Here is a 134762-nt window from a genome sequence, read left to right on the forward strand (position 1 = left end):
CTAGATTTTTAACTTTGACGCTTGTTGAAAGTATCAGCTGTTAGATCTCGTAAACCTGACGGTACGTGTTTCTAGTATTTTGATTATTATCTGCGGAGAGTTTACATCGAGCCGGAAATACATACGTCATAAATCAGTATTGTAAAAGGATTAATTATATCGCGCGAAGATATAACGCGGAACAAAAGAAATTCGTCGCAGTAAATGTGAAGCCATCGCCGAAAATCGATTAGACGTATTTTTTTTTTATTGGTTGATTAATTCAAATATAACGATTTAAATTTCACCATTTATCACTTGATTATAGTAAATTACTTGAATATACGAAATGAATGTTCTTACTGTCTTGATAACTAAGTTTCCAGGGAAAGAGCCAATTATCGTTGCGTATATTTTTTTACTTGATTGGGTAATAACAAAGCGCGCGTCATTAGATTCGGATATTAAATTTTTTTTAAGAATAATTGCAAATGAATGATCTACGGTCAATGGCATGCTGTCGATTCACTTACATTTGTAGCTTTCGGTTAGGTTGAGGTTGGGTATTTTTCATCCGTCCGTCTGTCCGTCCCTCCTTCCTTCCTTCCTTCCTTCCTTCCTTCTGTCCGTCCGTCCTTCTTTCGGTGGCAGTATTCCGGATTATCCTGACGTCTCGTAGTAATCCAAATCACTTGGCACTATATCGCACTGCTCTGCTTTTTTTTTAATAATCACTGTCACTATCACTAACACTCACTCGAGAGACGAATGGCTTATCGCGGCGATTTTTTACGAAGCGCGACGAACGATTATTTGTCCGATAAATTTGCACTCCCGATACTCGTAGCGTTGCTTACTTCCACCGCGTCGGATCTTCACCTTCGAGTCGTCCTCGATCCCCGAGACAGGAAGCTGGCTGCGATGTGAAGCGACGATCCCTCTTGATCCTTCGGTGTATTCCCGTCGGCGGAATGAACGGTCTCGTCAATTTGCGCCAGGTCGCGAACGAAACGGGCCGCGAGACGGAATGTTCCCTACGCACTTTATATTCCTCGAGTTCCATAGTAATCTCTCCTTCGAAACGGGATGATAGGAGTCCTGGCCGCGACGAAGATGACGCGCGAGTTGCAGATGTCACCACGTAATGGCGATCGCCGGAACCCGCTGAACGTCGCCGAGAGAGATGGCGAGTGAAGCGGGTTGGTATCGCCGAACTCGCGACGAACTCGCGACGAACTTTAGGCCGGACGCTTCGCGCGCTCCGCCGGCGACATAACCTTTGCTTTCCGAAGCACTTTTTCAGAGCCCAATACGAGGCATAAAACGACGAGCGAAATGACGAGAGTACAGAAAAATGATAGTCCGTTTCTGACTCAACGACGTCGACGCGTATTTGCATGCGAGATTACTTTATTCGCGGCGGAAAATACGCGAGATACCGGAGCGATTATCAACGCGTCTTCGCGACCGAGCCTCCGCAACTAGACTAAGATGGCCGTTACAGATTTCGGCCCTTGGAGAGAAAGAGAGAACCGAGTAAAGAGAGTGAGACAGACGGTAGAGCCGATCGTCAATTTAATGCTATCCTTCTCGCACCGAGTTCTCGGAAACATCGAGCTCGACGCCGAGTTGATCTATCTTGTGTCTTTTTATGCGCTCGACGAGCTCGAGTCTTCTCCTTAAACAAAAACCTAAAGCGATTTTTCGCGATACCGAAAATAATAGTCATTTTCTAGCTCCCAAATCGTCGATTATTATAAAACTCCTGCTCCTGCATGCTCTAAAAATAATCTAATCAATATTTTTTTGTTTCTTACATTCTTTTTCTTTTTAATCGCACGCAGCAACATTAATAGCCGACGTTTATTTTCGCTTGGCACGAATTTAAAGAGAATTACGCTCTTATGACATATTAATATCTGCGCTTCAAGTCGCAGAACATAAATTTCTCATTACGTAAAACTTTCCGTGATGCGACTTTAAGTTTGGATGGGTAGAGAATGGTCTTTGCTTCAATTGAGAAGTTTCTATTTCACAACTTGATTAGTTTCCCTTCTTAACTTAATTAAAACCTTAATTAAAACCCGCATGCTTGTGGGCTTATTTCGTGCCCGTATGCACGTAAATTTTACTTTAAACGATTTACAATTTCTGATAGAATCGTAGCTATCAAATTCGCCAGCGTACCGTTTCAAACTTTACTGCGACTCTTGGAACGGCTTATAAAATAGATATAACGTTTGCGAAAAAGTGAAGCTCGGCTGTATTGAATCAGAAGGGACATCGGACGCGCACACAACGTTTCGTTTCGTTCGGCGTGACTCAAATGCGGTTTTTTTCGAAGCCTCGTGTTCATCTCACCTTCATCCGGTAGGTCCCTATAAATACCAGAAACGCATGTTTGCCCCGAAGGCGTTTTCGACTGAAGAGTCCGAGAACGGAGCAACCGTAAAGGTCTTGGCACGCTAATTTACAACCGGCCGCCGCAATACCAGTAATCTAATTAGTTTAATGACCAAAAAATATTTCCCGAGTCTTTCTTAATCCGAGACAGGTAGCTCGAGTCGACTTGACTCAATGTCAAAGCTTATCCGTAAAGATATGTGCATCGTGAAAGTTCTTTCGGCTTTTAAACAGGCAAAGGAGGAAAAAAGTTTGACATGATACGCTTCATTTCGGTGATAATACTTTACGATACGCTAAAAAAAAAAAATGTTTTCAACCGCAAAATATTATATTAACCACTAACTAGTTTACTTAATATCGTGATGCAAGTGATTAACGCTACGTTTGATAAAATGTCGCTATACATGTCAAACTTTTTTTTTTTTTTTTAAAAGCGCATACAATTTCTTTTTTTTAACTTTGGTGCAACGGTATTAATATTAAAAAACTATAATAATTAATTACTAGCATACAGATTAAAGGCATGACTTTTATACATATAATATAGATATACATGAATTTTGGATCGCAGTTGCTACTGCAGAAAACAAATTGTTCGGGTAAGCGATAGGACGGATGTACATAAGGCGGATGCAGCTGAACGGTTTCATTCGAGAGATCGCATGCACCCTCGAGAGTAAAGTGCGCTTGCAACGTCGCGGCTGCGGCAAGCCTCCCCCGATCTGTCTCATGGTTCTACCGGTGGCTCTTCGTTCGTTATTGTCGTTTAACTCGCGCGAGTAGTTTCGCAAGGCGTCTTCGCTCGCGTGTCCGAAAATTCTGCGCACCCTGCGTCGTCGCGAAGAGCCAAACGGCACGCGAAACCAGATGCGTCATCGCGAAACGGATAATTACGTCGCAGTCGATAAAGGGTCACCACTTCCTCGAAACCTCCAATCATATTGTCGTCGCGTACCCGTAGACTTGTCAAAGGCGACCGACTGATGCAATACGCGCCGCTGCGAGAATGGTACGTGCCGGTGCGCCCGTAAAGAAAACACCGGATGTACGAGCGCCGGTCGTTCTTCCTCCTGTCGTCGATACACATTCGCCACCCTGTCACATTTCGTCGTTCCTCTCAATTGGCGTCAACGACACGCCAATACCTTCTTTTGAGAAAAAACCCGACTCGCGAGCGCACCTGCGAACCGCGTGTACATCCCAAGTTCCTTCCGTTCAGTCTTTCGTTTCCTACGCGACGCACGGGTTCTCAGGACGAGATCGCTTTACTTTGAAAGGCGTATAGGAGCACGCTGCGACTCGTATACGCCAGTTACGTAATTAACCGAATGCGCGTATGTAATTAACGCCGTTTCACACTCGTTCTACAGGGGCGGGAGAGAAAGCTCGACGTAATTCGCAAAGAGCATTTAACGACCAAGAAACCGTAGTTGCGCGAACGACTCGCTAGGAGAGGCGTGAAAAAGAAGTCGTTACGAGCGTGAAATCGTGTGAACACGCGCGAGGCCTCGTCGAGGAAGGCTCGACTAAATTTGCAAAAGGATCGCAACGCCCGCCAGGGTCCACTTGGTCGGCTTGTCGCGAGTCTTCAAGTTAAACGTCCAGATGTACGTAGGGCCGCGTTCTCTCGTCCTGTAGACCGGGCACTCGTACATATTCTTCGTCTCCTGCTTGTCCAAGGTGATTGCCTTCACGAACACGACCGGCATCGAAAAGAACAGCTCCTTCCACCGCGAGTCCGCAACAACGCCGCTCGTGACGTCCCATCGCGCACCCTCCATGTATAAGCCATTGATGTAGGCACCTTCGCGTGGCGGCACCCTGATCGACAAAGTTCATATTATTGCCCTGGTCTCTGCTTGTTAACCCTTTCGAGAACACGTATCGAATTTCCACGTGAGAGAGCGTTATCGAACGGTTGAGCAACGATTGTTCTCATCTGCTACGTGAAAGCAATTTGAGATTTTATATAAAATAAAAGTTGCAAAGTCGATGTTTTTTATAATTGAAAAATAATTGAAATATACCCGGTCTCGAAAGGGTTAATTGAACGTTGCAAAACATTGACTCTCTTACGTGAACTCCTCCTTCTGCTTTCGGGTTACGTCACAATGCAAGCACATTTTGTCCAAGGGCCACTCGTTTTTACGAGCGGTTTGCTGCATGATGGCGGTAAGTAAGGACTGCGGATTGAAAAAGCCACCCAGCCAGACCGACGATGGCAACTGTCGAAAGATGCACCGCGAGATAATTAGATCGACCGCAGCCGAGAAAGAAAGGAAGTCGAATTTTAACGCGCAAATAAATGACAAACGTTTGCAAAGTCATTTTCTCAATGCCTGAAGCGTGACGACGTTTAATAAATTTTTCTTCCCACGCTTCAGCAAAATATATATATGGAATTAATTTAATTTCTCCGAAATGTATTATCTTATTGCATTTTTTTTTAATTGCGGTTTCTCTACTCACATTAAAATCTATCGTCCAATTTGATAACTCGGTTATTCGATTGACCAAGTCTGCAAACCAGCTCGACAATCCGAGGGTGGAAGGATAGGCGCGTCTGGTCCAAGATGGTGGTACAGTTTCCATAAATAAATGATTCTGCAGATCTTCCATATCCCCGCTGATCGTAAGCTCACCCTAAAATTAGGCATCTGTTACATCGCTATTCAATAATTTTTATCGAGGTACTTACTTTCAAACCAAGATTTAGCTCTCCCAGAGATCTTTTTATCTCCGTACATAGTGCATTCATGTATTCACATTCTTGGAGAGCGACTATAACGAAAGGAGTGCGATCTTCCGTCTAAAAAATAGAAGTTACCTTTAATATTTTAATACATTGTTTACTTCGGTATCTTTTAGCTTTTAAATTTAATAATTTCAGTACATTATAATGATAATTTTATTATAGTAATCCAAGTATGCAATAACGATGCTACCTTGCTCATCAATTCTTGTATATTAAACTCTTCGGGAAGTTTATCTAGTGCATCCTCTATTATAGCTTTCACCTTATCTTCTCTTGATAATATTCCAGTCATTGCGTCGACACTATCTCGTGGTTGCAGTCCCCAGATTATTTTAAACAAATTCTCCGCCGTGCTTGTGAGAAACCCTATATAAACGAGTCCAAGCATTTTCTTAGCGTTTTTATATGACCGTAAATTAAGAAAGATAACCGAATTGATAAAAGTCAATTAAGAAATTTTACCGATCTCCGCGTTTGGATGAAGTCCGTATAAAACAGGGCTCTCCGGCGGCAAATAATCCTCCACGTACTGATGATACCCCGCGTAATCGATGCTGGGTGGCACCAGAAAACCCGGAGCAAGGTATAATTCACCTTCGACTAATTCCGGTTGCAGGTACTCTAGGAGATACATTTGACATAGTCTTCTATCCCAATCGTCGGTTATATGGCCGCCGTACATGATTTCGCCGAATAAATAGCGTAAATCTTCCCAGGGTACCTTAATACTGCTCTCAAGATAATTCAACAGCACCGATACACTGATAGTTAAGTCGCCGACGTTGAAAGGGTAGGACTGTGTTAAAGATATTAACAAGAAATTAATAATAGGTATTAACGTATATGTAAAATTAAAATTTAGAATACTAACCCTATTCCATCCTTGTGCCCCAAATTTTCTACGCTCTGCCACTGCAGCGTGATAATAACAGAGGGTGAAGAGAATAGCTTTAAACTCAGTTTCCTTGGCGCAAGATTCTAATACTTCTTCGCTAAAGTTGTCCAAGGCTTTATGAATGTTGGCGCGTATACCCGTTGGTGGTTCATTGGTAATTTTTATGGCAGACTCTAATATACCCTGCCGTTTCAATTACATTTAATTAGAATACAAAGCAATAATTGGTAACTTTAATGAAACCGTTGTAAAAGAAAATCACAATTTTAGATAATTCTAATTTTAAACGTGTGGCAGTATGTTTAATATTATATTAAATAATCTATACTTGAAGGATTTCGCTATTACTTGCGGTATTATTGACGAGTGAGGGTCGTGGCTTGGTTCCGCACTAATATAAAGCCGATAATTTTCGTGTGGTTCTTCTGACAGTTGTTCTATCTTCTTTTCCAAATTTGGTAGCCAATTCTGTACTAAATGAATATTCTGAAGTATAACCCAATGGCCCTCGCGCGCTGAAACTTCTATCATATTCTCTGCGATGGGCTCTTGACCTTGTCCTAATGATATATTGTGAAAATTTTGCGCATCGAATGTAAAGCCCAACCGTTTACCGAGTTTCTCGACATCCTACATAGAAAGATTCATGTTTTTAATTTATTACAATGTTAAATATTTTTCATAAATACCTAATTATGCCATTAAAATCAAATCTATATTTTTTTAAAGATATAAAAATGTACCTTTAAAGGATCGACTCCTGGAGATAAAATAAAAAATACTGGCGTAATTGCACTCGTTTCTTCGTACGATTTTTCAAATGGTTGCATTCGAAATTGCATAAATTTTGTTCCTAATTTCTCTTCCACGAAGTACCTACATTTGTCACAGAATTAATTGTTAGAGAAAACAAAAAAAAAAAAGTAAACTAAAGCAAATTAAATATATTTCATATATTTAATATAATAATCTATGTTTAAAGTAGATGTTTATCTCAAAATCGCATTTTAGCGAATTACCTTATAGCGTAAATCATTCGATCTAGTCTTAAGCATCTCATTATGCAAAGTTTTTGAAAGGCCGTTTTATTTTTCCACTCTTGAGGGAATTTTTCTCTTTCAGGCGTTTCCGATTCGACGAATTTCCTCCACCTTTTCTCGGCTCCGTCTATATCGTGGTCTAAATTGCGGAAATTTTCCATTCTGCTCAGATACTTAATGCCCCCCCAGCTAACGTCACTCAGAAAATCTACTGGACTTGTAAGATCCGGTATATAAGGGAATCGTAAAAGGAAATCCACTTCAAATGAATCTACTTCTTTCATTTGTATTGAAATCTAAATTGTTAAATTTTTTTTAATACATACATGTTATTTATTTGTGTTAAAAAGAATTGAATAAGCATTAGATTTTAAATTATTTTTTACTATCTATACCTGAAGCGTTAGCTGGCACAAAAATATGAGCTTGTCGTTCTCAAATAATCCTCTGCTAGTATACGTAAAAACCAAGTATGTGACGCTGTCGATTAAATTAACGACACGTTTACTGAGAGCATTGGCTGGTTCTGCAAATCTAATAGCGTTTTGAAAGACTGTGTTGAATGCCTTGAGAGAAAACTGATATAGCATGTTGATCTTGTTGAGATCGTTAAGAATGAAGTAGAGGAGGCTGGCTCTCGTTGCCACCGGCCGGTAGGATTCTCGCGCCTCGTCTATCTTTGTGGCAGTCATCTTCGCCTCGATTGCCTTTGCCTCGATCTCGCTAGCAGTTTTCTTCGTAGTTTCAAGGTTCTCCACAAGAGCGACGTCGTTCAAGATATCGGGTCCCGCCGTCGCCAATCTCCATGGAATAAAAGAAACATAAAAATAAGATATATACATTTTTTATTAAAAAAAAATGCTGAATTGCTCGTTTTTCTTTAACTTGTTAAATTAATAAACCCGAGATAGTCAAACTTTTTATAAAAACTAATCGCGAACAAGGAAATTCAATTTTAAATTGTTACCTAGTTTCTTTTCTTCCTTGTTATATACAATACCTGTGCAACAAATCATCCTCCAATATTTTCAGCGTAATCTTGAACGTGTTCTGCTGGATAGTGAGTTCGGCTTTGCTCGATTCCAAATCAGGACGCTCCGCTTTCACAACGGCGCCTAATAGCTGCTCCTCCAAACCATCTTTCGTAACCGTAAAATTGATGAGTGTAGTCTGAGCTTGCATCTCTGGTTTATAGTGAGGATTTGCCAGCTTTGTTTGTAAGATCAAACGGAAGCGCGGATCGTATTCCACTTCTTTATCTCCCACCTTGATGGCCCTTTATTAGCATTAATTATATAAGATCAATTAATCCATTTCCTAAAAAAAAAAAAAAAAAAATATATATATATGCCAATTTACCTTCCCCTGTTTATAAAAACCCGGCCTAGAATTGGATCTAGAACAGCATCGACCGTTTCCATGATACTTTCCAGCAATACTATCTTTCCATTAGCTATTGCATATTCAATTTTGTCGAGATAATTATGTTGAGTTAGACGTAGCACTAACAGATCATCCCTGTATTTGTTTTTGATCCATTTGATTCCTTGCATTTGCGGATCAATCATTAGTGGCCACCTGGAGGAATTTGCGAGTATCGTGGCATTTTCCGAGGACATTCTATCTGTAGGTAAACCTATATAAGAACACGATTAACTTTTAATTATAAATCATCTCAAAAGATTTATTCAGTTTTTATTAGCTTATTAATCAATTATTTTGTAGATTATAATCACAATCTTTTATATACTCTGTATCTATTAATGTAATTGATAATACGTAATAGAGATTTTCGTTAAATACGTTTTTTACCTTCGTTATTCCATTGAGCGATTGTTGCATCGTCACTCATCAAAGATATCGGATCCAGATCTGGCGTGTAAGGTATTGGCACTTGCAAATTGTCGAGAAATGGCAGCCAGTATAAATTCATAAGATCCACTCTGTATTTCTTTGTGAAACATCCCATGTAAGAAATAAATGCTGCGACGAGCAATACATTGCCCGGTAGAGTGATTTCGGATTTTCTTAGCCTATTTTGTCGTATTATAAATATGTTAAAATGTAGTTAACTTGATGTTTGCTTAACTGATCATTAGCTGTCGCTTTTATTATTTTAATAATTTTTGTATTCGAGCAAACCTACGTACAATTGTACGGTCTCGGCCCAACGAATATTTTCAGATGCGAGGCCATTTATCAATCGATCTGCTAGATCTATAACAAACGCAGTCGCATCTGTTTCGTCCTGACACTTTTGTTTCTCAGCTAAAGCTACATTCATTTTTTCGCTTAAAATATCCAATATTTTTTTAAGCTCCTGTACGTAAATAAAAGAACATTATTTTACTATAATAAAAATACTTATAAAATAATGAGGAAAAATAATGTAAGTAATGTTTAACTTAATTACTGAAGCGAGCTTACCGCTAAACGGCTTCTTAAGGAATTCAATTTTTCCATAGCTACTTTCAACTCCATATTTGCTTGAGCAAGAGCCGCTCTCAGAGGTTTTACATTCTCGTTAACATAATGAAACACCATAATATTTTTCACCCAGCTACAAAGTCCCGCTGCCGCATGCGATTTTAAATATACAAAATCCGGATCAAAATCTAATTAAATATGCGTTATTTTGACATTACTACATTTCAGTTTTATAAAAAATATTACGATTTTTATGTTAGTATTTCTACATATAAATAATATATTTTTATTACATTTATTTCATGAAATATTTATGAGTTATATTATTATCAAGCTTGAAAATGAAATTACTTTTATCATTGATGTATGGCTGAATCGCTTTTACGACATCTGGGTGTATATTTTCTTTGTCATAATTACGTAATTGCGACAGGAATTCATCGATAGATCCCATTATTATTCTGCAAGATTTCCAACTTCTATCCTTCGGAATTTTTCCTTTTGGCGAAAATAAAATGAGTACGGCTTGAGCTACCATAAGTACAGCTTCCGGCGGAGATCCGAATGACTTTAATTCAGTTAAATTATTCTGTAATAGCACAAATATTTTTATATAATTAAAAACTCATTAATTTTAGACAGAAATATTTATGAGACGCTCAAAATGTAGTATTACTTATACTAAAATTTAATTTATGTTATTTTTAACTGTATAATTGTAAATCGTAAATTTTATTAACTTTATTCAAAGTATTAAGCGCGGCTTCGGCCTGTCTCACTGCGGGTTCCGCATAAGCCAAGTCTTCATCACAGCGTTTCTGGTTTTCCAATACTATCTCCTTGATTTCCGCTACTTTTAATTCCTCTTCAGTCACTGTAATTCCGCGATGTTATTTCTACATCGTCTACATTATTAATAATTTTCAACATCCTACCAATAGTTTTTTCTGCTTCTACTTTTGCATTTTCCGCACGCACTTCAGCCAATATCTTATCAGCTATTTCGTTCTTTTTTTTCAACTCGATCTCTTGAGCCGTTAGAATAATCTTTAATTTATCAGCCTATTTTGTAAAAAAAAAAAATATATATATATATATATATAAATATATTCAGAGAATAGGTATATGAAATTTTTCGAAACAAACTACAAGGTACCTGAGTGGTACAAGATTCGAGTTTCATCAATCCATCGGTGAGACGTAAAATCATTGCTTCCAAATCGTGCGTTTTTTCTGTTAACAACTTGGAATATAAAGATATTTGTTCAAGGAATGACTTGGGCGTCGTGTAATTGTATCTTCTTTCATTTTGCAAATATAACACGGATACGTCATTAACGCTTGTATGAACAAAAGACATGAAGAGCGACACAGATTTTCGATATTCGCCTGGCAATTCTTTTAATTCCTATAATAATGATAAAGGATAGCGTAGTAGTCAAAAAGTAAGGTGTAGAATAATATGTGTTAAAACTAATTTGTAATTAAAAAATTAATTTTTAAAAAAGAAAAAATTTACAGCGAGCATACCTTTAAAAATGTTATCGATACAGATTCTAATGCTTTCTGTGGCCAATCTTGAAACCAGTCAATCGCAGTGCAATTTATTATTGCGGGAAATTTCCTGACTCTTTTTCGAAGGGTTGCTCCTACAGGCGAGAAGCACAGAATACACTTTAATTGCTTTCGTACACGTTCAATAAAAAATTTCCAGCAATTTTCTTTCGTATCAATTAATCCGGTTTGCTTAACCTGTACAATAGATAATAATATATATTACAGTGATTACTTAATACAAGCAGTCTTTGATAATATTTAAAATAATCGCATACCGCAGTCTTCCGCTGAATATAGATTATTCCGATGACTATTCCGATAATTCCGAAAATTATGTACCTCGTTACGTACGGCGTTAATGACATTTTCCACTTCGTCGTCAGTAAATAATTCCGCGATTTCTCCCGTCGCTAACATATCGTTCACCACAACCAGGAATTTTTCATCCACGACTTGAGAATCGCTCATTAAAAAAGTAATACCAATGCCCCTTACACCAGTCTTCAAGTACAATACAGCCAAGTCAGCTTTCAATTCGTTTAAAGAATAATCTTTGCGCAACTGTATCTGAAACACCTGTTGACCATTTATCAAAAAATATTTATTACGTTAAGCCTCTTTACTCATTTCTAAAGTTTATAAAATCTAAGCATTTTATATTGAAAGATAAGTATGGTGTTCGCTGCGGCGACGGCGGCTCGCGTACGTGAGTCTTCCCCTCTCAACTCCTCTCCCTCAGCCGCCGAGCGAGGGAAGTAGTGGTGGGTGGAACGCCTTCAGTTCTCGGCAGTCAGCGTTCCGCGACACATTCACACGTGTGGTTCTTGTGAGATTCGACGCACCCCACGCCAAGGTCACGTACGCTAGCCGCCGTTCGCCGCCGCAAACGCCATGCCTGTCGTTAAGGTACGTATAAAATACCTGATAAAAACATAACCCTGCTTACCTCTAACGAGGATACAAAAGAAGCCAAACGTGATAAAGATTGTTTCCCACTGCCGCCTACGCCCACCAGAAGCGCATTGCTTCTTGGTGCTTCCAAAATTCTGTTGATTCGACACACGTGATACACGGCATCTTCGAACAATACCAAATTCATTGCCGACACCTGTATCGAAAGAGTAGCATGTATAAAAAGTCACGATATAAATTGATTAAATATCCTTGCATCTCTTAAAATAAGAACAAAATTAAAACTATACATATATGATTAGAATGAGAACAGATTATGTCATTAAATTTTAAGAATGAAAAGTTAACAAACAAAATTCAAGCCACGATATAATAATAAATGATTGATATAATACCAGTTCATTATAATTGAGTAAAGCTTCGTCGAGCAATTTTACAAGCTGCGTCCAACTTTTGATAGGCGCGTATTTCGACTCGCCAATTCCCTCCGCGAAATGACAATATATCAGCGGTTGCTCCAAGTTGATCTCTTTTTCGTCCAACTCCTGAGGTTATTAAATAATCTATTAACAAACAGCTTTTATCAAACTCTACGCATTAAACATACGGGTATATTTTTGCGAATTGCACTCAGTAGCAGTTGATCAAATATTTTGTAGTCTTCAACAGTCACCAACTTATCACGATACACCCGCATTGCTTCGTGAGCGTAAAGATTAATCACATGACTCGGAAGTGGTAAAACGTCGCCACGGGCAAAAAGCATTCCCTGCGTATAATATTAAAGTAGAATTATCGCCATTGTTATCCAGAAAATCGCATTGTTAATGTTGATTAGTTTTTCTATTAACCTGGAATATATTGGTTAAATCGCGCAAATTGAATACATAATGAAACTTGATAACCGTTGGTAGAAAAGTTGTTGAAACTTTATCGTGAAGATATAATGCCGCGTCGATAAGAGGATCGACGAATTTTTGTACCGCTGGATCGAACTTTTGCTGTGGATCGGCCACGTGTTGCTTGAGAATCTGACTATATATCGTCACGAGCGCTTCTTTTTGCGGAAAACTGAAAATAAGTATCAAATATGTTCGTACAATAACGAATACTTAATGTAATTAAATAATAATAATAATTATTATTAACCTGACTGCGAACACGGCAAAGTGTCTTTGTAAACGAGGGTCTATGGTAAAGCTACCTGCGGTAGGATTCATACAGGACGCATACTGTGTGTTATGAATCTCCTTCAAATTTAATTTTGTTCTGTCATACCTAGATTATGTATGTAAAATTTGTTGGATTATTATTTTACACTGAGATAAACCCAAATTAACTCGTAGTAATTTACATATCCCGTTATATATTTAAATTACCAATGATAATTACCAGTGATTGTAATCCATGTGTTGTCTAATAAGAGTATGAGGTTGCACAGTTCCATAAGTGTCCACTTCCGGTATATTCATGTCGTCTATGAAATACACCAAAAATTTCGTGCCCGGTGGGCCATAATTACGCCCCGTTTTTCTCTCCAAATGTTTCTCAAGTGCTTTCTGTAACATGTCTTTTCGACGAAAACGAAATCGCTATAATTCGTCGTTGACACAACCCAAAATTATTCATAAAGAATACTTAGGTAATAAAATTATAGATTTAGGAATTTAAACTATTTTAACTTGCTTATTCACCTGACGTAGTGTAGAAATTAAAAGGAACATTTGCGATATTATAATTATCCGACAAACTTGCTAATTTGTGGGCCATAATAACGCTTTTTCCAGAGCCCGCTCCACCCACTAACATAACCGGAACGCGTTTTTTTATTAACAAATCCATAAAAAAACGCAAGCGTACTGTTTCTCCAGTTGGCACCAAAGTACACTATATTAAATGTAATTTATATAACGCATATACGTATACAACATATATACACATAGAACTTTTTTTTTATTCTATTTAAATGAATTTTAACGTTTGATTTAATAGAAACGCTTTATCTTTTTACTTTAAATTAAATTAATAAAGCTCGGATAATACCTGAAGCGGGATATCAGAGTCCAATTCATATGAGACGATTTTTTCAGTCCAAGGTATAAATTTTTTTGTTTCCGGTTCTATGAAGTAATTAAACACGGTTCCACCCGATGGAAATTTAACAGTTTTAAATTCGTTTTGCCACCATTTGCTAAATTCTTTTCTCCAGTCTATCAACTGATCTTGAAACATAACAGAACCAAACGCCCAAATGCAAGCAAATGCGAAATATAATTCGTACCTAAAATAAAATCGTACAAGCTTTGTAAAACAAATTTTTTATAATTATTTTATCATAAAAGATTAAAAAGAAAATTAGATTTGTAGGCGTTTATCGATTACCATTCCTTCGGGCAGTCCGGTGGCACGTTTTCTTTAGTTAGAAAGCAATCAAGCAAATGACAAAGCATTTCTAAATGACATATTTCTGGTAACGGTGTAATTTTCTTGAACTTTGTTTTTGATATTTCCAACAAAGATGGAACATATTTTTCAAAGAGAATCGACAAGTTAGCTCGTTCGGAGTGATCTCTCGTTTCTATCCAGCTCATTACAAATCTGCAAAACAATTTCTCATTAAGTTGATACTATAATATGTTAATTTTGTGTTTTAATTAAAAATTAAAGTATAAATTTATAACTTACGGAGTCCAGCCTAAATCTTGTGGATTAATATATAAAATTCCTGCTCTAGATACCGTTGCCGGTGTAGCTGTCCTAAAATAAAAACGTTAATGTCGAAAATCCATAAGCAGTTTTATTTTTGTTGCAAATAAAATTCTTTACTACAAAGTTTCTCGACTAAGCGTTCACCTTAAATTCGATATTTCAAATAGAAGACGCATATGTTTCGTTAACGCAATTCTCTCGTTGCTCGCTAACGTCAGGACTTTATTATCGTCCATTACAGTATTTAAGGATTCAATCCACATTGGGTCGATGTCACCGTCGAATACGATCCACTTAGGGCCGTCGCCGGCCATGTTAGCTTGCTCCCTCATTATCATGGAGAACAACCTGCAGAAAAGTAGCAATAAGAATAGAAAGTCGTGGCAAACCTATTACGGAGCGTGGGCTAATGTGCGCGTGTAGCGCGTTTGATCGTGCGCTGAAAATTGACGGGTGTGCTATCTTCCAACCCGTCTTTCCATTCCCTCGTTGCCGGATTAATGACACCAAATAACTCGTCGTTGGTCACCGCCTTTGGGTTCAGATCATTGTAGTGCGGTTTGCGCTTTTGGTTCGCGTACGTTCGGTTAAGCGTTTTCCAGACTTCAGTTTTACCGGTCCCGGCGAGGCCGACGATAAAGACCGAGTGTCGAACGTGAAACAACTCTTCCAATTGTACCACCTGAAGCAAACCAGAGAAACTCTCTCTCTCTCTTTCTCTCTTCCTGTCTTTCTTCTTTTTACTCGCCAATTAACCATTCAAGGTGAACATTACATGTATAATGTACCTTGAGAGTAAACCCGTCCTCCGGTTGCAACTTTAAATCAAGAGCCGCGGCTTTGATCATTATTTCGAAATCTAGATCTCTTTTTCGTGGCACGTCCAATGTAGGAAATAAGTCTCCTGAGTAATAAAACAAAAATTTAATAAAAATCGTATCAGCATAAAGAAAAGTTATGCATATAATTTATTTTAAAAGTATATATATATTTTTTTTTACAATTTCTCAATTCATTAATTTAGTTACAGCATTAGTGTAACATATTTTATTTCGTATATCCAATTAAAAGTAATATTAATGTGTCTTTTACCTATTAATCCCATGAATACTGGAACATCGTCAGTCACGACTTTTGGCATATTAAAATCTCTTAGCGCTCTCATTAGCACTTGCTCCTCCGGCCTTTGCCTATCATCACGTTTCAACTTTCCAGCGACGACTAAAACAGACTTGATGGCTCTCAAGCCCCAGTCGTAGTGATCTTGTTTGGATAAAAGCTCCCGACATAGCATATACAGGGTAATAAACTTTCTCGCCAGTAATCTCGCTTCTTGGAAGCCTTCGGCCACCAACATAATCTCGCAAATTAGTTCAAAATCAGGCACCACCATAGCACACGGCCTGTTGATTTATTTCAGATTAGTTACGCGATATTAATTTCCGATAATCCGCGCTCATTTACCGAAATAATGTTTTTAAGTTTTCGGGTAGTTCTGTTCTACCAGCGTAACCAGGGTTCATCGTTATAAATATACCAACTGTATCCACGATATTAAGCTCCTCGCCAAAGAAGAAAAACTTTTTCTTTCGATTTTTTACTCCGTCCAAAACACATTTTACCTGCACCGCTACGACGGACAATACCTCGATAGAAATTCTATTAAATTCGTCGAAACAACCCCACGCTCCAGTCTGCGCCAATCCTTTGTAGATGTTGCCGCATGACTATAAACATTCGAGTAAGAAGAAAGTAGATTTTAGAAGAGCATTCGGCAAAAGAAAATCTTTCGAAAATAAACTTGGATGTCTAAAAGTTTTATATATAAAAGACAAAAAAGAAATGACAAAAATGTACCTTATAATCCATTTGTTCGGAACAGTTGAAGACATAAACCATTTGTCCAAGGGCTCTACCGAGGTCCTTGGTCGTCTCGGTTTTCCCCGTCCCTGCAGGCCCAGCCGGTGCTCCGCCCATTATCAGACGCAACGATTGCGTCAACGTAATGTAGCATCTGTCCGTCAACGGCGTAATTACCAGACGCGGCACGTTACCCAGGTACTCGTAAGCGTATATGAAACATGCGTCGCAAATGTTGGCGAAGCAATCTCCTGATTTGTCGTCCCACCTACGAGGCAAAACAATCTTTTTCAATTCTCCTTTTCTTTTTTTTTTTCCTGCACCTGTGAGAGAAAATTAGCGTCCACGGCATTGGAACAGAAATGAAATGTCAAGATTGAAATTTAATACAGCTGCATTATGATAATGCTATTTTAAAAATCGATCTCGATCCAATATTAATGTTAGCCTCTAAATAATAGAAGCACAATTGTACAAGTTATTTAAAACTACCTGTGTCTTAACTGCGACTGCCATGCAAAACAAGTTGAGTTATCCGCTTTGATAGATATTAATTTTCCAACAACGTCACGCGCGTGCACGTCGATGGTGCAGATAGTCATAATCTTCTGCCGATCGTTTTCGTTTAATTCGCTGCGCAAAACTGTAATTAGCGCGTTTAGTTGGCCAATTTGTTTTTTCTGGTAATCCTTGAGCGCGTTCTCAAATCCCTCCTCGAGTCTCGCGAATGCCATGTTCACCTCGGAAGCCCACCAGATTTGCGTGCTGCACAAAGCTGGCTGCGCCTCATAATCGAAAATCCATAGTTTGCGAGGCTTTTCGTCGTACGAAGCAACAGCCTGACTGAAACGATATCTCACACTTTTCCTCATTGCTTCCGTTACGCGATTCAGCCAGATCTCAACCTGTGAATCAAGCGATTACGATTACGCAGAGAATAGGATTAGCCAAGTAGTACATTTTGTCTTTCAAAATTAATTATCTTAGTACCTTTCCCGTGCAATCGCATATCCCATACATAGCCATTTCTTCGCCGTCTTTTGCTACCATCCTGTTAGCGTGCTTTGTCAGTTTTTCTTCTTCAATTTTCCATTGAAGTTTTGCCAATGAATCATACAATTTGGATAAATGCTTACATACCATTTCGGGATTATTTCCTGTTGTAGTAGAATGCCTGAGTTTTTAAAAAATAAATTTTTTATTGCGAGAAACGGAAGAGAAGGCTTTTACCATTGCTTAGTATGTCCAACAGATCAGCGGATGAGATGAAATAGAAACGCGGAAAGGCTAATCTTTTTGTCTCTAGATAATCAGATAATGCTTTTTCGCAAATATCTAATTGTCTTTGTAATTCCTCGAGCCGGTCTAAAAGTTTTGATTTATTTGTCGACTTCACTATATTCAGATTGCTCAACATTTCCTTTAACAAATCCTTGATAGAAAATTGAAAAAGAATTAATTAAAATTTTTATATTATATTCGTTAAATTTCTTAAAATTACTTTAAAATCCTTGTCTATTTTTTCAAAACGTTTCGACTCCTGCGGCAATTGACTTCTTATATCTTCCGATCCGATAAAGATGCTCTCGAGATGCATCCAAGCTCGTTGAACTTGAAACCAGACGTTAATCGTAGCATCGGCATTATTAAGCTTCTGTTGCCAATCTATCACTTCATCGAGGAAATAGGCAACGTATTTGGAGTTTAGCATATTTTGCAATTGTACCTGCGTCACAATACCACTTTTTTAAATCTCTTTTCAAAAGAAAAAGTTTGTATAAAATACGTACTTGATTTTCTTCCAGCATTTCAATCGTTTCTTGATTTATACTTAATACACTGAGCTTAGTGCGTTCGTGCGTCTCTTTGTTAAATTCAAGAAGATCCCATGTATTATGCAACTCTTTCAGAACTTTCTCCATATTCATTTCTTTAACTGCCTTATCCTCCATATCTTTCACTTCTTCTTCAAATTTATGAAGTTTCAATTTTAATAAATCTTCCAAAGTAGTTTTATCGTCCATAGTGAATTTTACCTATAATTATTTAATTTTAACATTTTTTTAAATAATAAATAAATTCATGAAATAAGCATTAAAAAAATATTATTATTTAAAATAGCACTATTACGTACTTGAGTCTTGGCCATAAGTTCTCGCCAATGTCTGTCTTTGATAGCAGGATTTTGTAGTTCTAATACTGCTCTTAATGATGACATCATATTTCTTACTTGCGCTTCTATATGACTATATAAATCCCAAGTTCGTGTTTCTTTATCTAATTCTAAAATAATGTAAAATAGGTTAATTTTTTTATAAATTATTTTATATATAATTGATTTAAAGATTATAGAATGTCAGCATCATTAAACCATTTATCAATTTATTGCCAATTAAAAACTCACGTCTCAATTCCCGGATTAAATTTTTACACTCTTGCTCCATTCCCTCCACATCGATTTTTTTCCAAAATGTTGTTTTCCACTCGTCTAAGCTTGATGTAATAATATTAATATAATCCCAAAGATTCTTCAGCAGTTTTAATTCTCTTCTAGCAAGTTTTATTTGTTTAAATTCTATTACACGTTGTTCGAATATATTTGCTTGATCATGTAATTCTTTTAGTTCCATTTCTAATTCCAGAAGTTCTTCATTTATCTTATCCAATTTTTCGTAAACGTTTGTGCAGTCGAAACTGTTATTGACCGTAAATTATATGATAAATGAAATATAAATTATATTTAAATAATCAAGAAATCGAATATCCATTACGCGATAATTTTTTTTTTAAAAGAGAACATAACTCTTTATGCCATTTTTTAATAATAATTTTATTCCTTTTATTTAAATAATATTGCTAAAGCTTTTATACCTGAATATTTGGTTTTCACGAAACTTTGCCAAATACTGCTGTTGCTTAAAATCATAATAATTGAGACGTTTCTTCAGCAAGTCGATTTGTCGTGCCATTAAAGGATTCACAAGCTGTTTTACTTGTGCCGCCCATTTCTTAACCGTTGCCCACTGTTCCGGTAAATTAGTCAGCCAATTATAAGTTTCTTCACCGAATTCTACTTGGTGTTGTTTTAAAAGGTTTATAATCGCCTATGATTAAGTAAATATATCGTTACTAAAGTGTTTTAATTTATATAAATAAATCCATTATTACCTTGATAGGCTCCCACATATCGTCGATTTCATATTGTCGATCTCGCACTTCTTTCAGATAATATATCGTATTCAGCAAGTCCTCATAATCATCTGGTGCAATCGGTTGTGTAAATTTTTTCAAAGCATTTGTCAAAAAGTGACTAAGACTTTCAAGTCTGTAATACGTAAAATAATTAGAATAAAATATTAGTTTGACAGTTACACAACGAGAACATGTACTATATGAAGAGGTTATTGCGCCATATATTATTCTACAAAGAATGGATGCACATTAAAGAAAGAAAGAAAAAGAAAACTATGTGATATAGAGTGTGAATCGTAACAGATTAGAAGGAGATCGTTACCGACCGAACGCTCCCTGCACATACTATACATTACACCGCGTTAACTAAAGTTCAATCGATAACTGCTTCCATCCATTACGATTTACTCTGTAGATGACATATTTTTTTGACAACAAATACGTGCTCGCTATTGACATGATCAACTAGATGCGTCTTAAATAAATTAGTCCATTTGCAGATCGTATTCAGTAGAGTCTGTTTCAAGGCCCTTATATCCAGTCGTAGCCAACGCAAAAAAATCTTTTCACTTTCCATTTCGTTGCATTTTTTATAAAGTCCCACAAAATAATCAATTTCTCTTTTAAAATCAGCTAATCCTGGCTTTCTCTCTTTTAACTGTTCCGACAAATATTCTTGCGTCGCTATATTTTTTTCCTCACTCGTGAGCGCACGACCAAAGCGTAAAAACAAGTTTAAATATTGTTCTCTGTCGTCAAGCCATAGCCAAGAAAATGGTTCGAAGATCTACAATATGAAAATTGATTTTCATATAGCACAGAGTACGAAAAGTAAATTAACTACGTAAGGTTGCATATAAAATTCTTTAAAAATCTTACTACAACATATTCCTGCGCTTGCACCAAACCTAACTTGATTCGATTACATGTTTCCTCAAGCATGAAAATGATATTATCGTCTTCAGCCAAATCGGTCTTGAAGAAACACATTAAGATTAGTAATAAAAAATAATATTTGAGTAATTCTATAAAAAAAAAACCAGGCTTTGCTAAAGATAATTGTTAAGATAAAGTTCACAGACTGGTCTAACTGGCTAACGAGTCAATTTTTTGACGTATGCAATAAATGCGCCTATTATTAAATACTCTATATACAATGACATACGCCGTAGTGGTTTCGTTCCGTTGCGATGTCTGGATCTATGCGTGATATTAAAGTTCCCATTCTCATAATATCGAGCAGCAAATTTTCATAAAACGCGTAGAAGCCCTCGGGATCGTCCAGATCCACTGCGGGATGAAAAACAATGTGGGGTATTTCCAGTGCCAGATGAATTTCGAAAAGAGGCATCACGTTACTTTCTGGATCAGTTTCATCAAGTAGATAACATATGCTGCAACATATAAATACATATAATCTTAATTCATAAATTTATATTCAATATTACATATTAATTTTAATGGTCAACTCAAATAATATTATACGATAATGTTTATAATTAATTTGCAAATAATGTATTAATTCGTATATAAATTAATACATTAGAATAAATTAAATACATGTAATAAAATTGAATACCTAGCAGAAGCAGCTTGGATCAAAGCTTTTGATATTAAATTGTCGACATAAACGAGATAAGGCTTCCATTTAATCATATTTTGAGCGATTTCTTCGTCCGCTAATGTTACTTTCGTTGCAATTATTTGTTCGTCCTTTTTCATTCCGACTTTTTCATTTTCCATATTACCGCGAGAAATTTTATCTTTTTCTTCAACTCTAATCGTAATAATAAAAAAGATACTTTGTAACAAGTATAGAAATTTTTTAACAATTGATAATTTTATTATTTATAAATTAAGATATTATACGAATAAATTATGCGTTTTTGTATTAAGAAAGGATTAATTGATACCGCAATCTGCTTGGTAAAGTTTGTGGTTCTTCTATCTCTTTTCCAAGTTCTTCAAACTCTACAAGTCCATCATTTAATTCTTGGTTCCTTATATCTATTTGCATATCTGTAATAAATATATCAAAATTTATTCGTTATAAAAATCGAAAGCATTTTTAAACAAAAAAGAATAATTAAATATAGAATAAATAAGAATTACTTTTATTCAACTCATTCTCGTCTATCTCGTACAATGAATCGGGTAGTAAATTAAAGAAAAGCTTGTAATTTTCATCCAAGACTCGATTCAACTCTTGATTAGTATGTTCGATTTGGTTGTATCTTTTTTGCAAATTTTCCTCGCGTTCACCCATGGCGAGCAAATTCTCATTTTTTAAATCTTTACGTTCTAATATTGGGGACATTGCCCATGAATAAGTTATTCGCAACAGCGTGTTAATGTTTTCTTGAGCATAGAAAATTCGCGAGTGTAACTTTCGCACGAGACTCAGCAAATAATTGATATATTCTGGTACTTCTATAAAACGGATCCTTGATTATATTATACACGACAGAAAAAAACTTGATTTTATTTGCTCATACCAATATTGTTGTAAAAAAAATTAACCAAAGTTATTATAAACATTCTAAAAGTTCATAATTTATCAAAATAAAAAATTTTCTAACCTGAAGAATTCCAATTATATTTCTCTTGACCAATAAAAATTACTTCGTCCACATTTTCTATTTCGTGCTTCAACAATTCAAATTCCACAGGCAAACTGTAACTTCTTATCCAATTGTACCTACAATTTAAACAAGTGTATGCAAAGTATTAAAAAAATTGTATTTTATTTTATTATTTATTAATGCATTTACTTACCATTGCACAAGCAAACCGAGATTATAAGTAGTCTCAAAAAAATACTGCGTTTTATAATGTAATTGAATCGCTTCCTCAGGTATGTCAGTTCTCTTCATAGCAATCATAAAACGAGTTTCTCGTAATAGAGCAGTCAATTCCGGGTCAAAATTTAAATCGAGCAGCTTGTTTTCGCGTATCGTTAACAAGCTTTTCGATAAATGAATGTTGCTCAAATTGATTGCCTTGTTGATCCAGTCTGTGAATATTTTATGCTCCATCGCCTCTGTAAGTGACTTATAAAAATACGATATTTTTTTTATCAGCGCAATTTTAAAATCAAACTAATACGTAATATATTATAGATTTAATTTAAATTAATTTTTATATTATTACTTATGTATTACTTTTTAGCAATGCTTTTTGCTAATACTTCGTAAAATATTACCTGCATTTGATCATACTTCGGCTTGGTTTCGCGTGCTATTCTGAGATTTATCAAAGGATGGTCAACCAGTTTAACACATTGCATCGGATAACTTATACGTTGCCGCAATATCGTTAATGTACACAATGCGCTAGCAACGTGTGGAAAATGTTGATCGATTTCAATCGATTCGTTTTCCTTATAGTCTTTGAATGTGCTGTCAAATACGACCTACAAAAGATAAATGGAATTTGTTTGAGGCTCGTTATAATTCATTACGGCTGTATTACACCTATTAAATATCAATATTACAGCTCACTTTAATATTATCTAAGTCGTTATGAATTTTTTGAAGCAATCTCTCGTAATTGTGCCATAATTGTGCCATGATAATAGGTCGATTAGCCATTGAGCCTAGAATCCACATTATTTTGAAAGTAGTTTCAGTATTAGGACTTTCAGAAAATATTTGATCGAATATATTTGCCAACACTCTATCAAATTCTTCCACCTAAATAATAAACCCATTTTTAAATTACAACGGTAATCTTATACGAAAAGCATTATACATAACATATAATATACTGCAATATAAAATTATCGCATTTACCTTTGTTAAGAAAGAATTAAAACTATCTGTAAATCGTATCTCTTCTGGTACGAGAATATCGTACTCCAATTCAGCAAATTTATTATAAATTTTGACAAATTTTTCATAAATGTCGTATATCTCAGAACACAATGCTTTTTTTTTCAGAATTGCAAATTCCATCCTTTCCAGTTTGAAATATTCTTGAGCGGTCTCAAATAAGATCTGGTGAGTAATAAGCAATAATTAATTATCATCATTTATAAATTATTTATTCAAAATAATTTTATATTTAAAATATGTTATTTTAAAAATCAGATTACACACTTTGATTTCTCCTAAACGTTTCTGAAATTTCGTTATCCGTCCGAGCACAAGTTCATCGTCGAAATTCCATTGAATTAATTCGTTCGCATGTTTAAAGTAATTATCTAATTTATTTCGAAATGTTTCAAATATTTCTGTATAATAATTCAGGATATTTGTCACATTCATTAAACGTTCTAAATTATCTTCAATGTCATTAGTGAAAAAAGTATTCTGATCTAAATATTTAGTACCCTAAAAAGTTTTTAATTAGTAATACAATATTTTAACAAGTCTTGGTTATTTGAGTATCTTATGTTTTTTATTAATTTCTTTTACGTACCTCGGTAATTAACAGATTCGATATTTCAGATAATAATGTGATAATTCGTGTTGGAATGCAATAATATTTCGAATTCGACCATATCAGGCACACACAGTGCAGCAGTGGTTTTAATTTCGGCTGTATGTCTTTGAATTCAGTACTTTGTATATCTTCAAAATAAGACTCCAACCCTTTTAAGTAAGCGCATATGTCGCGTGCTTCAATTACAGCTTAAAATGCAAATAAAAAATTTGTTTAGCATTGTATAAATTTTGTAAATTAATTAAATTAATATATTTTGCTTTTTCTTTAGAATACGAATATGATTAGAATGACATAGTGATGTTACAGAAAAAAAATAAAATGTGTAATTCGCAAAATTAATTAATAATCATAAGTAATATCGTTCGATGATAGATTAATGTCAGCAAAATCTAACCTGCTATAACGTCCTTTAACAGAGCTTTTAAACGCAATGAATATAGGTTCTTGGTTAATTCTAGAATAGATGCAATTTTTTTTACTCGTGGATCCGTCATTTGACTGTAAATAGATTCAACATTTACAAGTCGTTGATGCCAAAAATTAATTTCTGTAAAGATAAAAATTGTTGAAAGCAGTTTTTCAATTTTTAAATTTAATTTCTTGAAATTGTTTTAATAAAAAAAAATATATAACCAATTTAACAACTAGGAATGCAATTGTATAAAAAATATTAATTTCGAGTTTTATAACTTGAATGCTATAATACCTGCACTTGGTAGCAACTTATTATTCCTTGGGCTTTCCTCATTTAGTGTGTCATTAATTTGCAAGCACCATTTTGTTATAATAGTTTCTATATTGTTTTTTAGGAGAAGATCAATTTCTGCACCACCACTCTGTTGTGCTATCAATTCTGCCTCAAATATATGCTCAATACCCATTGGCATTGGAAGTAAGGTTTGTCCCATCATATTTCCTTTAATCTGAAAGTAATATAGATATTAATATTCTCAACAGTTGATAAAAATATTCATTTTATTTTAAAAATTAATGTGCACATACAGCTTGTACTGTAATAATTTAAAGATAAAATATATTATAATAAAAGATAAAAATAATAAGTATTGTATTCTGTGTATCAAAAATTAAAGTAACATTTTTTACCTGGCATATTGCATTGCCAAAATTGTAAATGTGCTTCTTTACATCTTCACTAATAACAGAAGGCCATCCCTTGTGATTTTTTGGGTTTGATAATATTGGTATATAAGCCTAAGTATAGAATGTTCATGTAAAAATTAATTGCTCTTTATGAATAGAAATATTTAATTCAGATGTGTAATTATGTTACCTCCTCAATTAAGACAGACAGTTCCTCAATAGGTTTCAAAGCCATGTCACCAAGTATAATGATGTCTCTGTAATTTTCTTTTGTGATCTCAACAGGTATTTTTTTAATAAAATAAGATGCTTTTGCTTGACCTGTTGGTGGTATCTTGAGAAATGGTACTAATATACCGAGTGAATTTAATTGTATTGTTAGAATTATTTCTGATGGCGTATCAAAGAATTTAATAATTATCTCCTAAAATTTTCAAAGATACAAATAAAAAGAAATATTAGCGAAACAATTCATTTATTCCGAAAAAATATAAGGCTGGTATTACATACATCCGACAATGTCATCTGTCTGGCGAATGTAACACCAGCCTAAAAATAAATTATATATAATTATTATTTTAATTAAGATTAAGATTAAAAAAATATTATTATACTTTGTATTCCTCATTTGTTAACATCTTTATCCACTTGTCAGACTTAATTTTTCTTGAAAGCGTCAAATAATTAGAGAGAAATTCAATACGTTCGTCGTCCTCATTCTTCTCTTCATCTTTTTTATCCGACATTTTTTTACATTTCCGAAGAAAATGTTCGCTGTCCTCTACGTTATTCAACTGAACAATTGATGCGTTCAGTAAAAATGCTATTTGCAACCTTAATCAAATTCGTAATTTTAATACTTAGTATGTTACTTATGTGCATCACATAAATAAATATTAATAAACGTGATACACAATAAAATCAACTATAACATATTTAATCCTGAATTCCAATATATATAAAATATGTGTCAAGACAAAGAATTTCAGTCGTAAAGTTTCTGAAATAGCGCGCGATGGTATCGTTCTAGTTATTATCCCTAAAGCGCTATGATTGGTCTGCGCGTAATCTCCCTAGCGCACCGACCAATCACATGCGCTAGAGAGACTACGAGCCGACCAATCACAGTACTCCATCGATCGCCTGATCGTGAGTTGGTAACAGACTATGTGACTCGTGCTACTGCGTACTACTAGAGGACAGGACGATCACGCTGTTTAAGTTCGAACGAAAATGTCGAGGCATCCGTGCGTCGTAGTCCGTTTCTCGTGTCAAAATCGAGGATATGAGACGGTCGGGAGTGTCGTGGACTATCTCGCGAGTGTACAGAGTGCGGGGAACACTTCGTATCGCGACTAGTCTCATTCGCCGCTTAGAGGACGTTTTCGGTGTCGTTCGTTCCGCCGACAAGAGTCGACCGGAGGCTCAAAAGCTAGACTATCCCGCAAGTGTTCAGTGCGCGGGGAACATTTCATATCGCGACTCGTCTCATTCGCCGCTTAGAGACGTTTTCGGTGTCGTTCGTTCCGCCGACAAGAGTCGACCGGAGGCTCAAAAAATAGACAATCCCGCGAGTATCCAGTGCGCGAAAGGACGACTGGACCACATCCCATCTGAGTGGAGGAGGAGGCCCAGGAAGGGTATCCTGCACCAGCGGAGCAACCCCAGGGTAATTATCAATTTTTGTTCCGAATTAAGTCTTCAGATTTTTGAAAACGTTTCTAAATCTTTTTTATTTAATTAAATTTAATATCTGCAACATAATTTTTTATATTTTCTGTTACAGATCAAGAGGACCTCCGCTGTAGTGCAGTGAAAAAAAAAAAGTGCCGCTCGCCGATATTAATAAATATACGAACCGCAGCCGGTTCGTCGGGCGTTCCGGGAGTGCCGAAAAGTATGCGGACGTTTTCTTACGTATATTTTTTTTACGGGAGTGCTTTCGCGAGTTTCCAGTGCGCGGAAGGATAACTCGTCACGTCCCATCCGAGAGGATGAGCAGGCCTAGGAGGCATCCTGCATCGGCGGAGCAACTCTTAGGTGAATATACGTTTTTTAAATTAAATTTAAAAAAAAATACTTTTCCTTTTTTTTTTTTTTTTGTTAAACTTATAAACCAACTATCATGTCTACATTAATATTTTCCTTTTTATGTTACAGCCATCGGCAGCATTCTTCAACTCCGCTGTATGCAGATTGGGTAAGCCAGTAACTTGTTTTCAGGATTTTCTCTTTACAGCAGTGTCGAAAAATAACGTGCGCAAGTGATTAATAAATTCGCGAATGTAAAATCACGGTCGCGTTCGCGAGTTTCCTGTGCGCGAAAAGATGGCTCGTCACGTCCCATCTGAGTGGAGGAGCAGGCCCGGGGGGCATCCTGCATCAGCGGAGCAACTCTTAGGTGAATATACATTTTTTAAAATTAAATTAAAAACAAAAATACTTTTACTTTTTTTTTTTAAACTTATGAACCAACTAGCATGTCTACATTAATATTTTTCTTTATGTTACAGTCACCAGCAGCATTCTTCAACTCCGCTGCAGCTCATGCAAATTGGTAAGTTGCACCATTCTTCTTTCATAATTTATAATTGCATTTCTTGAACTGGCAACACTCCATCGAACATAGATTATGGTCTCTCAATTGTCATCATCATATAGATAGATAAAAATTATATAATATCCCCAATTATAATAATGCGCACAAATTAGGACCTTTTAAAAAATAGCACACGCGAAGCGTGCGAATGGTTTATTCTAGTAAAATAAAAAATAAACGTTATAATTTCATATTAACATAAACATTTTTAATTATCAATAATTAGTAAATGATTTTCATTCAATTAGCATAAACTGTACACCGAAAGGCAGTTATGAACGCCGTTTCTGACATGTACATTTAATATAGAAGTATGTAAGAAATATATATTTAACATACCTAAGTATATAATATTGTTATAAAATTTGCATGTAAATTTATGTAACTTAGCTTTCAATAATGGTTAAATAACGTAAAATTGATTACTTATACATATCTAACATGTTTTCCACAAGTGTAGACATGAATATTTCCTTGTGTAACATACGAAAGCAAATATGGCAGTCCAGTATAAGTATATACACAATCTCGTGCTTAAAACTCATATAATGTATAACGAACTATGCAATCAATCGTCTAATTTATATTTTCTATCTTTTTGAATAATTGTAAAAATAATATTCTTTAAAAATTAATATGTGAACATAATTTTATGTTGCAATTAAGTAAGGTACAATTTGTAGTCTACACACTCAATCATTTTTTTGTCGAGACTTCAACGTTATACATTACGCTACAAGGTAATTTAATCATATGTGATACATTACGATTAAAATTACGGTAATCATAACAATACTTTTAACAACGAATTTATGTACATATTATAATATATATAATACAGTCAATATTCAAAATATCTTGCGGGATAATTCGCAACATTAGAGACGCGTTGACTGCAATAACAATTCAGTGTGAATTTCTTTTTGCATCGGTGTCTATAAAATCTTAAACGCAGAACGCCGTGAATCAAAACGTAAGAAAGCATTAAATATAAATTATTCTGGATTACACAGTCCAAATTCCATAAAGCAAAATTAGAGTTGCATGAGGGCGTAGATTTTTTTTTCTTTTTCCGGTGTTACTCAAACAGATTCTGTGATATTCATCAATGGTTGGTCGACATCAACTGAAGGACCTATCACAGCAGTGCTGTAAAATATTTTAAATATATTAAAATATATAACAAAATAATTATTTCCAGAATTTTGATAACGATATACAAAATACAAAGGTCTTATCTATCGTCACGAATAAAATACAACGTATATAAAAGCTGTTAATCACACGTTGCACAGAAAAACGAAAATTAAATGCTTTATATAGCTTTCAGACTTATGTTGTTATGTAGACAATCATCATAAAACTGTAAGCGGTGTTAATTTGCATTCATCACCCAGGTGAAAATATGTTAGAGATGGAAGTAGAAGTTTAGGATTATAGAATTAAGAAAAAAAAAAAAAATAAAGAAATATCCAAATTTTGATTAAATTGTACATATTCATGCGAGCGTGAGATTAGTTGTAATGCCTTTAATCAAAACTACAGACAATATTACCCAGCGCCAAGAGCCAAAATTGTAGCTTCTTGTACCAATGTCATTTGATCAATGGTGGACCTGTGATCAATTAAAAATTCAGTAGGATGAATTATACTAAAGAAAGGTTATTACATTATATTTGTCTACCAATAATACCTATATATGTATATGTATATTTAAATAACGATTTATAATACATATTTAATTTTAACTTGAAACGTATAAAACATACAATATAAAATTATATAAAATCTAAAAAAAAAATAGATACGTACTGCTTTTAATTTTTATATTTCTAAATATATTTTAAAATAATAAAACTTTGGCATAATAAATTAGTAATATAAACTATTTCAAACCGACTGTACTTGTCAATTTAATTTAATTAATTATTCAAAGGAAAATCGAAAACGAAAAATGGTATCAGTTTTGGAATTATTAGTTTGATGTGAAAGCAGGAGCACTCCGCAAAAAAAAAATCCCATTTAGTGTTTATTAGTGATAAAATCGTAAACTTACTCTTATCTTGAAAGGCATGATGTATTTTGTGATCCTATTTATATGAGAAAACTCAATAAAATGTATATGTTGAATGTGAGAAAGTAACATGTAATTTAATCAGAATATATGTCTGTGAATAACTAAGCAGCAAATTACATTTTTATATTTTATATTCGTTTGTTGACGAGTACTTAAACACAGGACAGGAACTTCTCATAAATGTGGAATAATATAAAGAATAATTATAAAGATTTATTTTTATAAAGGAACTATCTTTTTACAGATTGAATATATATTTTCTGCTTTATCCTACATACAAATGTCCGTAATTTGGATCACAACGTAAGAATGCTTGAATTAACTATTGGAATGCACGTACCATTTCGTTATATAATGCATAACAGTAACATATACTTTTTACTAATACAATAATACGAATTCTATTTTACAACAATCAAATTGTTGTCCAGACACATTAATTTATAATACATTCATCGAATATACGTCAAGTCCTCCGAACAAACAATACACGAACTTGATTTTAATATTCTGATTAATCTTATTGCAATTAATTTTCTTCGTAAAGATTATTAAGAAATTATTATACATTACAACTTTTTAATTTTGAAACATTATATATTCCTAAATTAACTAAGTTTTAAATTAAAATATATTTATTTTCTTTTTTATATACAATAAATTAATAAAAGAAATTATCTGTTTTTAGTTTATTAATTTATATGTATATAAAAAATTTAATTTTCCAGATTAATAATTTTTTAATTAATTAAAAATTAATCCTAAATTATGAGAAATGTTGTCTCATTGTCAGTATATTTGAATCTTATATGTACAGCTACATGTAAATTATTAAATAATAACAAATATCTTTACAAGTTTTTAAGGAATGATTACTATATGTAAAATGGCATTTTGATCAATTTGAACGAGATTATTTATTGTCTTGATCTAAGAGTCAAGCCTATAAAGTACCTGATTTATGTAGGGAGATGGGGAGTCAAATTCGGTATCATCACCCCATTGTTGGGTGCCGGGGCCCAACAGAGTATGAGTATCTTCATTGCACAGCCGCTCGGGAAAGTTTACCCCGTCTCCAAAACTGTAAGCCATACCCTACCTTCTACTCGATGTCAATCCCACGTCTACAACCCTTATGGCGTAACTATATCTCACCATTTTTTTCCAATTTTCTTTTTTAGTTTTTTAAATTTAAATTTATTTGTGTAAGTGTAAGCGAATCCATGAACATCAAAAACAATTATAGAATAATAAAAGAAAAAAAAAAACAACTTCGCCTATGAGAAGAATTGTAATTACACATAGTTACACCATTTTTATACTACACAAGTACTGCTTTATAAGAACCAGATGCACAATACTTCACGTCATAATTATAATTATTACGCGAGTTAGATTTCTAAAATTTTTTACGTAATAAAAAAAATAAAATTTGCAAGACATGCAACTTTACCATAAAAATCAATCTTTTAAATTTAATATACAAGTACATTTAAAAATGTATTATTGTTATATTTTGTCAGTAACATATTTCAGTTGCATAACTTAAACATCCGTAACAGATAAATTTTTATTTATATACGATTAATATAATTTTGTAGGCATTTCTTACAAATATTTAAAGAAATTATTTATTTCTTTGTTTCTAGGAATAATGTACCTTTATCACTTTTCCTTTAAAATATATTTCAATAAAAAGAAATTAAAATTTACGAAAAATAAAACATTTGCGAAGGTGCGAACTGTGTCAATGCTATGAAATATATATGTAGTTATAAAAAATATTTTCTCAGAAGCAGAATAAAGATTTGATTTCATAAACCTTGCAGACAAATTGTATAGAAAAGCTCGAGTTATATTTAGAAACAATTGGGGAGTAGTAATAGCTATAGAATTAGTCAGCGTTAAACAAAAAAGATACAAATGCGTTTCATGCAGCCTGAAAGCACTTAAAGGTCTTTTATCATTACTCTGGAACTCTAAAAAAATTAAAAAATAAAAATTATATGTTAGTAAACTCGTAAGATATATGACAATAATTTAAATGGATAAAAAATAAAATATAATAAAATAAGATTAAGAGAAAGCTATTGGAAGGATTTTTTCTTAGTTTTTTTTCTTCAAAATTAATTAACATTTTTTGTATATACGTCAATTTTATAACCGTTAAGATATCTTTATCAGAGTTCCACAGTAAAGAATTAGGATAATTAATATTGCATTTGATTTAAAATTTTTGTAATGCTGACCTGTTCTGAGTACTGCCCATAGAATCATAAGTATTGGGTGTGCCCTGGTGTTGCGATCTTACTGGATAGACGACACCATTTCCCAGACTAAAACACATCCAATGCAATCACTCCAATTTAAAAATACTGAATCTGCTATTTTTTTTTCTTTTATCAGTCGTAAAAGTGCAAATAAATATAGTGCTGATAAGAATAATTTGAAAGTGCAGGAGTTGCATACTAACTAACAGTGCACCAAATAAAAGTTTTTTTTCCCCTTAAAAAAACTAAAAAAATATTTTAAAAAAAGGATTTTATGTACAAGGTAAAGATAGAAAACAAGAAATTGCCATTAATATAACAATCTATCTGCATCCTGCTCTGGTTCATAAAATACAACGAATAGAATAAGTTTCTGGTTGTGTAATTATTATAACATAGAAATATAAAGAAGTAATTTTAACACATATATGTATTTTATCACAGTAATAAATTAAATTCTTTAAAACTCTTCATACAAAAAGAAAAAAAAAAAAAATATCCGAGAAATATACATATATTTTAAAACACATAATCGGAACATTCTCCATATAATTATTAATGAAAATAGATAAATATAGAAAAATACTAATCAAAAATTTTTTTTAATTGTATCACATAAAACATGCGATTATTTTGCTTCTTTTGAAGAAAAATAAACTTTAAAAAAATCAGAATTGCTCACACTTTATATTCAAAGCAGTATTTATGTTACCGTAAGTGAAATTTCGTTTAAGTATGCCAAACGTATAGTTGTTTTTTTATGGTAAAGATTATGTTAGACGGTATACTAGAAGCATACAAATTAATATAATATTTCAGTTATCATATATTGTGCAAATGGTTCCCACTTTGTAAATTATTAACTATATCGCGTATATATAAAGTATTAGACGATTAAAACGGACGTACCTGCTAAATATGGGTAGACCCCAAAGTCGTGGATTGTCACCAAATACTTCCTGAAAATTATTGTATTTTCCCAGACTAAATCCGTCCTTGTCCTTTCCGGTTCGAAACATAGGTGCTCTAAAGGCCTCTATAAATAAAGTTACACGGTGTGGATTCAACATTACAAACAAATATTACATTAATAAAAAAAATTATTCAACAATTACCTAGTGTCGATCTATTATGCACAACGAGATAGCAGTGGTAGCAGAAAAGGGAAGTAAGACTGACCGCAAACATTAGCGCAACAAAAAAAAGAAATAGCAAATGAAATCTACCAATTCCGTCTAATTCGCCCTGTAAAACAGAAAAATTTATATTAATTACAAGGTAACTTTATTAACATATCACATTTTAGCGTAATCTAAAAAAATCACATATAAATTTATTATAAAAGAAAATATTGTACTCACTTTCCAAAATTGTATAAAGTATTGCAAAGATGTGGCGGTAATAAACATACAGTAAAGAAGTCCATACGCCAGAAAGAGCATGAAAAATTTGTAATTGTGGAAGCCTACACAATTGTTCACCCATGGACAATGGTGATCCATTTTCAAAACACAAGTGCCACATACACTACAATGGTGTGCCCTATCAGGCTTTATTAATTGACACTTCTCACAAAATCGCATAGCTAAAAAAAAAAAATATTATTGACATAAGTAAGTAACATTTTTTTTAACAATTCATATTTTTAAGATAATTTTTTAACAACAAATTATACCATTTTTAATAACACATTATTACCTCCTTTTATAGTGCGATTAGTAACTGGAAGGTCTTGTGCAAATCTTTCTAAAATTTGTCTCTGAATTTCCTCTGTTTCAGCCTGTTGCAGTTTCTCCATTTCAACATCAGGTATTTTAAACTAAAAATTTATAAAAAAAAATGTAAAATATTATAAAATATATAATTATTTGAATTTTATTATAACATATTATCAAATATTTATAATTATATAAAACAGTTTACCTTATCTGGGACTGGCATCAAATTTGTATACACTGTCTGCCAATATGACCATAAAAACATCAGAATCAGGATGTGGAAGAAAAGCAGGTAGAAAGCTATTAACATACACAGATAATAAAAGTGTTATACATGTATGTGTGATGTAAACTGCTTTCCAGAATTAGAACAAAGTCTTTGAAAATGCATGCAAACTTAAATGACACCAAGTTCTTGATTGCAAAATTTATAATAAAAATAAAATTAAATAAAATGTTGTAAGAAAATTAGTATATAAATAATGTGCAATACAAACCTTTTTGAACATAATTATCTATTGTATCTGAAACAAATATATCATAATGTAATATACTGCATTTAAACAAATTTGTTTTGCATCTATGCCACAGATCTAAGTATACACACATATATATCTATAATGTGGTTGCAAAATGGCTTTTCACGTATAGAGATTTATAAGTAATACATATACATACGTTAAATATATGAACGTAAATATCAAGTACTATTAACTTCACGTCCGCTTATCGTGCAGATTATATAAAGAAATATCGCGAAGTAACATAATTCTCTCGGAGACCACGGCCTGTAGCGCTATCGAGATAAAAAAAGCTCCGATTGTTCCAGTTACGTCACTCGCGAGAGAAAAGGAAAAGCGTGGGCACAATACGCGGAAAGCGCGCGCGTATTTTGCGACGCGAGGTGAAGCGAGCAAGTACGTCAATCCGGCGCAGGGGAAAAATCGGAGGGCTCGGGAAATAATTCGGTGGAGAGGGAAGGGAGGTAGAATACCAAAAGCGTACTCACAATAGCACAACTGCACGACGTAGGCGTAATAGGACCACGCGACGATCGTCAGGATGAAGATCACCGGTAACCACTTGACGGCCTTGACGCACCACCAGCACAAGCCGTTTTGCTTGCCCATGTCTGTTCACCGGGTCGACGGCGTGCGTAAAAGTGCGTGATTACCAATCGCGGTCCTCATCAACAGCGCGTTAACCCTCGTGTCGACGCGGCCGCGCAGCGGCATCGCAGCACCCCTCCTCCGGCAAGCGGCCCTTCTTCTCCCTTCGGAGTTTCAGCCTTCAACGGGCCCTGCGGCGTGACGAGATACGTACGGCCGCGCGCGGGAACACGTCATCGCGCGAAACAAGGCTCGGCCAGGCCGCGTTATCGCGGCATCACGCCCTCCGCGAGACCGCGCGACACCGATGTCACCGCCGTTGACGCGACGGACGCACGCAATCTTATTTCGGACACGCCGTCGCTCTTACCGCTCTGCAATCTCCGCACACCACACGCAACGACGTCGCGCACCATTATCCGGAGTATTGCCGCGTTAGTACGTTCCGCGTTCAATTCGTGGCACCACTCGCGCCTTGATACTTCGGCTGTGTTCCGAAACTTATTTCAAATAGTGTCATAAGAACGTAACTCGGATTATTTTCTGAACGCAGCCCTAATGCAGACCATTCTAACGGCACGCACCAATAAAATTCGCAGCGCGATGAGAAACGAGAAATTAAAGCTCATATCGAATAAAATGTTATAAATGTAGCTAGCAGTACGAATCGACGATAAGTCGGACGTCTCCTTTTTCAGTGGTATATTTTAACTCGAGTTTAATCAGGGAAATTTTTTTAATAAATAATTCTTTATTAATAGTTGTTGCAATTTAACAGACAATGTAATCCCTACGGTTTACCCTTTTTTCTTTTTGTATGGAATCTCACAGATGCTGACGGGGCGGCCTAAATTGCAGCATGACGTGTCTTGTCAGCGTGCGCCAGACGCATGCGTGATGCCGCCTTACGTGGCACCAGCAGCAGTCGGAGTGATCAGTTATATCGGAGTTACGTCGACTACTTTTCACATAAATATTTTCTCGCGATACTAAGGATTTGTTATGGTTCAGACGTACTTTACGATATAACGTAAGTTTCCCGTTGTATCATATACTTAAGACAGGTGCACGCAGCGTTTATCGGTGCCTTTTCACGTAAAAGGTTTAGGGTTCAAAACGCCTCTCATACGTTCACTATTTCTATAATTTAACGTTTTAAGTTTTATCTCGATGTACTTTTGCTTGTATTTTTTTTTTGTAACAGTTTAGGTGTGATCATGTACACAGTAAAAGATAACAGTGACGGTTTACCTATTGTGTAACATGATTTTTTTTTTTTTCCATGTAGGTTACCTTTTACTTGTAACAATTTGAAGTCTTGAGTGTTATTTATTTAATCTTGTTTGGATTACATATCATATATGTCGCGTATTAATTATATATTATTATTAAAAAATTATATATATATATATATATATATATATATATATATATATATTTAAACATACATGAGTATGTATGTTTTTGATTAACTTTATATTTTTATATAACTTGAATATTTATAGTCTTAGTGTAATAAATTTTTTTTATGTGTTTATAATCATTACATTTAATAAATTTTGTTACAACAGATGCAGCACATTCAAGAAGTAGGAAGGCAGCATTCATATGCTGCACCTGTGCCTCCAATAAATAATCAACAAAACTTTTTAAAACCACCAATTATGGGAGAACAAAATCTATCAAATTCACAAGTGCATTCCCACCCAACACCACCTGTAGATCATACTCAAATAATGAATTCTCCAACAGGCATTCCTGGTTCTCAAATGCCTTCACATTTACCTCCAGGTCCTCAAGGACATGGACCAACTCCTGTTAGTCATCAAGCTCCAGGAACTAATTTTCGAAATGCTAACTTACATCAACCTGGTGTACCACTATATAATCCTGTACCACCATTACCCTCACAAGTTGTAGCAAATCCAACAGATCCAGATCCATCCCAATTTGCTCCTTTTCCAACAACAGGGCAATCTGTAAAAAATCCTCCAGAAACAGGTTATTTTCAAGGCAGGCAAAAGCAATATTTACCTCCAATGCCAAATCAAACTGTAACAAGTCCTGTAGGGCCAGGTTTATCCCAACCTAGCCAAAGACATTATGGCTCTACTATGCCTCCAATGCCAGGGCAAGCTTTATCCAGTCCTTTAGGAATGAGTCGTGCATCACCTGGTGTTACTTCAGGCTATCAGCCAACATACCAGCAACCTGGATATCACAACCAAATGGTAAAAATTGCATAATTAAAAAGACTTTTATTTTGTAAATAATTAAAATGCTTTATTATAAAAAGAAAAGTGGTAATTTTTTTTTTTTTTTTTTTTACAGGATATGTATAATAATCAAAGAAACTTGTATCAGGGTAATTCACCTAATGCTACAGGATATCAACCAGGTTTGCAACCACAACAAGTTAGACGACTCGATCCAGAGCAAATGCCAAGTCCAGTATGAATTTAATTTTTTTATTTTTTATTTAATTTATATATCGATAATTAATTTATTATTTCAACTAAAGTTACACTAACTGTTTAATAGATTCAAGTGATGCAAGATGATCAGAATTTAAGAGGTGGAGTATTTATAACAAATCAGAAAGGTTTGGTACCACCTTTAGTGACAACAAATTTTGTAACTCAGGATCAAGGAAATGCTTCCCCAAGATATATCAGGTCAACTATGTATACTGTTCCCACTACTAATGATATTATAAAGCAGGTATGTTAAACAAACTATCGATTGCTACTTAGCTATATTTACACATTATAATATATTCATATTTTATATAGACCAATATTCCTTTCGGGCTTGTAATAAGTCCAATGGCTCGAATTGTGCAAGGAGAATGTGAACCTCCAATTGTAGATATGGGCGAGATTGGACCAGTACGTTGCGTTCGTTGTAAAGCTTACATGTGTCCATTTATGCAATTTGTCGATGCCGGTAGGAGATTTCAATGTATGTTCTGTAAAGCGACGACAGAAGGTAATTATTAATAATTTTTAAATAGTCTTGAATATTTTTGTATCAAATATTAATTTTATTTTTTTCTACTTTTAGTTCCAAATGAATATTTTCAACATTTAGATCATACGGGTCAACGTTTAGATCGTTACGAAAGACCTGAATTAATGTTGGGTACATTCGAATATATAACAACAAAAGATTATTGCAGAGTACGTTTTTATCGTATATTATATTAATGCACTATATTAATAAATAAGTATTAAAGTTATTTAAGTAAAATTAATTTCATATTTAAAAAAACTCTAAACGTTATGTATTTATTTTTTCACTAGAACAACGTTTTTCCAACATCACCAGCCATTGTGTTCATAATCGATGTTTCGTATAATACAATTAAATCTGGATTAGTAAACTTATTATGTACAAATATGAAATCCATAATTAAAAATCTACCTATTGATGCTGGACAAACTAAAAGTAACATGAAAGTTGGATTTATAACGTATAATAATACTGTACATTTTTATAACATCAATCCTTGTCTTGCTCAACCACAAATGATGGTTGTTGGAGATATTCAAGATGTATTTATGCCACTTTTGGATGGATTTCTATGCGATGTTGAAGAAAGTGAAGCAGTTATCGACAGTCTTATGATAAAGATTCCGCAAATGTTTGCGGACACTCGAGAAACAGAAACAATTCTTGCTCCTGCCATACAAGCGGGATTGGAAGCATTAAAGGTACTTAAATATAAATATCTGAAAAAATTAACGCTCGTAATTAAACATAAGTTTAATTACAATAAGTAATTTTATTTAATTGGATTCAATAAAAATTCATATAATTTTATTTACGATTCTAGGCAGCTGAACGTCCCGGCAAATTATTAATATTCCATTCATCTTTACCAATTGCTGAAGCACCTGGAAAATTAAAAAATCGTGACGATCGTAAAGTACTTGGAACTGATAAAGAAAAAACGGTGTTAGGTACATTTTTGTGATATTTAAAATACTTACGATTATTTATTCATGCAAAATAATTTTTTTTTACAGTTCCGCAAAATAATGCGTATAATAATTTGGGTCAAGAATGTGTCGGTGCAGGTTGCAGTGTAGATTTGTTTATCTTTAATAATTCATACGTAGATATAGCAACAATTGGTCAAATTTGTCGTCTCACTGGAGGAGAAATTTATAAATACACTTATTTTCAGGTGAGTTATATTACTGTTTTTAGAATTTTATGTTAATAAATATTTAGATTATATGCTTTATTTAAAAAAAAACATAAATTAAAAAATAAATGTAATTTTGTGATTTCTGTTACAGAGCGATATAGACGGCGAAAGATTAATTTCAGATGTTATTAATAATATTAGTAGGCCAATCGCATTTGACGCTGTTATGCGAGTACGTACATCTACTGGAGTTAGACCGACCGACTTCTATGGACATTACTTTATGTCCAATACTACTGACATGGAATTAGCCAGTATAGATTGCGATAAGGTATACTCAGTTATAATTAATATTTAATTGTGGTAATTACAAAATTACATTGTTACGATATTTTAAAATAAACTTATCTGTTATTTGTATAGTTTACTTAATTAACTTTGTTTTAACTTACAAGGCTATTGGAATAGAAATTAAGCACGATGATAAGCTAACAGATGATGAAGGTGTATATATTCAAGTGGCATTATTATATACTTCCTGCGGAGGTATTCGAAGATTGCGAATCATAAACCTGAGTCTAAAAACTTCATCGCAAATGACTGAATTATATCGTGCATGCGATTTGGATGCTATTATTAATTACTTTTCTAAGCAAAGTAAGATATATCGTACGGTTATAAAATAACGTTCTTCTTTTTCTTTTTAATGTATGATTATTCTTTTTTAGATGTTTTCAAATTACTGGAATCTACTCCAAAAACAGTGAAAGATAACTTGATTGCGCGATGCGCAAATATGTTAGCTGTATATCGAAAACACTGCGCATTACCATCCAGTGCTGGACAATTAATATTACCAGAATGCATGAAGTTACTTCCACTTTACGTAAATTGTTTATTAAAAAGTGATGCGTTATCTGGAGGTAAAATATATTTACAACTAATTTAATTTATATTATTTAATATTAATTTTTTATTTTTTATTTTAGGAGCTGATATGACTATTGATGATAGATCTTATGTAATGCAAGCAGTTGCAACAATGCCTATTTCGATATCCGTTGCATATACTTATCCCAGATTATTTCCTTTGCACGATATTGATCCTCAGGATACAGAACTGCCTTCAATGCTACGTTGTTCAGTCGATAAATTCACGGACGATGGAGCCTATTTACTAGGTAATTTTTTAAATATATGTTTAACTTGTGATTATTACATAATTTTTTACTTTTTTTTTATTGTAGAAAACACTATTCATATGTTTTTATGGTTGGGTGTGGGACTTTCTTCCCAATGGGTACAAAACGTCTTTGGAGTACCTTCGGTGGTTCAAGTTGATACAGATCGTTCAACTTTGCCGGTTTTGGACACTTCTTTAAACAAAAGAATCAGGAATATTATTAATCGAATACATACCGAAAGACATCACTCTGTAAAGGTAAGTCGATTTATATAAAAAGAAGTGAATTACTAGAATATAATATAATTTTATTTCTTTGTTAAAGTTAACTATAGTGAGACAACGTGAAAAATTGGAAGTGGTGTTACGCCATTTCTTGGTTGAAGATAGAGGAAATGATGGAAGTCCAAGCTATGTCGATTTCCTATGCCACATGCACAAAGAAATAAGAACACTTCTTAGTCAATAAATAATTTTTTTAAGGAGTCCAGCTAACTTGTATTTGAATTCTAGATTTTTTACGTCGATAATTCGTTATTTTGTTGCCTAAAAGAATTTAAAGAAGGCATTGGTGTAAATGCCGTAGATCATTGTATTTTTGCGAGATTTATCGTACATTAAACACTACACAAACTTACATATGGGATGGTCCGCCAATGCATTTATATATTTTTATTATTTCAAATAATAGAGAAAAATTGAAGATTTAATGGTTACGAGGGATACATACATAATGTAGTAATACTTTTATTATGTGTAAAAATATAAAAACGATAAAGAATAAAAGAAAGTAAGTTTATTCTTTTATTATTTTTTCTATTATTTAAAATAGCAAAGGTGTGTAAAATGCAGAAGTGAAATAAATCATTATGTATATATATAAAAACACATATGCATACATATCTATATACGCGTACACGTGCGCGCATGTGTATGTGTGTAATATGTTCACCGATTAATTCAACACATATAATTCAAAGGTACAAATGTATTCCTCAACGAATATATAATTGTTCTTTTAAAAAAGAAAATTAAATTATCAATGCTACAGAATGGTACGGAAAATATTTCTATAAATTACGGTCACAAAAGAAAATTAACTATTACGTAAAAAATATTTATACGTTTATGTATTTGGATAGCCGTTAAAGTAGCCATTAAAACTGTAAAATCACTTACCAATTTGTAATACAAAAGACTGTTTGATAATTAAGTCTTCATTTACTAATTAAGCATAATAAAAATTCGATTTAAAACCTTAGAATGAATACATATGTACTTTTTGTCAATCTCTGTTACAAACTTGATATATCTTAAACGGACACAGAAACTGACAAGCAGAAAAATAACTAATCATTCCGACAATTATCAATACAAAAGAAAAAAAAAACAGCTACATTTTCATCCTTCAGTTTTATAGAAAATACAATATCTATAAAATTGTATTACTTTATATTTTAGATTGTTAATATTAATGCTAGTACCATATTATCTTAATAAAATACATTAAACGATATAAATTAATATGTTAATTAATAATTTGTTAGCTTTGTTATACTAAAACGAGAATGAAATAATTATAGATTTAATTATATTTACAATGAGTTAAATCTTTTATTTCTAACTATACATGTTAAATAATTTTAAAATTGTGGAAATGAAATAAATTGCAATTGTAACAAAATAGACGAAAGCAATTAATTGAAAGTAATTTGTGATTAATTTTATGTCAAAATAATATTACCCAGGAGCAAAATTTCGATATATAAAAGTATGTTAATATTATAATCACGTTACTTAATTGTTGCAATTGCTGCAATAACCATTGGCTTTATTTATGCATTGTAAATACAAATTGGCAAGATATATTATAGCTTAAACATTATCGTTAGAACCCAACGTTTAGATATATAAAAATATTACATTTCTAGCTTGAACGTGAAAACAATTATATGCGCGTGCATAAGTACATAAGTAAAATTAAGAACGGAGTTAATTTAATCGTGGTGACAATTTGTATTAATATCTGAACATAATTTTAAGGGATCTTTTAATATTAAAAGAAATTTTGGTAATAAACGCAATAGATTGTACGACCATTCCTGAAATACGACTAGACGTTGAACATTAATAAAAATGTATGCTGTTTGTGTATACCCACTCAGATGTAACGACGTGTGCGACGAATATGTAGGTCTTTACTTTCACTTTTTTCTTTTTTTTTTTTCTTTTTCTTTTTGCAATACTAAGAGAGCCTAACCTATTTTATTGTTTCAGTATGGTATCGCTACTTGCGCCGTGCGGATCTATCTTTTATCGGTCTCAAAAGATTTTTTTTTTAAGTGATAACATTTATCCGAGATCTAAGAATGAGAGTAGATGAGAGAGAGAGAGAGAGAGAGTGATGTAAAGAAACAGGCACAGATAACGCAGGAAAAATTTTATGCACAAGATTAATATGCAATAATTATTTAAACATATTATACATCTGCCAATTAATAATACACATTATTAAATTGCAATCTTTATAAAGATGTCAGCAAAGAATGTATTTAATTGCTCTTACGATGATTTAAAGTTTGACGAAGCATGTGTTAATATAATATCCGACGAAGAAAATTTTAATAAGTGGCTCTATTCGTTGTCTACAGATTGCTCGTCAGTAAGTACGATTATAATATGCACAGTTATTAAAATCTAACGTACATAATGTCATAAATATAATAAATAATATTAATTTAATTATAATTAACATCACCTTCTTTTCAGTAATTTATATATGATTTAAAAAGTATCTGTATTAATCTTTCTAAATTTCTTTATATTTTTTAGTGCCCATATAAACGAATAGCGCAGATTTCGAGTAATAGTAGTTTGACATTTAATACGATTAATGCAATAAAATGGAGAGTATTGAGCAACAATGGAACCAACGAATATGTATCAGCCAAATCTACAAGGTAAATTTATTAACATTAATTGTTTCCAGAAATTAAATTAGAATCGTGTATAATTATAATCGTGTATAAATTAAATGTATAAATGTATAAATTAAATTTATTTCATAAATCTATCGTCCACACTTATTGTAATATCTTATTTTAATGTCTCTCAAATTTATTATTTTAGTAATATCGTTTGCGATTTGTCTCCAAATCTCGGGCAGTATGGTTTATACCAGTTACTGGTGCGAAACAATACTTGTGATTTCAGAACTGTGAGGAATTCAACATATCCATACACAGGTACGTTTCGAAATATTCTTACGCTTTTGGAATTACACAATATGAACGTATAATGTATCGATTTGATAAGCCGTATCTTATATTACCAGCTTTATCAAGTTATTTATTTATTAAATTTAATATCTGGCAAGATTGATGTCACGTTTCGTGTTATTACCGATAATATTATCAAAAGGAGTATTGTAAAATTATAATAATTAATTAAATTAATTAATTTAGATATTAAAGATTTAATGAACTGTAAAATAAAAATGTATATAACTTTATATGCGCTAAAAGATTTTTATAATATATTTATAGAACTCTTCATTATTTTGGGAATAATTATATCCGTCTTGTGTGGTATATCTATTGGAAGATCTTTATGGTACACTTTTAAAAAACAATGTTTAAGAAGAGTCGAAAATGAATCAAACAATTCAGCAAAACGTCGTGTTAAAGCTATCGACGCATTCAGAGGGTATGCATTATATCGTTAAATGATTCTCAAAAAGCATGAGAGTATTTTAATAACGATATTATTAACAAATGTATAGGTAAAATAAATATAAATTTTTTTTTTTTCTTTTTTATTTAGAAAACATTATTTCTTTAAGTTTCTTATAATATTAATACATTTGCTTATATGTTACAGGTTCAGTGTCCTTTTAATGATCTTTGTTAATGACGGCTCCGGCAGTTATTCTATATTAGGACATTCAACTTGGGACGACATATTACTGGGAGATATGGTGTTTCCTTGTTTTATATGGATTATGGGTGTTTGCATTCCCATAGCTTTATCGGTGCAATTAAAACGTGGATTTTCCAAACGTCAAATCAGCTATTCCATTTTTAAGGTAATTACAATAAATAATTTAATTTAATTTTAAAATAGAACATATTTTAATTTATATATATTTTTTTTCTTTTTTTTTTTTTTTTGCAGAGAAGTCTTCTTCTATTTCTTATTGGAATTGCGTTAAATACTTTGGGAACAAACGCACAATTAGAAAATATACGTATATTTGGAGTTCTACAACGGTTCGGAATTGCGTATTTAATTGTTAGTTTAATGTATCTCTGCTTTCCAGTCCCACAATCAAAACCTGTTGAGGTAAAAAAATATTGAGTATTTTTATAAATTTTTTAAAAGAGATTAATAATATAATTTCTTCATGCATTTATAGAGCCCTTCAGTAGTTTACGTGACACGTCAATTTCAAAATATACTATGGCTTTTGCCACATTTAATCGTAGTGCTCATCCTAGTAGTTGCACATAGCGTTCTAACGTTTGGTCTTCCGGTTCCTGGGTGTCCTACGTAAGTACATAGATCTTTATGCTTTAAATTTTATCTCTTTAATTCTGCATTGTGCAACTTACGCGTACTTCAGCGGATATCTTGGACCAGGCGGGATACATGAAGACGGTAAATATTTTAATTGCACTGGAGGCGCGGCTGGATATATTGATAAAATTATACTGACCGTAAATCACATTTATCAAAATCCACCAATCAATTCTGTTTATGGATCTGGCCCTTTTGATCCCGAAGGAATTTTAGGTGTTACATTATTATCATAATTAATTTAATTTAAGTTAGAACTGCGTGATAAATATTAAAATATTTTTTTTAGGATGTCTTACATCGATATTTCAAGTGTATCTTGGGGTGCATGCTGGCCTTATTTTAATGTTGTATAAAAATTGGAAGGAACGCATTATCAGATGGCTTTTGTGGGCATTATTTTATTTTTGTTTAAGTTGCGGTTTTCATTTCAGCAACATTATACCTGTTAATAAAAGTTTGTGGTAAAGTATAAACGTAATCTAGTATTACTATTTATTAATTTGCATATTTTTAAATATATTTTAATATAAAATTATAAAAGAATAATTATTTTAACTGTAATTTCTTTGTAAATTAATTTAATTACGTAGGTCTCTGTCATTCGTATTTATTTCAACTTCCCTTGCTCTGGCATTTTTTTCGGTCTGTTACATCCTGATTGACGTTATCAAAGTTTGGCGAGGCGGGCCTTTTAGAATTCCTGGTGAGTAAAAGCACATTAAAGTGTATTTTTTTTTTTTTTTAAGATAAACTAAAAACATATATGTATTTAGGCATGAATGCACTATTGCTATATGTAGGCCATGAAATGTGTTACCAAATTTTCCCGTTTCATTGGAGAATTGGTATTATGGATAGTCGTGCTTTGTGTTTAATTGAATCAGTTTGGGTAGTAACCCTTTGGACAATTATAGCATACGTTATGCATCATAAACGAATATACATTACTTTATAAGGTATATATATTACACATCTATTATTAATTTATATTTTAGTTTTAATCTAATTAGGGACTTAAGACAACATCATTGGTTTAATCTCGAGTGATTAAGTCAGGTAACAATATGATTATATATATATTATATATATATATATATATATATATATATATATATATATATATATATATATATATGTGTATTTATATACGTTTACATATAAATTTTTAATTATGATTAATATTTTTAAAAAGAGTTATTACAATTTCTATAACGATCCATTTATTTTAAACCAAGAAACCACATGTTTGTGCTCACGTAATATAATAATATGTAAATGTGACATATAAACAATCAATTACTTAATAAGACTGTTCAAGTTTTTTTTTTTTTTCTTAAGAAATTAATTAAAAAATCTTAGAAATAAATACTTATTATAGTTAATTAAAAATTCGAAAGCGAATTTAAATTATTGTTTAAAGATAAATACGTAGAATGCAAGTATTCAACATCCTTATATGTATAATAACAATTAAAAACAAGATCCAACATTTTCATAGTTGGAAAAGTTACATGGGACAAAATCCCATTTAACGCAAGCATTCGATATTAAAAGTCAAATAATTTATTAACGATTTTGTAGCTTGCATTAAAGGAGGCCTTTGATTAATTTTTCGTCGATGGATCGGGAAGCGGCGACGTAAGTTATGGATTATTTTAAACAAAATAGAAAAAAAAAAAAGCGCACTAAATAATCCGACTCTGTCCAAGCAGAATTTCATCAATCCTTAGTAATCACTTGTATCAGGACCTGAAAAATAAAGAATTATATTTTTCGTGAACAATTTTTACATCATCGTACGAAGAAAAAAAAAACAAAAATTAAAAAAATCTATACATATAAATTATATATACTCCGTTGTAAAATTAGATGTGCATTGTATGTATTTGTGTTTCTTTATGTGTACGTGTGTGAACGAATGAGTGAGTTTATATGATGTCTTATTTGCCACTTTTCCTTTCCCTTATAATTTCTTCGTTTTATGCATTTATATAAAATTCAGTATTAAACAATTAAAAGTTAATGCATTTAATATACGTAAGCTTAATTAAAATTGTGAAATAATTTTATTTATTTTCAAATATGTTTCTCGAATGTATCTCGGATATTAATAATCTTAACTTCGTGTTTCTTAATAAATATTAGTCACAACATGCATAAAAGCAAACAAGCATTGGTATTTAACAAATAAGGCTTTTGGGGAACGCAATAAAAACGAGGAAGAGAGAAGAAAAATAAGGGAAAAGATTATAAGCGTCTACACTCAAATTAGCGATAAGAAATACAGAAAACAAAATTTACAGTTAATTTTCCGTATTCTTAACACTTTTTACGTTTCCTTCGGTTTTCTTCCCGCCTATAAATTTACATCTCTGAAATAAATACGTAACCATACGCAGAATGAGAAAATCGTGAGAGAGAAATTAAAAAATGCATTTTACGCGCGCATCCATCACTAATTATTTTTAATCTGCGTATATTAGAATGGATATTTGAAAAAAAAAAAGTGTTAAAAATAGGATTATTGATCACCATACGTTACAAATATAGATATAAAACTAAAAAAAATTAAAAAAGAAAAGAAAGGAAAGTGGGAAATAAGGAAAAAAAAAAAAAAATCAAGAATGATACACGAATATATGGAAACGATATGTACCGATAGAAAAAAAAATCACGTAGCCCGTAGAGCGCCTTGGGCATACTTAGCCCTGTCTTGCGAAGAGAATTGAGAAAAAAATATGTCCCGTGGATCGTGGAGAGCGGTTGCTCGCAGCGGCAAATGGTCTCTACCCTAGGGCCATCAGCAATAATTGGTTTCGTACAAGGATGACAGGATAGGAGGATATTACCACGACAAATCGTTAGTTTTCGTCGATTTGCCGTGCCAACAAGGCCTGCGGCACACTTTTCGTACTCTTGATTCTCGGGCACAATACGTTCACCTTGTAGGTCCAAAGAGGCGTCTTACTGTTGAGAATCTTGAAAGCTAAGGAAGGTATAACGTCTTGCTCTTGTAGATTAGGTAATTTCGTATTCTTCCAAGTGAGAAAATACGAATTATCTTTCGAGGGAATCTGTTCCGGTTGGTGGAGCTTAATGTCCGGCAAGCTTACGGCATTTCCGTTCATTGCCGCGTCGTGAAATCTTCGGCAAGACTGCTCGTGAACTGGCGAATAATCGGGAGACGTTAGGCCACTGGAATAATTAGAACAATAACTGTCGTCGTAATTAAATGCGTTTGTTTTAAGTGGCAAACTGAGATATTCTTTTCTCGAGCCGGAATCTACGCCGGTGCAATCAGGCAAATTAGAGTCGTCGTTTAGAAGTCGAAAAAGTCGCGAGTGCGTTTGCGTTCGTTGATACTTTTTCTGCTTTTTCGAAGCGGTATACTCGGAATCTGTATCGATCTCGCGACACTCCGTGTCGATCTCTGATATCATCCGACTTATATCAGAAGTAACTCCGCTATCCTCGTCATCGGTATTTTCGCCAGAGTCTTGAACATTGAGCAGGTATTTCATGTCCGACTGCGTCTGATAGAGTTCTGAGTGCACACATTGATCATCATTTTTATTCGCACTTGCGCAACAGTTCGGATTTGTTTCATTTACGTCGATCGCCGGAACTTGAAGCGTTTCAAAATTCTGCGTCGAAGGTTCGGACGTGACGAGTTTCGATATAGCGATTGTTTCCTCGACATCGATATGCTCGGAATTATCTGATTCCGTTTGAATATAATCTTCATCTTTTACTGGCGTGTCTCGCGAAGCCATTGTCGATTTAGAATCATCGTCATTCTTCAATGTTTCGTTTAAACTGACTTTATGACACTCTGTAATTTTTGTAACAGAAAATTCTGGCTTCACGTCCAGCTTTTTGCAACTAGTTTCGCCGACGCTCGTTGAATCTCTTTTAAAAGTAAAATCTACGTGTGGTATCGTTGTTTCGACTGTCACTTTGTCTCTCGCACTCGTTTGCGTTGTGGACGTCGTATCTGACACATGCCTCTTCACGGTAAAATTTACGCTGGTGTCGTTGCCAATGTGGTAATTGACGCAAACGTCGTTTTCATCGTTTTTCACGGAATATCCGTGAAAGGTTTTTTCCGCCTTTATTTCACTATTGCCGACCGTAACGGTAGTTATATCCTCATTATCCTCGGACACTGAAAATTTAAATTTTAGAGGCAAGCTCACACTGATTGTAGCTTCCGTATCGTCTAGTGAATCATTGATCATCTCGAGAGACGTTTCATTTTGTTCATCAATTTTCTTTTTATTCTCACAAGGACTTACGAAACTCAATCGATCCGTATCCTCGTCAATTATATTCAGCTGCTGAGAATTATTGTGGTCTGTCGTCAAGTTCTCATCGTTCAGACAATCGGTGCGATTCTTTTCTGGAAATATCTTGTCGTTACTATTTTCAAAATCGTTTTGCAAATTTTTACTTAAGTTGTCAGCATTATCAACATTAATTGAACATTCTGAATGAACAGCGGAATCGTTCTTACCGAAAGAAACTGCACACGGATTCAGTTCCTCATAAGAATTTAAATTCATCGAATAACCCTCGTATGATTCTGAATCGCTGTTAGACGATGTGTTATCGGAAGTGGTGTCATTACAATATTTTTGGCGAGTGTGCGAAAAGTGCTCGTTATCGGAGATAGAATCGCTAGAGTCGCTAGAGTCGCTGGAATCGCTAGAATCACTGGTGTCTATATACGTGTAATTAGGTACATTGATATGCAAACCGAGTGTTTTTTTAGACTTCTCGATGTCATTAAAAATTATAGTCTCGTTGGGTTTATTTGACGTGGTGTTTTCCTCATCGATTATGTTCATCGCAGTCGTACGACCATTTGTGTCACTGTTACAACTCTCGTGAGCATTTTTAGAATTGCATGATCCATTCGATTGCGCATCCAAGTGATTAATCTCGTTGGGTAAGATGTTTCTTGATTCAGCGACCATACCGTCTTGTACAAAATGTTTATCGTTCTGTGCAGATGATAAATTAATAGCCGTGCAGGGATTATAAATGTTATTGCAATTATTTGGTAATATATTTGTACCAATGTTCGCTCGATCATCATTGTGACCTGTTTCAGGATAAAATACGGCAACGTAACCGTATGGATCTGATAAGCTTTCTTGATCCGTGACTTTTGTCTGCGCCGCGTCCGTAAGATTCTCGTTATAAACTGGATAAAAATATTCATATCCAACGCACGAGTTTTCGTCTGGACATCGTAGGTAAGGAAAGGAGTGCTCGTCCGCTTCGTTCGCGAACTTATTGGATGGAGCATTATATGGCACGGGATAATAGCCCCACCAACCTTTGGAATGCGACCAGAAGGAAACGGGTCGAGGAGAGAAGAATGCATCTTGCTGATTGCCTGGTAAGTTATTCTCTGTTCGACAGGTGTAATCTGCTTGACGATTTTCTTGTGTGGCTACAACAAACAGCACAATCCATTCAGAAAAAAGTTAAATTTTTTTTTTACACAAAACGTAAGACAGAGCCGTGCGTGTCTTCACTTTTTTCTGATTTTCCTGATTTTCTTTCTTTTAATCGTACGTCGTGTTATGTGTTCCATTGATTTATCGGATCGACTTAAATAAAAAGGTTGCTAGATCGAAAGTACGTCTAACGTCGTTTTAACTGCGCTTTTAATTATATTTTGTTTTCCCCTTTTCCTTATATTATGTCATACATTTGGTCAACTTTACTTCGGTATAATTGGTATATTAATACGGATTAAAGCAAAATTATTCAGCTAAGAAAATAAGAAAATTTAATTATCCTGTGTTCAAAGGAAAACATTAAATATTACGAATTTTAATTATTGAATGTTGTAATAAATTAATTAATTATTATATGACAAATTTAATATATTTGATTTTGAGAAAGACCAAACGAGGTTTTAATGTTGCATAAAACATACCAAAATAATAATATAAATACCCCAAAAAATTAATTAAACATGATTTTTAGTTTTATATGCTCTTTTCCCTTTTTGTCTTTCCTCTTCTCTGACTCTAAAAAAAATTCAACACTGTAGAAGTTTCCACGATCGATTTATATGCACCCATAGATATTTAATTTAAAGAATAACGAATTAAACATAGTAAATTTATACAGTAGGTTTTATGTTTGATTACCTAACTTAAATTTTATCTTTAGGAATTCTTAAAAAAAAAATTGCTATAAAAGATAGTTGCTGTACTTATCACATATTATTATTTAGCAGTTTGTCAGGTATTAATCTGTGTAACATTTTACTTAGTTTCACTGCTATATGAGAATGCGGGCGTTTGTGCGTGCGTGCGTACGTGTGTACGTATGTGTGTGCGTGCGTGCGTGGTACGTGTATATGTATATGTATAATGAATATATATCAGTAATTAAAAAATTCTTATTATTCCTGTGAACACAGGATTGGGAAACTCGAGCAATGTGACGTATGTTATGTCAATGAAGTAGTAATTAGAATATAAAGCACTTATTACAATATATTAATGTACACAGATAAATAAGCTTCTACATTAATTTATAAATAAATAATATGTACGTCATACAAAAATTAATTATTTGTAATAATTATATGTTAAATATAATGTAAAAGGGTTTTAAAAAATGGAATTTTAAATCTTCTACACGTAAAAATGAATAAAAATATAATAAGAAAGAAATTAATTAAGAAATAATTTTAATATTTAAAAAAAAAAAAAAAAAAAAAATTTGATAAGCAAAATAACTTGGAAAAATATTAAATAAATATTTTAATTTAGCATATTTACCATTATTCTCTGCTGCCGTCATCGCTTGTAATATCCTGAAGGATCGGGAAGGAATTGCACTACCCGTGTATTTCTTCGGTTCTTGTACTTGTTGTTCACTAGGCGGCAAATTTGCCTGTGTCTCTTCTGTACAGAAATTATCGTAAAGTCAAACTTGCATCCGTAAAAAATTTGTTACAAAAAAAAAAATTAATACTAATTTATAACTGTCAAACCGTACCGTATGTCTTGATTACATTTTAATTATTTCAATCAATTTAATTATTTGTGATAACAGTTGTACACTTACCAAACGACTTAGAATTTCTATTTTGCCTTTTATTTGCAACATTTTGTACATTTTGTGGCACTGTAACATATAAAATCGTTATTATTTAAATTCATTACTTTTGATTTTTATTCAGACATCAGAATCGATTAATTTGAAAAACAAAACATTATAATATAATTTTTTATACAAAATATAATCTTACCGGCACAAACTGAGGCGTCATTCGACTCTGTCATATTTTGTAAAAAACGAAAAGCTCGTGAAGGTATTGCTGCACCACGATATCGCGGATCTTTTTCTTGATGCAGATAAGTCTCGTGATCAACTGTATAACGTATTATAAAAATTATGTTATATTCGCAAGCTTTTTTAATGTAAATCGTACACAAAATTAAATAATTAATCCTTTTAAAGTCCCTTACAAAATAATTTAACGTTATATTGATGATTACCACAATCGTTACGAATATAAATAATATTATTTTACCTTGTTCTTTAAATTTATTCATGAGTATTTTTTCATCTTCACTTAATTCCATTCTACGTATTTGGTCTGAACCAACATCGTTACATTCATCCGTGTCCGTAATCTTTTGGAGGACACGAAATGATCGTGATTGAATCGGACCAGGTTCGTTTTGTTGAACAAGATCGGGACTTCGTTGTTGCACACTGTCCAAAAATTTCATTCATTAATAAATAAACCAACAAACGTTATAAATAAATTATAAATTTGTTAAAACTTTTTTAAAATAACTTATTTAAAATTATTTGTTATTAATCATCTACTTTTAAATGCATATTAATTTTTCTCACTCTTCACGCGCATGCAAATAAATCTATTTAATTTAATATTAAACTTACACTCTTATTCCTTTTACAGGTTTAGTATTATTTTCCATATTTGACGACGTCGTTGTCTTTTCACTACCTTCCACTACAAGAGGGATGATATAAGTCGTTCCAGCTGGTTGTTCTGTCCGAGATGGAGATGTAACATGAATCTGAGATGGTCTTTGATTCTGCGCCTGATTCTCCGGTGCATACTGTGCGGGCACTTGACCCCATCGTTGTTGATGATGCAGAGTTGGCGGCTGCTTGAACTGATGATGACCAGATTCACGCTTCGTATCAAATACCGATGGTCTATCTTCAATCTGAAAATTATCATAACATCAAGACAACGAATGGAAGTAAGTATTCGTAATGTAATATACATACTCGGATGGGTACGACGCGTTCATGCGATTGCAAATTAGGTTGTTGCGATATTACGGAATCAGGATTCCGTCTTTGCTGTTGCGGCTGTTGAGGTAATTGTTGCGGTTTAATTTGTTGGCACTGCGGAGTCGAATATTGCTTTTGTTTCGTTTGTACGGCTTGCGGGGACGATGGCTGAATTTGAACGTAAACCGGAGAGCCTGGCTCTTCCGAATCACTGCCAACTGATTTATTAATACTCGTACGTTTAGCCCACTCAGGCAATTCTTCCTGAGGCTTATTTTTATTTTGCATCCAAGGTGTGGGAGCTTTAACTAAAGTAACTTGGGTCGGTGTACTCGGACTTTCAGGAGTGCTCGGCTGACTCGACGTGATGGTAATCGGTGCTATTTTTGCATCCACTTTCGTAATGTTTCTTGGTGGTTCAGTTGCCTTATCTAAGATATAGATAATCATATTCAAACGTTTAATATAACTATTACAATTTCAATTAAAATAATTTTTTATACTAATTTAAAAATATTACCGTTCGATAATGTTCTATTGATTGAAGGAGATTGTGACATTCTAACAGGCGGAGGTGGTGCGTTGGCTGGAAAGACAGGTACCGCAACCTGAGGAACGAAAAGATTTGCTGCGGGTGAAGCTGTGGGCGATTGCTTTGGCTCGAGGGCAGATTTTGGCGGTCCCTCGATACCCTCGTCGTTTGCATTTTTCGCGACTCTTCTAGCCATTCGTGGACTACGAATCTGCGAAAGATCGAGCTTGCCACCCATACCTGGAGTATAGGTGAAGGGTTTCTTATCTTTCGTTAGCATGGCATTTTGGATGGCTAGCGGTGGTTCATAAGCATCGTTGCTAATTCCTTGCGGCCTCTTTGCTGTCGTGTTCTATATGCCATAATGCCAAAAATTAAATAATTAATAACAACAATGTAATTAAATTTTTAGAGCAAAGTATTTTAAATAAATGTAATAATTTAATTTAAATTTCATAAAAAAAAAAAATTCTTTTGTAGGATTATTGATAAGTGAACTATCTAATGCAGTTAATTAATTTTTACCTCAACAGTATTTATCCTCATTGCAGGTAACTGACCAGATACTGGAGGAGGAGGAGGTGGTGGTGGGGGAGGCCCTAAAAAAATGTTACAGATAATATACCTAACGATATAATTTTATCTGCATCCATTGTAAAATAGTACGATGTGTATGTACATACCAGCGACCATGACATTCGGATTTCTGTAAGCATTAAATTAATTTTATTTATTAATCTGATTAAAGCAATAATTGTTACTTAACTAAGTATATCTTATATAATATAACTTAAATAATATAACTAATAATATAACTAAGTATAAGCAGCTATCTTAGATTTTAATAACTAAAATCTTTCCTGCCTCTTCACAAAATTTATACGTAAAATAAAATATCTCGTTTTCTCGTAATATATTTATTACGTTCTTAAATACGAAAAAAATAATTAGCTTACTCTCTTCCAATCGTAAGTGGTAGTGCTCTTATCACTGAAGTACATCTACTTAAAATAACTCAAGTGCTCGTCAATTCCTCGGTGTCGAGACTCCGCAAACGTTCGAAAAGTAACAAGGATTTAGGAAAGATAAGATGGAGTACGGTTAGAGAGCATCAGAGCCCCATTCCCGCCAACTCCGTAGCCATTTTGATAAAAAGTAGCTCCCATTACAAAAAAGGCGTGGTCTCGAGTCGCTGCCGGCGATAGCGGCGCCTCGTTCGAGATTTTCTCGATCTAAACGAAATTTAAATTTCTTACGCGGCGAATTTAGTTTCGAGAAAATCCTAAAACACGACGCCACTTTCGCCGACGGAATTTTAAGGTAGAGATGGGAGTCAATCGTCACCGACAAATTGAGACGATCAGGCTAGCGATAAGAGTCAGCTTGCGCGAGATAAGAAGCGATCGAGGTTGAGACTTTTATACATACAAATTTTCAATTATTTTACAAAATTATTAATTTACATAATAATAGTAAAAATTGCGTTTTTAACAAATGTGAAAATATTCTAACCAATTAATTAACTTTACTTTTTATAAGTCGTTCATATTAATTATTTCAGTCAATTTAAACTACGTGCAACTGCAATAAAAGCTGATTAAAATGTCTTTTAGGATAACACGGTCAAATAGCTCTTTAAAAGGATACGGCAACTGGATATACTCGCAACTTAGACGCAACTAGACTCGTAATGCAATCGAAAGGTATGCTTGTAATTGTGTAAATAGGTCATGACGATTGACAATTTAATACAAATGTCGAGAAACAAAAATGTAAATTCGATATATGAAATGTGAACGAGAATTATCAATTAATTGATTAATTAATTTTTAGGTACATACAACGTATGCAGATATATATAATTCGCATGGGCTCGTGTAAAACTCGTCCCTAGCAACGAATAGAAGCTGAAAATTTTAATAATAGAATTTTGGAGCCGGGTCTAATATTGTGTCGAAGCGCAAGCGTTTTTATCTTGGCACAACCATTACGCACGTGACTCGCAATTTCAGTAAATTCGCAGATGCTTCGTTGAAAAAGACCGAGCTTCTCGTGGAAGCATTTGCCAACTTTTTCTACGCTACTCTGACCTGAATAAAATTATACTCGCAGTATGTACCAATCATATCTTTTCTATCATGCCGACTAATACTGTTATTACACATTTCTTTCTTTTTTTTATTTTTTTTTTTTATTTTAGCCGACGTGATTTTTATGGGATCTCAACAACTTATCGTTCTATTAAGTAAAAACATTTTTCGCAGATTATATCGCTTGTAACAGTCTTTTTAAAAGAGACTAGTTTAATCGCGAATAATTTTTCGTGCTCATTTTTTTTTTTTTTACAGATAGTTGACACAAAGTACGGAAAGTTTGCTTGGAGTTTCGTGGAAAAGTTTCGGTCATGGTAAATCAAATCGGTCATGCCGAAGGCGGCTACACCGTGACGCTCGAAACCCAGCCAATGAGCCACGCTAAGTAGAAGCGTATTTAGGTAGATACAGGGAGCGAGAATAATTTTAGCACGGGCAGGCTTGCGCAGTTGAGCCTCGCATATTAAAACACTTCCAATCATCTTATTTTTAGGATATCCAACATCGCGATAAATATGGGATAAATATTTAATTATTCCACAAGCAAATAAAAAATTTAAAAAAAAAAAAAGAAGACACACACAATTTCGGTCTTCAGAAGTTAAAATATTAATGTTGACGCACAAGTAAAATGTTGTAAATATTTATACAGCTAATTGTTAAAGTAATTTCTTGACCGTAAATGAAAGTAACTTTTTAAATGAAACGTGCGCTAAAAGTAGTACGTGATACATTAATCCTGACTGGGCGGAAAAAATGCGCCGACTCGCGATAACGCTGCACTTCAAGTCAGATCTTTTCGTACGAGAATCACTCGTTTCTTGATGGTGAAATATATGTCCTCCTTGGAACACGGCACGGCAAGGCCGAATTGGCCTTGCGACGCTCAATCCGATGCAGACCATCGAAAAACGAGTTCCATCTCTCCTGGTTCCACGAGATCTGTTTCTTTCTTTCGATTTTTGCGTGTATGCGTGTGTCGACAAAACGTAAACATTAATTATTACGTTAATAATTACGTTATACAAAATAATTTACAATTTTTAATACAGTAATAGTGATTTAATCGCAAGGCTCAAATTATAATTCCAGTCGCTTCATTAATTAAGAGTAATTTCGTTGGACTATCACTAGATTAAGCTTGAACTTAACAGTGCTCGTAAAAGCCGGCTAATATTTTAATATTTATCCAATACTTATCAATAATTTATTTTTTTTTTTATCTGGGATTTTTTTCCGCGAACACTCTTTGCCGATATCTCGCCTTCTCTCTTTTCTAACATTTATTCGTACTCGGAGTAAAGTATCACAATTAAATATTTTATTTTTAACGTGGAATATAATAAAAAAGAAGGTTTCAAGTCTCCGCACACGCTTCAACGATGGGTTCGCAGGTCGAAATAAATAGCAATATCTTACCCGACGAGTGTCGAAGAGTTCATATCCAGGATAATTTTGTAATTCACTTGACTGTCGATTTCGTACGCTGGCTTACGCCGCTATTCACTAATCAGGTGGGAGGGAGAGAGAGAGAAACCGGTTCTCTATACTACTTTTGGGATTTCAAAAGTCGGAGGAGAAGGCGGATATTAAAAAAGATACGAGTAGCAGCGATGCTGACACTAACGCGCGCTCGCAGCTACTACAGGCCGTCGCTTCGAATGCTTCGATTCGCTCGGTGCTCAGACCCCGTCGTGACTTTACGGACTGGCACGCAAGAGCTTGACGATGTGACTCCGCTGTTTTACATCTTTACCGATTTGATCGTCGCATTGCCTTGCTCTCGCGCTGGTCCGCACGCCGTCCGACCGTCTTTCGCTAGCTGTCCGCGGCTGCTCGCCAAAATAGCTCGGGTTTATTTTAAGATCTTGATATATACGAGACAACGGATTTCCTATTATTGTGACGATATCATCAGTCAAATATGTCGAATGATCTCATTCCGCCTCAATCTCAATGACTCACACAAGGATTATTGTACTTTATATATATTAAAAATGTCCATACGTGTAAAACTGTTTTCATAGGTGTGTGGTGTGTGTGAACAAGGCGTGAGCTAATTTGAAATTGCTGATTGGCTTTCATTTCCTTCGTCGTCCATAATTTCTTTTCACAGAGCTCTTATAGATTTCACAAATAATCCTGACGTATCTTGAAAATAAAATATAAATTAACAATTAATTAAATTCATGATGCAACAACGCAGCTGTAGTTATATAAATTATATGAATTATTACGTTGCATCGACAAGAATTATTTTTAATTATAAATATAAATTCAAGTAAATTCTAAACGCTAGATTAAATAACAGAGATATAATGCTAATATTCTCAAGTACAATAGAAACATTCGAATAGAATATTTCGTACAGAGCAGATTTTAATTTAAAGGTAAAAGATAACTGGATACGTAACATAAAAAGAAGCAGTGATAGTGCCAAAGGCCTAACTTAGCGTTGATCGTGGCTGGAAGCCACGATTTCATCAAACGCTGCTTCGTGTTCCGAAGTAGAAAACATATATGCTGGAAGAGTTAATCTAAGGACCTTGTCATATTTAGATCTCGTTTCTGATGTGTAATCATACGGCTCGGCTTCTTTCGTTTCCTCCGCTGCATGCGACGCTTCATCGGGATAATCGTTATCCGGCTTCTCCAGTTTAGCGTAAGAGTTTTTACTTGCGGACGTGCTAGGTTCTAAAGACTCCACTACCTTCGTTTTTCTAGAATTCGTAGGTTTGGACTCGCGAATATTTTGCGGTGGGGCATCAACTTGAAATTCCTTCGTTTCATGAAACACGAGCTGATCTTTATCAGGTTCGTGTCCGGTGACAAATGCGCATTCCTCTTTTTGAAAACCTTCGTCGTCGGTGCATTGGTAGCACGTCATTTTGTCGCGCATGATTTTTTTACATTTCGAACGGTCTTCTTTCCGAAATTTTTGCATCAACTCCTCGATCTCGGCCTTCTTTTTCACAGTATCCAAATATCCAACGTCCACTACTTTTTTCCCTTCCGTATCATCTGTGGATTTTGTTTCGTCCGCTGTCGAAGCTTCATAAACTTGCCCCGGAACGTATTCATCGTAAGACTTCTTCGTAGTCTCGGAACTGTCCAATGGGAGTTCATCTTTGTGAGATACTGTCTCGGATTTATCATTCTCCGGATTGGATCCAAACGAGCTCGATTTACTATAAGAATAAAGCTTATCTTTGGGCTTATACGAGTACGAGCACTGTTCAAAATCGTTGCCCGTTTCTGGATCCTTGCAAACCTTGCACGTCATTGAATCCTTTTCAACCGTTTTACAATTATTATCGTTAACATTTTCGGAATAATATTCCGAAACTGGTTTTGAAGACTGTGTCTTTTGGCCTTCGTAAAATCCACGATCATTATTATGCAATGGAAATTGATAATCACTTGTTTTTTCAGGATTCGAGTAATCGCTGCTGTAGTCGTGTGAATCGTGAGACGTATCATCGGAACCATTCGGAGCTTCAGTATCTACGATTTTATCGGATCGTGGATAAGTAGATTCTGATTTATCTAAAATAAAAAAGTAAACCGAAAGATAAATAATCTTTTAATTAAAAAAAAAACGTAGTTTTTTAACTATTAATTAAAAGTTATAACTTATAATTCATAATTACCTAAATAATCGTGCGTAGAATCGGAACTTTGGGGATAATCAAAACTCTTTGACTTTTCTAATTTTTGCGTCTTGTTTGAATGTCGAATTGAATCCGAGGTTTTATCCGGGTGTCCAAAGGTTTTTGATTTACTGTACTTATATAATTTATCACTGGGCTGGTAATTGTAAGTGCACTTCTCGTAAGTACCGCCTACTTTGGGATCCTTACACACCGTGCACGTTTTAGAATCCTTCTCTATCTCCTCACAATCCGCTGACGGAGCGTCTTGTACTTCGCTCTCTTTATCTACTGTCGAAGTACTCTCGGAATAATCCTTGCTAGGATAATAATATTCATGAGATTCTGCGGAACTCGGGCTACGATCTTTTTCCCGATCGGACACTTCGTCTTCAGAAACTTCGGAATGAGACGTTAATTCGGGACGTTCGTCGCTTTCATTTTTCTCTTCGGGTTTTCCAAATGAGCTTGACTGGACGTAAGAGTATGCTTTTTCGCGTGGCTGCTTTACGTACGAGCACTGCTCATATTTGCCATTGGTTTTGGCATCTTTGCATACCATGCACACCATAGAATCTCTCACAATCTTATCGCATTTTTCTCCCTTGTTTTCATATGCAGCCGGTATGTCTCGGGTGGCATCAGTGAAATACTCATCGGTAAACCGGTAAGGATTTCGTGGTCTGCCATAATCATTTCTGTTTCTTTCGTAATTAGATCTGTAAATTAAAAATAATAAAAATGGTAATAATAGTAAAAAGTTAACCGGATAATTTAATATTAAATTGTACAAAAAAGTTTAGATATTTTAGATCATTATGTTTCTGCTTTGCAATAATTACGACACTTTAATTTAAAAATATTTTATGTGCATTTAAATAATATTTTAATATCGTTACCTGCGATATCTGAAACCAGCAGGCGCTCGGTAACGTTCCACTTTTGTGCTAGCGGACGTGCTCTCTTCCGGATAACTATTGTACAGACAACGTTCATACGTAGATTTAGTTTTTGGATTTTTACATTTGTAACAAGTAGTAACACCCTTCTTTGATTTGTTTCTCTTTCCATACGATTCCATTTTAATCTCTTGACAGTGGGCAGTTCTCAAATCAGGAGTCAATTCTTTGTATTTCGTCGAATCTTTAGTGGCAAACGCATAAAACGGTATCTTTTTCAAGTTCTTCTCCTCGATAGGTTCCTTTTTAATAGTAATGGGCGAAGACGGGCTTGCAGCTCGATCGTTGCTCAATCCATAAAAATTATAATTAGGTACAACTTCAGAAGGAGCACTTTCGTAATTTATATACTGCTTATTCCAAGGGCGCGATGAACCTTTTGAGTTGAAACTTTTTAAAAATTCGTATTCATGATTTGCACTTGCATGACAAGTAATTAGAGCTGATAGTGTTAGATATATCTGTAATATTTAAATTCATTAAAATTAGAAAAGATTAATACAATTAATTAAATAATATTAAATCTATATTCTTCATCTAAACGTTTTTTTTCTACTGACCTTATAGCGAGCCATTTTCAAAGACCACCGATCGCTTTCTGTAGAACGCGTAAACAGATTTGTATTTTCGACAGCAATGAAATAACCACGATCTGCATCACTTTCTCATCAAGTGATCGCGCGTCTTCGTGTGAAAGTCTTTATATTGACTTGCAGTAGATATTTTTAACCTAGCATAAACCTTTATTTTTTTGTTAGAGAAACTCATCAACCGTGACGCGCTCCAGCCGTAGTGATTGAAACAATCGGTCGATTACCTAAACTACTTTTGCTTTTATTTACGTAACACGGCGTGAGCGCTTACGAACCACTAAAAATAACGAGATTATAGAGCATGTGCAATTACATCAATGGAAAACGATAGAACAATTAGACATTTATCAATAGTAAAATTTACAATCACCATCAGTTGTTTTTGATAATTATGTTACACATTTTGATCATCTATTATATTCACATTGTGTACCACAAAAATTACATTAAACTCATTCTACATAAATATAGCAATTAATATTTTAATTAGAAATATTTAGTTAAATTGAAAATAAAATAAAATTGTTTCTTAAATAAATGTCATTGATTTTGCTATATTTATGGCCAAGAAACAGAACTATATATAATGTGAAAGTATTCGAAGATCAATGACCGAGCGTACCATTATAAATATTTCCGTTCAGTAAAATAGTTTGCCAAAATACATAGTCATAGAGAACTCTGAAATACTAAAAAATTATTTCATTGCTGTCTGTCAATGTTCTTAAAAAAATTGTCCGAATATTTATATCTTTCGACAAAAACCGCTAAACATTATGCAATTAATTTTTACCTTAAATCCTACTTATTGACTTTGTGATAAATTCTAAATATTAAAAGTGATTGAAAAAGAAAAAGCACATAAAGATTAATCAGAAATTATTTGCGAGTCCGTAATATAATGGGTCGTCTTTGAAAACTCGATTTACTCTTTAAGAGCGAAATGCCGTGGATAGACAGAAATGTGTGAAACACGCGGCGTGTGACCAAGTTGTTTGCCAAAAGCAGCGTCCGTAGGCGCAGGCTTCATTTGAAGCTTCGATGCAATTTTCTGCATGATAATCTTGTCATTATCTTTGTTCGTTTTTTTGTTGTTCTGATTTCCTTTCTGAGAAGCGCCGCGTTTGCGATAATATAAAACTTCGCCGGCCAAAGTAATCATTGCCAATGCCAATCCAAATAAAGTCGCAATAAATACACCTCCTATTACATTAATAATTATTTATATAACGTAAATTTATTAATATATATATATATATATATATATATATATAAATTACATACCCAAACTCTCTAATGTAATTCCCTCATTGTCATCGGCATTCGGACATTGGGCTTTCAACGTTTGATTCCAATACTTAGCTGCCAATGTCTCAAAGTACCTATCTTTTTGCAGATCAAGTATCCTAAAAATAATATTTATATCAGATATAGATAATCGCAAATTAATTTTCCAGTTAAATAAAATAAATTAATTAAATGCAATAGAAAAAAAAATTGATCAGACTTTCTGCTTATTTCTTCTTGCAGATGACTGCCTTGTTGTACGGCAATGGCATACGGTTGCTCGGCAAATACTTCGCCTACTTCCGTTAAATTACAATTTTTCGTTACTTCATATTTTATCTCCGAGGAATCGTGAATAAACGCGAATTCGGCATTTTCACTTTCTATCACCTAAAAAATATCGAGAGCAATTTAATTAAATATTTATTATTGCGTCTTGTAAAGTCTTAAAATTTTTACCTTTTTGAAACCATCCTCAGTAGTCTTTACCGGTCCGACTTGAGTAATGGCTTGTAAAATGTGACCGTATTGTTCTTTTATAGGATAATCCCAAACACGATATTCTACTTGATCGCTCGTGCTGTTTAATGTAATTTCTTTCCATACTCTGCAACCAAGTAATTTGTAATATTCATCTTAACGTGTCTATAGAAAAAAAAAAAAAAAAAAAAAAAAATTTGTTTTACGTACGTATAAAGCTTATCCTCGGCATTTTTCATATTTATAAAATACTGATGACTACTAGAATTAGCCAAAACAGTATAATTAATTCGTGATTGTCTTGCCAACTGTTCCAATGATTGCACAGGTGACTATATAACAAAACGTACATTAATATTAATGCTAAAAAATTATTTTTACAAAAATTAATATTTTAAATATTAATTATTACCCACCATTTAAATAAAACAAAATAATCTCCTATAAAAATGATATACGAGAGAGATATACCTGCATTCTTTCCACAGTAAGAAAAGCAGCTAAGTTTGCGGTAAAAGTTGCAAGCATAAGTACAACAAATAACCAATAAGCTGCAACTAAAGTTCTACTTGATAACGCCTTTGGAGCTTCACCTCCGCCTTGCGGTGTGAAAGATGTCAATGCGAACCAAAAGCTTTCCTTTAATGTAAACTCTCTGAAAGGTAAAATTTACTTATTAAATATAATTAAAAAAAGATCGAAATAAAAATTAAATTGTTAGATTAATAAATATAGTGCGGCAGAATACGAAGTAAAAATTAAGATACGTACCGACAAGGATAGGGATAGAGTCGTTTATTGTTTCTTGCACTGTAAGGCGAATACTTATCTAATATCCAGATCATAATACCGGTCAAAGTTAAAGCTCCAACAATACTAAGCCAGACTTCAAGTCTTAACACCGTCATAAACTTAAATAGAGACGTTTTCCGGACCGGTTTTCTCATTACTTAAAAATAAAAGCGAACTAAATTTTCTGTTTCAGATTTAATTATCACTATATAAAATATAATATAGTGTTTTATAAAAAAAAGTTTAAATCACATACCGATTAGTATACCGGACTGTTCAAAATAGGGTGCAACAAAATCGATGACTTCTTCTCGCTCCGACGTCATTGTTAATGCCGCTACGGCAATATCAGTTTCCTATTAATAAATAAATAATTTTGTTACAGTCTTAATTTATTAAATACGAATTTGGTGTTAAAATCAATTATTTTTTAATAGCGGAATTGGTAGTTACATAAAATTAAAAAAATTTTAAACTTTCGTAGAAATTAAATTTGAACAAAACATTTTGAAAAACTTAGACATACTCCTTTAGCGAGATCACCTATCAGACCGCTCCATTCACCATTAGGTAACTTTTTGCCAAATTCTTCATCTTCAGGGATAACAAGATCGTAATCGAACTGCATCTCCTCTGATAATTTTTTTACAAAATCTATACAGTAACCTTCCCAGATTGCCTTCCCTTCGTCGTCACGCATGTCTTGGCCTGTTACCGGATCTTTCTTAACTACAGACCATGGAACTGCCTGTTCCAGATTAGAACATTAAATAAATTTTTATCATACTGATTTTAAATAAATAAAATTAATTAACTTATGACCATTTAAAAATTAATTATTAATTCTTAAATTTATTCGGTTAATAAATGTTTAATTAAATAAAATGTTAAAATTAACAATGCATTTAATTTACGCTTAACGTTATAAAGACCTTTAAAAATAATTATTTCGTAATTATTTATTACCTAAACATATAACGTAATTTCATTTAACAGGGCAACGAAACAAATAAAAGCTTTAGTGAAATGTAGTTCTTACTGGTGCCGTTCCAATCCGGAAGAATCGCCTGGCTGGTTCTATTTTCCTCCCGTCTGCTTCTTTAATTTTTGTACGTCTCGTCCACGTTGCGAGCACATCTACAAAGCCACGGTTAACCACTTGTAAGTCAATTTCAGCTTTGTAAGTGATCATCGCCTTTTCCGGCCAATATTCGAAAGTATCGTTACTGTCCAATCTCTAAAACATAGTAATATAACAGAATTACGTGGGCACAATTATTTCTGCCTATTTCAAATAAAAATACTTTTACGGAATGAACATAATATAATTTAAAAGGACTTAATTCTTTTAACAACTTTTACTTTACAATAATACTTACAGTCATTAAAATTTTATTAAATGTTTCTGCTGTAATATTCGAAGCTGTAGTAGAATTAACGGATTTACCACATTGACCTGTTTTTGGGGCTACGCTTACACCCGCTCTTTGAACATCGCTCATTAGACTTACGATCAAGCCGATCAAACGTTTGAAATAGTGAGGAAATATCTAAGTAAAAAAAAAAGTTATAATTATAACTATTTAATAAAATACTTTTATAAATTTTTATGTCAAAACAAACCTTAAAAGTTGCAGGGCAGTTGCAAGTCGCGTCACCCATTAAACGACAACAAATGTCAGTCTTCATGCTAAGAACGGTGAACGAAACATTTAACTGAAGATCACCGGAGATGTATCGAAATTCGTGATAATTATTGTCTGTGAACACTAAATTCCAGATACCCTCTCGCTTGACGAGTCCTCCACTAATAGCCTAAAAAATTTAATTTGATTATGTATTTGAATATATCTCATCAATAATTTATTTATTAATTACTAACAAACTGACGGAAATTTAACACTCACCGTTTTAAATAATTCTTCCATTTTAGCTGTACTAGCATAAATGACATAATAAGACGGTGACGGTCGCATACTCCGTATTTTTGATACAGTTCTTTCCGTTAATTCATCGATGACTACCAATCTAATTATCGAATTTCCAATCAGGTAATATAGGCTCTGATTTAATTCTAAAATACAGAATGCAATAAAAATAATACTTAAAATTATTTAACGTACATCTATGTAGTATTATAAATAACTACGCGCCGGTACTTTTTTTACGCACCTCTTTCGTCTTCAAAAATCAAACCGACGTCCGTTGCATTTTTCATAATCAAAAGATCATCAATCGCTTGAACGTATGGACATATACTACAATCACCACGTTTATATATTATTCCTCTCTCGTCCGCGATATTTCGCAGTTTATCCCAACCGGTCCAAGTCATGTCCAATATGATACTTATTCCTTTATACAGAACGGCACAAACTGTCGGATAAAACAAACAATATTTTTTAGCATCAGGAACTTATTCGAGGAACGTATCCGGAAGAATACCTTTTTCGAAACTCGCGTCCACATTTTCGCGATTCACCGTGACAGTAGAAACGTGAACGGTAATCATATCATTAGCAAAATTCCTTTCCGCTTCTGGAACCGCGTCGTTTAATATTCCCAAAATAGATGAATCAGATTCCTCTATTACAACCACTAAAAAAAAAAAGAAATAACAAAAAAAAGAAAGGTTTATTACATTAATCACATCAAAGAATTATTATTATTATTGCGTTTTATCATGCTTATTAATATTTCTAAATTATAATACTTGAAAAGTTGATACTTACTCAAGTCCATTGGCGTTTGACATACTACAAATGGCAGAAAGAAAACGAGCGACAATATGGACGACGTTCTCGTTGACATAGCGAAATTGATTATGTCGCACGAATGAACGGAGAAATACTTTTGTCTGGTTTCGGGCAGCAGGTATCCGAAGAATATGATATGAGCGGCATGGCACAATGAAACGACAATGATCACACGCCTGCGCCGAACCCAGTGGCACGACGGTTTGCTTATGAATATTATATATCGGTACCCATCGAATCTCTCGTGAATCCCTTTTTTTCCTGGCCGACACTACTATCGGCCGTCGGAACCATCGATTTATCGTCCGATACGTAAAATCACGTGTGTATAATTCTGCGCCGGGATCGCCACGTATCAGCTAGAAAATGAGAACAGATCATTTATATATGCACTTGACAAATCGCAGCATTACCTCGAATAAATAACTAACGATTACACTCTTCACAATCTAGAACGTTTGATTAGATTCCTATTGTATTATCTAAAATAATCGTGGACTTTGCCGTTTCATCACGTACAATAACGTCGCCCTAATTAAATTATTGTGAGATAATCAAGCAAATTATTATTAATTTACCAATTTTTCCAGAACTTTATAATCGATAACATTAACGTAAGAGCAGTAGCAATTAAAGGACGATAAAGATAACGATCAAATTATTGATCTATAAGCGTTAGAATTAAATTCAGTGACGCTACGTGAAGCAAACTTTTTAAACTTCATTATTCCATTTTAAATATTATTTAAGAATAAAATATAATAGATATAATTGCTTAGGATATCCAGGACAGTTTTCTTATTATCCATAATTATTTACGTTCATTATTAAAATCCCAAAAAAGGCATTACTTCTATTACTTTTTATTTATTGCAGAAGCAGACATTAAACTGCGTCGTCAAAATCCTGCGGAACGTCGCCGTCTGAATTTGTATATTTTAATTATTGTGACGATCGTCTGTTGCCTAATTGCAACGAAGGAACATTACTTTTCGTAAAATACACGTTATTAAAACAAAAAAATATATATTATCGTAACTGTCCATGCATATCTCTCAAGCGTCTTAACAATCGTAATAAATAATAAAACAGCGATATTAAGCTTCCATAACGATGTCCACTACGACAAAATGATCGATACGCATATTATTGATTCACTGTATAATACATATGTCGTATACCACATCGTTACTGCAGGTAATCATAAGTCGCTTGCTGAAAATTCCAAGCATCTAATCGATAGCACGCTACGCCATCGACATTTCAGAAGTTATGCGAAAGATTTGTATTTTTCATGACTCTCTCGTTCTCCGTAGCGTAATTTACGTAGCGAAAAAAATACGTTTGTTTCACCAAAGATTGCGTATAATTCCCTTTTCTTTCTTCGTAAATATGTAACGTATGCACGTGCTACAGCTGTATTTTGCTCGCATCCTGTTTCTAGTCTTCCGGCATTTGTTTAACAAACTGCAAAGCAAAAAAAAAAAAAATGCCATCAAGAATGATATATGATCGTTGTCCAAGGAAAGGATATCTTTTTCAATCTAGATTTATTAATCTAATTTTTTTGTTTAATTTTACGTCCACGCAGGACGTAACTTTAAAAACAGGAAAAGCCTTTCTAGAATTCTAGATAGATCAAATCATGTAATATATTACCTGTCAAGGAACATTACACAGGCGTTGGGAAAAGCAGGCCACGAGCATGACAATGAATGTATCACGTTAAGTGGAAAAGAGAAAAAGGAGTGCCTTCCTTCTTTTATTTCCTCGTTTATTGAGCACTAGAAAAAGGTTAACATTTTTATTATGTCTGCGACGTGCATTTTTCTATTTAGAATATATGTAAACGTATGTACACGTGCAGGCTAAAAATCAATCGTCAGTGATTGATAAGATCAACAATTTATTTTACCCACTATTCATATTTTTCCGTGCGTCTTCGTATTAATTAATAATGACGTATGCGTCCGCGCGTTGCAACTGTCATTATAACTCTTTATAATAGCGAAGTAAAACAAATGAAATGAATTTTTTACCTACAGACTTTTCAAGAAACGTCTTCGAGAGCTTAGCACAGTCCTCGTCAGATGTCATCGACGTGCGTAAAATAGGCGTTACGTATTTTTCGACAGGCCGACATTTGCAGTCCGTTCTTTGCGCCGATAAGCCGCTGTTGAAACAAAAGCGTCGAGATACCTCGCGAGACCGGCCGTGGCTCCTGAAAAGTAAGATCAAGTCTCAAAATATTCGAGAGGCTTAAAACGCGAACGCGTTGCGAAATATCTGTTAGAAATTTGTCGACTGAAATCAGCTGGCGCGTATTGTACCACGTAACCGCGTTTTACGATACCTATCGAGAGTTAATCGAATCGAGCGGAAGCGTTTCATTCACCTTTAGCGTTTACTTCAACGACTCTTCTTTTTTTTCTTCTACGTTAGATCGACGACGTTGGGAATCGTTTCCGTTGAAATCGGCCATTTGGCGGCCGATGGCGATTGAAATGCCGCCCGCGGGTCGACCTGCGCCATCCGCGGAGTGGACCGTCCGGTGGCGCCTCCTGACGAATCAAACGGAAATCGGGGATCACGTGCCAGCCAGGGAGCGTGGTAATTGTCAATGGACGATCGCTCGGCCAATCGCAGGCGCGCCGCGGGTGACCCGAGAACGTCGCCCGTTGGGTCGCGAACACTTGACTTGACAGTCGTCGCTCGGCTGTTCTTTCTGTAGTCGGTAATGGTTTCCTGCGTCTTCGTTAGTGTGGGGTACGCCTGTCGCGCGAACGCGTCTACAACGGCCCGCGGTGGCCCGCAAGAGGACGACGGCATTGGGATCGCTTGCTGTAACAGATAACCACGATGACACATTCGATCACACCGCCAACGACAACGAGCGTACCTGGGACAAGCATCGCAACGACAATCGCCACCGAAACGGTAACAGCTACCGCGTTACAGCAAGGTGCTCGTTTACCGCGATAGTGCGTCGCTGCCAACGGCGAAAGAGACAGAGAGAGAGCGAGAGAGAGAAAGAGAGAGTCTGCAACGCTCGGGTTGCCGTTCTCTATGCGGACGCGTCGCGTCGCGCGCTTTAAACAAGGCACACATACACGCCCGAGTTCCAGGAAGCGTGTGAACGAGGAGAGATCTCGTTGCCACGAGTGATACTCGCGAGAGCGAAAGAGAGAGAGAGAAAGAACGCGGCTGTCAAAGGGACCCGAGTCGAATCCGAATTGACATCTGTCGTGTCGGCGTAGCGTTGGAGAAAGCGAGAAAGAGAAAGAGGGACGGAGAAAGAAGAAACGAGAGGAAAAAAAAAAAAGAAGAAGAAAAAAAGAGGAACAGGATTACGCAGCGGAGGAAGCGAGCGCCATTCGGAAGTAAGAGTGTCAAAGCACTCGGGGGGCCAGTTTGCGATTTCTGTCGCGGCTCGCAAACCGTCGTACGTCGCGGCATCTGGAACGTGCGATGGGACGAGTGTGCGCGCGTGCCGTCGTCAACGTGCGTGAACGTGTGCGCGAAGTGGCCTGGTGTAGAGTGTGAAAGAGCCAGACGGCCGCCGCGGTGTCGCTTGGCGCGCGAGCGAGCGCTACTCGAGGCCTCGCACCGTCTCCGTTCAACCGGTCAAGTCTGCGTCTCTGCGGTTGTATCTCTCTCGCTTCAACCTCCGGTGACGCGAGCGCGACCGCTCGTTCCGCCTGTTCGCTAAGCGGAGGTTTTCACTAAGCGCGCGCGCGACACGCGTTACATTCCGCGTTCGTGTTTGTGGCCCCGGGAGAGAGAGAAAGAGAAAGAGAGCGAGGGAGAAGAAGCGAGAAGACGGCGAACGGACGCGACCGGCGATACCGTCCGTACCCGTGCCGCAGCGAAGCTCGGATCTCGAGGAAGTCCGCGGAGTGAAAAAGAAAGAGAAGAAAGAAGAGAGGAGAAGAAGAAAAGAAAAAAGAAAAAGAAACGAGATAATTCTCAGATAATGGAGAGACCTGCGTGAGCCGTGAGGACTGAGGTGATCGGTCGCGAATTTTTCCGTGTCTCGTATCTCCGCGGGGGGAAAGACGGAGGTGGAAAAGGTGGCGGAACGGAAAGAGAAGGAAGCGGAGACGGCGGCGTGAGAGGGAGAGAGAGAAAGACGGACAGATTAGGTTAGGCTGAACTCACGTTCTCACTCCCCCCCCCTTCCTCCCTCCCTCCCTCCCTCCTTCCCTTCTCCTCCACCTTCCATTCCTCCGCTGCGGCACCAGGGCGCTCTATCTCGCTTCGATGTGCACGCCCGTTTCCATCTGATTTGTGCACGCTCGAGAGACGAGGACGGCATGACAGAGAGGGAAGAGACGAGACCGAGGAAAGAGAGAATAGAGGATAGCGCGCGGCCGGAGGATCTGTGGAGAAACGGTAGAAAAATACAAATGCCGATCGCCGATGGAATTTCGGCCGCTGAATCGACGGCGGCGACGACGACGACGACGGTCCACCACGTACCCCTCGCCACCGGCATGTCACGTTTCGTCGATAGACTCTCAGGTTAGTGCAAAAGATTGTTATACCAGCTTATACATCTGCATTTACACGCGAGCGAGCGAGCGAGCAGAGCGAGCGCGCGCGCGTACCGCTTCGTGAATTTAGTCGGCGCGAAGTCGCATAGTTGTGTCGCCGACAGTTCGCACGAACGTTTTTTCCACTCTCGGGAGCCCTCCCCTTGCCCTCACCCTCTCCCCCAGACTAGACGAAACGGTCTTTCTTTCGCTCACTTCCACCGACGGAAGTGTCGTCTCGAAGAGTTTAAGGAATCTGTCTCCCCTCCCTCCCCCCTTGAAATTTTTATAACTTTCTATACGAGCGTCTCGCGAAAGATACTTGCCCTTCTCGCGTTAAATCGGGGGAGGGGGAGGGGGAAAAATTAGAGAGAAAAAAAGCGTATTTAATACGTTTATTACGAAAAACTTTAGTACAATCGAAGACGATCGTCGGAAAATGCATAGTAACGTTACGTCATTTATCACAAAAGTAAGGGGGAAAGAAACGTAAGATCGTGCTTAAGTTACCATTAAAAAAAAAAAATTATTTTTAACAATTTAACTCGCACTATAAATCACGTCAGGTGTTGCCAAAATCGAAAAATTTAATAAAATCGAACGGTTTGCGGTTTTTTTAATCGTCCATTTTTTTTAGCTGCCGTCAAGTTGGTAGCTTAAAAAAAGCGGAAGTTTAAAAAAAAAAAAAAGATACGCATATTTAGAAATTTAAAAGATATTGATACGAGCGATGAACTGCAATTTACCGCGCGGTAACTGTAAATGTATGTAGCGAGCAGACAGAATAAAAAAGACAAGACCGTAGACGACGACGCTGCGGAGTTTGTGCGAGACACACGGTGTTCTCATACGTCTAACGATCACTTTTTTTTTTTTCTTTTTCCTTTTACTTCCTTTACTTGGATTTTCACGGCATAAAACGTTATCGTTGCGTATTTTTACATGGCTCGATTTGAACGTAAAATACCGCGACGGTGACGGAACCAATTTTATTGTAAACACGTGAGAGTTAAAAAAAAAAAAAAAAAAAGAAAGATGAAAAATAGAAATATCAAAAATGCGAAATAAGTCCCGACTTAATTTCTTTCGATTAAATTATATTTTTTTATTTAAATTAAATCGTCTTAATGTAATGTCATAATTTTTTAACACGGAATTTCGACGATCTGTGAATAATATTAGTTTAACTTTTATTTTTTAAACAACGAGCGTTTTAAAAGATATAAAGAATTACAATACTTAACTGATGAGTGTAAAATTAATATTTAAAAGATATACATGCGTTTTATTCATAAATATTAAAACGTAAAACGCATACGTTATTTTTTATTACAATTTTTATTTTAAATAATCTAACGGTTAATTATCCTCGGTGAAACAGGAGAATCTTGAATATTTCATTTTTATATTATGTGCAAATAATAATGTAAAATTTCCGCAAAGATTCCCTGATAGAATATTATTTAATATCACATATCTACGGCATTATTCTAATAGTGACATAGCTCGATCTTTATTCATTTCGAGATATTGAATTTTAAAATAAAAATAAAAATTTTATTTCAACTTGAGGGAAAGAAGGGGAATAGTTCAGGAATATTGATAGCATCGAAAAAAATAAGAATTTTATTTTAATAATTACGGTTTGGATATATTTTAATTACTGGCTCGATTATGCAGATAAATAAATCAATAAAGATGCACATATACCCTTAAATCGATCTTTCCGAAGCATCGCGTGACCGGCCTTGATTTCATCAAGTTCTCGTTGCTCAAAGGCTGTTCTTTAGAGCTGCGCCTACGCGTTCATATGCATAACTCTCCTTCCCCCTCTTGCCCTTCCCAATGCAAAAGCTGTAACCTGCAAGTAATCGACAATCGAGAAATCGTTTCATCTGACGCAAGACGGTGACTATGTATTTTTCTATTCGAGGCTGTCTAGGGTCTAATGGTAATTGCGATTAAAATGGTATTTTTGAAAGTCGAAATACATTAATCAATGATACATTAATCATCACATAACGATCATAGGATTATTCGATATTATTCTCTTCTTTTCTTTCTTTTTTTTTTTTTTTTTTTTTTTCCTGTGAAATGTCGATTACATTCGAATGTGCAGAGTGAATAGAAAAATGCAGATACGATCCGATTACTTGATAAATCCGTTTTCGTCGGCCGGATTAATTGAGTAGTACCGTCGGATATAGATATTTGCTTCATAGCCGGCGCATAACGAGCTGCTTGATGTGTATGTGTAAAGACGCCAATAGGAAGGCGGATGGGCACACAGGAGGGTGCCGGTGCAGTTTGGGATAATATGACAAAGATCGGGAGGCACGAGAGACGATAGAGGGCGAGAGTATGGACAGACATAGAAAAGCCAGGTGTTTCGTGTGGCATAGGACGAGACCACCCCCTGCCTGCCTCTTTACTCCCTCCTTAAGGGGGCCGCCAACCGTTCCGGCTCGGGTCGGCTCGACTCATGTCTCCTTTTCTTCATCTATCCGTAAATTCCGCTAAGCGTTTCACGATATTTCATCTTATCGAAATTTTTATTTATTTCATCTTCCCATCCGCCGCTGCACGGAACATTATCGCGGCCAGTGCAAAATTTTTTTTGAACCGTCGGGAATTAATTAAAATTAAATATAATAACGATAGGAAAGAATTTTTATTAATAATTTCTGGTATTATATTATATCGTTTGTCTTATGTGAGTATGCATCGAGCGGAATGCTTCGGTTCTGAATAAATTTTATAGCATATTGAAATTAATTCTTTAATTTTTTATTTTATTTTTTTATTTTTTTTATTACTTTATCGCGTGAATTCTCCAGCACGGTTACACCATGGACTATGGTCCCCCATACTCAACTGCTAGAAAATTCCAACATTTCTCAGGCTTCCGTATCAGGGCACACCCACTATTTCGATTTTATTAGAATCGATATTTGGCACTAGTCCCGGTATTCATGAGGAATCATGCAAATAATCTTTTCAATGTGTGATTCCTGCTTTAAAAAGCAGTCTCGTTAAAGTTATTTATAATTGGAAATGTAATTTTAGACAGTTGTTTAATTGCGAAATATCTAATTTCTAATTCAAGTGTTCTTTCGTTACAAAATATTTGTTGATTAATACTTGAAATTTGACGCGAAGAATCACGATATTTTCGAAAAGACCGGGGACACCGTTCTCACATTCCCGCTCTCGGTTCGCAGAGAATCGAGTTCTTAGGGAGTTCTCTCTTTAATCTTTTTACCGTCCAATTATTTCAGGCTGATTGTACCGCAGTAATTTAGTAGCAGATATGCGCTTAACCGACCAAACCTTTCCATAAATATTTTTTTCATTCTCTCTCATTCAATGTAAATCTAACTTGATTTATCGGCAAGCTCTTTTTTTTTTTTTTTTTTTTTAATCAAATTTATTACGAATACATCTTTTTTTTGTCTAAAAAAAAATATCAGGGATATTTCGAGTCGCACTTGCATCGCTGATTTATAAGAAATATACGAAAGCTCGAAAAGCTGGATAGTTGAATTACTTTGCGTTTTATAATAATTATTTTATCGGCGTTAATTAAATTCGGTCCGCGTTGATTTCGGGGCCAAAACGAACCCGCTCGGCGAGCGAATGACGAGATATTGACATTTCTGAAAGCACAGGAATTCCGGCGTACAGCTTCGACGCGAAATTGGAAATTTGATTGCTTTATGAGACCAACGTAATTTGCATCGGTTTGTATTGTAAAAAATAGCTGAAATGGAAAGCACGTACAAGTTACCTAGATCGCACCGGAATATCTCTTACTTTCGCCCATAGGCACAGCTGGCTATCGTTATTTGTAGAGCAGACCAGCGGAGGCCTCCGTCCTCTCTCTCTCTCTCTCTCTCTCTCTCTCTCCACTTCCATTTATCAGTTTTCGTTCCTGCGATCCTTTTCTTTTCGGCTGAAACAATTACAGTCCACTTTGTGACGATTATCGAAATACTTAGAAAAGAATGTTTTTGCCAGTCGCAAAGTTATTATTAGCGCCACTTTGAAGTCGCCGCCGTGGAAGGTTCATTCAGTCAAATTTTAGTGATACAACTGTTAAGTATACATCGAAAAACACGTGGCCGTAACGTTAAAACAAAAATTATTATCGCGCTGGACAAACTGACGCTTCGATACGCTGATTTGGGTAGAAGTAAAATAATTCCTTTATAAAATTTAGCCACGTTCGGTTTTTCAAAGTGTAGCGCCGATAATAAATAAAGGTATGATTACACGGGTCGGAAATCGCGATGTGGTGTCGCAGAGCCGCGTTACACGTATATTTTGTAGCGCGTAAATGACAGGCTGGCGATCTACTGTCGCGCACGAGGACGGACATTTTAGGTAAACCGATCAATTTTTGTGACGAAAAAAATATAATCGAGAAGGTACACATGTTTTACCGCCGTACGGGCGCGGTATGCACGACAAAAAAGAAAGAAAAAAAAAAAGAGGAGAACCATAATCGCGCACAGGAGGAACCATCTGCGGCTTCGAAAAGCATGATGCGGACCATGTGCCGGCTGCCAACGATACTCAGCGTGTAGTCCGCCGCGTTAAGTCGACTGCTCCAAATCCGTCTTGTATTGTGCATTATAACGTATACGTTACATCGATGGAAAATAAAAAGTAAAATGAAGATAAAATTCATGACCCTTTAAGCGCGCGAGTAATTTTATTTCGGCCGCCCGCCGAAAGCCGATTGTAAGTCGATTCTATCGTTCGGTGGATTTTTTCCGTGGCTTTGTTCCGATTCGTTGATAATCTGTCGAATTAAAATTTTCGAGGCACTTGAAAAATGTTTTTAATTGTTTATTCCCGACAAGTTAACACGTGGAACACTCGTTAGGATTGAGTTAAAATTAGCCGAAGAATCTGATTTCTTTTTCTTTCTTTCTCCGGCTTTCTTTCTTCTTTTTTTCTTCTTCTTCTTCTTCTTCTCTTTTGTTGAATTGCGGAAAGGGCGGGAGGGACGCGAAGATGAATGCAATTGTAATTGGCAAGATTTGAAGTCTCATTGAGATTTATTTCCACGTACGCGCGAAACGTTGTTCGATTTATTGAATGGCGTGCTTCCAGCTTTCGGATTTAATACCGTATGCGGCAGGCAGGAACATTTGCGTGAGAATGTAGTGAAATCCGGAAGTAATTATCGCGCAGTAACCGACTTTGACGCAATCGCGCGAATGTGAGCGACGTGTGTCGCTCGTAGATTTTTTTTTTTTTTTTCCTTTTTCTTTTTCCCCCAACCTGTCTCGCTCGATAATTATTTTTTTCGTTATTTATCAATTTAATTAACCATCGAAATGCTTTCGCAAATAAAATCGCAGGTTTCGCTCGACGTGCATTTTGCGTACGCGTTCCACGATTTCGGTCGAAAATTGCAAACGATATCTCAAGCCACTCCAGCTAATCGATCCTTGATTGATCGACGCGACAGGACTGCAAAACTTTGCCATCGGTGATACCTACGTACGTGAAAGAAAGGGTGGAAGCGCGGGCGCGTGCCAGGGTCGGCCGGAGTATAATCGCCTCGCGATGCGAGCGTTGCGAAAAGCAGGTAATGGCGTTGAAGTGCATTCGGCAGCTGCTCGCCATGAATACCGACATGAATACCCGAGGTGGACGAGGTGGACATGTGCGATCCCGTCTTCTTTAGACACATGGCCCCGCCTATGAGTGCCCCCAAGCTCTATCGAGTGGAAAAGATACGTCCTGCTCTAGTCCAGTATTATATTATCGAGAGCGCGTTGCTTTTTTATCTATATCATCGATCGGCACGACCCTTCCACTCCTCTCGATACGCGTTTCGATTACTATCTTCCTTCGAGAGAAGAGAAAAGAGAGAGGGAGAGTTGACAAATCTCTCCGAGAGCGAAAGTATGACTTTGTTTAATATATTTTTTCATTTCCTTCCCCTAAGAATCTCGCTAAACTTTAATTGCGCCAAAATCACCCTCCGAAATCAGAAAGAGACTACGATCGATCGCAAGCAATTTTTTTCCGGTACGCAAACGATGATCGATCAAGATACGGATTAACGTAGCGTGAAAAGCGATAATAACCGAACGGCAATTACGGATCACTTCCGATCCGGCGATTTCTGACGATGGTATCGCCAAAAGCGCAGACCACCTGGCAGAAACCCCCAGTTTCGTTTTCAGCCTTGTACTTTTAATAAACGCGGCGCCTTGGGGAAACTTTGTCATCGTGCTCTGCAAATTTTTCTCGCGGAACTCGAGCTTTCGCGGTTTCCTCGCCGAGCACGAGCTCCACGAGGGTTTCACTGGCCGAGCCCAGTAAACAGGAACGTTCTTATTTCTCCGCCGACATATCTCTCCTCTTATAACTTATAAATTTCCGTGTTTGGACGAGTCGCAGCTGGGGTGTCGGACCGGTCTCGCTGCTATTCGGGACCCTTCTCTATCCGGAAAATTTCCGCTTCTCCCCCCTCCGTATACGTCTCTCTCTTTTTCTCTCATCTTTTCTTCCATCGGTAGCTGCAGCTTTCAAAAAGACACGTGACTCTAGGCACACCCAAGATTTCTCGCGCATACATACTGTCTTTAAGTATTTTGAGGATCGTTATCCGATTATGTTGCGATATAATGCAGTTCGGCGTCCTCAGTATTTTTTTCAGGTAGTTTTACACCGTGAATCGATTAAGAATCGAATAAAGTAAAATATAAGAAATAATTTAACGAAAGGCATATGTACTTAATACGTATATACATGCATAGTACGTATACACGCATCGATAATACTTGAAACATTTTGCTTGCTCGCGTAGTTTAATTTGTTATTAAATTTAGCTTCTTAGATTTTTTTTTTTTTTCCTCGTAACAAATATTTAAAAAGAAACGTAGGAAAATCCGTACGTTATCCGTGAACGTAATGATCCACCGTCGTTCGTGGCTGAAACGGCTGAGCGTGAGCGGACGTTACGCTGAAAAGCATGCAATTAGAAAATAACCTAAATTCAAGGCGATTCGCGATTCACGTTAAGAATTATTTCGCCAGTCGGTCGAAACGAGGAGAAACTTGAGCTCGAGAGGCGACACGGCCTGGCAGGGAAATGGCCAATTATTAGAAGGAACGTGGGTCGTACTTAAGTCACTACTGGTTAGGGCAGTGCGCTTTATCTTGGCCTCTTTTTCCCTGCCTATTGCCTATTTCCTTCGAATGGGCTTCGTAGAGGAAGGAAGAAAAAAGAAAAAAACGTAACGTTACGTGTATAAACGCGTCCTTTTCACCCGTTCCGTTCGACGTGAGAAATTGCTCCGCGTCACGGAGCCCAGCTTGCTCGAGATAACGAGATATCGCGGGTAAATGGTGCTCGCACGCCGGCCGCATTGCCGGATATCACTCGCGTATTAAATTCGCCTACGATGCACTTCGACGTCGGTACGCCTCCTCGAGTTGCCCCCCAAAACCCGCCCGATCGAACCTTCGAAGGAAAAACCGTGAAAAGCGACCGGGCCGCGACATCGAGTGCGAACGTACGTATTGACGTCATTACGCACCTTGACGCAGGATTTCGCCGCTCGTGCGTGTCATGAATAACGCATCGCGCACTCGCGCGCTCGCGCGTTACTTGGAAAATTATATTTCAATAGATTTTTTTTTTTTTTTTTTTTTTTTCTACCGGCGGTACAAAAGTACAAAACGGTGCCCGGATCTATTATTTACGCAGTCCGTATCGTCATCGTAAATTAAAGCCGCGGTGAATCACGGTGGAAACACGTGCGTGCGATAAGATTCCTCGAGAAAAGGTGCGTCTGCGGGGCCGCGCTTTAGATCCGATTGCTTGGACTTTCTACTTAATTGTAACTCACGGATAAGTTAACGAAATATATATATATATATATGCACGTATGTGCCTATACACCTTTTACGACCTTTTACGGGATAAAAGAAACAAATTAGATGCATTTGCTTATCGGTACGGGGCAATCGCCACGTGGTTATTGGAATAAGATAAATATATCGTTGCAGGAATCCATTAATGTATTACATTAATTTTTCTTTTCCTTTTAAATTTCAATTTTATCTGTGCGCGATATTAAAGAGTAATACGCGTGCATTTTATTTTATTGCTGATACGCAGCGCGATATTTATTATTCATTTAATTAATAGATCGCATTTTGTCCCGCTTTACGTACGCTAATAATTTAGAGAAATCCAAGAGCCAAAATTAGCCAACTTACTGTGCGTTATATTATTAATATTTATGTTCTGAATATTATTAGATTACGTTTGTGAATAATTTTATGAATTTTAGAACGTTACGATGCTGTTGCAACGTAATCGAACATGGTCACGAAGTAGTACAGCGTTAGATGATTGTGTTGGTTAATGTAGGTCGCCTCGTGTATAATTTTTTTTTTTTCTTTCTTTTTTTTTTACTGCATTTGCTGATGTCCTGCACGATATATATCTCTATCTTGCCGGTTTCACTCTGTTTGTGGAAAAAAATCACGAACAACAGCGTTCGCCACCAGCAGTCACAGCATTCTTTTTTCATAAGTTCGCCTCGGTATGCGTTTTGGCGTTTTGTCAGCAAGCTATTGAGAGAGTGGAGTGTTATAGAATTCACCTCTCATTATGCATTACAATTCGTAAAAGAAAAGGAATTTCTTTTGTACAAGAAGGCAAACTGCAAACTTCCAATCGGCACATTCTGCTTTATTATTATTTTTTTTTTCTTTTTTTTTTGTCGTTAATTCACGGGGGACCTATTTAGCTTTTTCACGTTATCGATAGTTTGGAGGAGACGATGGGAAACGATTGAGTAATGCTTAGTTTTTTTTTCTTTTTATTTTTTTTTCTTTGACAATTCGTTGTACATCGGAATTTGCTAAAATTGGTTTCATCTACAACTTGTTGCCAACGACTTCTTCAGATTGATTTGTTTTTAATGACCGTTAATTTAGTTTTATATAAGGTTCGATAATTAGACATTTAATTGGTTCGTTTCCTGATCTTTGGTCTATCTTGTTATTGTTGCGTATACATGTAAAGCGATATGATTATATTTATAATCAAAAAATGATTAATAAATGTACGTTTTTCTTTTCTTTTTTTTTTTTTTCTTAAGTTTGATAAAGTAATAAGTAACTTTTTATTAAACTGCATTTGTTCCAGCGGTATATAGATAACAGCGTTTGATAAAAACGTAAGATCGCTTTCATTTGCTCGCTTGCTCGATTACTTATAACCATTCACATTTTTCTGTTCGTGCGCCTTACATTTTTTATATTTTTTTTTTTCGCGAAAAGAGCTCATATGAAACGGTTAAAAACGACCGCGAGTGATTGAATCGAAAAAGAGCGTACTTTATGTATTGAAAAGCGAATCCAACAGTCCTCCCGCGGGCCAACCGCTCAACAGCCGTCCCATCCTGCTTGTCATCGGGCCTGGTGGGCCTGGTGGGCCCGGTGGGGCCTGGTAGGGTTCGCTAGATCCCGAAAGTTTTCACCCGAGATAAAACACATTATAAACGGCCGCCCGGGACGGGTATCTGGTTTCAGGGAAGCGGCGGCACGTGCGCCGGAGTTCGGGCCCAGGTGGTGCTGCACGCCCCGCCGAGGAAACGCAAGAGGAAGAGGTCACCCGTAGAGGATGCCGCGAGACGAGCGGGATGTCAATCGAGGAGATTAGCTCGTCGGTGGTGAGGAACGACAACGACGTCGCTAGCCACTGTCACCCGTCGCCTTACCTCTGCCCTCTTCGTTATCGTAGTCATCGTTACTCGCTGTCGCGCAAACGATACCATCATCGAAGGGACGTCGGCGACGGTGCCGGCGACGGCGATGGAAATAACAGCGATGACGATAGCGACGACGATAAGAGAGATAAGAGCGAGAAAAACGACGAGCACGACGACGAAGACGAAGACGGCGACGGCGACGGCGACGGCGACGACGACGGCGATGTAAAGGAAGACGTGGACGACGAGATGTCTCTCGAGCGCCTTCATCCTCGTCTGGATCGGCTCTGCGATCGGCGGACTCGCGGAAGCGGCGACGTCGACGCCGAAGTCGAGGTCCATCGAACCGAAGCGACGACCGTTCATCCTCTCGCACGGACCTCGCCTATCGCGACCACCACCTTTGTTAACCCCTCTGTCGTCACTGCCATGGCGAGAGGATGCAAAATTCCGCCTTACCTCACGACCATACTACTACTTTCCTACACTCTCTTCGGTATAGCAGGTTGGTATCGGCATGCATTCCACGTTACTTATACTCGTACGTCTTATCGTACCGTGGCACGGGGTTTTTAGGCGCAATGCGGCTTACAATTAGAGGAATAAATTACATTTTAACAGAATATCTTCGAATTGGATTTATATTCCTTATTTGCATTTTACAAGCCGCGGTATAATTTGGCGGCCGCCTGTACTATCGGGAACAAGAGAAGAAAAAGAAACGCCCATGGAAATAACGTGTACTTAAAGAGGATAAATTATCGTTTCGCATTGCACGGTGAATCAGTCGCCCGTGTTACGTTCTTCGCCACTTGTTACGCTCATTGCGCCACAATCTTACAATCTGTCGTTTTCCTCTCCTTTTTCTCTCTCTTCCTCTGAGGGTTTTTTTTTTTCCTTTTTACTTCTTCTTTTTTTTTTTCGTGTGGACAAGACGGACAAAAGTGCTGTCGTACAAAATATTTCCGTGCCGAGCGATGCCTTCGCCCTCGCGACAAAGCGCTCATTTTATGCGCGACTTATGCCAGACGATATATGAGCAAATGTGTGTAATGTAATAGTACTCGCGCGTCACGTTGCACCTGGTCCCGACGTAAAACCGTCGAGATAATCGACGCGGAGTATCGTTATCCGTTTCCCTGTTCCTCACGCCTCTTATATCGCGCTGCAATTACAAAGGTGTTCTACCAACTTTAGCGTATGCCTGTCAAACACGATTATCTTTTATCGCACACATTTGTGAAACTTTGCGTCTCTATCTCTCGATATACCATAAAGACTGAAGCAACTCGTACAGCCGACAAATCTAAATCGCCAACCGAACAATAACGATCTAACGCGACACTTTTAATCATAAAACTCGACGCTCTCTTACGGTATACGGAACGTTATCCTGCGAATTAAGTCAAAGTGATGAGATAAAAATGATGAGAATGGGAACGAACGAAATAGAGAAAAAGAGATAAAGAGGACAGTAAAATACCGCGCGATTTTCTTATAAAGAAAAGATAAAACGCCGCGCCTATTCGATAAACCGAAACGTACGGAGCGTGAAGCCTCGTTCGGGGTGTAGAAAACGGCAGATTGTAAAATTACAACAGGTGACGGACAGCAGCCACGCGCGGGACAGATGCAACCGCCTTAGCTGTACTTTGCAGCTTTGTGTACAGTCTCGCGCTTGCGAGATGCACGCGCTCTCATCCCCTTCCGACCTCCCTCGCTTCGGCACACCTCACCTCACCTCATCTCGCCTCACCTCGCCGTACTTCACCCCTCCTCGCCTCGCCTCGCCTCGCCTCGCCTCGCCTCACCTCACCTCACCTCATTTCATCTCGCCTCTCCTCGCCTCGCTTCTCCTCACCTCGCCACGCCTCACCTCACCTCACCTTGCCTCATCTCACCTCACCTCACCTCACCTCATCTCGCCTCGCCTCGCCTCGCCTCGCCTCGCCTCGCCTCGCCTCGCTTCGCCTCGCCTTGCCTCGCCTCACCTCCCCCTCATCTCTTCCTCATCCCACTTTCCTTTTCTCTTCTCCCTCATCCTCTTTCTCTTCCTTCCCTCTGTTCCCTCTTACCTTATTTTATTTTATCTCATTTCGTATCATCTTATCTCTCATTTCACTTCCATCTGATCTCGTCTCATTCTTGGCTCATCTCATTTCGTCTTACTTTATTCCGCTTATTTCTTCCTTCCTCGCGTCGTCTCGCCTCTCGCGTCTTCTTTTCTCACTTCGTCTCGCCGTGTCTTTTCGTTAAGGGTGGTCACCGCCGGTAACGGTGCCGCGTTATAGATATTTGGGAAAAAAAAAGGAGAAAAAAAAAGGGAAGGTGTGAATAGAGCAAAGCAGAAGCACAATTCAATCTATTGTGTTGAATGAACCTGGAAAACCCGACAAAATTCCCGGAGCACCTTCACAGTAGTTTAGCCGGTCATTCACTCTCTTTCTTTCTTTCATTCTTTTTTTTTTTTTTTTTTCTTCGTGTCGGTAATGAGACCAAACGATGCCAGTCGTTGACACCTTCGGTGTAATTAATTATCTATCCATATAGATATTCCATAATGCAAAATGAAAATTTATATACTCCGTAACGTCAGTATTAATGCACGCGAATATAATTCCTGAATCGAACATCGTCACCCTGAACTTGAAATTGTCGCGCTTTAAATGTTCTTTGGTCAAACTTTTCTGGGGCATGTGCGAACGAAATTTTATATGTGTATAGCGATTATTTATATAATTATTTAATCTATAAAATGACTAATAAATCCTTGTCTTTTGTCGATAGAGGCCTGTTCGTCGCGTTCAACACCAAAACCGAGACCGCCCACACCGACGGATCGGCCGAACATCACATTCCACATGTACAAGTGTCCACCAGATTATGCAGAGTGGTATTGCTTGAACGGCGCCACGTGTTTTACCGTGAAAATTGTCGACTCCCTTCTGTATAACTGCCTGTAAGTACGACTTGGGCCTGCATTCCTCTCTCGAAACTATGCGCCGCACCAATAACTTCAGGCCGGCGATAAATCACGTGGAATTTCCATCCGCGGATTTTTCTGCAGCGAAAAAAAAAAACAGAGAAAAATTCCGCAGAACCATGGCGTGACAGTTGAAAATCTTTGAAAGTGCCTTGACATTTATGCGAGAACGCGTACGGGACGAGTATTGTAACCCCGGTCTTCATCGGGCGCCTCACTGTGCGGACGCGATCACGGACAATCGCGGCGGCTCTGAGCAAAAGAGCCATCGAGGAAAAGACGGCACTACTCGCGTTTAGCTGTTAATCTGTGACTGCTCGACCTCGGCACGTACACTGAAATTCCTGTCACTTCATGTTCAGCAGACGTTTTTCTCAGATGCTACTAACAAGTTTTCGACTTGATCTATACTATATTGCCTATTTCTGCCTCTTTTCTCTTTTTTTTTCAGTTTTTTTCATTTTATTTATATGGATTTTTTTTTCAACTACAGCTACTATAGTCGATAGTGATTCATTGCTTCATTTACAAGAAAACTGCCTGAGCAGCGAAAGCGGAGGTGAATTTAAATATCCACGGGAAGGGAAAAAAAAAAAAAAAAGTTTATCGAGTAATCGAATTAACATCGGAATAGCATCGCGAGGAGTGCGGAGCACATCGTGTTCGCTCAACCTTACTATTTCCCACGATGTTTGCTTTGTCGACCGCGATCTACCGCTTAAGGCTTAAATCGGAATCGCCTCTCATCCATCTCGCGTTCGTCATGTCTGGCGTAGAATAAATCTGGTAGCTGTATTTTCTTGTGAAAGCTTTTAAATATCTCATAGTAAACTTGATCAAACGTAATCGTTTCATCGGAGACAATAGCCGAACGAAATTGCGAATATATCGTTGCGGTCCATATTAATTTTACAGATAAAATTTTTCTTCAACTTTTTTCTGCGCTATTATATCTGTGCTAGGTCTGGTTTCATGTTACTGAGAAGGACAAACCATAAGGGCGGTGCTCGTAGTCTGTTCTCATATTCCCAAAATCATTCCAAGTTTGGTAAATGGGCGGTCTTAAGATTCCATCTAGCCAATGGAATAACCGTGGAGTTATGGAATTACACGACTGTTAAGATAGTTGGCTTGGGTGGGTGTTCGCCATTTAAGAGTTATTCTTCCCTTTTAAAAAATGGTATCGCTTAGAATTAAATAAAGATTGTCAAAAGTGCTTATTATTAAGCTCGAGTAAACGTTTAATACTAATTTAATATTTTTAATACATTTATTTCATCACCGACGAGACAGGCAGGGCTTATAAAATATACTTTGTACTTTGCTATTATTTGAATGACGAAAGAAATAGACGTAAGTCTCAAACTATTCGCGTTACGAATTAATAAAGCTATGAATTTTTTTCGCAGATGCGCCAATGGATATATCGGGCAAAGATGCGAATTCAAAGATTTGGATGGTTCCTATTTACGTAAGTAGAATTTGTTTTGCTTAAAAAATAGTTTTTGGACAATATTAACATTTTATTAAGTGCATTATTGTGTTTCTGAAACATAATTTAATGAAAGAAAAAAATGATAAAAATCTCATTTCCCTTTTTTTTCTTTTTAACAGCCTCGCGGCAACGAGTAATGTTGGAGACAGCCAGCATCGCCGGTGGTGCCACGATAGCAGTGTTCCTCGTCGTTATTATTTGTATAACAGCTTACATTCATTGTAAGCGAAAACAAAAGGAATTACGGTCGAGGTAATTGATTGATTACTATTTGCCATTGTCATTATTTTATTTGCAACCAGAAAGATGGTTGCAGCTTTTTGATTACCTTGAAGAGAGATTCGCGACCTTATCGATACAGATTCTTTACTCACAGCAAATATTACATTCGATTTTGTTTTTTCCTTCTCGTTGCAGCAATAACTGCGTCGACACGGTGGATGGTCCTGGCCGAGATCCGGAGCTGAGGCCATTTAGTAACCGCAGCCGCTCTCTTATGGTCTTCATGGCCAAGAATACTAACAGCTCGGTAAGATAAAGCTTTATCGAGATCCTAGCGATCTATTAACGTCGCGCAGATACGAAATGCAGTTTTCGACCTTACGTAAGAATCACAGTAATGCTTACATCGTCCGAATAATGTATCTTCTCTTAGGCGACGATAGAGCAAACGAGAATGCCCAACTGAAATAATTGTCCAGAAACGGAGTCGATGAGGATGGCATCTATCAATGAAAACAAACACTCGAGCCAATAGCGAACTATGTGACGCGTCGTCTATATACAACGTTTTGCTGCGACGATTCGTTACATTATCAGCGACGTACGCAAGGCATATGAATGATCGTCGAGTCAACTACACGATTAACTGAAAGTAGTTTGAGATATCTCGAGACAGCGGCCTTTAGTATCCTTTATTAGTGAACTTGTTGGGAATATATCAACTGTGTTTAATACAGTTTGAGTCAAGTGATGGGTCATTTAACGCTGAAAAGAAAAAATAAAAAATCAAAGCACGTTAATAATTTTTCTGAGTTGATGACATATACCGACACGACAATCGGCTCTCTTCGATTATGTCATTATGTCGAGACATTCCCGTATTGTCGTACTCTTGTCCTCCGTTTAATCGAAGGTATGTTTAATGATCATAATTTCCTTCTAGAAACTAACATCCCGAGTAAACGAGATTCACGAAGAATAAATCTTTCGTCTAAACATTTAAAAACGAAAAAAGATTTTGCACGAATAATATAACGTTCAAAGACGAAACATTTTCGTAAATTCTTCTGTGAAGGTGACAGGTTCACGACCACTGAATGCTGTTTTTATGCAAGTGTTTGTATAATATCGCGTCTTATCGTCATCACTCATTTATTAACGAAGAGAAAGAGGAAAAAAAAAAAAAACGCATTTGTAAAAGTAGTGCCTTTCTACTCTCGTTTATAAGAAAACAAATAGTTGTGGTACACCTAATCACGAAAGATCAAATAGAAGAGAGAAACAAAGAAAACCGAAATGCATATTTTTATAATTATATAATTCGTTATAAAAACATACTTGATGAGATAACAGAAAACATACGGAAAACATTGAACGATAACTCAATAGTAGTTTGTATATTTGTAGATACTCTAGTAAAAAAAAAAAAAAAAAAAAAAGGGGAAAGCTTCCAAACATTTTATTTTCTTCATCTTTTTTCATATCAATCATCCACCCCTCGCTCGTCGCTTTGAGACACATTTAATTAGAGAAACGATTATAACAAACAGTTTTCTCTTCAAGCTATAGACTTCTGCTTACGATAGAGAAAATAGAGAGAGAGAGAGAAAAATCTTAAAATAAGAAACGACAGCGTGGCCTAAACATTTATAAAAGCGAATACAAATGGTATTTTTATTATTTATAAATAGTCCTCATTAACAGAATGTATTCTAATTTAATTTCGCATATTTTATATTGTACGTGGTTCCTAATTTATTATTACTATATATATATATAATATATATATATATATATATATATATACATATAATAATAATGATATGTATACTATTATTATTATTAATTAATGTAATTATGACTATTTGTTTACTATTAGAAATTATTCTTTTATTATTTCAATAAAATTATTTAATAAGGACCTGTTTGTGAAAAAGAATGTATGAAATACACAGTATTGAAATGAGTGTTGAGAATAGAATGTGTGATTGTGTGCATTGTGTCACATCCCAATCCAGAATATGTTTTTGAAGCGAAAACCATCGGATGACATGAGAGGAAAAAATAAAAAAAAATAACACATGCTTCTGATTTTGTACGTTTGATGCTTCTTTTAAAGACGTTTGTCGATCGAAATGTTCACTGTACATATTATTACTTTGGAGTTTGGTATCTATACATGTACAAGTAAATATCAAAATTACTAACTGTTTCATATTTCGCAGGCGTTATGTTTCTTTTTACTTCGAAGCCAAGTAATAATACAGGGACATGTGATATAAAAAAAAATTACATATTAATTATTAAATTCTGATACAGTATAGATTTGCCAGCCGCTTATGATTGCTTTGTCTCTGGATAAATCCTTTGAGATGACTGATGAAAATTCTAAATTGATATTAATGAATAAAAAATGAAATAATTATTTCTTTCATGTTACTCGATGGTCAAACAAGTATTTCTAATTTAATGCTTTTCCCCGACTCGGCCAAATCCAGGCAAGTCGAACGAGAGCCTTATTGCGATTTGTATCTTGTAAATTGTTTTCAGGGATGATAAACGAAACACTATAAATCATCTTTGAGAGGGTAGCCGATTAATCTACCAGTGATGACATTTTATTACATTAGTCACAGCGTCGCGTATTGTATTCTGCGTGAAGATCACATAATAACACAAAGTAATAACACCAAAATGTCATCCATAAAACAATAATGCAAATGCCGTTTCCTTCGCACCATCGATTTATCTCTCATGACAAAGTTGAGGTAAATAACATCATTTGAATTACGTCATGTTGAGTTAATTGTAATTTTAAACGTATGAAGTAAATGCTATTAAACGATGTTATGCGATTTCTTCTAACTGAACAAAAGAATGCATTTGCCGGTCAAGATTACGTTATCAAAAAATTCAACAGTGTCAATAGATTTGAATACAAACTTTTACTTGCCGAAAGCCTGCAACGATTTACTAGTACTGACTCTGTTATCAAATATCTTAATGTATGGGTTACATTTTCCTTGTCCTTATTCGAAATTATATTTCTCGCCGATTTTCATATTGCGATTCTGGCACTTGGGTCTGCGAATACAGCTCAAGAGCCAGAACGCAAAGTAATATACAGTATTGTCAATTTTTCGAAACATTTTCGTTATCATTCTCAGTTTGCAATAGTCATATGTGATATCCACTCGTTACATTGATTAATATCTATTAGACATAATGAGTCAATATCAAAGCAATGATATTCATCACTAGATTACAGCCATTTAATTATTTGCTTTGTTAGATGGTACCGCATTAATAAAATCTTATATGACATTTAAAATTTTTTCGAAGGGAAAAATGCATTCTAATCTTTAACCCGCGTTATTATTTGATGGCTGTTAAAAATTACTTTTTTTTTCTGGATGCAATGTTCATTCTTATAATCATTTTGTTACGATGAACAATAGTAGGTACCTTTATCCGACGTATCAAGTCTCAATTGTATACTATATTGACGTGAGCATACCAAAGACATCGATTAATTTGGGAAAATTAACGTTTATAAAAGTAAAAACAAGCGCGCGTTAGCGCGCGCAAGCAGGGAAAAGAAAAAAGAACAGTTGTGTAACAGATTGATCTAAAGTTATTAAATGACATTTTGAAATAAAAAAAGAAAAATGAAAGGAAAGAAATACCGATCGGCAATGTTGCATTAGAACATTGTTATTATTTTTGTAAAGAAATCTTGTACATGTACTAACTTAGCGTGCTCTATGGATAGAAACTTACGATATGTTATCTATTATTATTATTATTATTGTATTATTATATTATTATTACTGCTATAATTATTTTTATCATTATTAGTATATTAAAATAAAAACTGCAATCTTGTTTGGAAATTTTTGAGCCGTGTGAATATTGACATCTGATGCGTTTCATTCATTACATATTATTTTTTTATTAATATTTATTCTGACATACATGTATTCAACGATATCATTCTTGTGATATATTCGGTTAATATATTACACAGTAGAAAATAATATTTATTGAAGCAATTTTATATGAAATGTTTCTCTCGCAATGTCATTTTAGAAATGTTCCATTATACTTTTACTGTATAGTTGCATTGCATTTGAAAAATACAACATGTATTAAATTTTTATCAAATTAAAAAAAAAAAAAAAAAAAAACTGGTAGCTACAAAATAGTCTATTATTCATAATTTTTTTTGCAAAGAATTAACTTCAACACAGCTTTAATTCAAAATTTGTTTAAATTACTATATGATAAATTTAAGTACATAATAAATTATTTTGTAGATACCAATCTCTTCTACCTAATTTGACTGACTTGATCGCCAGAAATTTTCTTTCAAGCTTTTCAGATTTTTACACGGACATAACGATTACTTTTGAGATATGTAGCAAAGGAATTCTGTAAAAAATAAGACGTTATAAATTGTAATTTATACTTTATTTTTTTTAGAAAAGAAGACATTATTCGTTTCAAATTAACGAAATATTTTACAACAAAATAACATACAATTCTCCTTAGGTATTAGAACTAAAAAACAATCTAATAACATTGCAAACTATTAAGAAAAAAATTTAAATCACATTTAAGAGAATGTATATATCAATGTGCAGATAAGTTGAAAATTAATTAAAAATTAATTATGATGTTTTATGTAAATCAAATTGACAATAAGTTGTAAATTATAATAAAATATATGTCAGGTGGAATATATTTCCACTAAGACAGAATATATATGAATTAAATTTACTTTTTTAATTTTAAATATAATGTGTTACATCGATGTACTATTTGTTATAATTATTTTTATTTGACATCTAATTTTTTATTTAATAATTTAATTTGGCTGTTAATAAAATATTCAACGAGCAAAAAATATATACACTCATTGAATATAATCGATATCTCAAGATGTTTGAGATATTGATCAAGAGGAACGTTTATATTTGATAAAAAATCCAACTAGACACTCCAGGAATAAGCAGAACTCATTTCACAAGCTGTTCAAGTGCAATGAAACTTCTGCGACCCTCGCAGAACTCCAATCACCAAGAATCTAAAATATAAAATTTTTTACAGTTAAGAGAATAATTTAATTGTATTTAAAACACTCTACTACACTAAATAAAGCCGTATTTAAGTCAGAAATTAAACTTAAATGCCTGAAAATAATTTATTTAAGTGTAACTTTACTTTTAACCTAAAACACATACCTGTCACTTTTAAAACACTTATAAAAAATAGTTCCCGTCGATGTAGAGCCTTGGAACTTTTTGGGCAGCAACAGGGAGGTTTAAATTTAATGAAAAATCCAACCAGGCACTCGAGGAAAACGCAGAACTATTTTCACAACTTGTTCAAGTGCAGTGAAACTTCTGTGACCCTCGCAGAACACCAATCACCAAGAATCTGAAATAAAAAATTATTTACAGTTAACAGAATAATTCAATTGTATTTAAAACACTCTACAACACTTAAATAAACCGAATTTTAGTCTGAAATTTAACTTAGAAGCCTGAAAAAAATTTATTTAGATGTAACTTTACTATTGACCTAAAACACATACCTGCCACTTTTCAAACACTTATAAAAAATAGTTCCCGTCGATGTAGAGCCTTGGAACTTTTTGGGCAGCAACAGGGAGGTTTAAATTTAATGAAAAATCCAACCAGGCACTCGAGGAAAACGCAGAACTATTTTCACAACTTGTTCAAGTGCAGTGAAACTTCTGTGACCCTCGCAGAACACCAATCACCAAGAATCTGAAATAAAAAATTATTTACAGTTAACAGAATAATTCAATTGTATTTAAAACACTCTACAACACTTAAATAAACCGAATTTTAGTCTGAAATTTAACTTAGAAGCCTGAACTCACTCTGCAATGTGTTAGTGCTATCTGAAGTACTGGGTAAGTCGAGGATTTTTCTCTTGCACCAGAAATGGTCAGAGGGACTTCTGCAGCTTTCCCAGGTCTCCGGACGGTTTTCTTGGTTAGTTTACGTCGCGAACCTTTCGTCCCCAAAGCGCCAAACCTGTAAATAAAGCAGAAGTATTTTTAAATTAAAACTAAAAGTCTCATAAGTGACACTTTGAGGTTAAAGTTATATTTTGACTATTTTCTCACTTTTTAATTAATTGAGGCTCTCGAGCAATCTAAAATCGGTCCCTCACGATAGAGGAGGGTACTCTAATTAAATTCTAACGCATGACATACCTGAATTCACTCTGCAAAGTGTTAGTGCTATCTGTGGTACTGGGTAAGTCGAGAATTTTTCTCTTGCACCAGGAATGGTCAGAGAGACTTCTGCGGCTTCCCCGGGTCTCCGGACGATTTCTTTGGTTAGTTTCCGTCGCGAACCTTTTGCCTATAAAGTTTAAAGCCTGTAAAACAAATAGAAGTATTTGTTTTTCTGACTTTAAACTTTAATCAATAACACATACCTGTCACTTTTCAAACACTTATAAAAAATAATTCCCATTGATGTAGAGCCTTGGAACTGTTTGGGCAACAAGAGGGAGATTTAAATTTAATGAAAAATCCAACCAGGCACTCGAAGAAAACGCAGAACTATTTTCACAACTTGTTCAAGTGCAGTGAAACTTTTGTGACCCTCGCAGAACACCAATCACCAAGAATGTGAAATATAAAATTATTTACAGTTAACAGAATAATTCAATTGTATTTAGAACACTCTAATACACTTAAATAAACCAAATTTAAGTCACAAATTAAACTAAAAAACTCCAAAAAAATTTATTTATGAATAACTCAACTTTTAACCTAAAACACATACCTGTCACTTTTAAAACTCTTATAAAAAATAGTTCCCGTTGATGTGCAAGCTTGACACTTTTTGGACAGCAATAGGAAACTTCAAAATTAATAAAAAATCCAACAGGATGGCCGAGGAAGCAGCAGAACTTTCTTGACAATGTGTAGAAGCACAGGAAAACTTTTCTGACCCTCGCAACTCTCCAGTCACCAGCAAACTGAAATATAAATTCATTCACAGTTAAAAGCAATATTAAATTGTAATTACAACATTCTACTACATTAAATAAAACAGAATTAAAGTTAGAAATTGAACTTGAATGCCTGAAAATAATTTTTTTAACACTATTTCAATTTTTAACCTACAACACATACCTCTCACTTTTTAAAAGTCTTATAAAAATTATTTCCTGATGATGTACAGGCTTGGCATTTTTTTGGCAGCAAGAGGAAGGTTTATATTTGAAAAAAAATCCAACTGGACACTCCAGGAATAAGCAGAACTCATTTCACAAGCTGTTCAAGTGCAATGAAACTTCTGCGACCCTCGCAAAACTCCAATCACCAAGAATCTAAAATATAAAATTTTTTACAGTTAAGAGAATAATTTAATTGTATTTAAAACATTAAAGTACACTTAAATAAACCAAATTTATGTCAGAAATTTAACTAAGAAACTCCAAAAAATTTAAAGATATTTCAACTTCTAACCTAAAACACATACCTGTCACTTTTAAAACACTTATAAAAAATAGTTCCCGTCCATGTAGAGCCTTGAAACTTTTTGGGCAGCAACAGGAAGGTTCAAATTTGATAAAAAATCCAACGGGGCACTCGAGGAGAACGCAGAACTATTTTCACAAACTGTAGAAGTGCAGTGAAACTTTTGTGACCCTCGCAGAACACCAATCACCAAGAATGTGAAATATAAAATTATTTACAGTTAACAGAATAATTCAATTGTATTTAGAACACTCTAATACACTTAAATAAACCAAATTTAAGTCACAAATTAAACTAAAAACTCCAAAAAATTTATTTATGAATAACTCAACTTTTAACCTAAAACACATACCTGTCACTTTTAAAACTCTTATAAAAAATAGTTCCCGTTGATGTGCAAGCTTGACACTTTTTGGACAGCAATAGGAAACTTCAAAATTAATAAAAAATCCAACAGGATGGCCGAGGAAGCAGCAGAACTTTCTTGACAATGTGTAGAAGCACAGGAAAACTTTTCTGACCCTCGCAACTCTCCAGTCACCAGCAAACTGAAATATAAATTCATTCACAGTTAAAAGCAATATTAAATTGTAATTACAACATTCTACTACATTAAATAAAACAGAATTAAAGTTAGAAATTGAACTTGAATGCCTGAAAATAATTTTTTTAACACTATTTCAATTTTTAACCTACAACACATACCTCTCACTTTTTAAAAGTCTTATAAAAATTATTTCCTGATGATGTACAGGCTTGGCATTTTTTTGGCAGCAAGAGGAAGGTTTATATTTGAAAAAAAATCCAACTGGACACTCCAGGAATAAGCAGAACTCATTTCACAAGCTGTTCAAGTGCAATGAAACTTCTGCGACCCTCGCAAAACTCCAATCACCAAGAATCTAAAATATAAAATTTTTTACAGTTAAGAGAATAATTTAATTGTATTTAAAACATTAAAGTACACTTAAATAAACCAAATTTATGTCAGAAATTTAACTAAGAAACTCCAAAAAAATTTATTTAAAGATATTTCAACTTCTAACCTAAAACACATACCTGTCACTTTTAAAACACTTATAAAAAATAGTTCCCGTCCATGTAGAGCCTTGAAACTTTTTGGGCAGCAACAGGAAGGTTCAAATTTGATAAAAAATCCAACGGGGCACTCGAGGAGAACGCAGAACTATTTTCACAAACTGTAGAAGTGCAGTGAAACTTTTGTGACCCTCGCAGAACACCAATCACCAAGAATGTGAAATATAAAATTATTTACAGTTAACAGAATAATTCAATTGTATTTAGAACACTCTAATACACTTAAATAAACCAAATTTAAGTCACAAATTAAACTAAAAAACTCCAAAAAAATTTATTTATGAATAACTCAACTTTTAACCTAAAACACATACCTGTCACTTTTAAAACACTTATAAAATATAGTTCCCGTCCATGTAGAGCCTTGGAACTTTTTGGGCAGCAAAAGGAAGGTTTAAATTTAATGAAAAATCCAACCGGGCACTCGAGAAAAACGCAGAACTATTTTCACAACTTGTTCAAGTGCAGTGAAACTTCTGTGACTCTCGCAGAACACCAATCACCAAAAATCTGAAATAAAAAATTATTTACAGTTAACAAAATAATTCAATTGTATTTAGAACACTCTACTACACTTAAATAAACCGAATTTTAGTCTGAAATTTAACTTAGAAGCCTGAACTCACTCTGCAAAGTGTTAGTGCTATCTGGAGTACTAAGTAAGTCGAGGATTTTTCTCTTGCACCAGGAATGGTCAGAGAGACTTCTGCGGCTTTCCCGGGTCTTCGGACAGTTTCCTTGGTTAGTTTCCGTCGCGAACCTTTCGTTCCCAAAGCGCCAAATCTGTAAATAAAACAGAAGTATTTTTAAATTAAAACTAAAAATCTCATAAGTGACACATTGAGGTTAAAGTTATATTTTGACTATTTTCTCACTTTTTAATTAATTGAGGCTCTCGAGCAATCTAAAATCGGTCCCTCACGATAGAGGAGGGTACTCTAATTAAATTCTAACGCATGACATACCTGAATTAACTCTGCAAAGTGTTAGTGCTATCTGGAGTACTGGGTAAGTCGAGGATTTTTCTCTTGCACCAGAAATGGTCAGAGAAACTTCTGCGGCTTCCCCGGGTCTCCGGACGGTTTCCTTGGTTAGTTTTCGTCGCGAACCTTTCGTCCCCAAAGCGCCAAACCTGTAAATAAAGCAGAAGTATTTTTAAATTAAACCTAAAAATCTCATAAGTGACACTTTGAGGTTAGAGTTATATTTTAACTATTTTCTCACTTTTTAATTAACTGAGGCTCTCGGGCAATCTAAAATCGGTCCCTCACAATGAAGGAGAGTATTTTAATTAAATTCTAATGCATGACATACCTGAATTCACTCTGCAAAGTGTCAGTGCTATCTGGAGTACTGGGTACGAAGATTTTTCTCTTGCACCAGGAATGGTCAGAAAGACTTCTGCGGCTTCCCCGGAACTCCGGATGGTCTCGTTGGTTAGCTGCCGTCACGTATCTTTTGCCTATAAAGTTTAAAGCCTGTAAAACAAATAGAAATATTTGTTTTTCTGACTTTAAACTTTAATCAATAACACATACCTGTCACTTTTAAAACTTTTATAAAAATTAGTTTCCGTTGATGCACAGTCTTGGCACTTTGTGGGAATAAAAAAGACGATTTAAATTTGTTAAAAAATCCAACCGGACACTCGAGGAAACAGTTGATCTTCCACAAACGAATAAAATAAACATAAAATATTTTGCGTAAAATATTCACCAATGGAGACACAGCATTAATACTGGCATTCATGAAACGACTCGATTAATAAAATAATGTAAAAATACTTAATAAATAGCATTAAATTGTTGTAAATTAACGAGCAAAATACGATTAAATATAAAAACTTATAAATAACGCAAAAAACAAACGTAAAATGTCAATCGATTAATTTCAACCAATAGGAACACAGCATTAATACTGACATTCATGAATCGATTCAAACAATAAACTATTGTAAAATTACTTAATAAATATCATTAAATTGTTGTAAATTACCGTGCAAAATACGATTCAGTTTAGAAACTTATAAATGACGCAAAAAAGAAGTGTAAAATGTCATTCGATTAATATGAACCAATAGGAACACAGTATTAGTACTGACATTCATGAAACGACTCGATTAACAAAATATTGTAAAAATAATTAATAAATAGCATTAAATTGTGGTAAACTAAATTGCAAAATACGATTTAGTATAAAAACTTATAAATAACGCCAAAAACACGTGCAAAATGTCACTCGATTATTTTCAACCAATAGGAACACAGCATTAGTACTGACATTCATGAAACGATTCGATTAATAAAATATTGTAAAAATAATTAATAAATATCATTAAATTGTTGTAAATTGACGTGCAAAATATAATTAAGTACAAAAATTTATAAAAAACGCAAGAAAAAAATGTAAAATGTCATTCGATCGATTTCAACCAATAGGAACACAGCATTAGTACTGACATTCATGAAACGATTCGATTAATAAAATATTGTAAAAATAATTAATAAATATCATTAAATTGTTGTAAATTGACGTGCAAAATATAATTTAGTACAAAAATTTATAAATAACGCAAGAAAAATGGAAAATGTCATTCGATCGATTTCAACCAATAGGAACACAGCATTAGTACTGACATTCATGAAACGATTCGATTAATAAAATATTGTAAAAATAATTAATAAATAGCATTAATTGTTGTAAACTAACTTGCAAAATACGATTTAGTATAAAAACTTATAAATAACGCCAAAAACACGTGCAAAATGTCACTCAATAAATTTCAACCAATAAAATCACAGCATTAGTACTGACATTCATGAAACGATTCGATTAATAAAATATTGTAAAAATAATTAATAAATAACATTAATTGTTGTAAACTAACTTGCAAAATACGATTTAGTATAAAAACTTATAAATAACGCCAAAAACACGTGCAAAATGTCACTCGATTATTTTCAACCAATAAAAACACAGCATTAGTACTGACATTCATGAAACGATTCGATTAATAAAATATTGTAAAAATAATGAATAAATATCATTAAATTGTTGTAAACTAACTTGCAAAATACGATTTAGTATAAAAACTTATAAATAACGCCAAAAACACGTGCAAAATGTCACTCGATTATTTTCAACCAATAAAAACACAGCATTAGTACTGACATTCATGAAACGATTCGATTAATAAAATATTGTAAAAATAATGAATAAATATCATTAAATTGTTGTAAATTGACGTGCAAAATATAATTTAGTACAAAAATTTATAAATAACGCAAGAAAAATATGTAAAATGTCATTCGATCAATTTCAACCAATAGGAACACAGAATTAGTACTGACATTCATGAAACGATTCGATTAATAAAATATTGTAAAGATAATTAATAAATAGCATTAATTGTTGTAAACTAACTAGCAAATGGAATTTTCTCTTGCACCAGAAATGGTCAGAAAGACTTTTGCGGCTTCCCCGGGTCTCCGGACGGTTTCCTTGGTAAGTTTCCGTCGCGAACCTTTCGTCCCCAAAGCGCCAAACCTGTAAATAAAGCAGAAGTATTTTTAAATTAAAACTAAAAATCTCATAAGTGACACATTGAGGTTAAAGTTATATTTTGACAATTTTCTCACTTTTCAATTAACTGAGGCTCTCGAGCAATCTAAAATCGGTCCCTCACGATAGAGAAGGGTACTCTAATTAAATTCTAACGCATGACATACCTGAATTCACTCTGCAAAGTGTTAGTGCTATCTGGAGTACTGGGTAAGTCGCGGAATTTTCTCTTGCACCAGGAATGGTCAGAGAGACTTTGCGGCTTCCCGGGTCTCCGGACGGTTTCCTTGGTTAGTTTCCGTCGCGAACCTTTCGTCCCCAAAGCGCCAAACCTGTAAATAAAGCAGAAGTATTTTTAAATTAAAACTAAAAATCTCATAAGTGACACATTGAGGTTAAAGTTATATTTTGACAATTTTCTCACTTTTTAATTAACTGAGGCTCTCGAGCAATCTATAATCGGTCCCTCACGATAGAGGAGGGTGCTCTAATTAAATTCTAACGCATGACATACCTGAATTCACTCTGCAAAGTGTTAGTGCTATCTGGAGTACTGGGTAAGTCGAGGAATTTTCTCTTGTACCAAAAATGGTCAGAGGGACTTCTGCAGCTTCCCCGGGTCTCCGGACGGTTTCCTTGGTTAGTTTTCGTCGCGAACCTTTCGTCCCCAAAGCGCCAAACCTGTAAATAAAGCAGAAGTATTTTTAAATTAAAACTAAATATCTCATAAGTGACACATTGAGGTTAAAGTTATATTTTGACAATTTTCTCACTTTTTAATTAACTGAGGCTCTCGAGCAATCTAAAATCGGTCCCTCACGATAGAGGAGGGTGCTCTAATTAAATTCTAACGCATGACATACCTGAATTCACTCTGCAAAGTGTTAGTGCTATCTGGAGTACTGGGTAAGTCGAGGAATTTTCTCTTGTACCAAAAATGGTCAGAGGGACTTCTGCAGCTTCCCCGGGTCTCCGGACGGTTTCCTTGGTTAGTTTTCGTCGCGAACCTTTCGTCCCCAAAGCGCCAAACCTGTAAATAAAGCACAAGTATTTTTAAATTAAAACTAAATATCTCATAAGTGACACATTGAGGTTAAAGTTATATTTTGACAATTTTCTCACTTTTTAATTAACTGAGGCTCTCGAGCAATCTAAAATCGGTCCCTCACGATAGAGGAGGGTACTCTAATTAAATTCTAACGCATGACATACCTGAATTCACTCTGCAAAGTGTTAGTGCTATCTGGAGTACTGGGTAAGTCGAGGAATTTTCTCTTGCACCAGAAATGGTCAGAAAGACTTCTGCAGCTTCCCCGGGTCTCCGGACGGTTTCCTTGGTTAGTTTTCGTCGCGAACCTTTCGTCCCCAAAGCGCCAAACCTGTAAATAAAGCAGAAGTATTTTTAAATTAAAACTAAATATCTCATAAGTGACACATTGAGGTTAAAGTTATATTTTGACAATTTTCTCACTTTTTAATTAACTGAGGCTCTCGAGCAATCTAAAATCGGTCCCTCACGATAGAGGAGGGTGCTCTAATTAAATTCTAACGCATGACATACCTGAATTCACTCTGCAAAGTGTTAGTGCTATCTGGAGTACTGGGTAAGTCGAGGAATTTTCTCTTGCACCAGAAATGGTCAGAAAGACTTCTGCAGCTTCCCCGGGTCTCCGGACGGTTTCCTTGGTTAGTTTTCGTCGCGAACCTTTCGTCCCCAAAGCGCCAAACCTGTAAATAAAGCACAAGTATTTTTAAATTAAAACTAAATATCTCATAAGTGACACATTGAGGTTAAAGTTATATTTTGACAATTTTCTCACTTTTTAATTAACTGAGGCTCTCGAGCAATCTAAAATCGGTCCCTCACGATAGAGGAGGGTGCTCTAATTAAATTCTAACGCATGACATACCTGAATTCACTCTGCAAAGTGTTAGTGCTATCTGGAGTACTGGGTAAGTCGAGGAATTTTCTCTTGTACCAAAAATGGTCAGAGGGACTTCTGCAGCTTCCCCGGGTCTCCGGACGGTTTCCTTGGTTAGTTTTCGTCGCGAACCTTTCGTCCCCAAAGCGCCAAACCTGTAAATAAAGCACAAGTATTTTTAAATTAAAACTAAATATCTCATAAGTGACACATTGAGGTTAAAGTTATATTTTGACAATTTTCTCACTTTTTAATTAACTGAGGCTCTCGAGCAATCTAAAATCGGTCCCTCACGATAGAGGAGGGTGCTCTAATTAAATTCTAACGCATGACATACCTGAATTCACTCTGCAAAGTGTTAGTGCTATCTGGAGTACTGGGTAAGTCGAGGAATTTTCTCTTGTACCAAAAATGGTCAGAGGGACTTCTGCAGCTTCCCCGGGTCTCCGGACGGTTTCCTTGGTTAGTTTTCGTCGCGAACCTTTCGTCCCCAAAGCGCCAAACCTGTAAATAAAGCAGAAGTATTTTTAAATTAAAACTAAATATCTCATAAGTGACACATTGAGGTTAAAGTTATATTTTGACAATTTTCTCACTTTTTAATTAACTGAGGCTCTCGAGCAATCTAAAATCGGTCCCTCACGATAGAGGAGGGTACTCTAATTAAATTCTAACGCATGACATACCTGAATTCACTCTGCAAAGTGTTAGTGCTATCTGGAGTACTGGGTAAGTCGAGGAATTTTCTCTTGTACCAAAAATGGTCAGAGGGACTTCTGCAGCTTCCCCGGGTCTCCGGACGGTTTCCTTGGTTAGTTTTCGTCGCGAACCTTTCGTCCCCAAAGCGCCAAACCTGTAAATAAAGCAGAAGTATTTTTAAATTAAAACTAAATATCTCATAAGTGACACATTGAGGTTAAAGTTATATTTTGACAATTTTCTCACTTTTTAATTAACTGAGGCTCTCGAGCAATCTAAAATCGGTCCCTCACGATAGAGGAGGGTACTCTAATTAAATTCTAACGCATGACATACCTGAATTCACTCTGCAAAGTGTTAGTGCTATCTGGAGTACTGGGTAAGTCGAGGAATTTTCTCTTGTACCAGGAATGGTCAGAGGGACTTCTGCAGCTTCCCCGGGTCTCCGGACGGTTTCCTTGGTTAGTTTTCGTCGCGAACCTTTCGTCCCCAAAGCGCCAAACCTGTAAATAAAGCAGAAGTATTTTTAAATTAAAACTAAATATCTCATAAGTGACACATTGAGGTTAAAGTTATATTTTGACAATTTTCTCACTTTTTAATTAACTGAGGCTCTCGAGCAATCTAAAATCGGTCCCTCACGATAGAGGAGGGTACTCTAATTAAATTCTAACGCATGACATACCTGAATTCACTCTGCAAAGTGTTAGTGCTATCTGGAGTACTGGGTAAGTCGAGGAATTTTCTCTTGCACCAGAAATGGTCAGAAAGACTTCTGCAGCTTCCCCGGGTCTCCGGACGGTTTCCTTGGTTAGTTTTCGTCGCGAACCTTTCGTCCCCAAAGCGCCAAACCTGTAAATAAAGCACAAGTATTTTTAAATTAAAACTAAATATCTCATAAGTGACACATTGAGGTTAAAGTTATATTTTGACAATTTTCTCACTTTTTAATTAACTGAGGCTCTCGAGCAATCTAAAATCGGTCCCTCACGATAGAGGAGGGTGCTCTAATTAAATTCTAACGCATGACATACCTGAATTCACTCTGCAAAGTGTTAGTGCTATCTGGAGTACTGGGTAAGTCGAGGAATTTTCTCTTGCACCAGAAATGGTCAGAAAGACTTCTGCAGCTTCCCCGGGTCTCCGGACGGTTTCCTTGGTTAGTTTTCGTCGCGAACCTTTCGTCCCCAAAGCGCCAAACCTGTAAATAAAGCAGAAGTATTTTTAAATTAAAACTAAATATCTCATAAGTGACACATTGAGGTTAAAGTTATATTTTGACAATTTTCTCACTTTTTAATTAACTGAGGCTCTCGAGCAATCTATAATCGGTCCCTCACGATAGAGGAGGGTGCTCTAATTAAATTCTAACGCATGACATACCTGAATTCACTCTGCAAAGTGTTAGTGCTATCTGGAGTACTGGGTAAGTCGAGGAATTTTCTCTTGTACCAAAAATGGTCAGAGGGACTTCTGCAGCTTCCCCGGGTCTCCGGACGGTTTCCTTGGTTAGTTTTCGTCGCGAACCTTTCGTCCCCAAAGCGCCAAACCTGTAAATAAAGCAGAAGTATTTTTAAATTAAAACTAAATATCTCATAAGTGACACATTGAGGTTAAAGTTATATTTTGACAATTTTCTCACTTTTTAATTAACTGAGGCTCTCGAGCAATCTAAAATCGGTCCCTCACGATAGAGGAGGGTACTCTAATTAAATTCTAACGCATGACATACCTGAATTCACTCTGCAAAGTGTTAGTGCTATCTGGAGTACTGGGTAAGTCGAGGAATTTTCTCTTGCACCAAAAATGGTCAGAGGGACTTCTGCAGCTTCCCGGGTCTCCGGACGGTTTCCTTGGTTAGTTTTCGTCGCGAACCTTTCGTCCCCAAAGCGCCAAACCTGTAAATAAAGCAGAAGTATTTTTAAATTAAAACTAAATATCTCATAAGTGACACATTGAGGTTAAAGTTATATTTTGACAATTTTCTCACTTTTTAATTAACTGAGGCTCTCGAGCAATCTAAAATCGGTCCCTCACGATAGAGGAGGGTACTCTAATTAAATTCTAACGCATGACATACCTGAATTCACTCTGCAAAGTGTTAGTGCTATCTGGAGTACTGGGTAAGTCGAGGAATTTTCTCTTGCACCAGAAATGGTCAGAAAGACTTCTGCAGCTTCCCCGGGTCTCCGGACGGTTTCCTTGGTTAGTTTTCGTCGCGAACCTTTCGTCCCCAAAGCGCCAAACCTGTAAATAAAGCACAAGTATTTTTAAATTAAAACTAAATATCTCATAAGTGACACATTGAGGTTAAAGTTATATTTTGACAATTTTCTCACTTTTTAATTAACTGAGGCTCTCGAGCAATCTAAAATCGGTCCCTCACGATAGAGGAGGGTACTCTAATTAAATTCTAACGCATGACATACCTGAATTCACTCTGCAAAGTGTTAGTGCTATCTGGAGTACTGGGTAAGTCGAGGAATTTTCTCTTGCACCAGAAATGGTCAGAAAGACTTCTGCAGCTTCCCGGTCTCCGGACGGTTTCTTGGTTAGTTTTCGTCGCGAACCTTTCGTCCCCAAAGCGCCAAACCTGTAAATAAAGCAGAAGTATTTTTAAATTAAAACTAAAAATCTCATAAGTGACACATTGAGGTTAAAGTTATATTTTGACAATTTTCTCACTTTTTAATTAACTGAGGCTCTCGAGCAATCTAAAATCGGTCCCTCACGATAGAGGAGGGTACTCTAATTAAATTCTAACGCATGACATACCTGAATTCACTCTGCAAAGTGTTAGTGCTATCTGGAGTACTGGGTAAGTCGAGGAATTTTCTCTTGTACCAGGAATGGTCAGAGGGACTTCTGCAGCTTCCCCGGGTCTCCGGACGGTTTCCTTGGTTAGTTTTCGTCGCGAACCTTTCGTCCCCAAAGCGCCAAACCTGTAAATAAAGCAGAAGTATTTTTAAATTAAAACTAAATATCTCATAAGTGACACATTGAGGTTAAAGTTATATTTTGACAATTTTCTCACTTTTTAATTAACTGAGGCTCTCGAGCAATCTAAAATCGGTCCCTCACGATAGAGGAGGGTGCTCTAATTAAATTCTAACGCATGACATACCTGAATTCACTCTGCAAAGTGTTAGTGCTATCTGGAGTACTGGGTAAGTCGAGGAATTTTCTCTTGCACCAGGAATGGTCAGAGGGACTTCTGCAGCTTCCCCGGGTCTCCGGACGGTTTCCTTGGTTAGTTTTCGTCGCGAACCTTTCGTCCCCAAAGCGCCAAACCTGTAAATAAAGCAGAAGTATTTTTAAATTAAAACTAAATATCTCATAAGTGACACATTGAGGTTAAAGTTATATTTTGACAATTTTCTCACTTTTTAATTAACTGAGGCTCTCGAGCAATCTAAAATCGGTCCCTCACGATAGAGGAGGGTACTCTAATTAAATTCTAACGCATGACATACCTGAATTCACTCTGCAAAGTGTTAGTGCTATCTGGAGTACTGGGTAAGTCGAGGAATTTTCTCTTGCACCAGGAATGGTCAGAAAGACTTCTGCAGCTTCCCGGGTCTCCGGACGGTTTCCTTGGTTAGTTTTCGTCGCGAACCTTTCGTCCCCAAAGCGCCAAACCTGTAAATAAAGCAGAAGTATTTTTAAATTAAAACTAAATATCTCATAAGTGACACATTGAGGTTAAAGTTATATTTTGACAATTTTCTCACTTTTTAATTAACTGAGGCTCTCGAGCAATCTAAAATCGGTCCCTCACGATAGAGGAGGGTACTCTAATTAAATTCTAACGCATGACATACCTGAATTCACTCTGCAAAGTGTTAGTGCTATCTGGAGTACTGGGTAAGTCGAGGAATTTTCTCTTGCACCAGGAATGGTCAGAAAGACTTCTGCAGCTTCCCGGGTCTCCGGACGGTTTCCTTGGTTAGTTTTCGTCGCGAACCTTTCGTCCCCAAAGCGCCAAACCTGTAAATAAAGCAGAAGTATTTTTAAATTAAAACTAAAAATCTCATAAGTGACACATTGAGGTTAAAGTTATATTTTGACAATTTTCTCACTTTTTAATTAACTGAGGCTCTCGAGCAATCTAAAATCGGTCCCTCACGATAGAGGAGGGTGCTCTAATTAAATTCTAACGCATGACATACCTGAATTCACTCTGCAAAGTGTTAGTGCTATCTGGAGTACTGGGTAAGTCGAGGAATTTTCTCTTGCACCAGGAATGGTCAGAGGGACTTCTGCAGCTTCCCCGGGTCTCCGGACGGTTTCCTTGGTTAGTTTTCGTCGCGAACCTTTCGTCCCCAAAGCGCCAAACCTGTAAATAAAGCAGAAGTATTTTTAAATTAAAACTAAAAATCTCATAAGTGACACATTGAGGTTAAAGTTATATTTTGACAATTTTCTCACTTTTTAATTAACTGAGGCTCTCGAGCAATCTAAAATCGGTCCCTCACGATAGAGGAGGGTGCTCTAATTAAATTCTAACGCATGACATACCTGAATTCACTCTGCAAAGTGTTAGTGCTATCTGGAGTACTGGGTAAGTCGAGGAATTTTCTCTTGCACCAGGAATGGTCAGAGAGACTTCTGCAGCTTCCCCGGGTCTCCGGACGGTTTCCTTGGTTAGTTTTCGTCGCGAACCTTTCGTCCCCAAAGCGCCAAACCTGTAAATAAAGCAGAAGTATTTTTAAATTAAAACTAAAAATCTCATAAGTGACACATTGAGGTTAAAGTTATATTTTGACAATTTTCTCACTTTTTAATTAACTGAGGCTCTCGAGCAATCTAAAATCGGTCCCTCACGATAGAGGAGGGTACTCTAATTAAATTCTAACGCATGACATACCTGAATTCACTCTGCAAAGTGTTAGTGCTATCTGGAGTACTGGGTAAGTCGAGGAATTTTCTCTTGCACCAGGAATGGTCAGAGAGACTTCTGCGCTTCCCGGGTCTCCGGACGGTTTCCTTGGTTAGTTTTCGTCGCGAACCTTTCGTCCCCAAAGCGCCAAACCTGTAAATAAAGCAGAAGTATTTTTAAATTAAAACTAAATATCTCATAAGTGACACATTGAGGTTAAAGTTATATTTTGACAATTTTCTCACTTTTTAATTAACTGAGGCTCTCGAGCAATCTAAAATCGGTCCCTCACGATAGAGGAGGGTACTCTAATTAAATTCTAACGCATGACATACCTGAATTCACTCTGCAAAGTGTTAGTGCTATCTGGAGTACTGGGTAAGTCGAGGAATTTTCTCTTGCACCAGGAATGGTCAGAGGGACTTCTGCAGCTTCCCCGGGTCTCCGGACGGTTTCCTTGGTTAGTTTTCGTCGCGAACCTTTCGTCCCCAAAGCGCCAAACCTGTAAATAAAGCAGAAGTATTTTTAAATTAAAACTAAAAATCTCATAAGTGACACTTTGAGGTTAAAGTTATATTTTGACTATTTTCTCACTTTTTAATTAACTGAGGCTCTCGGGCAATCTAAAATCGGTCCCTCACAATGAAGGAGAGTATTTTAATTAAATTCTAATGCATGACATACCTGAATTCACTCTGCAAAGTGTCAGTGCTATCTGGAGTACTGGGTACGAGGATTTTTCTCTTGCACCAGGAATGGTCAGAGAGACTTCTGCGGCTTCCCCGGAACTCCGGATGGTCTCGTTGGTTAGCTGCCGTCACGTATCTTTTGCCTATAAAGTTTAAAGCCTGTAAAACAAATAGAAATATTTGTTTTTCTGACTTTAAACTTTAATCAATAACACATACCTGTCACTTTTAAAACTTTTATAAAAATTAGTTTCCGTTGATGCACAGTCTTGGCACTTTGTGGGAATAAAAAAGACGGTTTAAATTTGTTAAAAAATCCAACCGGACACTCGAGGAAACAGTTGATCTTCCACAAACGAATAAAATAAGCATAAAATATTTTGCGTAAAATATTCACCAATGGAGACACAGCATTAATACTGGCATTCATGAAACGACTCGATTAATAAAATAATGTAAAAATACTTAATAAATAGCATTAAATTGTTGTAAATTAACGAGCAAAATACGATTAAGTATAAAAACTTATAAATAACGCAAAAAACAAACGTAAAATGTCAATCGATTAATTTCAACCAATAGGAACACAGCATTAATACTGACATTCATGAATCGATTCAAACAATAAACTATTGTAAAATTACTTAATAAATATCATTAAATTGTTGTAAATTAACGTGCAAAATACGATTCAGTTTAGAAACTTATAAATAACGCAAAAAAGAAGTGTAAAATGTCATTCGATTAATTTGAACCAATAGGAACACAGTATTAGTACTGACATTCATGAAACGACTCGATTAATAAAATATTGTAAAAATAATTAATAAATAGCATTAAATTGTGGTAAACTAAATTGCAAAATACGATTTAGTATAAAAACTTATAAATAACGCCAAAAACACGTGCAAAATGTCACTCGATTATTTTCAACCAATAGGAACACAGCATTAGTACTGACATTCATGAAACGATTCGATTAATAAAATATTGTAAAAATAATTAATAAATATCATTAAATTGTTGTAAATTGACGTGCAAAATATATTTAGTACAAAAATTTAAATAACGCAAAAAATGTAAAATGTCATTCGATCAATTTCAACCAATAGGAACACAGCATTAGTACTGACATTCATGAAACGATTCGATTAATAAAATATTGTAAAAATAATTAATAAATAGCATTAATTGTTGTAAACTAACTTGCAAAATACGATTTAGTATAAAAACTTATAAATAACGCCAAAAACACGTGCAAAATGTCACTCAATAAATTTCAACCAATAGGAACACAGCATTAGTACTGACATTCATGAAACGATTCGATTAATAAAATATTGTAAAAATAATTAATAAATAGCATTAATTGTTGTAAATTAACTTGCAAAATACGATTTAGTATAAAAACTTATAAATAACGCCAAAAACACGTGCAAAATGTCACTCAATAAATTTCAACCAATAGGAACACAGCATTAGTACTGACATTCATGAAACGACTTGATTAATAAAATATTGTAAGAATAATTAATAAATAGCATTAAATTGTTGTAAACTAACTTGTAAAATACGATTTAATATAAAAACTTATAGATAACGCAAAAAACAAATTTAAAATGTCATTCGATTAATTTGAACCAATAGGAACACAGCATTAATACTGACATTCATGAAACGACTCGATTAATAAAATATTGTAAATATACTTAATAAATAGCATTAAATTGTTGTGATGTGTAAAATAGCCTAGCTCTTCTGTCGCGAAATTTCAAATTTCTGTAGGCATGGCCGTGTGCCACTCAATTTATATGCACCTGATACTTTTAGAATTTGTATCAGGTGCATATAAAATCAAGGAAGTGGCACGAACTGACCGTGCCACCTCTTTAGAAAATTTGAAATATCTCGCGAACCAGAAGAGCTAGGCTATTGCGCTTTTTTGTTCGACGCGGGCTTTCAAGCCCTTCAAAACGAGCTTTCGATCAGACCCCTACGACGCCTGTGGACCGAGATATTAACGATCAAAGTTTTTCGGAAAATGTGAAATATCTCGCGAACCAGAAGGGCTAGGCTATTGCGCTTTTTTTTGTTCGACGCGGGCTTTCAAGCCCTTCAAAACGAGCTTTCGATCAGACCCTTACGACGCCTGTGGACCGAGATATTAACGATCAAAGTTTTTCGGAAAATGTGAAATATCTCGCGAACCAGAAGGGCTAGGCTATTGCGCTTTTTTTTTCGACGCGGGCTTTCAAGCCCTTCAAAACGAGCTTTCGATCAGACCCCTACGACGCCTGTGGACCGAGATATTAACGATCAAAGTTTTTCGGAAAATGTGAAATATCTCGCGAACCAGAAGGGCTAGGCTATTGCGCTTTTTTTGTTCGACGCGGGCTTTCAAGCCCTTCAAAACGAGCTTTCGATCAGACCCCTACGACGCCTGTGGACCGAGATATTAACGATCAAAGTTTTTCGGAAAATGTGAAATATCTCGCGAACCAGAAGGGCTAGGCTATTGCGCTTTTTTTTTCGACGCGGGCTTTCAAGCCCTTCAAAACGAGCTTTCGATCAGACCCCTACGACGCCTGTGGACCGAGATATTAACGATCAAAGTTTTTCGGAAAATGTGAAATATCTCGCGAACCAGAAGGGCTAGGCTATTGCGCTTTTTTTGTTCGACGCGGGCTTTCAAGCCCTTCAAAACGAGCTTTCGATCAGACCCCTACGACGCCTGTGGACCGAGATATTAACGATCAAAGTTTTTCGGAAAATGTGAAATATCTCGCGAACCAGAAGGGCTAGGCTATTGCGCTTTTTTTTGTTCGACGCGGGCTTTCAAGCCCTTCAAAACGAGCTTTCGATCAGACCCCTACGACGCCTGTGGACCGAGATATTAACGATCAAAGTTTTTCGGAAAATGTGAAATATCTCGCGAACCAGAAGGGCTAGGCTATTGCGCTTTTTTTGTTCGACGCGGGCTTTCAAGCCCTTCAAAACGAGCTTTCGATCAGACCCCTACGACGCCTGTGGACCGAGATATTAACGATCAAAGTTTTTCGGAAAATGTGAAATATCTCGCGAACCAGAAGGGCTAGGCTATTGCGCTTTTTTTGTTCGACGCGGGCTTTCAAGCCCTTCAAAACGAGCTTTCGATCAGACCCCTACGACGCCTGTGGACCGAGATATTAACGATCAAAGTTTTTCGGAAAATGTGAAATATCTCGCGAACCAGAAGGGCTAGGCTATTGCGCTTTTTTTGTTCGACGCGGGCTTTCAAGCCCTTCAAAACGAGCTTGCGATCAGACCCCTACGACGCCTGTGGACCGAGATATTAACGATCAAAGTTTTTCGGAAAATGTGAAATATCTCGCGAACCAGAAGGGCTAGGCTATTGCGCTTTTTTTGTTCGACGCGGGCTTTCAAGCCCTTCAAAACGAGCTTGCGATCAGACCCCTACGACGCCTGTGGACCGAGATATTAACGATCAAAGTTTTTCGGAAAATGTGAAATATCTCGCGAACCAGAAGGGCTAGGCTATTGCGCTTTTTTTTGTTCGACGCGGGCTTTCAAGCCCTTCAAAACGAGCTTTCGATCAGACCCCTACGACGCCTGTGGACCGAGATATTAACGATCAAAGTTTTTCGGAAAATGTGAAATATCTCGCGAACCAGAAGGGCTAGGCTATTGCGCTTTTTTTTTGTTCGACGCGGGCTTTCAAGCCCTTCAAAACGAGCTTTCGATCAGACCCCTACGACGCCTGTGGACCGAGATATTAACGATCAAAGTTTTTCGGAAAATGTGAAATATCTCGCGAACCAGAAAGGCTAGGCTATTGCGCTTTTTTTTGTTCGACGCGGGCTTTCAAGCCCTTCAAAACGAGCTTTCGATCAGACCCCTACGACGCCTGTGGACCGAGATATTAACGATCAAAGTTTTTCGGAAAATGTGAAATATCTCGCGAACCAGAAGGGCTAGGCTATTGCGCTTTTTTTTTCGACGCGGGCTTTCAAGCCCTTCAAAACGAGCTTTCGATCAGACCCCTACGACGCCTGTGGACCGAGATATTAACGATCAAAGTTTTTCGGAAAATGTGAAATATCTCGCGAACCAGAAGGGCTAGGCTATTGCGCTTTTTTTTTCGACGCGGGCTTTCAAGCCCTTCAAAACGAGCTTTCGATCAGACCCCTACGACGCCTGTGGACCGAGATATTAACGATCAAAGTTTTTCGGAAAATGTGAAATATCTCGCGAACCAGAAGGGCTAGGCTATTGCGCTTTTTTTTGTTCGACGCGGGCTTTCAAGCCCTTCAAAACGAGCTTTCGATCAGACCCCTACGACGCCTGTGGACCGAGATATTAACGATCAAAGTTTTTCGGAAAATGTGAAATATCTCGCGAACCAGAAGGGCTAGGCTATTGCGCTTTTTTTTGTTCGACGCGGGCTTTCAAGCCCTTCAAAACGAGCTTTCGATCAGACCCTTACGACGCCTGTGGACCGAGATATTAACGATCAAAGTTTTTCGGAAAATGTGAAATATCTCGCGAACCAGAAGGGCTAGGCTATTGCGCTTTTTTTGTTCGACGCGGGCTTTCAAGCCCTTCAAAACGAGCTTGCGATCAGACCCCTACGACGCCTGTGGACCGAGATATTAACGATCAAAGTTTTTCGGAAAATGTGAAATATCTCGCGAACCAGAAGGGCTAGGCTATTGCGCTTTTTTTGTTCGACGCGGGCTTTCAAGCCCTTCAAAACGAGCTTTAGATCAGACCCCTACGACGCCTGTGGACCGAGATATTAACGATCAAAGTTTTTCGGAAAATGTGAAATATCTCGCGAACCAGAAGGGCTAGGCTATTGCGCTTTTTTTTTCGACGCGGGCTTTCAAGCCCTTCAAAACGAGCTTTCGATCAGACCCCTACGACGCCTGTGGACCGAGATATTAACGATCAAAGTTTTTCGGAAAATGTGAAATATCTCGCGAACCAGAAGGGCTAGGCTATTGCGCTTTTTTTTTCGACGCGGGCTTTCAAGCCCTTCAAAACGAGCTTTCGATCAGACCCCTACGACGCCTGTGGACCGAGATATTAACGATCAAAGTTTTTCGGAAAATGTGAAATATCTCGCGAACCAGAAGGGCTAGGCTATTGCGCTTTTTTTTTCGACGCGGGCTTTCAAGCCCTTCAAAACGAGCTTTCGATCAGACCCCTACGACGCCTGTGGACCGAGATATTAACGATCAAAGTTTTTCGGAAAATGTGAAATATCTCGCGAACCAGAAGGGCTAGGCTATTGCGCTTTTTTTTGTTCGACGCGGGCTTTCAAGCCTTCAAAACGAGCTGATCAGACCCCTACGACGCCTGTGGACCGAGATATTAACGATCAAAGTTTTTCGGAAATGTGAAATATCTCGCGAACCAGAAGGGCTAGGCTATTGCGCTTTTTTTTGTTCGACGCGGGCTTTCAAGCCCTTCAAAACGAGCTTTCGATCAGACCCCTACGACGCCTGTGGACCGAGATATTAACGATCAAAGTTTTTCGGAAAATGCTCTTGTGCGCGGAGGAGAGAAAAGATAGAACAAAATTTTATTAACAAAAAATGTTTCTACTGATTTTCCCCATCTTTCTACCTGCGCAGATTTTTTTTTTTTTTTTGGTTTTTGCCCTCGTGCGCGCAGGGGGGGAGAGATAGAACAAAATTTTATTAACAAAAATGTTTCTACTGATTCCATCTTTCTACCTGCGCAGATTTTTTGGTTTTTGCCCTCGTGCGCGCAGGGGGAGAGATAGAACAAAATTTTATTAACAAAAATGTTTCTACTGATTCCCCATCTTTCTACCTGCGCAGATTTTTTTTTTTTTTTTTGGTTTTTGCCCTCGTGCGCGCAGGGGGGAAGAGATAGAACAAAATTTTATTAACAAAAATGTTTCTACTGATTCCCCCATCTTTCTACCTGCGCAGATTTTTTTTTTTTTTTTGGTTTTGCCCTCGTGCGCAGGGGGAGAGATAGAACAAAATTTTATTAACAAAAATGTTTCTACTGATTCCCCATCTTTCTACCTGCGCAGATTTTTTTTTTTTTTTTTTTGCCCTCGTGCGCGCAGGGGAGAGATAGAACAAAATTTTAAAAAAAAAATTTCTACTTATTCCCCCATCTTTCTACCTGCGCAGATTTTTTTTTTTTTTTGGTTTTTGCCTCGTGCGCGCAGGGGGGGAGAGATAGAACAAAATTTTATTAACAAAAAATGTTTCAATTTATGTCCCCCTTTTTTCTACCTGCGCAGATTTTTTTTTTTGTTTTTGCCCTCAGGCGCGCAGGGGGAAGAGATAGAACAAAATTTTATTAACAAAAATGTTTCTACTGATTCCCCCATCTTTCTACCTGCGCAGATTCTTTTTTTTTTTTTTGGTTTTTGCCTTCGTGCGCAGGGGGAGAGATAGAACAAAATTTTATTAACAAAAATGTTTCAATTTATGTCCCCTTTTTCTACCTGCGCAGATTTTTTTTTTTTTTTTTTGGTTTTTGCCTTCGTGCGCGCAGGGGGAAAGAGATAGAACAAAATTTTATTAACAAAAAATGTTTCAATTTATGTCCCCTTTCTTTCTACCTGCGAAATTTTTTTTTTTTTGGTTTTTGCTCAGGCGCGCAGGGGGAAGAGATAGAACAAAATTTTATTAACAAAAAATGTTTCTACTAATTCCCCCCATCTTTCTACCTGCGCAGATTTTCTTTGTTTTTTTTAAAATCTGTTTTACCGACCAATTTTAAATTAAAAAATCTTTTTTACCGACCGATTATAAGTCGGTAGAAAAAAAATCTGCATTACCGACAGTCGGTAAAAAATTTTCGCGCAGGCCTTCGGCCGGCGGCAAAAACGAGAATTTTTAGCCTTTTGGCGCAAGGAATTTTGATCGTCAAAAAATTTTTTTTTTTTTTTAAATCTGTTTTACCGACCAATTTTAAGTTAAAAACCTGTTTTACCGACTGATACTATGTCGGTAAAACAGAAATCTGCATTACCGACGGTCGGTAAAAATTTTCGCGCAGGCCTTCGGCCGGCGGCAAAACGAGAATTTTTAGCCTTTTGGCGCAAGAAATTTTGATCGTCAAAAAAAAAAAATTTTTTTTTTTTTTTTTTAAATCTGCTTTACCGACCAATTTTAAGTTAAAAATCTGTTTTACCGACCGATTATATTTCGGTAAAACAAAAATCTGCATTACCGACGGTCGGTAAAAAATTTTCGCGCCGGTTTTCGGCCGGCGGCAAAAACGAAAATTTTTAGCCTTTTGGCGCGAAAAATTTTGGTCCGCCAAAAAAAAAAAATTTTTTTTTTTTTAAATCTGTTTTACCGACCCGTATAAAATTGAAAAACCTGTTTTACCGACCGATACTATGTCGGTAAAACAGAAATCTGCATTACCGACGGTCGGTAAAAAATTTTCGCGCAGGCTTCGGCCGGCGGCAAAAACGAAAATTTTTAGCCTTTGGCGCAAGAAATTTGATCGTCAAAAAAAAAAATTTTTTTTTTTTTTTAAATCTGTTTTACCGACCAATTTTAAATTAAAATCTGTTTTACCGACCGATTATATGTCGGTAAAACAAAATCTGCATTACCGACGGTCGGTAAAATTTTCGCGCCGGTTTTCGGCCGGCGGCAAAACGAAAATTTTTAGCCTTTTGGCGCGAAAATTTTGTCCGCCAAAAAAAATTTTTTTTTTTTTAAATCTGTTTTACCGACCCGTATAAAATTGAAAACCTGTTTTACCGACCGATACTATGTCGGTAAAACAGGAATCTGCATTACCGACGGTCGGTAAATTTTTCGCGCCGGCCTTCGGCCGGCGGCAAAACAAAATTTTTAGTTTTTGGCGCAAAAAATTTTGGTCCGCCAAAAAAATTTTTTTTTTTTTTTTAAAATCTGTTTTACCGACCCGTATAAAATTGAAAACCTGTTTTACCGACCGATACTATGTCGGTAAAACAGGAATCTGCATTACCGACGGTCGGTAAAATTTTGCCTCCGGCCGGCGGCAAAACGAAAATTTTTAGCCTTTTGCGAAAAATTTTGGTCCGTTAAAAAAAAAAAAAAAAAAAATTTAACTCATTCTGTCCCAACCTAACCTTATCTTAACCTAACCTAACTTATCCTAACTTGTTCAGGTTAGGTTAGGTTAGGTTAGGTTAGGTTAGGTTAGGTTAGGTTAGGCCAGGTTAGGTTAGGCCAGGCCAGGCCAGGCCAGGCCAGGCCAGGCCAGGCCAGGCCAGGCCAGGCCAGGCCAGGCCAGGTGGCCAGGCCAGGCCAGGCCAGGCCAGGCCAGGCCAGGCCAGGCCAGGCCAGGCCAGGCCAGGCCAGGCCAGGCCAGGCCAGGCCAGGGGCCAGGCCAGGCCAGGCCAGGCCAGGCCAGGCCAGGCCAGGCCAGGCCAGGCCAGGCCAGGCCAGGCCAGGCCAGGCCAGGCCAGGCCAGGCCAGGCCAGGCCAGGCCAGGCCAGGCCAGGCCAGGCCAGGCCAGGCCAGGCCAGGCCAGGCCAGGCCAGGCCAGGCCAGGCCAGGCCAGGCCAGGCCAGGCCAGGCCAGGCCAGGCCAGGCCAGGCCAGGCCAGGCCAGGCCAGGCCAGGCCAGGCCAGGCCAGGCCAGGCCAGGCCAGGCCAGGCCAGGCCAGGCCAGGCCAGGCCAGGCCAGGCCAGGCCAGGCCAGGCCAGGCCAGGCCAGGCCAGGCCAGGCCAGGCCAGGCCAGGCCAGGCCAGGCCAGGCCAGGCCAGGCCAGGCCAGGCCAGGCCAGGCCAGGCCAGGCCAGGCCAGGCCAGGCCAGGCCAGGCCAGGCCAGGCCAGGCCAGGCCAGGCCAGGCCAGGCCAGGCCAGGCCAGGCCAGGCCAGGCCAGGCCAGGCCAGGCCAGGCCAGGCCAGGCCAGGCCAGGCCAGGCCAGGCCAGGCCAGGCCAGGCCAGGCCAGGCCAGGCCAGGCCAGGCCAGGCCAGGCCAGGCCAGGCCAGGCCAGGCCAGGCCAGGCCAGGCCAGGCCAGGCCAGGCCAGGCCAGGCCAGGCCAGGCCAGGCCAGGCCAGGCCAGGCCAGGCCAGGCCAGGCCAGGCCAGGCCAGGCCAGGCCAGGCCAGGCCAGGCCAGGCCAGGCCAGGCCAGGCCAGGCCAGGCCAGGCCAGGCCAGGCCAGGCCAGGCCAGGCCAGGCCAGGCCAGGCCAGGCCAGGCCAGGCCAGGCCAGGCCAGGCCAGGCCAGGCCAGGCCAGGCCAGGCCAGGCCAGGCCAGGCCAGGCCAGGCCAGGCCAGGCCAGGCCAGGCCAGGCCAGGCCAGGCCAGGCCAGGCCAGGCCAGGCCAGGCCAGGCCAGGCCAGGCCAGGCCAGGCCAGGCCAGGCCAGGCCAGGCCAGGCCAGGCCAGGCCAGGCCAGGCCAGGCCAGGCCAGGCCAGGCCAGGCCAGGCCAGGCCAGGCCAGGCCAGGCCAGGCCAGGCCAGGCCAGGCCAGGCCAGGCCAGGCCAGGCCAGGCCAGGCCAGGCCAGGCCAGGCCAGGCCAGGCCAGGCCAGGCCAGGCCAGGCCAGGCCAGGCCAGGCCAGGCCAGGCCAGGCCAGGCCAGGCCAGGCCAGGCCAGGCCAGGCCAGGCCAGGCCAGGCCAGGCCAGGCCAGGCCAGGCCAGGCCAGGCCAGGCCAGGCCAGGCCAGGCCAGGCCAGGCCAGGCCAGGCCAGGCCAGGCCAGGCCAGGCCAGGCCAGGCCAGGCCAGGCCAGGCCAGGCCAGGCCAGGCCAGGCCAGGCCAGGCCAGGCCAGGCCAGGCCAGGCCAGGCCAGGCCAGGCCAGGCCAGGCCAGGCCAGGCCAGGCCAGGCCAGGCCAGGCCAGGCCAGGCCAGGCCAGGCCAGGCCAGGCCAGGCCAGGCCAGGCCAGGCCAGGCCAGGCCAGGCCAGGCCAGGCCAGGCCAGGCCAGGCCAGGCCAGGCCAGGCCAGGCCAGGCCAGGCCAGGCCAGGCCAGGCCAGGCCAGGCCAGGCCAGGCCAGGCCAGGCCAGGCCAGGCCAGGCCAGGCCAGGCCAGGCCAGGCCAGGCCAGGCCAGGCCAGGCCAGGCCAGGCCAGGCCAGGCCAGGCCAGGCCAGGCCAGGCCAGGCCAGGCCAGGCCAGGCCAGGCCAGGCCAGGCCAGGCCAGGCCAGGCCAGGCCAGGCCAGGCCAGGCCAGGCCAGGCCAGGCCAGGCCAGGCCAGGCCAGGCCAGGCCAGGCCAGGCCAGGCCAGGCCAGGCCAGGCCAGGCCAGGCCAGGCCAGGCCAGGCCAGGCCAGGCCAGGCCAGGCCAGGCCAGGCCAGGCCAGGCCAGGCCAGGCCAGGCCAGGCCAGGCCAGGCCAGGCCAGGCCAGGCCAGGCCAGGCCAGGCCAGGCCAGGCCAGGCCAGGCCAGGCCAGGCCAGGCCAGGCCAGGCCAGGCCAGGCCAGGCCAGGCCAGGCCAGGCCAGGCCAGGCCAGGCCAGGCCAGGCCAGGCCAGGCCAGGCCAGGCCAGGCCAGGCCAGGCCAGGCCAGGCCAGGCCAGGCCAGGCCAGGCCAGGCCAGGCCAGGCCAGGCCAGGCCAGGCCAGGCCAGGCCAGGCCAGGCCAGGCCAGGCCAGGCCAGGCCAGGCCAGGCCAGGCCAGGCCAGGCCAGGCCAGGCCAGGCCAGGCCAGGCCAGGCCAGGCCAGGCCAGGCCAGGCCAGGCCAGGCCAGGCCAGGCCAGGCCAGGCCAGGCCAGGCCAGGCCAGGCCAGGCCAGGCCAGGCCAGGCCAGGCCAGGCCAGGCCAGGCCAGGCCAGGCCAGGCCAGGCCAGGCCAGGCCAGGCCAGGCCAGGCCAGGCCAGGCCAGGCCAGGCCAGGCCAGGCCAGGCCAGGCCAGGCCAGGCCAGGCCAGGCCAGGCCAGGCCAGGCCAGGCCAGGCCAGGCCAGGCCAGGCCAGGCCAGGCCAGGCCAGGCCAGGCCAGGCCAGGCCAGGCCAGGCCAGGCCAGGCCAGGCCAGGCCAGGCCAGGCCAGGCCAGGCCAGGCCAGGCCAGGCCAGGCCAGGCCAGGCCAGGCCAGGCCAGGCCAGGCCAGGCCAGGCCAGGCCAGGCCAGGCCAGGCCAGGCCAGGCCAGGCCAGGCCAGGCCAGGCCAGGCCAGGCCAGGCCAGGCCAGGCCAGGCCAGGCCAGGCCAGGCCAGGCCAGGCCAGGCCAGGCCAGGCCAGGCCAGGCCAGGCCAGGCCAGGCCAGGCCAGGCCAGGCCAGGCCAGGCCAGGCCAGGCCAGGCCAGGCCAGGCCAGGCCAGGCCAGGCCAGGCCAGGCCAGGCCAGGCCAGGCCAGGCCAGGCCAGGCCAGGCCAGGCCAGGCCAGGCCAGGCCAGGCCAGGCCAGGCCAGGCCAGGCCAGGCCAGGCCAGGCCAGGCCAGGCCAGGCCAGGCCAGGCCAGGCCAGGCCAGGCCAGGCCAGGCCAGGCCAGGCCAGGCCAGGCCAGGCCAGGCCAGGCCAGGCCAGGCCAGGCCAGGCCAGGCCAGGCCAGGCCAGGCCAGGCCAGGCCAGGCCAGGCCAGGCCAGGCCAGGCCAGGCCAGGCCAGGCCAGGCCAGGCCAGGCCAGGCCAGGCCAGGCCAGGCCAGGCCAGGCCAGGCCAGGCCAGGCCAGGCCAGGCCAGGCCAGGCCAGGCCAGGCCAGGCCAGGCCAGGCCAGGCCAGGCCAGGCCAGGCCAGGCCAGGCCAGGCCAGGCCAGGCCAGGCCAGGCCAGGCCAGGCCAGGCCAGGCCAGGCCAGGCCAGGCCAGGCCAGGCCAGGCCAGGCCAGGCCAGGCCAGGCCAGGCCAGGCCAGGCCAGGCCAGGCCAGGCCAGGCCAGGCCAGGCCAGGCCAGGCCAGGCCAGGCCAGGCCAGGCCAGGCCAGGCCAGGCCAGGCCAGGCCAGGCCAGGCCAGGCCAGGCCAGGCCAGGCCAGGCCAGGCCAGGCCAGGCCAGGCCAGGCCAGGCCAGGCCAGGCCAGGCCAGGCCAGGCCAGGCCAGGCCAGGCCAGGCCAGGCCAGGCCAGGCCAGGCCAGGCCAGGCCAGGCCAGGCCAGGCCAGGCCAGGCCAGGCCAGGCCAGGCCAGGCCAGGCCAGGCCAGGCCAGGCCAGGCCAGGCCAGGCCAGGCCAGGCCAGGCCAGGCCAGGCCAGGCCAGGCCAGGCCAGGCCAGGCCAGGCCAGGCCAGGCCAGGCCAGGCCAGGCCAGGCCAGGCCAGGCCAGGCCAGGCCAGGCCAGGCCAGGCCAGGCCAGGCCAGGCCAGGCCAGGCCAGGCCAGGCCAGGCCAGGCCAGGCCAGGCCAGGCCAGGCCAGGCCAGGCCAGGCCAGGCCAGGCCAGGCCAGGCCAGGCCAGGCCAGGCCAGGCCAGGCCAGGCCAGGCCAGGCCAGGCCAGGCCAGGCCAGGCCAGGCCAGGCCAGGCCAGGCCAGGCCAGGCCAGGCCAGGCCAGGCCAGGCCAGGCCAGGCCAGGCCAGGCCAGGCCAGGCCAGGCCAGGCCAGGCCAGGCCAGGCCAGGCCAGGCCAGGCCAGGCCAGGCCAGGCCAGGCCAGGCCAGGCCAGGCCAGGCCAGGCCAGGCCAGGCCAGGCCAGGCCAGGCCAGGCCAGGCCAGGCCAGGCCAGGCCAGGCCAGGCCAGGCCAGGCCAGGCCAGGCCAGGCCAGGCCAGGCCAGGCCAGGCCAGGCCAGGCCAGGCCAGGCCAGGCCAGGCCAGGCCAGGCCAGGCCAGGCCAGGCCAGGCCAGGCCAGGCCAGGCCAGGCCAGGCCAGGCCAGGCCAGGCCAGGCCAGGCCAGGCCAGGCCAGGCCAGGCCAGGCCAGGCCAGGCCAGGCCAGGCCAGGCCAGGCCAGGCCAGGCCAGGCCAGGCCAGGCCAGGCCAGGCCAGGCCAGGCCAGGCCAGGCCAGGCCAGGCCAGGCCAGGCCAGGCCAGGCCAGGCCAGGCCAGGCCAGGCCAGGCCAGGCCAGGCCAGGCCAGGCCAGGCCAGGCCAGGCCAGGCCAGGCCAGGCCAGGCCAGGCCAGGCCAGGCCAGGCCAGGCCAGGCCAGGCCAGGCCAGGCCAGGCCAGGCCAGGCCAGGCCAGGCCAGGCCAGGCCAGGCCAGGCCAGGCCAGGCCAGGCCAGGCCAGGCCAGGCCAGGCCAGGCCAGGCCAGGCCAGGCCAGGCCAGGCCAGGCCAGGCCAGGCCAGGCCAGGCCAGGCCAGGCCAGGCCAGGCCAGGCCAGGCCAGGCCAGGCCAGGCCAGGCCAGGCCAGGCCAGGCCAGGCCAGGCCAGGCCAGGCCAGGCCAGGCCAGGCCAGGCCAGGCCAGGCCAGGCCAGGCCAGGCCAGGCCAGGCCAGGCCAGGCCAGGCCAGGCCAGGCCAGGCCAGGCCAGGCCAGGCCAGGCCAGGCCAGGCCAGGCCAGGCCAGGCCAGGCCAGGCCAGGCCAGGCCAGGCCAGGCCAGGCCAGGCCAGGCCAGGCCAGGCCAGGCCAGGCCAGGCCAGGCCAGGCCAGGCCAGGCCAGGCCAGGCCAGGCCAGGCCAGGCCAGGCCAGGCCAGGCCAGGCCAGGCCAGGCCAGGCCAGGCCAGGCCAGGCCAGGCCAGGCCAGGCCAGGCCAGGCCAGGCCAGGCCAGGCCAGGCCAGGCCAGGCCAGGCCAGGCCAGGCCAGGCCAGGCCAGGCCAGGCCAGGCCAGGCCAGGCCAGGCCAGGCCAGGCCAGGCCAGGCCAGGCCAGGCCAGGCCAGGCCAGGCCAGGCCAGGCCAGGCCAGGCCAGGCCAGGCCAGGCCAGGCCAGGCCAGGCCAGGCCAGGCCAGGCCAGGCCAGGCCAGGCCAGGCCAGGCCAGGCCAGGCCAGGCCAGGCCAGGCCAGGCCAGGCCAGGCCAGGCCAGGCCAGGCCAGGCCAGGCCAGGCCAGGCCAGGCCAGGCCAGGCCAGGCCAGGCCAGGCCAGGCCAGGCCAGGCCAGGCCAGGCCAGGCCAGGCCAGGCCAGGCCAGGCCAGGCCAGGCCAGGCCAGGCCAGGCCAGGCCAGGCCAGGCCAGGCCAGGCCAGGCCAGGCCAGGCCAGGCCAGGCCAGGCCAGGCCAGGCCAGGCCAGGCCAGGCCAGGCCAGGCCAGGCCAGGCCAGGCCAGGCCAGGCCAGGCCAGGCCAGGCCAGGCCAGGCCAGGCCAGGCCAGGCCAGGCCAGGCCAGGCCAGGCCAGGCCAGGCCAGGCCAGGCCAGGCCAGGCCAGGCCAGGCCAGGCCAGGCCAGGCCAGGCCAGGCCAGGCCAGGCCAGGCCAGGCCAGGCCAGGCCAGGCCAGGCCAGGCCAGGCCAGGCCAGGCCAGGCCAGGCCAGGCCAGGCCAGGCCAGGCCAGGCCAGGCCAGGCCAGGCCAGGCCAGGCCAGGCCAGGCCAGGCCAGGCCAGGCCAGGCCAGGCCAGGCCAGGCCAGGCCAGGCCAGGCCAGGCCAGGCCAGGCCAGGCCAGGCCAGGCCAGGCCAGGCCAGGCCAGGCCAGGCCAGGCCAGGCCAGGCCAGGCCAGGCCAGGCCAGGCCAGGCCAGGCCAGGCCAGGCCAGGCCAGGCCAGGCCAGGCCAGGCCAGGCCAGGCCAGGCCAGGCCAGGCCAGGCCAGGCCAGGCCAGGCCAGGCCAGGCCAGGCCAGGCCAGGCCAGGCCAGGCCAGGCCAGGCCAGGCCAGGCCAGGCCAGGCCAGGCCAGGCCAGGCCAGGCCAGGCCAGGCCAGGCCAGGCCAGGCCAGGCCAGGCCAGGCCAGGCCAGGCCAGGCCAGGCCAGGCCAGGCCAGGCCAGGCCAGGCCAGGCCAGGCCAGGCCAGGCCAGGCCAGGCCAGGCCAGGCCAGGCCAGGCCAGGCCAGGCCAGGCCAGGCCAGGCCAGGCCAGGCCAGGCCAGGCCAGGCCAGGCCAGGCCAGGCCAGGCCAGGCCAGGCCAGGCCAGGCCAGGCCAGGCCAGGCCAGGCCAGGCCAGGCCAGGCCAGGCCAGGCCAGGCCAGGCCAGGCCAGGCCAGGCCAGGCCAGGCCAGGCCAGGCCAGGCCAGGCCAGGCCAGGCCAGGCCAGGCCAGGCCAGGCCAGGCCAGGCCAGGCCAGGCCAGGCCAGGCCAGGCCAGGCCAGGCCAGGCCAGGCCAGGCCAGGCCAGGCCAGGCCAGGCCAGGCCAGGCCAGGCCAGGCCAGGCCAGGCCAGGCCAGGCCAGGCCAGGCCAGGCCAGGCCAGGCCAGGCCAGGCCAGGCCAGGCCAGGCCAGGCCAGGCCAGGCCAGGCCAGGCCAGGCCAGGCCAGGCCAGGCCAGGCCAGGCCAGGCCAGGCCAGGCCAGGCCAGGCCAGGCCAGGCCAGGCCAGGCCAGGCCAGGCCAGGCCAGGCCAGGCCAGGCCAGGCCAGGCCAGGCCAGGCCAGGCCAGGCCAGGCCAGGCCAGGCCAGGCCAGGCCAGGCCAGGCCAGGCCAGGCCAGGCCAGGCCAGGCCAGGCCAGGCCAGGCCAGGCCAGGCCAGGCCAGGCCAGGCCAGGCCAGGCCAGGCCAGGCCAGGCCAGGCCAGGCCAGGCCAGGCCAGGCCAGGCCAGGCCAGGCCAGGCCAGGCCAGGCCAGGCCAGGCCAGGCCAGGCCAGGCCAGGCCAGGCCAGGCCAGGCCAGGCCAGGCCAGGCCAGGCCAGGCCAGGCCAGGCCAGGCCAGGCCAGGCCAGGCCAGGCCAGGCCAGGCCAGGCCAGGCCAGGCCAGGCCAGGCCAGGCCAGGCCAGGCCAGGCCAGGCCAGGCCAGGCCAGGCCAGGCCAGGCCAGGCCAGGCCAGGCCAGGCCAGGCCAGGCCAGGCCAGGCCAGGCCAGGCCAGGCCAGGCCAGGCCAGGCCAGGCCAGGCCAGGCCAGGCCAGGCCAGGCCAGGCCAGGCCAGGCCAGGCCAGGCCAGGCCAGGCCAGGCCAGGCCAGGCCAGGCCAGGCCAGGCCAGGCCAGGCCAGGCCAGGCCAGGCCAGGCCAGGCCAGGCCAGGCCAGGCCAGGCCAGGCCAGGCCAGGCCAGGCCAGGCCAGGCCAGGCCAGGCCAGGCCAGGCCAGGCCAGGCCAGGCCAGGCCAGGCCAGGCCAGGCCAGGCCAGGCCAGGCCAGGCCAGGCCAGGCCAGGCCAGGCCAGGCCAGGCCAGGCCAGGCCAGGCCAGGCCAGGCCAGGCCAGGCCAGGCCAGGCCAGGCCAGGCCAGGCCAGGCCAGGCCAGGCCAGGCCAGGCCAGGCCAGGCCAGGCCAGGCCAGGCCAGGCCAGGCCAGGCCAGGCCAGGCCAGGCCAGGCCAGGCCAGGCCAGGCCAGGCCAGGCCAGGCCAGGCCAGGCCAGGCCAGGCCAGGCCAGGCCAGGCCAGGCCAGGCCAGGCCAGGCCAGGCCAGGCCAGGCCAGGCCAGGCCAGGCCAGGCCAGGCCAGGCCAGGCCAGGCCAGGCCAGGCCAGGCCAGGCCAGGCCAGGCCAGGCCAGGCCAGGCCAGGCCAGGCCAGGCCAGGCCAGGCCAGGCCAGGCCAGGCCAGGCCAGGCCAGGCCAGGCCAGGCCAGGCCAGGCCAGGCCAGGCCAGGCCAGGCCAGGCCAGGCCAGGCCAGGCCAGGCCAGGCCAGGCCAGGCCAGGCCAGGCCAGGCCAGGCCAGGCCAGGCCAGGCCAGGCCAGGCCAGGCCAGGCCAGGCCAGGCCAGGCCAGGCCAGGCCAGGCCAGGCCAGGCCAGGCCAGGCCAGGCCAGGCCAGGCCAGGCCAGGCCAGGCCAGGCCAGGCCAGGCCAGGCCAGGCCAGGCCAGGCCAGGCCAGGCCAGGCCAGGCCAGGCCAGGCCAGGCCAGGCCAGGCCAGGCCAGGCCAGGCCAGGCCAGGCCAGGCCAGGCCAGGCCAGGCCAGGCCAGGCCAGGCCAGGCCAGGCCAGGCCAGGCCAGGCCAGGCCAGGCCAGGCCAGGCCAGGCCAGGCCAGGCCAGGCCAGGCCAGGCCAGGCCAGGCCAGGCCAGGCCAGGCCAGGCCAGGCCAGGCCAGGCCAGGCCAGGCCAGGCCAGGCCAGGCCAGGCCAGGCCAGGCCAGGCCAGGCCAGGCCAGGCCAGGCCAGGCCAGGCCAGGCCAGGCCAGGCCAGGCCAGGCCAGGCCAGGCCAGGCCAGGCCAGGCCAGGCCAGGCCAGGCCAGGCCAGGCCAGGCCAGGCCAGGCCAGGCCAGGCCAGGCCAGGCCAGGCCAGGCCAGGCCAGGCCAGGCCAGGCCAGGCCAGGCCAGGCCAGGCCAGGCCAGGCCAGGCCAGGCCAGGCCAGGCCAGGCCAGGCCAGGCCAGGCCAGGCCAGGCCAGGCCAGGCCAGGCCAGGCCAGGCCAGGCCAGGCCAGGCCAGGCCAGGCCAGGCCAGGCCAGGCCAGGCCAGGCCAGGCCAGGCCAGGCCAGGCCAGGCCAGGCCAGGCCAGGCCAGGCCAGGCCAGGCCAGGCCAGGCCAGGCCAGGCCAGGCCAGGCCAGGCCAGGCCAGGCCAGGCCAGGCCAGGCCAGGCCAGGCCAGGCCAGGCCAGGCCAGGCCAGGCCAGGCCAGGCCAGGCCAGGCCAGGCCAGGCCAGGCCAGGCCAGGCCAGGCCAGGCCAGGCCAGGCCAGGCCAGGCCAGGCCAGGCCAGGCCAGGCCAGGCCAGGCCAGGCCAGGCCAGGCCAGGCCAGGCCAGGCCAGGCCAGGCCAGGCCAGGCCAGGCCAGGCCAGGCCAGGCCAGGCCAGGCCAGGCCAGGCCAGGCCAGGCCAGGCCAGGCCAGGCCAGGCCAGGCCAGGCCAGGCCAGGCCAGGCCAGGCCAGGCCAGGCCAGGCCAGGCCAGGCCAGGCCAGGCCAGGCCAGGCCAGGCCAGGCCAGGCCAGGCCAGGCCAGGCCAGGCCAGGCCAGGCCAGGCCAGGCCAGGCCAGGCCAGGCCAGGCCAGGCCAGGCCAGGCCAGGCCAGGCCAGGCCAGGCCAGGCCAGGCCAGGCCAGGCCAGGCCAGGCCAGGCCAGGCCAGGCCAGGCCAGGCCAGGCCAGGCCAGGCCAGGCCAGGCCAGGCCAGGCCAGGCCAGGCCAGGCCAGGCCAGGCCAGGCCAGGCCAGGCCAGGCCAGGCCAGGCCAGGCCAGGCCAGGCCAGGCCAGGCCAGGCCAGGCCAGGCCAGGCCAGGCCAGGCCAGGCCAGGCCAGGCCAGGCCAGGCCAGGCCAGGCCAGGCCAGGCCAGGCCAGGCCAGGCCAGGCCAGGCCAGGCCAGGCCAGGCCAGGCCAGGCCAGGCCAGGCCAGGCCAGGCCAGGCCAGGCCAGGCCAGGCCAGGCCAGGCCAGGCCAGGCCAGGCCAGGCCAGGCCAGGCCAGGCCAGGCCAGGCCAGGCCAGGCCAGGCCAGGCCAGGCCAGGCCAGGCCAGGCCAGGCCAGGCCAGGCCAGGCCAGGCCAGGCCAGGCCAGGCCAGGCCAGGCCAGGCCAGGCCAGGCCAGGCCAGGCCAGGCCAGGCCAGGCCAGGCCAGGCCAGGCCAGGCCAGGCCAGGCCAGGCCAGGCCAGGCCAGGCCAGGCCAGGCCAGGCCAGGCCAGGCCAGGCCAGGCCAGGCCAGGCCAGGCCAGGCCAGGCCAGGCCAGGCCAGGCCAGGCCAGGCCAGGCCAGGCCAGGCCAGGCCAGGCCAGGCCAGGCCAGGCCAGGCCAGGCCAGGCCAGGCCAGGCCAGGCCAGGCCAGGCCAGGCCAGGCCAGGCCAGGCCAGGCCAGGCCAGGCCAGGCCAGGCCAGGCCAGGCCAGGCCAGGCCAGGCCAGGCCAGGCCAGGCCAGGCCAGGCCAGGCCAGGCCAGGCCAGGCCAGGCCAGGCCAGGCCAGGCCAGGCCAGGCCAGGCCAGGCCAGGCCAGGCCAGGCCAGGCCAGGCCAGGCCAGGCCAGGCCAGGCCAGGCCAGGCCAGGCCAGGCCAGGCCAGGCCAGGCCAGGCCAGGCCAGGCCAGGCCAGGCCAGGCCAGGCCAGGCCAGGCCAGGCCAGGCCAGGCCAGGCCAGGCCAGGCCAGGCCAGGCCAGGCCAGGCCAGGCCAGGCCAGGCCAGGCCAGGCCAGGCCAGGCCAGGCCAGGCCAGGCCAGGCCAGGCCAGGCCAGGCCAGGCCAGGCCAGGCCAGGCCAGGCCAGGCCAGGCCAGGCCAGGCCAGGCCAGGCCAGGCCAGGCCAGGCCAGGCCAGGCCAGGCCAGGCCAGGCCAGGCCAGGCCAGGCCAGGCCAGGCCAGGCCAGGCCAGGCCAGGCCAGGCCAGGCCAGGCCAGGCCAGGCCAGGCCAGGCCAGGCCAGGCCAGGCCAGGCCAGGCCAGGCCAGGCCAGGCCAGGCCAGGCCAGGCCAGGCCAGGCCAGGCCAGGCCAGGCCAGGCCAGGCCAGGCCAGGCCAGGCCAGGCCAGGCCAGGCCAGGCCAGGCCAGGCCAGGCCAGGCCAGGCCAGGCCAGGCCAGGCCAGGCCAGGCCAGGCCAGGCCAGGCCAGGCCAGGCCAGGCCAGGCCAGGCCAGGCCAGGCCAGGCCAGGCCAGGCCAGGCCAGGCCAGGCCAGGCCAGGCCAGGCCAGGCCAGGCCAGGCCAGGCCAGGCCAGGCCAGGCCAGGCCAGGCCAGGCCAGGCCAGGCCAGGCCAGGCCAGGCCAGGCCAGGCCAGGCCAGGCCAGGCCAGGCCAGGCCAGGCCAGGCCAGGCCAGGCCAGGCCAGGCCAGGCCAGGCCAGGCCAGGCCAGGCCAGGCCAGGCCAGGCCAGGCCAGGCCAGGCCAGGCCAGGCCAGGCCAGGCCAGGCCAGGCCAGGCCAGGCCAGGCCAGGCCAGGCCAGGCCAGGCCAGGCCAGGCCAGGCCAGGCCAGGCCAGGCCAGGCCAGGCCAGGCCAGGCCAGGCCAGGCCAGGCCAGGCCAGGCCAGGCCAGGCCAGGCCAGGCCAGGCCAGGCCAGGCCAGGCCAGGCCAGGCCAGGCCAGGCCAGGCCAGGCCAGGCCAGGCCAGGCCAGGCCAGGCCAGGCCAGGCCAGGCCAGGCCAGGCCAGGCCAGGCCAGGCCAGGCCAGGCCAGGCCAGGCCAGGCCAGGCCAGGCCAGGCCAGGCCAGGCCAGGCCAGGCCAGGCCAGGCCAGGCCAGGCCAGGCCAGGCCAGGCCAGGCCAGGCCAGGCCAGGCCAGGCCAGGCCAGGCCAGGCCAGGCCAGGCCAGGCCAGGCCAGGCCAGGCCAGGCCAGGCCAGGCCAGGCCAGGCCAGGCCAGGCCAGGCCAGGCCAGGCCAGGCCAGGCCAGGCCAGGCCAGGCCAGGCCAGGCCAGGCCAGGCCAGGCCAGGCCAGGCCAGGCCAGGCCAGGCCAGGCCAGGCCAGGCCAGGCCAGGCCAGGCCAGGCCAGGCCAGGCCAGGCCAGGCCAGGCCAGGCCAGGCCAGGCCAGGCCAGGCCAGGCCAGGCCAGGCCAGGCCAGGCCAGGCCAGGCCAGGCCAGGCCAGGCCAGGCCAGGCCAGGCCAGGCCAGGCCAGGCCAGGCCAGGCCAGGCCAGGCCAGGCCAGGCCAGGCCAGGCCAGGCCAGGCCAGGCCAGGCCAGGCCAGGCCAGGCCAGGCCAGGCCAGGCCAGGCCAGGCCAGGCCAGGCCAGGCCAGGCCAGGCCAGGCCAGGCCAGGCCAGGCCAGGCCAGGCCAGGCCAGGCCAGGCCAGGCCAGGCCAGGCCAGGCCAGGCCAGGCCAGGCCAGGCCAGGCCAGGCCAGGCCAGGCCAGGCCAGGCCAGGCCAGGCCAGGCCAGGCCAGGCCAGGCCAGGCCAGGCCAGGCCAGGCCAGGCCAGGCCAGGCCAGGCCAGGCCAGGCCAGGCCAGGCCAGGCCAGGCCAGGCCAGGCCAGGCCAGGCCAGGCCAGGCCAGGCCAGGCCAGGCCAGGCCAGGCCAGGCCAGGCCAGGCCAGGCCAGGCCAGGCCAGGCCAGGCCAGGCCAGGCCAGGCCAGGCCAGGCCAGGCCAGGCCAGGCCAGGCCAGGCCAGGCCAGGCCAGGCCAGGCCAGGCCAGGCCAGGCCAGGCCAGGCCAGGCCAGGCCAGGCCAGGCCAGGCCAGGCCAGGCCAGGCCAGGCCAGGCCAGGCCAGGCCAGGCCAGGCCAGGCCAGGCCAGGCCAGGCCAGGCCAGGCCAGGCCAGGCCAGGCCAGGCCAGGCCAGGCCAGGCCAGGCCAGGCCAGGCCAGGCCAGGCCAGGCCAGGCCAGGCCAGGCCAGGCCAGGCCAGGCCAGGCCAGGCCAGGCCAGGCCAGGCCAGGCCAGGCCAGGCCAGGCCAGGCCAGGCCAGGCCAGGCCAGGCCAGGCCAGGCCAGGCCAGGCCAGGCCAGGCCAGGCCAGGCCAGGCCAGGCCAGGCCAGGCCAGGCCAGGCCAGGCCAGGCCAGGCCAGGCCAGGCCAGGCCAGGCCAGGCCAGGCCAGGCCAGGCCAGGCCAGGCCAGGCCAGGCCAGGCCAGGCCAGGCCAGGCCAGGCCAGGCCAGGCCAGGCCAGGCCAGGCCAGGCCAGGCCAGGCCAGGCCAGGCCAGGCCAGGCCAGGCCAGGCCAGGCCAGGCCAGGCCAGGCCAGGCCAGGCCAGGCCAGGCCAGGCCAGGCCAGGCCAGGCCAGGCCAGGCCAGGCCAGGCCAGGCCAGGCCAGGCCAGGCCAGGCCAGGCCAGGCCAGGCCAGGCCAGGCCAGGCCAGGCCAGGCCAGGCCAGGCCAGGCCAGGCCAGGCCAGGCCAGGCCAGGCCAGGCCAGGCCAGGCCAGGCCAGGCCAGGCCAGGCCAGGCCAGGCCAGGCCAGGCCAGGCCAGGCCAGGCCAGGCCAGGCCAGGCCAGGCCAGGCCAGGCCAGGCCAGGCCAGGCCAGGCCAGGCCAGGCCAGGCCAGGCCAGGCCAGGCCAGGCCAGGCCAGGCCAGGCCAGGCCAGGCCAGGCCAGGCCAGGCCAGGCCAGGCCAGGCCAGGCCAGGCCAGGCCAGGCCAGGCCAGGCCAGGCCAGGCCAGGCCAGGCCAGGCCAGGCCAGGCCAGGCCAGGCCAGGCCAGGCCAGGCCAGGCCAGGCCAGGCCAGGCCAGGCCAGGCCAGGCCAGGCCAGGCCAGGCCAGGCCAGGCCAGGCCAGGCCAGGCCAGGCCAGGCCAGGCCAGGCCAGGCCAGGCCAGGCCAGGCCAGGCCAGGCCAGGCCAGGCCAGGCCAGGCCAGGCCAGGCCAGGCCAGGCCAGGCCAGGCCAGGCCAGGCCAGGCCAGGCCAGGCCAGGCCAGGCCAGGCCAGGCCAGGCCAGGCCAGGCCAGGCCAGGCCAGGCCAGGCCAGGCCAGGCCAGGCCAGGCCAGGCCAGGCCAGGCCAGGCCAGGCCAGGCCAGGCCAGGCCAGGCCAGGCCAGGCCAGGCCAGGCCAGGCCAGGCCAGGCCAGGCCAGGCCAGGCCAGGCCAGGCCAGGCCAGGCCAGGCCAGGCCAGGCCAGGCCAGGCCAGGCCAGGCCAGGCCAGGCCAGGCCAGGCCAGGCCAGGCCAGGCCAGGCCAGGCCAGGCCAGGCCAGGCCAGGCCAGGCCAGGCCAGGCCAGGCCAGGCCAGGCCAGGCCAGGCCAGGCCAGGCCAGGCCAGGCCAGGCCAGGCCAGGCCAGGCCAGGCCAGGCCAGGCCAGGCCAGGCCAGGCCAGGCCAGGCCAGGCCAGGCCAGGCCAGGCCAGGCCAGGCCAGGCCAGGCCAGGCCAGGCCAGGCCAGGCCAGGCCAGGCCAGGCCAGGCCAGGCCAGGCCAGGCCAGGCCAGGCCAGGCCAGGCCAGGCCAGGCCAGGCCAGGCCAGGCCAGGCCAGGCCAGGCCAGGCCAGGCCAGGCCAGGCCAGGCCAGGCCAGGCCAGGCCAGGCCAGGCCAGGCCAGGCCAGGCCAGGCCAGGCCAGGCCAGGCCAGGCCAGGCCAGGCCAGGCCAGGCCAGGCCAGGCCAGGCCAGGCCAGGCCAGGCCAGGCCAGGCCAGGCCAGGCCAGGCCAGGCCAGGCCAGGCCAGGCCAGGCCAGGCCAGGCCAGGCCAGGCCAGGCCAGGCCAGGCCAGGCCAGGCCAGGCCAGGCCAGGCCAGGCCAGGCCAGGCCAGGCCAGGCCAGGCCAGGCCAGGCCAGGCCAGGCCAGGCCAGGCCAGGCCAGGCCAGGCCAGGCCAGGCCAGGCCAGGCCAGGCCAGGCCAGGCCAGGCCAGGCCAGGCCAGGCCAGGCCAGGCCAGGCCAGGCCAGGCCAGGCCAGGCCAGGCCAGGCCAGGCCAGGCCAGGCCAGGCCAGGCCAGGCCAGGCCAGGCCAGGCCAGGCCAGGCCAGGCCAGGCCAGGCCAGGCCAGGCCAGGCCAGGCCAGGCCAGGCCAGGCCAGGCCAGGCCAGGCCAGGCCAGGCCAGGCCAGGCCAGGCCAGGCCAGGCCAGGCCAGGCCAGGCCAGGCCAGGCCAGGCCAGGCCAGGCCAGGCCAGGCCAGGCCAGGCCAGGCCAGGCCAGGCCAGGCCAGGCCAGGCCAGGCCAGGCCAGGCCAGGCCAGGCCAGGCCAGGCCAGGCCAGGCCAGGCCAGGCCAGGCCAGGCCAGGCCAGGCCAGGCCAGGCCAGGCCAGGCCAGGCCAGGCCAGGCCAGGCCAGGCCAGGCCAGGCCAGGCCAGGCCAGGCCAGGCCAGGCCAGGCCAGGCCAGGCCAGGCCAGGCCAGGCCAGGCCAGGCCAGGCCAGGCCAGGCCAGGCCAGGCCAGGCCAGGCCAGGCCAGGCCAGGCCAGGCCAGGCCAGGCCAGGCCAGGCCAGGCCAGGCCAGGCCAGGCCAGGCCAGGCCAGGCCAGGCCAGGCCAGGCCAGGCCAGGCCAGGCCAGGCCAGGCCAGGCCAGGCCAGGCCAGGCCAGGCCAGGCCAGGCCAGGCCAGGCCAGGCCAGGCCAGGCCAGGCCAGGCCAGGCCAGGCCAGGCCAGGCCAGGCCAGGCCAGGCCAGGCCAGGCCAGGCCAGGCCAGGCCAGGCCAGGCCAGGCCAGGCCAGGCCAGGCCAGGCCAGGCCAGGCCAGGCCAGGCCAGGCCAGGCCAGGCCAGGCCAGGCCAGGCCAGGCCAGGCCAGGCCAGGCCAGGCCAGGCCAGGCCAGGCCAGGCCAGGCCAGGCCAGGCCAGGCCAGGCCAGGCCAGGCCAGGCCAGGCCAGGCCAGGCCAGGCCAGGCCAGGCCAGGCCAGGCCAGGCCAGGCCAGGCCAGGCCAGGCCAGGCCAGGCCAGGCCAGGCCAGGCCAGGCCAGGCCAGGCCAGGCCAGGCCAGGCCAGGCCAGGCCAGGCCAGGCCAGGCCAGGCCAGGCCAGGCCAGGCCAGGCCAGGCCAGGCCAGGCCAGGCCAGGCCAGGCCAGGCCAGGCCAGGCCAGGCCAGGCCAGGCCAGGCCAGGCCAGGCCAGGCCAGGCCAGGCCAGGCCAGGCCAGGCCAGGCCAGGCCAGGCCAGGCCAGGCCAGGCCAGGCCAGGCCAGGCCAGGCCAGGCCAGGCCAGGCCAGGCCAGGCCAGGCCAGGCCAGGCCAGGCCAGGCCAGGCCAGGCCAGGCCAGGCCAGGCCAGGCCAGGCCAGGCCAGGCCAGGCCAGGCCAGGCCAGGCCAGGCCAGGCCAGGCCAGGCCAGGCCAGGCCAGGCCAGGCCAGGCCAGGCCAGGCCAGGCCAGGCCAGGCCAGGCCAGGCCAGGCCAGGCCAGGCCAGGCCAGGCCAGGCCAGGCCAGGCCAGGCCAGGCCAGGCCAGGCCAGGCCAGGCCAGGCCAGGCCAGGCCAGGCCAGGCCAGGCCAGGCCAGGCCAGGCCAGGCCAGGCCAGGCCAGGCCAGGCCAGGCCAGGCCAGGCCAGGCCAGGCCAGGCCAGGCCAGGCCAGGCCAGGCCAGGCCAGGCCAGGCCAGGCCAGGCCAGGCCAGGCCAGGCCAGGCCAGGCCAGGCCAGGCCAGGCCAGGCCAGGCCAGGCCAGGCCAGGCCAGGCCAGGCCAGGCCAGGCCAGGCCAGGCCAGGCCAGGCCAGGCCAGGCCAGGCCAGGCCAGGCCAGGCCAGGCCAGGCCAGGCCAGGCCAGGCCAGGCCAGGCCAGGCCAGGCCAGGCCAGGCCAGGCCAGGCCAGGCCAGGCCAGGCCAGGCCAGGCCAGGCCAGGCCAGGCCAGGCCAGGCCAGGCCAGGCCAGGCCAGGCCAGGCCAGGCCAGGCCAGGCCAGGCCAGGCCAGGCCAGGCCAGGCCAGGCCAGGCCAGGCCAGGCCAGGCCAGGCCAGGCCAGGCCAGGCCAGGCCAGGCCAGGCCAGGCCAGGCCAGGCCAGGCCAGGCCAGGCCAGGCCAGGCCAGGCCAGGCCAGGCCAGGCCAGGCCAGGCCAGGCCAGGCCAGGCCAGGCCAGGCCAGGCCAGGCCAGGCCAGGCCAGGCCAGGCCAGGCCAGGCCAGGCCAGGCCAGGCCAGGCCAGGCCAGGCCAGGCCAGGCCAGGCCAGGCCAGGCCAGGCCAGGCCAGGCCAGGCCAGGCCAGGCCAGGCCAGGCCAGGCCAGGCCAGGCCAGGCCAGGCCAGGCCAGGCCAGGCCAGGCCAGGCCAGGCCAGGCCAGGCCAGGCCAGGCCAGGCCAGGCCAGGCCAGGCCAGGCCAGGCCAGGCCAGGCCAGGCCAGGCCAGGCCAGGCCAGGCCAGGCCAGGCCAGGCCAGGCCAGGCCAGGCCAGGCCAGGCCAGGCCAGGCCAGGCCAGGCCAGGCCAGGCCAGGCCAGGCCAGGCCAGGCCAGGCCAGGCCAGGCCAGGCCAGGCCAGGCCAGGCCAGGCCAGGCCAGGCCAGGCCAGGCCAGGCCAGGCCAGGCCAGGCCAGGCCAGGCCAGGCCAGGCCAGGCCAGGCCAGGCCAGGCCAGGCCAGGCCAGGCCAGGCCAGGCCAGGCCAGGCCAGGCCAGGCCAGGCCAGGCCAGGCCAGGCCAGGCCAGGCCAGGCCAGGCCAGGCCAGGCCAGGCCAGGCCAGGCCAGGCCAGGCCAGGCCAGGCCAGGCCAGGCCAGGCCAGGCCAGGCCAGGCCAGGCCAGGCCAGGCCAGGCCAGGCCAGGCCAGGCCAGGCCAGGCCAGGCCAGGCCAGGCCAGGCCAGGCCAGGCCAGGCCAGGCCAGGCCAGGCCAGGCCAGGCCAGGCCAGGCCAGGCCAGGCCAGGCCAGGCCAGGCCAGGCCAGGCCAGGCCAGGCCAGGCCAGGCCAGGCCAGGCCAGGCCAGGCCAGGCCAGGCCAGGCCAGGCCAGGCCAGGCCAGGCCAGGCCAGGCCAGGCCAGGCCAGGCCAGGCCAGGCCAGGCCAGGCCAGGCCAGGCCAGGCCAGGCCAGGCCAGGCCAGGCCAGGCCAGGCCAGGCCAGGCCAGGCCAGGCCAGGCCAGGCCAGGCCAGGCCAGGCCAGGCCAGGCCAGGCCAGGCCAGGCCAGGCCAGGCCAGGCCAGGCCAGGCCAGGCCAGGCCAGGCCAGGCCAGGCCAGGCCAGGCCAGGCCAGGCCAGGCCAGGCCAGGCCAGGCCAGGCCAGGCCAGGCCAGGCCAGGCCAGGCCAGGCCAGGCCAGGCCAGGCCAGGCCAGGCCAGGCCAGGCCAGGCCAGGCCAGGCCAGGCCAGGCCAGGCCAGGCCAGGCCAGGCCAGGCCAGGCCAGGCCAGGCCAGGCCAGGCCAGGCCAGGCCAGGCCAGGCCAGGCCAGGCCAGGCCAGGCCAGGCCAGGCCAGGCCAGGCCAGGCCAGGCCAGGCCAGGCCAGGCCAGGCCAGGCCAGGCCAGGCCAGGCCAGGCCAGGCCAGGCCAGGCCAGGCCAGGCCAGGCCAGGCCAGGCCAGGCCAGGCCAGGCCAGGCCAGGCCAGGCCAGGCCAGGCCAGGCCAGGCCAGGCCAGGCCAGGCCAGGCCAGGCCAGGCCAGGCCAGGCCAGGCCAGGCCAGGCCAGGCCAGGCCAGGCCAGGCCAGGCCAGGCCAGGCCAGGCCAGGCCAGGCCAGGCCAGGCCAGGCCAGGCCAGGCCAGGCCAGGCCAGGCCAGGCCAGGCCAGGCCAGGCCAGGCCAGGCCAGGCCAGGCCAGGCCAGGCCAGGCCAGGCCAGGCCAGGCCAGGCCAGGCCAGGCCAGGCCAGGCCAGGCCAGGCCAGGCCAGGCCAGGCCAGGCCAGGCCAGGCCAGGCCAGGCCAGGCCAGGCCAGGCCAGGCCAGGCCAGGCCAGGCCAGGCCAGGCCAGGCCAGGCCAGGCCAGGCCAGGCCAGGCCAGGCCAGGCCAGGCCAGGCCAGGCCAGGCCAGGCCAGGCCAGGCCAGGCCAGGCCAGGCCAGGCCAGGCCAGGCCAGGCCAGGCCAGGCCAGGCCAGGCCAGGCCAGGCCAGGCCAGGCCAGGCCAGGCCAGGCCAGGCCAGGCCAGGCCAGGCCAGGCCAGGCCAGGCCAGGCCAGGCCAGGCCAGGCCAGGCCAGGCCAGGCCAGGCCAGGCCAGGCCAGGCCAGGCCAGGCCAGGCCAGGCCAGGCCAGGCCAGGCCAGGCCAGGCCAGGCCAGGCCAGGCCAGGCCAGGCCAGGCCAGGCCAGGCCAGGCCAGGCCAGGCCAGGCCAGGCCAGGCCAGGCCAGGCCAGGCCAGGCCAGGCCAGGCCAGGCCAGGCCAGGCCAGGCCAGGCCAGGCCAGGCCAGGCCAGGCCAGGCCAGGCCAGGCCAGGCCAGGCCAGGCCAGGCCAGGCCAGGCCAGGCCAGGCCAGGCCAGGCCAGGCCAGGCCAGGCCAGGCCAGGCCAGGCCAGGCCAGGCCAGGCCAGGCCAGGCCAGGCCAGGCCAGGCCAGGCCAGGCCAGGCCAGGCCAGGCCAGGCCAGGCCAGGCCAGGCCAGGCCAGGCCAGGCCAGGCCAGGCCAGGCCAGGCCAGGCCAGGCCAGGCCAGGCCAGGCCAGGCCAGGCCAGGCCAGGCCAGGCCAGGCCAGGCCAGGCCAGGCCAGGCCAGGCCAGGCCAGGCCAGGCCAGGCCAGGCCAGGCCAGGCCAGGCCAGGCCAGGCCAGGCCAGGCCAGGCCAGGCCAGGCCAGGCCAGGCCAGGCCAGGCCAGGCCAGGCCAGGCCAGGCCAGGCCAGGCCAGGCCAGGCCAGGCCAGGCCAGGCCAGGCCAGGCCAGGCCAGGCCAGGCCAGGCCAGGCCAGGCCAGGCCAGGCCAGGCCAGGCCAGGCCAGGCCAGGCCAGGCCAGGCCAGGCCAGGCCAGGCCAGGCCAGGCCAGGCCAGGCCAGGCCAGGCCAGGCCAGGCCAGGCCAGGCCAGGCCAGGCCAGGCCAGGCCAGGCCAGGCCAGGCCAGGCCAGGCCAGGCCAGGCCAGGCCAGGCCAGGCCAGGCCAGGCCAGGCCAGGCCAGGCCAGGCCAGGCCAGGCCAGGCCAGGCCAGGCCAGGCCAGGCCAGGCCAGGCCAGGCCAGGCCAGGCCAGGCCAGGCCAGGCCAGGCCAGGCCAGGCCAGGCCAGGCCAGGCCAGGCCAGGCCAGGCCAGGCCAGGCCAGGCCAGGCCAGGCCAGGCCAGGCCAGGCCAGGCCAGGCCAGGCCAGGCCAGGCCAGGCCAGGCCAGGCCAGGCCAGGCCAGGCCAGGCCAGGCCAGGCCAGGCCAGGCCAGGCCAGGCCAGGCCAGGCCAGGCCAGGCCAGGCCAGGCCAGGCCAGGCCAGGCCAGGCCAGGCCAGGCCAGGCCAGGCCAGGCCAGGCCAGGCCAGGCCAGGCCAGGCCAGGCCAGGCCAGGCCAGGCCAGGCCAGGCCAGGCCAGGCCAGGCCAGGCCAGGCCAGGCCAGGCCAGGCCAGGCCAGGCCAGGCCAGGCCAGGCCAGGCCAGGCCAGGCCAGGCCAGGCCAGGCCAGGCCAGGCCAGGCCAGGCCAGGCCAGGCCAGGCCAGGCCAGGCCAGGCCAGGCCAGGCCAGGCCAGGCCAGGCCAGGCCAGGCCAGGCCAGGCCAGGCCAGGCCAGGCCAGGCCAGGCCAGGCCAGGCCAGGCCAGGCCAGGCCAGGCCAGGCCAGGCCAGGCCAGGCCAGGCCAGGCCAGGCCAGGCCAGGCCAGGCCAGGCCAGGCCAGGCCAGGCCAGGCCAGGCCAGGCCAGGCCAGGCCAGGCCAGGCCAGGCCAGGCCAGGCCAGGCCAGGCCAGGCCAGGCCAGGCCAGGCCAGGCCAGGCCAGGCCAGGCCAGGCCAGGCCAGGCCAGGCCAGGCCAGGCCAGGCCAGGCCAGGCCAGGCCAGGCCAGGCCAGGTTAGGTTAGGCCAGGCCAGGCCAGGCCAGGT

General features: G+C 42.6%; 10 protein-coding genes and 5 long non-coding RNA genes across 37 annotated transcripts; 5 read left to right on the forward strand and 10 right to left on the reverse strand.

The window, feature by feature from the left end:
- Window positions 1-1985: 1985 nt before the first annotated feature.
- On the reverse strand, window positions 1986-24001 carry LOC139105935 (dynein beta chain, ciliary). Its single transcript, XM_070662294.1, has 59 exons — window positions 23830-24001; window positions 23524-23727; window positions 23233-23424; window positions 22935-23144; window positions 22508-22782; window positions 22312-22430; window positions 21825-22162; window positions 21646-21770; window positions 21312-21509; window positions 20898-21126; window positions 20612-20707; window positions 20141-20519; window positions 19709-19983; window positions 19412-19644; window positions 18945-19234; window positions 18675-18823; window positions 18331-18576; window positions 18042-18266; window positions 17771-17972; window positions 17531-17697; window positions 17033-17445; window positions 16538-16808; window positions 16145-16407; window positions 15773-16083; window positions 15469-15584; window positions 15151-15362; window positions 14825-15028; window positions 14657-14728; window positions 14354-14569; window positions 14015-14252; window positions 13666-13858; window positions 13364-13541; window positions 13121-13249; window positions 12823-13042; window positions 12579-12740; window positions 12367-12516; window positions 12006-12167; window positions 11399-11635; window positions 11033-11254; window positions 10659-10910; window positions 10438-10564; window positions 10243-10376; window positions 9854-10091; window positions 9503-9690; window positions 9226-9395; window positions 8888-9108; window positions 8435-8711; window positions 8076-8351; window positions 7471-7876; window positions 7055-7371; window positions 6779-6911; window positions 6384-6665; window positions 6012-6218; window positions 5603-5936; window positions 5331-5506; window positions 5084-5194; window positions 4855-5028; window positions 4462-4610; window positions 1986-4206 (listed from the first exon to the last, which is right to left on the reverse strand). Exons 1-59 carry the CDS (start codon window positions 23995-23997, stop codon window positions 3912-3914), a joined length of 12756 nt encoding a protein of 4251 aa, XP_070518395.1. The 5' UTR covers window positions 23998-24001; the 3' UTR covers window positions 1986-3911.
- A 46-nt stretch (window positions 24002-24047) lies between these two features.
- Window positions 24048-26025, reverse strand: LOC139105964 (dynein beta chain, ciliary-like). The gene is made up of 6 exons (XM_070662359.1): window positions 25894-26025; window positions 25470-25703; window positions 25283-25390; window positions 24885-25101; window positions 24573-24725; window positions 24048-24363 (listed from the first exon to the last, which is right to left on the reverse strand). The coding sequence occupies exons 1-6, from the start codon at window positions 26023-26025 to the stop codon at window positions 24134-24136; spliced, it is 1074 nt and encodes a 357-aa protein (XP_070518460.1). The 3' UTR covers window positions 24048-24133.
- An 848-nt stretch (window positions 26026-26873) lies between these two features.
- On the forward strand, window positions 26874-28063 carry LOC139105984 (uncharacterized). Its single transcript, XR_011546271.1, has 4 exons — window positions 26874-26948; window positions 27066-27319; window positions 27440-27680; window positions 27793-28063. It is a non-coding gene; the product is annotated as an uncharacterized lncRNA (long non-coding RNA).
- Window position 28064: 1 nt separating this feature from the next.
- On the reverse strand, window positions 28065-35481 carry LOC139105963 (palmitoyltransferase ZDHHC2). 10 transcript variants are annotated; one of them, XM_070662349.1, is made up of 11 exons: window positions 34953-35480; window positions 34441-34467; window positions 34149-34243; window positions 33924-34044; window positions 33587-33810; window positions 33341-33470; window positions 33135-33261; window positions 32205-32291; window positions 30910-31036; window positions 29434-29493; window positions 28065-29027 (listed from the first exon to the last, which is right to left on the reverse strand). In XM_070662349.1, the coding sequence occupies exons 1-10, from the start codon at window positions 35071-35073 to the stop codon at window positions 29482-29484; spliced, it is 1071 nt and encodes a 356-aa protein (XP_070518450.1). In that variant the 5' UTR covers window positions 35074-35480; the 3' UTR covers window positions 28065-29027; window positions 29434-29481. The 10 variants fall into 10 exon arrangements, with proteins under 10 accessions (XP_070518450.1, XP_070518456.1, XP_070518452.1 ...); XM_070662355.1 differs by lacking the exon at window positions 32205-32291 and having other exon boundaries at window positions 34953-35481; XM_070662351.1 differs by lacking the exon at window positions 30910-31036.
- A 354-nt stretch (window positions 35482-35835) lies between these two features.
- Window positions 35836-42487, forward strand: Sec24cd (Secretory 24CD). Of its 2 annotated transcripts, none has more exons than XM_070662318.1 (15): window positions 35836-36082; window positions 36624-37283; window positions 37417-37503; window positions 37594-37773; window positions 37845-38040; window positions 38116-38231; window positions 38355-38765; window positions 38888-39014; window positions 39081-39241; window positions 39357-39536; window positions 39661-39862; window positions 39934-40128; window positions 40195-40386; window positions 40453-40646; window positions 40714-42487. In XM_070662318.1, the coding sequence occupies exons 2-15, from the start codon at window positions 36624-36626 to the stop codon at window positions 40855-40857; spliced, it is 3045 nt and encodes a 1014-aa protein (XP_070518419.1). In that variant the 5' UTR covers window positions 35836-36082; the 3' UTR covers window positions 40858-42487. The 2 variants fall into 2 exon arrangements, with proteins under 2 accessions (XP_070518419.1, XP_070518418.1); XM_070662317.1 differs by having other exon boundaries at window positions 35838-36082; window positions 37384-37503.
- An 89-nt stretch (window positions 42488-42576) lies between these two features.
- On the forward strand, window positions 42577-46659 carry LOC139105956 (heparan-alpha-glucosaminide N-acetyltransferase). The gene is made up of 12 exons (XM_070662328.1): window positions 42577-43050; window positions 43221-43348; window positions 43518-43633; window positions 43934-44093; window positions 44268-44472; window positions 44562-44729; window positions 44803-44936; window positions 45010-45179; window positions 45253-45427; window positions 45557-45669; window positions 45740-45922; window positions 46548-46659. Exons 1-11 carry the CDS (start codon window positions 42922-42924, stop codon window positions 45919-45921), a joined length of 1680 nt encoding a protein of 559 aa, XP_070518429.1. The 5' UTR covers window positions 42577-42921; the 3' UTR covers window position 45922; window positions 46548-46659.
- Window positions 46170-58033, reverse strand: LOC139105947 (putative mediator of RNA polymerase II transcription subunit 26). 3 transcript variants are annotated; one of them, XM_070662312.1, is made up of 13 exons: window positions 57315-58032; window positions 54486-54508; window positions 54328-54401; window positions 53791-54154; window positions 53265-53701; window positions 52908-53200; window positions 52531-52715; window positions 52246-52368; window positions 52062-52121; window positions 51773-51898; window positions 49480-50424; window positions 47623-49365; window positions 46170-46715 (listed from the first exon to the last, which is right to left on the reverse strand). In XM_070662312.1, exons 1-12 carry the CDS (start codon window positions 57335-57337, stop codon window positions 47828-47830), a joined length of 4191 nt encoding a protein of 1396 aa, XP_070518413.1. In that variant the 5' UTR covers window positions 57338-58032; the 3' UTR covers window positions 46170-46715; window positions 47623-47827. The 3 variants fall into 3 exon arrangements, with proteins under 3 accessions (XP_070518413.1, XP_070518411.1, XP_070518412.1); XM_070662310.1 differs by having other exon boundaries at window positions 47623-50424; window positions 57315-58033; XM_070662311.1 differs by lacking the exon at window positions 57315-58032 and adding an exon at window positions 54759-55641 and having other exon boundaries at window positions 47623-50424.
- Window positions 55127-56469, forward strand: LOC139105982 (uncharacterized). Its single transcript, XR_011546268.1, has 5 exons — window positions 55127-55210; window positions 55416-55505; window positions 55636-55913; window positions 56003-56047; window positions 56151-56469. It is a non-coding gene; the product is annotated as an uncharacterized lncRNA (long non-coding RNA).
- On the reverse strand, window positions 57915-61150 carry LOC139105955 (hepatoma-derived growth factor-related protein 2). 2 transcript variants are annotated; one of them, XM_070662327.1, is made up of 5 exons: window positions 61065-61150; window positions 60445-60965; window positions 59546-60264; window positions 58441-59441; window positions 57915-58046 (listed from the first exon to the last, which is right to left on the reverse strand). In XM_070662327.1, exons 1-5 carry the CDS (start codon window positions 61077-61079, stop codon window positions 58026-58028), a joined length of 2277 nt encoding a protein of 758 aa, XP_070518428.1. In that variant the 5' UTR covers window positions 61080-61150; the 3' UTR covers window positions 57915-58025. The 2 variants fall into 2 exon arrangements, with proteins under 2 accessions (XP_070518428.1, XP_070518427.1); XM_070662326.1 differs by lacking the exon at window positions 57915-58046 and having other exon boundaries at window positions 58186-59441.
- Ir8a (Ionotropic receptor 8a) lies at window positions 61141-66551 on the reverse strand. Of its 2 annotated transcripts, XR_011546263.1 has the most exons (17): window positions 66389-66498; window positions 66102-66254; window positions 65829-66032; window positions 65564-65730; window positions 65280-65471; window positions 65036-65206; window positions 64696-64893; window positions 64183-64404; window positions 63913-64012; window positions 63636-63813; window positions 63336-63519; window positions 63075-63196; window positions 62844-62991; window positions 62605-62774; window positions 62382-62503; window positions 61720-62300; window positions 61141-61374 (listed from the first exon to the last, which is right to left on the reverse strand). XR_011546263.1 is itself a non-coding variant. In XM_070662320.1 (16 exons), exons 1-16 carry the CDS (start codon window positions 66465-66467, stop codon window positions 62023-62025), a joined length of 2688 nt encoding a protein of 895 aa, XP_070518421.1. In that variant the 5' UTR covers window positions 66468-66551; the 3' UTR covers window positions 61141-62022. The 2 variants fall into 2 exon arrangements, 1 of the variants encoding a protein (XP_070518421.1); XM_070662320.1 differs by having other exon boundaries at window positions 61141-62300; window positions 66389-66551.
- A 764-nt stretch (window positions 66552-67315) lies between these two features.
- On the reverse strand, window positions 67316-68622 carry LOC139105986 (uncharacterized). The gene is made up of 3 exons (XR_011546273.1): window positions 68332-68622; window positions 68072-68196; window positions 67316-67879 (listed from the first exon to the last, which is right to left on the reverse strand). It is a non-coding gene; the product is annotated as an uncharacterized lncRNA (long non-coding RNA).
- A 452-nt stretch (window positions 68623-69074) lies between these two features.
- LOC139105958 (uncharacterized) lies at window positions 69075-86832 on the forward strand. The gene is made up of 7 exons (XM_070662331.1): window positions 69075-70933; window positions 80515-81198; window positions 83481-83652; window positions 85086-85147; window positions 85291-85423; window positions 85589-85700; window positions 85827-86832. Exons 1-7 carry the CDS (start codon window positions 70726-70728, stop codon window positions 85857-85859), a joined length of 1404 nt encoding a protein of 467 aa, XP_070518432.1. The 5' UTR covers window positions 69075-70725; the 3' UTR covers window positions 85860-86832.
- A 3327-nt stretch (window positions 86833-90159) lies between these two features.
- On the reverse strand, window positions 90160-93133 carry LOC139105981 (uncharacterized). 3 transcript variants are annotated; one of them, XR_011546265.1, is made up of 9 exons: window positions 92923-93133; window positions 92574-92770; window positions 92221-92416; window positions 91868-92026; window positions 91641-91807; window positions 91302-91458; window positions 90990-91185; window positions 90637-90832; window positions 90160-90479 (listed from the first exon to the last, which is right to left on the reverse strand). It is a non-coding gene; the product is annotated as an uncharacterized lncRNA (long non-coding RNA). The 3 variants fall into 3 exon arrangements; XR_011546266.1 differs by having other exon boundaries at window positions 91641-91791; window positions 92923-93132; XR_011546267.1 differs by lacking the exons at window positions 91302-91458; window positions 91641-91807; window positions 91868-92026 and having other exon boundaries at window positions 92923-93131.
- Window positions 93134-93248: 115 nt separating this feature from the next.
- LOC139106047 (uncharacterized) lies at window positions 93249-97457 on the reverse strand. 6 transcript variants are annotated; one of them, XR_011546285.1, is made up of 7 exons: window positions 97443-97457; window positions 95558-95613; window positions 94985-95497; window positions 94646-94802; window positions 93981-94529; window positions 93627-93823; window positions 93249-93469 (listed from the first exon to the last, which is right to left on the reverse strand). It is a non-coding gene; the product is annotated as an uncharacterized lncRNA (long non-coding RNA). The 6 variants fall into 6 exon arrangements; XR_011546286.1 differs by lacking the exon at window positions 95558-95613; XR_011546281.1 differs by having other exon boundaries at window positions 94985-95613.
- A 7839-nt stretch (window positions 97458-105296) lies between these two features.
- Window positions 105297-106546, reverse strand: LOC139106032 (uncharacterized). 2 transcript variants are annotated; one of them, XM_070662486.1, is made up of 3 exons: window positions 105989-106546; window positions 105765-105912; window positions 105297-105582 (listed from the first exon to the last, which is right to left on the reverse strand). In XM_070662486.1, the coding sequence occupies exons 1-3, from the start codon at window positions 106197-106199 to the stop codon at window positions 105393-105395; spliced, it is 549 nt and encodes a 182-aa protein (XP_070518587.1). In that variant the 5' UTR covers window positions 106200-106546; the 3' UTR covers window positions 105297-105392. The 2 variants fall into 2 exon arrangements, 1 of the variants encoding a protein (XP_070518587.1); XR_011546277.1 differs by lacking the exon at window positions 105297-105582 and having other exon boundaries at window positions 105593-105928.
- Window positions 106547-134762: the final 28216 nt, after the last annotated feature.

This window comes from Cardiocondyla obscurior, linkage group LG10 (assembly GCF_019399895.1).
Source record: "Cardiocondyla obscurior isolate alpha-2009 linkage group LG10, Cobs3.1, whole genome shotgun sequence".
NCBI classification, from domain to species: domain Eukaryota; kingdom Metazoa; phylum Arthropoda; class Insecta; order Hymenoptera; family Formicidae; genus Cardiocondyla; species Cardiocondyla obscurior.

Coding starts and splice junctions, on each gene's coding strand:
- LOC139105964 (XM_070662359.1), bottom strand. CDS start 26,025: ATGTCGGATAAAAAAGATGAAGAGAAGAATGAGGACGACGAACGTATT. Junction 25,391..25,469: donor TGTCTGTCTTAATTGAGGAG/GTAACATAATTA, acceptor TTCTATACTTAG/GCTTATATACCAATATTATC. Junction 25,102..25,282: donor TTGGCAATGCAATATGCCAG/GTAAAAAATGTT, acceptor TATTACTTTCAG/ATTAAAGGAAATATGATGGG.
- LOC139106032 (XM_070662486.1), bottom strand. CDS start 106,199: ATGAATGCCAGTATTAATGCTGTGTCTCCATTGGTGAATATTTTACGC. Junction 105,913..105,988: donor AAAAGTTTTAAAAGTGACAG/GTATGTGTTATT, acceptor TAAACTTTATAG/GCAAAAGATACGTGACGGCA. Junction 105,583..105,764: donor ACTTTGCAGAGTGAATTCAG/GTATGTCATGCA, acceptor CTTTATTTACAG/GTTTGGCGCTTTGGGGACGA.
- LOC139105935 (XM_070662294.1), bottom strand. CDS start 23,997: ATGAATGTGACAAATATCCTGAATTATTATACAGAAATATTTGAAACA. Junction 19,645..19,708: donor ATATGTGGGAGCCTATCAAG/GTAATAATGGAT, acceptor ACTTAATCATAG/GCGATTATAAACCTTTTAAA. Junction 10,911..11,032: donor TATCGATAACATTTTTAAAG/GTATGCTCGCTG, acceptor TCATTATTATAG/GAATTAAAAGAATTGCCAGG.
- LOC139105955 (XM_070662326.1), bottom strand. Junction 60,265..60,444: donor GCTGGTTTCAGATATCGCAG/GTAACGATATTA, acceptor TTTAATTTACAG/ATCTAATTACGAAAGAAACA. Junction 59,442..59,545: donor TTCTACGCACGATTATTTAG/GTAATTATGAAT, acceptor TTTTTATTTTAG/ATAAATCAGAATCTACTTAT.
- LOC139105947 (XM_070662310.1), bottom strand. CDS start 57,337: ATGAACTCTTCGACACTCGTCGG. Junction 54,509..57,314: donor AACTCTTCGACACTCGTCGG/GTAAGATATTGC, acceptor TAATGCTTACAG/AAATCCGAATGTCATGGTCG. Junction 51,899..52,061: donor TAGAAATTCTAAGTCGTTTG/GTAAGTGTACAA, acceptor ATTTCTGTACAG/AAGAGACACAGGCAAATTTG.
- LOC139105956 (XM_070662328.1), top strand. CDS start 42,922: ATGTCAGCAAAGAATGTATTTAATTGCTCTTACGATGATTTAAAGTTT. Junction 43,634..43,933: donor TTCAACATATCCATACACAG/GTACGTTTCGAA, acceptor ATATATTTATAG/AACTCTTCATTATTTTGGGA. Junction 45,180..45,252: donor TGATCCCGAAGGAATTTTAG/GTGTTACATTAT, acceptor TATTTTTTTTAG/GATGTCTTACATCGATATTT.
- LOC139105963 (XM_070662348.1), bottom strand. CDS start 35,073: ATGGGCAAGCAAAACGGCTTGTGCTGGTGGTGCGTCAAGGCCGTCAAG. Junction 34,468..34,952: donor CGTCGTGCAGTTGTGCTATT/GTGAGTACGCTT, acceptor TATTTGTTTCAG/ATACAATAGATAATTATGTT. Junction 34,045..34,148: donor TGATGCCAGTCCCAGATAAG/GTAAACTGTTTT, acceptor ATAAATTTTTAG/TTTAAAATACCTGATGTTGA.
- Sec24cd (XM_070662317.1), top strand. CDS start 36,624: ATGCAGCACATTCAAGAAGTAGGAAGGCAGCATTCATATGCTGCACCT. Junction 37,284..37,383: donor CTGGATATCACAACCAAATG/GTAAAAATTGCA, acceptor TTTTTTTTACAG/GATATGTATAATAATCAAAG. Junction 40,129..40,194: donor AAGTGATGCGTTATCTGGAG/GTAAAATATATT, acceptor TTTTTATTTTAG/GAGCTGATATGACTATTGAT.
- LOC139105958 (XM_070662331.1), top strand. CDS start 70,726: ATGACAGAGAGGGAAGAGACGAGACCGAGGAAAGAGAGAATAGAGGAT. Junction 83,653..85,085: donor TCCCTTCTGTATAACTGCCT/GTAAGTACGACT, acceptor TTTTTTTCGCAG/ATGCGCCAATGGATATATCG. Junction 85,701..85,826: donor CCAAGAATACTAACAGCTCG/GTAAGATAAAGC, acceptor ATCTTCTCTTAG/GCGACGATAGAGCAAACGAG.
- Ir8a (XM_070662320.1), bottom strand. CDS start 66,467: ATGTCAACGAGAACGTCGTCCATATTGTCGCTCGTTTTCTTTCTGCCA. Junction 64,894..65,035: donor TTAATAAAATTTTAATGACT/GTAAGTATTATT, acceptor ACTATGTTTTAG/AGATTGGACAGTAACGATAC. Junction 62,504..62,604: donor CAAGAAGAAATAAGCAGAAA/GTCTGATCAATT, acceptor TATTATTTTTAG/GATACTTGATCTGCAAAAAG.